At 39.2% G+C, this 118435-nt stretch overlaps 7 protein-coding genes and 1 long non-coding RNA gene across 19 annotated transcripts in view; 3 read left to right on the forward strand and 5 right to left on the reverse strand.

The window, feature by feature from the left end:
• Positions 1–3469, reverse strand: part of LOC102232569 (acyl-coenzyme A thioesterase 1-like) — a 14543-nt gene extending 11074 nt beyond the window's left edge. The window contains exons 1-2 of the mRNA XM_005811194.3: positions 3405–3469; positions 2789–2867 (exon numbers count right to left, since the gene is read on the reverse strand). Of these exons, the coding sequence (XP_005811251.2) occupies positions 2789–2829 (41 nt within the window). The 5' untranslated portion in view covers positions 2830–2867; positions 3405–3469. The remainder of the gene's footprint in view (positions 1–2788; positions 2868–3404) is intronic.
• A 7830-nt stretch (positions 3470–11299) lies between these two features.
• LOC102232833 (arg8-vasotocin receptor) lies at positions 11300–15761 on the reverse strand. Its single transcript, XM_023349837.1, has 2 exons — positions 14807–15761; positions 11300–11670 (listed from the first exon to the last, which is right to left on the reverse strand). The coding sequence occupies exons 1-2, from the start codon at positions 15702–15704 to the stop codon at positions 11399–11401; spliced, it is 1170 nt and encodes a 389-aa protein (XP_023205605.1). The 5' UTR covers positions 15705–15761; the 3' UTR covers positions 11300–11398.
• A 16886-nt stretch (positions 15762–32647) lies between these two features.
• On the reverse strand, positions 32648–43123 carry LOC111611857. The gene is made up of 3 exons (XR_002754276.1): positions 42971–43123; positions 32967–33041; positions 32648–32874 (listed from the first exon to the last, which is right to left on the reverse strand). It is a non-coding gene; the product is annotated as an uncharacterized LOC111611857 (long non-coding RNA).
• An 811-nt stretch (positions 43124–43934) lies between these two features.
• Positions 43935–72289, forward strand: LOC102233094 (SLIT-ROBO Rho GTPase-activating protein 1). Of its 4 annotated transcripts, none has more exons than XM_023350513.1 (23): positions 43935–44346; positions 52110–52305; positions 52749–52803; positions 52890–52997; positions 55331–55393; positions 55565–55762; positions 55849–55977; positions 56751–56972; positions 57181–57282; positions 58732–58929; positions 59687–59771; positions 59854–59881; positions 60017–60050; positions 60663–60723; positions 61200–61277; positions 61367–61501; positions 62842–62947; positions 63414–63638; positions 65940–66019; positions 66475–66679; positions 68510–68641; positions 70113–70446; positions 70632–72289. In XM_023350513.1, exons 1-23 carry the CDS (start codon positions 44280–44282, stop codon positions 71052–71054), a joined length of 3264 nt encoding a protein of 1087 aa, XP_023206281.1. In that variant the 5' UTR covers positions 43935–44279; the 3' UTR covers positions 71055–72289. The 4 variants fall into 4 exon arrangements, with proteins under 4 accessions (XP_023206281.1, XP_023206283.1, XP_023206282.1 ...); XM_023350515.1 differs by having other exon boundaries at positions 66475–66658; XM_023350514.1 differs by having other exon boundaries at positions 66478–66679.
• A 1855-nt stretch (positions 72290–74144) lies between these two features.
• Positions 74145–77813, reverse strand: c17h12orf66 (chromosome 17 C12orf66 homolog). Its single transcript, XM_005811181.3, has 4 exons — positions 77773–77813; positions 77402–77664; positions 76067–76370; positions 74145–75126 (listed from the first exon to the last, which is right to left on the reverse strand). The coding sequence occupies exons 2-4, from the start codon at positions 77631–77633 to the stop codon at positions 74307–74309; spliced, it is 1356 nt and encodes a 451-aa protein (XP_005811238.1). The 5' UTR covers positions 77634–77664; positions 77773–77813; the 3' UTR covers positions 74145–74306.
• A 3161-nt stretch (positions 77814–80974) lies between these two features.
• tmem19 (transmembrane protein 19) lies at positions 80975–92338 on the forward strand. Of its 3 annotated transcripts, none has more exons than XM_023350051.1 (8): positions 80975–81067; positions 85393–85540; positions 86669–86782; positions 89840–89977; positions 90638–90714; positions 90784–90961; positions 91740–91949; positions 92023–92338. In XM_023350051.1, exons 2-8 carry the CDS (start codon positions 85411–85413, stop codon positions 92181–92183), a joined length of 1008 nt encoding a protein of 335 aa, XP_023205819.1. In that variant the 5' UTR covers positions 80975–81067; positions 85393–85410; the 3' UTR covers positions 92184–92338. The 3 variants fall into 3 exon arrangements, with proteins under 3 accessions (XP_023205819.1, XP_023205817.1, XP_023205818.1); XM_023350049.1 differs by lacking the exon at positions 80975–81067 and adding an exon at positions 83327–83553; XM_023350050.1 differs by lacking the exon at positions 80975–81067 and adding an exon at positions 84403–84662.
• Positions 92339–93105: 767 nt separating this feature from the next.
• Positions 93106–107348, reverse strand: rab3ip (RAB3A interacting protein). 6 transcript variants are annotated; one of them, XM_023350044.1, is made up of 14 exons: positions 107207–107348; positions 102603–102666; positions 101396–101512; positions 100509–100675; positions 100254–100425; positions 99014–99109; positions 98660–98737; positions 98070–98270; positions 97870–97998; positions 96715–96827; positions 96606–96629; positions 96336–96435; positions 95379–95448; positions 93106–94473 (listed from the first exon to the last, which is right to left on the reverse strand). In XM_023350044.1, the coding sequence occupies exons 3-14, from the start codon at positions 101483–101485 to the stop codon at positions 94394–94396; spliced, it is 1320 nt and encodes a 439-aa protein (XP_023205812.1). In that variant the 5' UTR covers positions 101486–101512; positions 102603–102666; positions 107207–107348; the 3' UTR covers positions 93106–94393. The 6 variants fall into 6 exon arrangements, with proteins under 6 accessions (XP_023205812.1, XP_023205810.1, XP_023205813.1 ...); XM_023350042.1 differs by having other exon boundaries at positions 93106–94476; XM_023350045.1 differs by having other exon boundaries at positions 93106–94476; positions 99014–99094; positions 107207–107347.
• Positions 107349–109783: 2435 nt separating this feature from the next.
• Positions 109784–118127, forward strand: LOC106700018 (proline and serine-rich protein 2-like). 2 transcript variants are annotated; one of them, XM_014473370.2, is made up of 4 exons: positions 109784–109840; positions 111486–111682; positions 114038–114314; positions 114417–118127. In XM_014473370.2, the coding sequence occupies exons 2-4, from the start codon at positions 111605–111607 to the stop codon at positions 115820–115822; spliced, it is 1761 nt and encodes a 586-aa protein (XP_014328856.2). In that variant the 5' UTR covers positions 109784–109840; positions 111486–111604; the 3' UTR covers positions 115823–118127. The 2 variants fall into 2 exon arrangements, with proteins under 2 accessions (XP_014328856.2, XP_023206341.1); XM_023350573.1 differs by lacking the exon at positions 109784–109840 and adding an exon at positions 109856–109879.
• Positions 118128–118435: the final 308 nt, after the last annotated feature.

Consider the following 118435-nt stretch of genomic DNA (forward strand, 5'->3'; position numbering starts at 1 on the left):
TTGTTACTCTGCTGCAAATAATCTGCTGTTTAGTTTTGAATCACTGTCACATGCAGCTGCATTATCCATCATCTGAAGCCGTTACATCATCCATCGTCTCTCAGGTTAACCCTAACCCTCCCTCAGCTCGCTGTCACAGCCTCGCTGCAGCATCCTGTTGTTTGCTCATTTTTAATAAACAATTCATTCAATCATGTGGAAGATTTGGATCAAGCCTTGCAACAGAATCAGTCTTTCTATAAAGAAACTGAAAGCTTGCAGCTTTAAAACGAGTTTTCTCTTAACTCCTAGGTTAAATTCAGTGTTTTTAAACATTTATCTTCTTCGCACCAAGTCTGAAAGATACTGAGAAAGTGTTGGAAAATATGTGACTTTATTCAATTAAATCTCTGTCCTTTTGCCATGTAACCGTGGAAACTGAAGCGAATCAAGGCCAGTCGGCGTTTTACAAACATGGAAATCCATCAAAGATATGAAACAATAAGAGAACCTGAATGAAAGAAGAGACGGGACTTCCTGCAGCTAACAGAGCGAAGGAATCCAACCCCAACGGGAGAGTTTTACGCTCCATTTAAAAATACAGTGACGGTAAAAAGACAGTAAACATTTTATGCATCAGAATTGATTTTAGAGAAATAACTTCAAAGCTTTACGGACTAAAAGTTTACTCTGGATCCATCCGAACTCCAGGAACAGATCTCCCTTTGGTGTTTCCAGTTATTCTAGTGGATTCTGAGCTTTCTGATGATGTCAAACATATAGAAATATTTTTAAAAATGAACTAGATACGTCAATATGAATGTTGGGGTTCTGCAAACCAGATTGGTGAGAAAACAGACCTCAAAGTTCTAGAACAATTGTCCCCAAACCAGATTAGCATTTATATTACTGTATTTTCCGCACTATAAGTTGCACCTAAAAACCTTCAATAAGCCGACAGTGCGCCTTATAACCTGCTGCGCCTTATATATGGACCAATATTGAGCCACAGCAGGTCTCATAACTACAGTAAGCAGCCGCCGACTTCATTTTCCCCGTAGAAGAAGAAGCGCGCGGTGCAGGCTGGGTTTTGTGTAAAGACCCCAAAATGGCTCCTATTAAGAGACACGTTACGACGCAGAGTTTAAGCTCCAGGCGATCAGTGATGCAGTAGAACATGAGAACAGAGCAGCAGCAGAGAATTTAACATGAACCAATCAATGGTTATAGTGGAAGTGGATATATATTGTGATTAGATTTACCGTAACAGTATCAGACTGATTTTTACATGTTTATTGAATCGAGGAAAAGTTCCCCTCCACTATATGTTATACCTTGCTGTTGTTAAAAGATAAACTGTCACCAAAATACCACATCACTGATTTTACCTCAGGAAAATAATAAAACAGCTGTTTATTCATTTTGGGAATGAAGGGAGTTTTCAGAACGCTGTTTGTAATCTATGAATAAAGTTTGACTGACCTATCTGACTGTTTTGTTGACATTCCCTTTAGCGCAGCTCCATCTAGTGGATGCATAACGTAACCGCAGCCTCTACTGTAGCGGCTATTCTATGAGCCTTATATATGAAAAAAGTTTTAAAATAGGCCATTCATTGAAGGTGCACCTTATAGTGCGGACAGAAAATACGGTACTTTGCAAAAGTGAGCGTTTAGCTTATTTAGTTAGAAATGCATAGATTTTAATACGTTTTCAGCTTTTAAACGGATGGTTCTCGAATATATTAAACTTTTAGATATTTCTAACCTGATAAGCTCATTATGATATCTGTAGATATTCCAGGAATGTAAAAAAATACAACTTGCAACTGCTGTTTCCATTAAATAAAAACTACAGTTAAAATCACGTGAGTAAAAGTTTCTTCATGCTTTAAAAAACATTCTGCCAAAAAACCTTCTACTACTTCCTGTTCGTCTTTTTCGTCATTTCCGTCAGTAGTAACATCCTGTTGACGATCATGTGACTCATGATGCAATAAAAAAGTGTTTCCATTGCAGTTTTTTAAAATACAATAAATTAGATTTAGTAAAAAAAAAAAACTTCAAAAACTTATCAAAAATCTGTTTTTCCAAAGTTGGCATGTTTACATAAAGCAAATTTATTTTCGTAATTCCAATTTCCAATTTCATGATTGATAAAACGCAGCTCTTGACAAACAAACACGCTGGTTTTAGTAAGTCTTTATTTTCACTTACGGTGAATAGTCTGTTATTTCTTTAAGGCAAAAATATTTATGTTTTTTTATTATCCAACTCAGTTCTCTATCTCCAAAAGAAAAAAATTATTATAGCTTTCAGATTTTCCAACCTGAACATTTAAGGAAATTTCCTTTAAGGTTTTTGTAATTGTTTGCTGAATTCAGCCGTTTTACTTTATGGCTGCTGCAGCTTTCTGAACTCTGGTTTCTAGTGCAAATACCTTAGTGCACTTGAAATAACAAAACTAACAAACCAACAAAACTAACTAATAAGTAACTTTTCAGTAAGATGTGGGAGTTTTTTAAGTCAATAATTCCTTAATATCAATTCTAAACAGTACTAGTTTCACTGGTAGACCTTTTTAACCTGAAACAGGACATTTTTCCATGTTAGAAGTGAAATAATCTGTCAGTGAAAATAGTAGGTTTTCATCAATATCTTGTGAAAATTGATTTGTAAGTTAGTTTGGTATGATTTCAAGTGTAGGAAGATATTTGAACTACAATCTAGACCAAAATACTTGGTCTAGATTCTAGTTTTGTGTTTTTGCAATGTTTTTCCAGCAGATGGAAAAATATAAGAAGACTCACCTGAAAACGCCGTGCAGCCCGTCGCGGTCACCTTTGTCCATCGAACTGGACCCAAACGAACCTGCAGATCTCTTTGTTGCTAAACATGAAGATAAAAGAGATGGAAAGATGCCACGTTAAACATCGGACAGTCCAGGACTTCGGACTGAAACATGACCTTGACATCCTTCAGCACAGCTAAACTCACAGTTCAACAAATCAGCGAACCATTAATTTCTTCAGGAAAATCATCAACCAAAACGTATTTAAAGTTTAAAAGTTACGACAAGACGGTAATCAAACCAACTGCGTCATCACGTCTCGGAGTTTTTTTATTGTTGTGCTTCTTATTTACTTTTTATCTTTATATAAGCTTTATTTCATTACAGCCGAATTTACCATAAAGCTTCTCTCATTCACATGTGTTTTTCTTAGTGTTGTCGGACCGTTAAAATGGGCAGAAAGTCGGAGTGAAAAACGCTTCGGGTCAAGCGCGGTCATTTTAAAAGTAGTGCGAGCGGAAGCTAATGCTTCAAGTTAAAATTATTACTTTTACTAACTTAAAACAACCGTTGAGAAAACCTAAGCTTGTTCATTTTAAATGTAGCCGCTCTGTCGTCAGTTCGGATATACTTACATTTATGTCAGTCTATAAACAAAAGGGAAAAGTGGAGGAATAAACATGGAGGCACAGGTTAAATGCTGCGTGTTCAGTTCAAGTTTCTCGTAAAAATGAACATCGCTTGACTTTAAATTCAGGGAATATTTGAGGATATTTGGTCATGTTTGCTGACTTTCATTCATATTTTCATTTTTTGATCCTTTTTTTACCTCTTGTCTTCCCACAAGACTGTTGTACTTCTCAGCCATGTTTATTGAGGAAAGCCGAGCCGGCCCACGGCATATGCAAGCTAAGGTAGCACGTAGACCAGCAGGGGGCAGCAAGACACTTAATTTATCCACAATGAAGAAATCAAACCTTTAAATTTCTTGGTACTTTTAATTTAAAATTAAACTACAAGGTTTATATTTACCCAATAAAACAAAACTAATTAATAAAACGTTAAATGTGAAAAACATTAAAATAACTGCAAACATTCAAGTGCAGATTAACTTTATCCATTTGAAAAATAAAATAAAAAGCAGGAAAAAAGTAAAATTATTGCCATGGGTTTACTGTTTTAAAAACATTGTTAATTAAATAAAACGGTGAATCAGACAGAGAAAAAGAAAGCACCATTACCCAAAGACTGACATCGTCGTCAGGTCCAGTTTAAAAGGAGAAAACACTGTGAAAGGACAACATTTAAGAAGTTAAACATTCAGGCAGTCAAATGTCAAAGTGTTTCTGCAGCAGGATAGATTGTACCACAACTCACACCATTTCCAGACTTGCAACATTAGGGTAGGGTTAGGGTTAGGGTTCTAAATATTTAGAATATTTTAAAATGTTCTAAATATTTAGAGGATTTTGAATTTGAATTTTCTGCTGAAAAATCTTACAAAACTCAAAACCTTTCCAAAAGGTTGTCATCCAACCAAACTGAAACTTCTGTTTATCCATATATGATGCAACATAATCCAGTTACATAAGACTTGTGCTTGTGGAGGAAACTAATTAAACTGGAGTAAGTAGCTGTTTACATGATGCTTAATGGAAACTTTATGCATAAAGCTAATAGGACAAATTAGGCTAAAGAGAAGCTTTGCTAAGATTAAAATCAACATTCCTGGTTGTAATTGATCAGAATCTGGGTTCTGGACTGTCTGATGCAGAACATATTCCCATTTTCCAGCTGATCTGTATGTTGATCTGCATTTTTCTGCTATGAAAACATGAAAAATAATGCAAAAATGATGCAAGTAGCGTTTATCAGATACCAGTGGAATTATTACTACATAGTATCATCATCCTAATGCAGGTAAAAATTCATCTTAAAACATATTGTGCTAAGAAAAATGCATTTCTGAACCTGTAATATTGCGTAATGTTGGGTCTTCAATGAGTAATTTTAAAAAGACCAAAGAAAGAAATAAAAAAAAAACAACAATGAAGGGACCAAATGACTCAAAGCATTTTCAAATACATTCAAAACAAAAGGAGGAGACGCTGTGATCCAGCTTCAGTTCGCTGTTGACATTAAAAGACATGGAAAACGGTTCTGTTCCAGCAAGATAAGCTTGTAAAGTTAATTATTACATGTTCTGTTCTCCTTCAGATTACAACATGGCTGAACACTTAGCCGTGACTGGCATCAAAAAGGACAATTAATATTTTCGCCTCCCACATTTAAAGCTGTGCACCAATTAAACTTAGCTGTTCAAAAAAAACAAACGCCGGGAGAAATGTGAACCATAGCAAGGAAATGAAAAGATCCCAATATTTTTACTGCAGCACAGCTAGCTGCTATAGGATGTTGGAAAAGCTTCAGTTTAATATTTTAATGACCACATCCCAATAATTAGCTATAGACAGGAAAAAATAAAAAATATCTACAACAGATGCTCTGCTTGCTGTTCTTATTATTATATTGTTAAATGCTAGCATTGCATTGCAGCACAGCTAACTACAGCAGGAAGTTGGAAAAGCTACAGTTTAATAATGAGAATAAATCAACAATACCAGTGTCATTAAACTCTTATAGTAACAGAAAGAAATGTTAAATTATCTACAGCAGATTCTCAGCTTAATTTTCTTACTTTTATATAGTTAATTGCTGCCAATGTAGCACAGCTAGCTGCTACCAGAAGTTTAAAAAGATGCTTTTTAATACTACAATGAACAGAGATGTTAACAGTATCAGCACTGCTTAACTTGTATACAGACAGGAAGAAATTATTTTAAAAAATCTACAACACATTCTCTGATTGCAGTTCCTGTTTTATATTGTTAGCTAGAGTGAGAAGTGCCAACAAAACTATGTATAGAGGACAACATATAAATAACTGCTGAACTAAACCCTCCCCTTGTTTTTGTTTATGTACAAGCTAGAGCTAGCACTGCAACACAGCTAGTGGCTACAGGAAGTTGGAAAAGTAGCAGTTTAGAAAGCCTACATTCAGCAGTTCCAACAATATCAGCTGTTGTTATGCTGGTATACACCAGCACATGGAGAAAACTGATAGTTGAGAGAAAAGTACATTTTACTATTTACCTAAAAGCTAGTGTTAGCGTTGTAGCACAGCTAGCTATGACAACAAGTAGGAAAAGCTGCAGTTTAATACCCCAAAATGTAGAGATGCCATCAAAACTATTTATTGAAAAAGGTAACAAACTGCAGCATAAACAAAACCCTCCCATTGTTCTTCTTCATGCACATGCTAACGCTAGCACTGTAGCACAGCTAGATGCTACAAGAAGTTGGAAAAGCAGCAGATCCAACAATAATGGTTGCTCTTGTGTTGGTACACCTCAGCATGTGGAAAAAACTAACAGCTGAAAGAAAACTACACATTTTGCAGTTTACCTGAAAGCTAATGTTAGCATTGTAACACAGCTAGTTATGATAAGAAGTTGGAAAAGCGGTAAAACTCCAAAGAGCAAAAATGCCACAAACTTTTAGTATTGATCCAGAGAAGTAAAGCAGTTGAAACAAACACTCACTATTTACTATTTCCATATAAGGTAAAGTTTGCGTTATAGCATAGCTATGGAAGCAGATTTAGGAATTAGGGCTGAAACAATATGACGAAAACTGATTCATGTTGATGTTTTTTGCTTTGGAAAAGATACTAAGTCATCCACCCAGTTACTGGAAAGAGTGTTCAGTCCAAGTTACAAAACCAGTGGGATTTGAGTAGGATTGTGTTGACAGACCAAACTAACTATTAGTAACAAGAAAGCTAATCGCTGGTAGATTCATGTTTACTGAAACAAGAGCAGCAAGGAAACTATTTCTGTTGGAGAACGCCATCAGATGTCAGAGGGAGACAGATTCATTTGTTTTTTCCAGGGAAGAAAACAGCAGCCAGATGTAAGTTAGGCTGGGATGTGGATCTATAGACAGATAGAGGCTCCTTACAGCCAGCACACAGGATGGGTCTCCACCCCGACCACTTTCATCAACTAAACTGATCCTTTTTAAAAGTCGGCTGCCTTGCTTCGCTGCATTCATCTCCACTTCCTGTCTTAAACAATGCACTTCCTTTCTCTTATTTCCTGAGCTCAGCTCTTTGATAAGCTGGGCTCACGTTGACAGAGTGATTGATATTAAACTGAAATTCTTTAAAGCCAGACGGAAAACTAAAACGTTCCCACAGCAGGTTCAACCTTTTCTAACAGATTGCTTCATTTATAAACATAGAAATGGGAAGGCCTTCATAAATTAGTCAAAACTAACAGCCACATTTCAGAGCTCTTCAGTTTATCATGGTGGGATCATTTTCAAAGTCATATTTCACCATGTTATTTATTTACAAATGTCAGTTAGCAAGCTAAAGGTTTAGTTAGCAAGTTAATTATTTTGGTAATTATTATTTATTTATTATTTAGCTAATTGACAAGTTAATCTACATAAGGCTAACTAAATATTTAGCTAGTTCAAGACTTTAGCTAGCTCAAAGCTAAATATTCAATTTAGAGCTAAATAGTTAGCTTGCTCCCTAAATATTTATGGAACTAAATATTTAGCTAGCAAGCTAAGGTAGGTAGTTTCAAAGCACTTCAAATGAACAGTAACAGAAGGATTCTCTGCAGGTGGCTACCTTCACAGTAACTTTGGTTTCTGGGTTTTCTACCTGCAAATTAGTATTTTTTTCAAATCTCTTTTAACAGCTGTTGCATATCTGGATGACAGCTTTCAATAATTTTCCCATCAGAGATGTGTTTTTGTTCAGGAGCAGGGCAGTTAAAAAGCCTGACAGGAAGTCGCTGTTTAATCACTTTAGGTGCTTCCAAACTAATTAAGTTATCGCAGACAGGAAATTATTGTTCCTTTCATCATAACCTCTGAGGGGAACACTTTGAGCTTCTGACTTTCCCAAGAGGTTGAATCTGGAAGCAGCAGCTCCCAGTCAGCCTCCACTGGCTTCTGCTTTTCTTACTCTTTTGTTTGAACATCCACAGTTTAGTTCTTTTATTTCATTTGCAGAAGGACTCTTCATCGATAAAACCCGCTAAATAAGTGAACTTAAATGTTATAAAACAGATTCTTCACCATTTTTTTACTCTCAAACTAGCATGCATGTTGTTTGGACAAGTTGATGAACTTGGAGAGAATATGCAAATTCCAGAGAAAGATCTGCAAATTTCAGACTGTCTTGGTTTTCTAGCAGACGATGTTCTACTGGCGGACTCAACCAAAGATCCTTCCCCAATAAACGAGTTCTCAAGTAAGACTGAAGGAGTTCAAGTATCTTGATGTCTTTGTTCCTAAACGATGGCAGAAGGATGGATAGATCACTTTCATCTGCCTGAAGATCTGAATTTGCTGATCCAGATGTGTTCAAACTCTCAAGAGATACGGATAATAGCTGAAAGAACAGCATGTTGGGTAAAATCAGCTGAAATGAGCATCATCTGAAGGCTGGTTTAGCATCTGATCAGGACACGTTCAGGATGTTTTCCAGGAGAGACGGTATACTTACCAGCCAAGTCTACAGGAACACCATGCCAGAATCGGCTTCAAGACCAAGCCCATGTCTGCAACATTCCTCAAAGATTTGATTCATAAGTTGCTGGACATCTCAGGATGTGACTCTCATGGCTCCAGATCATCCTGTAGAACGATGTTGCACTGTTGGGTTGAGATCTGGTGACTGTGGAGGCCGTTGATGTTGAAGAAACCAGCCTGAGATGGTTGGAGCTTTGTGACATAGACATGGTGTCAAGACAATATTCCTCCAACACTACACTACCAACTGATGCCAATCAACAACATTCAGGTGTCAGATGGGAAATCTCACAAAACTACTAAAGACCAATCATGAGTTCAGAGCAAACAAACATGGCTGACTGGAAAGAAGCAACAGTGATCATTTGTTTGCTCTGCTTAACAGAACAAAACGATACGAAGACGTGGACGACGTCCACTGGACTTCCTGGTGAGCAAGAGGACGTTTCACTGTTTAAGCATCTAAAGCAGGAATAATAATAATAATAATATAAAACTCAAAAACTAAGACATGAAATTACATAAAACTTTCATTTTTTTATTACATGTGCACTACAACATGCAGACAGACAACAGCTTGGTACAATATGCAACACCTGCAACACCTGAGGGAACCCAGTACCGTCCTAAAGCAGCGCACAAAAACTCAAACATCACAAAACTTCAAATCACATCGCAAAACACGCATATTTACTTTACTTATCGTATTAAACAACGTGAACATCAATTTATAACCCACCACAGTTTGAACTATTTTTATGTCAATTTATAGAGCAAACAATTTAAACATGTATCTGCAGCGCCCCCTGTTGGAAGAGCTCAAAAATAAACATGAGAAAAAATGTACAAACAATACCAGTTTCAGCTTAAACATCATGGTCTGCAAAGTTATTCCAAAGTTAAGGAAGATGAGTGAGATAAAGGGAAGAATGAGGAGGATGAGTGGGATGAACAGGATGAGGAATGATCTTGATGAGATCAAGATAATATAAATAAAAGGAGGATGAGTGGGATAAATTAGATTGGATAAAAAACAGGGATGAGAAACAGCAAAAGGAATGATTAAGAGTTTTAAAAAGCATTAAGATGTGTTGAGTGGAAAGGATATGTAAGATAAATGAGGAGAATGAGTGGGTTGGTGGGGTTAATAACTTATGAGAATGATAAGTGGGATGAACTGGGTTGATAGAAGAAAAATGATAATAAATGCAATAAAAGGTGAATTTGAAACCCGTATGAGAGGATGAGTGGGATAAAAAAAAGGTATAATGAAGAATGAGGTGGATGAGTTAGTAAAACTGGAGCTTTAAAAACAAAAAGGAAGATGATTGGGATGAAAATGGGTGGGTAAGAGAAATCTGGAGAAGGAGTGGGAAGTTTCAGTGATTTTAGTGAGGAAGATGAATGGGATGAACTGGTTAAAGAGAAGAGAAATGATGAGGATTAATAGGTGAGGTGATGAGTGGGATGAGGTAAATAAATGACTCAAACCTCAACTAGCAAAGGAGTTTGACTTGGTAAAGAGAATTTGCATGAACGTAAACTAAATTACATCCATTAGGTTTAATAAACTCTGGGTTTGAATCAGCCACATTTTCCTTTTCCCAACAACAAGTTGAAAGGTTTTAATGGTTTCTATGAGGGAGAATCAGTGATTTTCTCTTGGGAAAATGTTATTTAATCATCTAATTAGCTTTAATGTTAATAAAAATCTGTATATTCTCAGTATCTATGTAAAAAATGTAAACATACCGAGAATCTAATGCAATGCTGACATTCCAGATCTGGTTCCTGTATTTAAGAGTTAAATTAGATACCAGCTGTCAGGAAATGACTGTCCCGTTTCAGGCCTGAACAATAATCATTGTGTTTCTACTGAAGGAAACTAACTGAGTATTAAAAACAGAATAAACCGACAGGAGAACAGCTTTCTGGGTTATTGTTCAGAAAATACAAGCAGAAAGAAAATCCTCTGAAAGTTTCATCATGACTGCAAAGGAAAATTCATGTGTGGAAACTGGAAACATAATTATGTTGTTCAGTTTTGATCTTTTTTAGCTGTTTTGGCTCACAACACATTTTAGATCCTCAAGTCTAACATTGAAATTGTTTGGAGTTTTAGGAGATAATCCAGATTATTCTCAATATTTTTTCATTAATCCAAATTTATTGGATGTTAATTTATTCTTAGAAAAAGTCCAAGAATTTACAACCAAAAAAAAGGTGAACAAACAAACTTTTGGCCACATTTTAGATTTATTCTATCCTAGTTGTCCTTAAAGCCAAAACAATTATGGTTTCCAAGTGACTTTTATTTAATAACTGCTTAGCTCCAGCTTGTGTTGGTAAATCATCCATATTCCTTTATTTTATATCTGAAATATGTTAAAGTTGCAGTATGATGTGTTTTCCATGTGCCATTTTATAGCATAATGAAGTAACTATGTTAGAGTCAGCTGTTATAAAAACACTGTATATATCAAACATGACTTAGAAGAAGTTTTACTTTGTAATTTAAAATTGGGCCACTGTCTCTTTAAGAAGCTCCGCCTTCAGGAAGTCATTCCAACATGGCTCCTCTATTAACCCTTTACCAGCGTTTTTACCAGCGTTGCTCTGAGAATAACTCCATAATGAGCTCAGCAGCTCCACCAGCTGTTTGCTAATTGCTGCCGGCTAGTCTGAAGGAGCTGCGTGGGGGAGGAGCTGCGTTTTGAAGGCGGAGCTAGGTCCAAACAGGCGTTTTAACAGCTGAATGGTTGCCATGGCGATTAAATGATTTCTTAAAGAAGCATGAACGAATCAAAGCAACACTCCAGACTTGCTTTAGATCAGGGAAAAACATTAAAACATGATGGAAAGTTCAAAAAGTAGATTTTATATGATACTGCCACTTTAACAAAGCCATTATGAAAAGAGCTGCTTAACCCACAGCAGGAAGTGAACGTTCCCCGTTTGGACCGAACCAAGCTCTCCTTTAGCTCCCTGGGTTGAGGTCGGCGGTCGGGCGTGTCTGCAGTCAGGACGCCGCTGTGGCCGGCGGACAGTTTTTGAAGGTGAAGTTGAGGTCGGACGGGCGCGGCGCCTGCAGGCGGGACAGCAGCGTGGTGCGCCGGATGCTGCTGTCCGAGTCCTGCTGCCGCAGCCGGTCCCGCAGCCGGCGGCAGCAGGGCAGCAGGCCCAGGAAGTCCGACAGCAGGTGGCCGCTGAAGATCATGTAGATCCAGGGGTTGCAGCAGCTGTTGAGGCTGGCCAGCAGGGCGGACAGCGTCACCGCCGGGTTCTCTGAGTCTGCAGGACCAAAACAAAATAATTAAATAAAATGAAGTTTAAAAAAATCACCAGGCTGAGTTTCAACTAGACAAACAGCTTGAATCGTTTCTGGAGTCTCAACCAACTGAAGGGAACTAGCTATTGGCTGTCTTTAAAGTCACTAGATGATGTCATCATCTAATTTGCATATTTGGTGATTTGTGATCGAAGCGGCACTACGACAGAGTATGAGGGTCATACTAAGGGAATAAAATTAAATTAAATATTTCAATCTTTTTTTCTCCTACAACTTTATTCTTCTAGTATTTTGACTTTATTCTCATCATTACGACTTTTTTCTGAATTTAATCTCGTGTTATTACGACTTTTTTCTGAATTTAATCTCGTGTTATTACGACTTTTTTCTGAATTTAATCTCGTGTTATTACGACTTTTTTCTGAATTTAATCTCGTGTTATTACGACTTTTTTCTGAATTTACTCTCGTGTTATTACGACTTTTTTCTGAATTTAATCTCGTGTTATTACGACTTTTTTCTGAATTTACTCTCATATTATTACGACTTTTTTCTGAATTTAATCTCGTGTTATTACGACTTTTTTCTGAATTTAATCTCGTGTTATTATGACTTTTTTCTCGTACGACTTTAAGAGACTATTATGACTCTTTTGTTGTACGGATTAATTCTTGTATTATTTCAGCGTTACTGTCGTACAGCTTGATTCTGGTTATTTTATCACATTATTCTCTAATAATTACGACTTTATTTTCATTGTTTCGACATTATTGTTGTACCACTTTATTCTTGTATAATAACGACTTTCTTCTGGTATTATTTTGACTTTATTCTTATTCAGCTTTACTCTTGCAATATGATTTTATTCCGACTTTTCCCCTGTAATATTAGAACGTTGTAACCTCAGCAGCATGTGCGATATATCGGTATCGGCCGATGTTATTGTTGGTCCGTTCATCATCAGCAATAAAGATTTTTATGAACTTTCAGCTGTTAAAGTGACATTTGTTACCAGTTGTAAGAACGAGTCACTTCTTCACTCCATTGAATCCAAACAGTGAAATGCAGTGTTGTATAAAGTACTGAAATCTCAGAGTCAAGTAAAAGTACAAGTACCTCTCCAAAATACGACTTTGGTAAAAGTCGAAGTCACTGACTGAAATGTTACTTGAGTAAAAGTCTTAAAGTATCTGAAACTTCTTGTACTTAAGTATGGAAATTACTGTAAAAATGGATGTACTCAAGTAATGTAATGAAAAGTACAAGTAAAAAGTAAAACAAAGCAAATGCAGTTTGAATGACATTTTTTATATTTTGGTAAACTTGTCAAATACACTTAAAATAATGTACCCAACCAAGTGCAGGCAAAATTAAACCTGCTAATAAATTGTTCCAGTTTTAAAGAGTAGCACATGTTAATGGTTTGTGGTTTTGAACTTGCATGCCTTTCCTATATTCGTTAAATTGAGTCTAAATTGCTATCGCTATGGCTTCTGTCCCCCGTTGAACTAGGGTGACCAGACGTCCTCTTTTTCCCGGACATGTCCTACTTTTCAGACCTAAAAAGATGTCCGGGGGGAATTTAAAAATTGTCCGGGATTTTGGTCAATTGCCTCAAAACACATTACATAGCTTACAGTGCATTATAGGGCACGGCGCTGCGTGTCACGTAATCCCTGAGCCGCGTCAGTGGGCAGCACTCTTCTCTGTTCGTCCCTCCCACCCGGTGTAAGGTTTTCTGATTTCTGATTTCCCCAACAATGGGAGAAGCGAAACAGGTGTATCCTATTGGAGGTGATGAACAAGCCCAGGCAGGTAGTTCTACCGACTTTGTTCGGTAGCCTGCTTGCTACTTGCTAATCAGTAGGTGGGGTCAAAACACTTTGTTTCTCTCTCGCGCTTTTTTGTAACGAGTAACTAAACCACACATTGAAAATGTATCAGAGTAAAAGTACGCAATTAAGTTCGGAAATATAGTGAAGTAAAAGTGAAAGTCATCAAAAATTTTCATACTGCAGGAAAGTATGAAGTACTCCAAAATATACTTAAGTAAAGTAGTGAAGTATTTTTACTTCGTTACTATACAACACTGGTGAAATGTGAAAAGGTTTTTTCACATCTTTTTCCTGATGATTTTACATTCTGATGAGTCTTAACATAAATAAATGGTAAATACTTTTTTCTCTACAGTTTTTAGTGCTGTAAAATATTTTTGTTGTTCATTCTTTATCTAAAAAAACAAACAGATTTAGTTTATATCCGTTTTTTCATTAAAAAGTTTAAAGGAAAATGAAACTAATTTGTGTAAACATCAAAAACTACATTTTAAAAAATGATAAATCGCATTTTAGGTAACAGAAGACAAATAAATGTATAATGACGCTTTATTTAATTACTGCAGCAAATATAAATTAAAGTGAATTATTGTGGATATGTCTAATCTACGGGATAATTAATTAGTATTAAATACGTTTTGGTCATTTAGAGATTTAATTTTTAAATTAACTTTAAAAGTTTAGAACGAGACAAACAGTTTGGATGAAGATATAAAACTAAAATAATAATCATCAATTTTATTTATCTTCTCTAAACACTCGGAATAAATAGAAAACTGGACATGAATCAGAGATTAAAAGCTTTTAGGGAGAAGAAAATGAACAGTTTGCTGATTCATTTTTGTAAAATGTTTCGTTTTGGAAACAAAAGTGCAGATCTTTAACTCACCGCAATACAAAAAATCTGATTATTATTTAGAAGCAGAAGCTGTCAGGAGGTCTTATAAAAACATAAACCATCACATTAATCATGCATTTAAAGCTGCTATGGAAGGTAAAATAAACATTTTGTTGATTTATTTCCATACAAAATTCAGTTTTACAAACTAAAAGCGCTGATCTGGTCAGAGCCTGTCAGACAAGAACCTCAGGAATAAAATGTAGAAGAATTTAGCAGCAGGTCGTGAGACGTGTTGGAAAAAACTCAGTCGTTTTCCAGGAATTGAGCTAAATTACAAACAGAAAACTTCAGTAAATAAATTAAAACATAAAACAGGAAGTTAAAAGCTGTTATGAGCCTTTACTTTCATTTAAAAACAGAGAAAAAGCGCCAGAGGAATAAAACCATCATTATGAGACCCACCGTGCCAGGAGAAGGTTTCGTCCCAAACGGACCACATCTGAACGGTGAAGAACGGAGTCCAGCAAACCACGTAAGCCACCACGATCACGAAAGTCATCTTGACGGTGCGTAATTTGGCGCGGGAGATGGTGGAGACGCTGCTGACGGAGTTCCTGCCCAGGATCCCGGACCTGCCGCCCGCCGCCGAACCGCCCGCCGCCGAGCTCTTCCTGCGCGTCTTGCCCTTCAGGTTCCTCCAGATCGTCCTGCAGATGAAGCCGTAGCAGAACACCAGCACGGCCACCGGAACCAGGAAGATCCCCGCCGTGATCCAGGTGATGTAGGCGCGCAGCCCCCACGGCTCCACGAAGTGACCCCAGCAGTCGTAGACTGCCGAACCGGGCCGAACCTCGCTGAGGGAGAAGATGAAGTACTGCGGGGAGCTGAGCAACAGGCTGCACGCCCAGCTGCAGCTGATCATAATGTAGGCGCGCTGCGTGGGCTGCTGCAGGCTGCGCAGCGGGTGGCAGATAGCCACGTAGCGGTCCACGGTCATCATCACCATCATGTAGGTGGAGGCGAACATGCCCAGAACCTGCAGGTGCTTCACGATGCGGCACAGGAAGTCCGGCCCGTAGAAGCGGAAGGTGACCTCCCAGCAGAGCTGCGGCAGCACCTGGAAGAAGGCGACCACCAGGTCGGCCAGGCTCAGGTGCTTCATGAACAGGTGCATGCGCGACAGCTTTCTGCGGCTGCGCAGCATGGCCAGCAGGACGCTCAGGTTCCCCGCCACCGCCGCCGCGAACGCCAGGCTCAGCACCGTGATCTCCAGCTTGGCCACCTCCTCGTTGCGCCCGAACGGGTCGGAGTGGTTGGCGGTCCCGCTGAGGTTCCGCTGCGTGGCGTTGAAGGAGCGCATGGTGGCGCTCCGGAGAGACGGAGGCGGAGAGGGGACAAACAGCAGGAGACGCGTCTGGGCGCAGCTGGTGCGGGTCTGCCTCTTTTAGAGCTTCCTCTGGAAACCCCATGCACGCAGGGGCGGTCCTAGCCCGTTTGGTGCCCGGGTCAACATGCTCAGGTTGCCAGTTCTGGCCGTTTCCAGCCCAAAACAACGTAAAACCCCAAACCGGCCCAGATCTGTTGATACATGGATGTAACCAGAGTTGGGTAGGAGCTGGTTACATTTATCTGAGTAACTTTTAGGAAAAAATATGTTTTCTGAAAAGTATACTTCGCTGCACTTCTGAGTATTTTTATTTGAAGTATTCTTGAGTAAAATGTCTGGATTTTCTCCCCACTGAATGAAAAACAAACCTGTTATAAACAAACAGCTGTTACAGTTTCATCAGTTTTTCATTAAGAAAAACATTTTTTACCTGACTCTTATTTTTTGCTATTTATACAAATTGGTGGAATTTTTATCCTTAAAATACCAAAATTTTCATCTGATTATGTAAGAACAATTTTTTGCAATTTATTTTATGTCCTTCTTTAAATAACATCATAAACATTGTATTCATATATTTCTGCCAAAAGGCATTTGTTTGTTTTTTTGAGTCTGTAAACTCCACTTAATGAATAATTGATTACTAAATTAGCTGATTGTTTTAACAATCGATTAATTGCTTCAGTTTTAGATGAGAGACACCAGAACCCATGATCCAGACTACCTGAGGGCTCCAGAACCCCAGCAGAACCGCAGGCTGATCTCCTCCATGCCACGCCGCATTGATGCAGTAATTCATGCAAACCAGAAACTGGAAGCACAGAAATTACATTTCTAGTTATTGATCTTCTATAATTCATAACTTGTTCATTCAGCTCCAGATTCCAGTCAAGAGAAAATGTTTCATCTGCAGAAGCTGGAGCTCTGTAGACAAACAGATTAAATATTGATCATCTTCATAAACACCAGCAACTGTTGATGTAATCAGCATCTAATCAGCAGATCTACGTCTCGCTCTAAAGCGTCGACAACCAGATAACCTCAGAGGCTCAGCTTGGTTTTTAATCAGGGAAACCAGCGTCGCTCCTGATGGAGAAGGAAAACTCCTGCAGGCAGAGCAGAAAGCAGATTAAAGTTCCAGCTCTGCCGCCTTTAAGACCAAGACTAACTTTTATGAGAGGCGACAACTCCAGAAGTTCTTCAGGGCTTTGGTTTTACACTGGACTGCAGAGAATAACTACAACTTTTCTGAAGAAATGAGCAGTCCAAGGCTTCCTGCCACAGTGTGTGTACGCTGGAATCCTGCGTACTGATGATAAAAAAGTTAGCTAAAATAGTAAGGTTAGCTTAAGTAGCATCACTAGCATGTGGATGTACATTGACATACTGCATTCAGTATGCTAAATGTGAGCAATACATCAAAAATGAGCTAAAATCCTTAGTCTCTCAGCCAAAATGCTTATTTTAGCTATAATGCTAACGTTAGCATGAGGGCTATCACTAGTACACAGAGTCACTAGCATGTTGACGCTATCAGTAGGATGCAAGTTATCACTAGCATGTTGTGCAACACTGACTTACTCCACTCAGTATGCTAACATTAGTGTATTAGCTAAAATGCTACGGTTACCTTAATGCTATCAGTAGAACATAAAGTAGCTGAAATTGCTTGATTATATCTGAATTTAAATCTTAATAGTTTAACTATTATAAAAGATATTTTGTTTAGATCAGCAGAGGATTGATTTTTATTCTCCTAATAAATGAAATAATCATGAAAACGGCCTGTAATAAAGATGATTTGATTATCTGCAAACATTAAAGTGATAAAAATGAGGAAACCCAGGAAAAAATGAAGGATTAAATCTCTAGACTCACTGATCCTCTTACTGAAGGAGAAATCAAAAATCATTCAAATGAAGGTCAGGGTGTGAAAACTTGTTTCATCAGAACCGACCGTTAAGGAAAAAAAACAGAAATAAAATTCAACATTGGTGAAACTTCAGCTTTCTATGATTTCATCAGGAAAGAGGGAGTCGAAGCTTTCAGCCTGACGAGGGATTAATAAAGTCGCTTTTATTTGATTAAAAGCGTTTGATGATTCCTGAAGGAACCCGATGATTTTACTGCTGCAGGAACTTTGGAAACAAAACCAACTGGGTCTTTTAAACATCCATAACAGAAAAAAACTTTCCCATTTTATAACAATAATCTGTTTTCACTGGAATATCTACAGATGAAAACTTTAGTTTTACATTTACTTATGAAATTTTACTTTATTTTTGTGTTGTAGTTTATACTTTTGTACTCTACCTCAAAAAGGATTTTGTTTTGACTTTCCCTGAAATGATCATTTTTTGCTCTTTATTTAGGAAAAAACACATTTGTTTTGTTCTATTCTTTGTTTATCTTGTTAAATAACTATTAAACTATGTAATTCATCTTTGTTCAAATTTTTTCTTAAGTTTTAACAATATAATTCAAGGGTAAAAAACAAAAAAAACACCAAAATGTCAGACGTTTGATATTAAATCAAGCTTACATGAGAAATGTATCAGTATTAGCATCGATATCAATGTCATAATAAGCAATAAATCAATGAATCGTATGATAAATGAAAGCAAAATCAATCATTTCCATTTGCATTGTTTATTGTTTTTTCTTTTTACCAAAAACTGGATGATAAAAGTCTTCAGTTTGTTGCTTTATTTAAGGATAATTTTGTCTCCAGAGACTTTATAATTAATATTATTTGTTGTTTTGTTTATGTATTTTGGATATTTAAAATATCTTCCAGCTCCGGTGAGAAATATTCATTAGAATTTAAAGTTAATTGATATATGAGAATGTGTTTTTGTAGTATTAGCAGACATGATCTGGTGGGCAGGGCTAATGTTGTGGGCGGGGCCAATCCAGTAGGCGGGGCTAAGCTGTTGGGCGGGGCTAACAGTCAAACCTCTGCAGAAGAGGACAGCAGCTGATTTTTAGATCTTTGCTGAGGTAGATCAGATCGGCTCCACCTGTCAGCTGATTACTGACCCAACAGTAAGGATAAGTCAACCGGCTGATAATTCAATGCACCCCTAACTAGTATTATAACTTCTGGGAAAATTTGTAATCAACTGAGTCTCTTGGTATTTATCTGGTAGAATTTCTTTCCAAAACTACCTGGTTTGAGACGTGGTTCAGAAACAATCCTGGAGTAACTTTGCTGCATTTCAGCCTCTTAATGTCCAATTTATATGCAGAGCAGAGGAGAGGCGGCTGCCGGTCAGACGGTTACATAATGTGTTTTGGTCAAACAGTGGTGGGTAATGCTCAGACCTGCCACCACTCACATTTATGCCTCTGCGGTTATGGAGCCGTCAAAGTTGGCCGGAACTGACAGATAATGGCGGCCGGTATCCGCGGCGATAAGCGATCAGACCCGCCGGGCGGCTGCGTGTGTTTAACACAATCAGCCATTGTGTCACCGGTTCTGGACCGGTTCTGGTTCCTTTCTGTTAGTTCAGAACACATGCACACAGCGTGTTTATGTAACAAATTTTAGATTAAAAAATAAACTGGGAAAATGCAACATAGCAAAACTTAAAGTAATTTTTTACCAATAAATTGATTTTTCTCTATCTTTTTATTCAATATAGTGAATAAAAAGTTAAAGCTCCTCTTAAATGATTACTGAACTGACGCATTAGGGCCAAAAAACATGAGAATAAAATTATAATGACTTTATTACTTTATGACTTTACCCTAACCCTTTTTTTTGGTTTTTTTCCCCAAAATGGCGGCGCACGCAGTTGCAGCGGCCCATTGCTCTCTCGGTCGGTGCTATGCTATGATTGGCTGCTTGTGAACGTGTTGATTTGTGTTCCGTCATGTCGGACAAACAAAATATACAGTCGGGACGATCTCCTGACGATCGGTTCCCGCTACGAACGAGATGTTACAGCTGATTTTCAACGCTTGTTCAATATTCCGGGGGACATAGCGAGGAGCCCCGGCGCGCCGTGGATTACCATCCCAGCAGGGGGGAAGCGACGGCGGCGTAGAGAGAGAAGGCAGAAGCGGGGCTGCAGGGCCGGCCTGCTAGCTAGGCTACGGAGGCAACCACACAAACCACCGCTCCCCAGCCTGTTTCTCTCCAACGCCAGATCCCTGGCAAACAAGATGGATGAACTGAGACTACAGGCTGCATCTCACAGCGCAGTGAAGGACAGCTGTGTTCTTCTGATCACGGAGACCTGGCTGCATCCAGACGTAGCGGACTCTGCCATCGAGCTAGCAGGCTACACAGTACAGCGCCACGACAGAACGAAGGACTCCGGTAAGAGCAGAGGAGGAAGCTCTGTGTTTACCTGAACAACACCTGGTTACTAACACAGCGACTGTCATCAGCCATTGCTCCCCAGACCTGGAGTATGTGACTGTTAGATGCAGACCAATATACCTCCCCAGAGAGTTCACCGTAGTCATGGTAACCGTAGCATCCCACCGGATGCTAATGCTAAAACAGCTATTGGACTTTTGCATGGCAGCATTAGCAGAGCATCTATCCAGATGCTGTGCACATCATAGCGGGGACTTCAACCATGCAGACCTGAAGACAGCGCTCCCCAAATTCCACCAGCATGTAAAGTGTGCTACAAGAGAGGCTAACACTCTGGACAAAGTCTACTCCAACATCAAGCTAGGCTACAGGGCTAGACCACTTCCTCACCTGGGTCAGTCCGATCACCTGTCCCTGCATTTAATTCCTGCTTATGCCCCCCTCAGGAAAACTGCTCCAACCATCACCAAACCATCAAATCCTGGCCCCAGGATGCAACACAGCAGCTGCAGGACTGTTTCAACAGGATAAACTGGGATGTTTTTGAACATCAGGACCTGGAGGTTTTTACAGACAGTGTACTGTGCTACACCAAGAACTGTATTGACACTGTAGCTGTGGATAAACGCATCCGGGTCTTCCCAAACCAGAAGCCCTGGATGACTCAGGAGGTCCAGCGACTGCTAAAGACCAGGAATGCGCCTTCAGGTCTGGGGACAGGACCGTCTACAGTACAGCCTGAGCTAACTTGAAGAGCGGCATCAGAATGGCTAAGTCTGACTACAGGAGGAGGATAGAGGGCTACCTTGACAGCAACAACAGCAGGCAGGTGTGGCAGGGAATCCAGCATCTCACCAACTACAGGACCAACCTCGCAGCTGCGGAAGGCGACGCCACGCTGGCAGAGGAGCTGAACCTCTTCTTTGCCCGCTTTGAGGTGAAGCCAACAGAGGCAGCCACACTACACCAAGCGACCCACAACACCACACCCCTCGTTGTAGAGGAACACGAGGTGAGGCGCACACTGCGGGCCGTCAACCCAAGGAAGGCTGCTGGACCTGATGGCGTCCCTGGACGTGTCCTGAAAGACTGCGCCGATCAGCTGGCTGGAGTCTTCACCAGGATCTTCAACCAGTCCCTAGCCCTGTCTACAGTCCCATCCTGCCTGAAATCTTCCACCATAGTCCCCATACCCAAGAAACCTCACATCTCCTGCCTCAACGACTACCGGCCAGTGGCACTAACCCCTGTGGTGACGAAGTGTTTTGAAAAACTGGTCCGGGGTCACATCACAGCACTTCTCCCTCCTGGCTTTGACCACCACCAGTTCGCCTACAGAGCCAACAGATCCACAGAGGACGCTGTGATCATGGCCCTCCATGCTGCTCTGTCACATCTGGAGCAGCAGGGCAGCTATGTGCAGATGCTCTTTGTAGACTACAGCTCTGCTTTTAATACCATCCTCCCTCACAGACTGGTGGACAAACTGGGGGACCTGGGCCTCCCTCACTCCACCTGCATGTGGATCCTGAGCTTCCTGACCAACCGACAGCAGAGAGTTAGGGTGGGAAAACATACATCCACTGCCCTCAGCCTTAGTACTGGCTCTCCACAGGGCTGTGTGCTGAGCCCCCTGCTCTATTGTCTGTACACATACGACTGCACCTCTGCCCACCACAGCAACACCATCATCAAGTTTGCTGATGACACCACAGTGGTGGGGCTCATCTCAGGAGGACGAGTCCGCCTACAGGGGTGAGGTGGAGCGGCTGGTGGTGTGGTGCAGGGAGAACAATCTGCTCCTCAACAACTCAAAGACAAAAGAACTCATAATAGATTACAGGAGGAATAAAACGGACATTACACCACTAACCATTGGGGGAAAATGTGTGGAGAGGGTAGCTGATTTCCGTTTCCTGGGGGTCCACATTGAGCAGGGCCTCACATGGAACATGAACACCTTGGAGCTGATAAAAAAGGCCCAGCAAAGACTGAACTTCCTGAGGGTTCTCAGGAGGAACAGCATCAAGGAGAAGCTGCTGGTGTCCTTCTACAAGTGCTCCATAGAGAGCATACTGACCTACTGTATCTGCGCCTGGTATAACAGCAGCACTACGGCTCAAAGGAAAGCTCTCCAAAGGGTTGTGAATACAGCCCAAAAAATCATTGACTGCCCTCTCCCCTCACTGGAGGACCTGCACAGCGACCGCTGTCTAAGAAAAGCACAACACATCACAAAGGACACTTCTCACCCCGGACCTTCTCTGTTCACACTGCTGCCTTCAGGCAGAAGATACAGAGCAACCAGAACCAGAACCAACCGTCTCAGAGACAGTTTCTACCCGACAGCAATAACTAAACTAAATGCAATCAAAAACAACCATTAATCATCATGAATGATGGATGTGAGAATGTGGCTGTTCTTATTTATTAGTTGTTTTTTTGTTTGTTTGTTTGTTTATGTTTTTTACCAGTTATTTGTTATTTCTTACATTGTGTGTGAATTGTGAGACAGTTATTTTTTGTTTTTAAGCTTATGGACTGACTGATGGCACCTTTTAAATTTTGTTGTTCTTGTGACAATGACAATAAAGATTTATCTATCTATCTATCTATCTATCTATCTATCTATCTATCTATCTATCTATCTATCTATCTATCTATCTATCTATTTAACAAATTTAAGATGAAAAACAAGAGGAATACACCAAAACACAATTTAATTTTTTTAATTAAGTTATTCCTTTCTGACTTTTTTTTACATGAAAACATTTCATATCAAACATAAATTAAAAATATCCCGAGTGAAAAGTAAAATAAATAAATTTATTTTTTAACAGAAAAAAATCTATTTAACAATGAAGCATTAGGGCCATAATAATGAAAAAAGAGAATAAATTTGAAATAATAGGAGTATAAAGTCATTGTAATATGGGAATGAAATCATTATGAGAATAAAGTCATAAAATGATGAATTTATGCACAAATTTAAGATAAAAAATGCATCATTGCACAATTAAAACATTTTTTGTCAGTAAGTTTATTTTTTTACATTAAAATGTTTCAGATAAAACTAACTTTAATATAAATAAAAATATTCTTAGTAAAAAGAAAAAGTCTAAATAAAATTAATAATAATTTCAGTTATTAACAGAAAATATATATATCCTAAGATAGAGTATTAGGGCCATACTAATGAGAAAATAATGTTAAAATTAAATGTTGTAACAACATTAATTCAAATTCTTCAGTTATTGTAGATCGTGATAGAATAATAAATAAATATGACAATTACAAGAATTACGTCATACAAGAATAAAGGTTCAAATAAGAAAATAAACCATAAATTCATACTATTCTGTTTTAAAGTCATAATATTTTGACTTTATTCTCGAAATATTGCTGGGAAGAATTGTGTTGCCTCCAACAAGATGGCCGGGGCTAAATCCTGGAAAAAAACGAACTAAATTGTTGATTTCAAATGATCTAAGTGTTAATTTATGAACTGAAAGTGAGAAGGAAACAGAAAGCGGGCGCAGCATGACGCTGTATTAATGGCAGCTTTAACACGCCGTTACATTTCTAGGGTTTCTCCTGATAAAGGTCACATTTGGCCCACAGACCAGAGGAAGCATCACCTGCTGCATCACCTGCTGTTTCTCCACTCTGTCAAACCTCGGGGAGCTAATTGCTTTCAGAGAACATCGATTTCTCACTCGCTGTTTCTTTTTTATGACAAACTGCAGTTAAAGATCCTGCAACTTTTTAATGTATGCAACCATTTCCACGCAGCATTAGCATCTTTAAGGCATTTTTGTTTTCCAGCTCATTTCTCAGATAGATCTGTTAGACATTAAATCTCCTTCCACTGAATAAATTCTTGATTCATTTATTGTTTTTAATGATTAATCGGAAATGTTCCAGCGTCGAGTTATCATGCGACAAAGCGACTGCAATGATCATTTAAAAAACAAGAACTTGTGCTAAAATTATGTTAGCTTAAATGTTTATTAGCATGCAGCTATCAGTTTTCTGAACGTATATTTGATCCCTCCTTTTGGAAAATATGATTACAATAAATAATAAAAGTCTTAATGGATTTTAATGTGGAAGATAACTCCGTGTTCTTAGAAAAAATTTACCGATTTGTGGATTTTTTTTTCAGGCGTTCGCCAAGCAGTCAAGCCAGGAAGAGCGTTTATTTTCCTCGCTGCTGATTGGTGGAACCGCAAGGAGCGGCAATACCAAGAATGCTGATTGGTGGGACTGCTTATAGCACAGAAGGCTCGAGGTTGTTAGCTTCTGTGTTAGCACTAAAATGATTTCTGCTTTGTATGCGCTGCTAAAAAACACTAAATCTTACAAAGTATTTCGGTTTATTTTCCAGTGTAACTATCTTAGTACACTTGAAATAAGACAAGTAACTTTACAGCAAAAATAGGAGCTTGTTTTAAGTCAATAATTATTAAATATAGATGAAAACGTATTAGTTCCATGATTCACTTATAACAAAATATTTTTCCTAGAGTTTTCAAATAAATTTTTTATTATATTTTTGGGCAGCAAGATTTGTTTTTGAGTAAAAACATCTCAATAATTGGGGCTCTATTTACTCCAACATCAAGATCAAAGCAAAAACTTAATTAGGACGGGATATTAGGGCCATGCCCAGAAAATTCAATAACATTACAAGAATAAAGTGACACTTTATTCTCATTAATTTATTACTAGTCTCAGTTTTCTGACTTTATTCTCGTTGTTTTATTATTATTATTTTACTTTTTTTTAGTATAGCCCTTGGAAATTTGTAAAAAAAAAAAAAAAAAATCAAGTATTATTTTATTTTTATTTGTCCTTTATTTATTCATGTTATCTCATTGAAATTCAAGATATAATTTCCAAGAATGATTGGTTTTGATAAATCAAAATTACAAACAGAAATAAAAGAAGCAATTAAGAAATTTGACTTAATTAAATAAGCTATTAAAATATGAACTATTCTATTAACTCATATTTTTCTTCTTAAAAAGAATAATAACTTCTTTTTGCAGACCTCAGTTATTTCTATAACTGAAGTCAGGGGCTGCCAAAATCCTCCAGAGGGGCCAGAAATGGCCCCCAGGCCAGACTTTGAACACCCTGAGCTCTTGGCATGGATTCGATGAGTGAAAGAAGTAAAATCCTTTCAACTATAAAGTTCATTTCAGTTTACAGTCTCACTGCTTTCTTCTCAACTCTGCTTATGATTCTAGTTGCAAAGCCTGGACTGTGGAGAGCGATAAACAGACCCACTGAGGAAATGCATGGTTTATTAAAGTCAGAGCGACGCCCAGAGGCCCAATAAATGTGTTTTATTTGTATTCTGTGCAGAAAAGCCGCAGCAGTGGGGAACGTTGCTGCTGAGGATCAATAGCCCTGATTTAGCCGAGTCAAACCTCGATGCTTGTATGTTTCCATACAAAGAAATATTGAGGCTGATGATGAAAAGAAGTTTCACTTCAGGGGACAAAGTGTTGAACCAGTGGAGAAAAATCAGAGAAAATCTGTTTTTCTCTTTCTGTGAAAGAAAATAATAATAAAATGCTTGTAGTTGTAAATTTTTCTTTTTGTGTGTCGATTTCATTTTTAATAAATAGATTAAAACAGTTTTTAGATGTTTCACTGTAATTTCTGGAGGATGTGGCTAGAAAACTAATTAATAACATATAATTATTGATTTGTTTTGTTTTAAGTGATATGACCTTTCCTGTTTGGTCCAGTTTTTTCTCCACATTGTTTTTATTTTTTAAGCAGTTATGAGGAAGATTGGGGAAACTTGTTGCTCTAAAGGTCGTTGCTAGGTAACCAAGGTTTGGGGAACTTGAAACTGCTTCTTACCAGCAGGTTGTTGCTAGGCAACCAAAGAGTGAGTTTGTTGATATCTTGGTGCTTTTTGTGTTTCAGGATGAGGAAGTGAGGTTTGTTTTGGTCATGTGACTCAGGATTATGAGTGAAGCTGCTCTGCTCTTTATATGATGTCTATCTGTAAATATTGCCATGTAAACAATATTATTACACATAGTCGTCATGTGACGTCACACTTCCAGGAACTGACAGCCATCTTGGTAGGCAGTTGTTATGACAACAATAAACAAGTTACAAGCTTAGAACTAAATCTCACCCCATTTCTACCTAACATAAACAATAAAAGTACATTACAACTTTTTGAGTACTTCACCCTCCTCTGTGTAATACTTAGATAAATATCAGTGGTATTTACTTGTTTATTACATGTACTTTGCCAGAAACTTGTTATTCACATAAAGAGTTTGTACGTCTTTTAATAATCAGTTTAAACACTGATTGTATGCGTCCATGGTGTAGCACTCTTTGTTTTCACTAAGTAGTTAGTAGGAGAGCAGGAGTAGCTTATCCGCATCGTCTGACATGTTTCTATTATCAATATTGACTGCAGCCATTTTGTTGATATTTATTTCTCTTGCACATTGGTCAAGAGTGTCCATAAACTTTCTTTTTGTTGGTTTTTCTCTTGCCTACCAAGATGGCAGTTCAGAGGTGCGGCTCACTTCCTGTTCAGACTTGTGGGAACTTTTTATAACGTGCAATGTGCCTGTCAATAAAAATGCTTCAACTTGCAGCTATGAACATTAAATGAGCTCAACTCGTATTACTAATAAATCTTCCTGCGTCTCAGAGGAAAGTTTAATCCTCAGAGTTTCAGATGAGAGTTCAGAGACATGAAAGAGCCTTAAATGATGTGTCCAACTGGTTTGTTGAGAGGATGATGTTCTGATCAGCTGCTTCTCCCTGAAATCTGTCCAAACCCATCAGCTCCAAGCGCTAATCCACTTCATGGCTTCGCTCCATGGAGGCAAAGGCAGGAAGCTGAAACCGCTCCGAATCCGGCGCCAACACACAACCATTTAGACAATTAAGTCGAGTCCTGCTGACTCAGGATCAGGAAGGGAGTCACGTCTTCAGGGTCGGGTCTGGGTCCAGATTCAGGTCGAGGTGAGGAAGGTGAGGAAGGTGAGGAAGGTGAGGAAGATGAGGTGCAGAGGAGGAAGATCAGCAGACAGAAACAGACTCAGTCACGGGTTCCTGCTAAACGGCCAGATGTGGATCTTCTGCATTCACTGCAAAAGCTTTTATTTTAGTCTTTTTATGTTTTATTTGGCCAGTTTTGTGTCTCTGTCATAGTTTTATGCAGCTGCAAACATGTTTACATACACAAACATTTTTCTCACTCACTCCGATGAAGCCATGGCGTTTTGGCCTGTTATGTTAAACTGGCACAGTTTCCATTTCCTACATGCCAATGTAATGAGAATTTTAACATTTTGTTCAGATTTTAAGTTGGTATTTGTCAGAATTATTTTTTTAGCTTTTTGATGTGGTTCAAACATTTTACAGAAGATGCTTAGAATAGTTTGTTGGAGTTCTGGTCCTTTCTTCACTGCAAAACACAAAATCCTACCAAATGTTTTTGTCAATTTTCCAAAGGAAATATCTTCATATGCTTAAAATAAGACTAAACTGACTTAGAAATAACTTTTCAGCAAGAACTAGGAGCTTGTTTTAAGTTAGTAGTACAGATCTAGTTCTACTGGTAGAAGTGATGTTCTCCTGACTGTGAGGTACGGTGGTGGCAGCATCATGTTTTGCTGCAGGAGGAACTGGTGCACTTGATAAAATAAATGGCATCATGTTTAAAAAATACGACGTGGAAACACTGAAGCAAGATCTAAAGCACCTGTGTCAAACTGAAGGTCTGGGGGCCAAATCCGGCCCCCCATGGTTTCTTCTGTGGCCCTCTAGCAGTTTTTATCTGTATTCTGTCAAATTACATCAATCAGTTCCTCCAGTTTATTGCAAAAATTCATGTGAAACTTTGCTCTTTTTTTGTGCAAATTTTCAGCAAAAATGGTCAAAAACTTTTGGTTAAATGATTTTTAACCGATGCTACCTCCCACCTGCAGGTGGCAGTATTTCTTACTTCTACCTTACTGCTTCCTCAGCTTTACTCAATGTCAAGTTTTGTCCATTATCGATACGGCGAGTTACAAAATGTCTCATTTACCGCCATAAAAAAAAATCACAAAACAATCATAAAGTCCTGGATAGAGTGATCGATCGAATGCAGATACAGATATTGATTAATATTTTAACATTGGACTTATCAATACATTCTGGGATAATCAAAAAACATTGACTTATTCCTCCCTTGTTTTTATACAGATAATATTGTTGATTTTGACTGAAACTGGAGAAGTTAGGGAGGAAAAATCCTGTATGTAAACTTCTGGTTTCTGTTTGCTCCATAATGTACAGTATTATGTAAGAATCAGAACCGTTCCAACGGGCTTTTTCTAAAGCAGCTGCAGCGCATATGTGGGTATTTTTTTATCCGTCACCCCAGAAATAATTACAGCAGCAATTAGCCTTTGTGTGTGTGAGCAGTGTGTGTGAGCAGTGTGTGCGAGCAGTGTGTGTGAGCAGTGTGTGCGAGCAGTGTGTGCGAGCAGTGTGTGTGAGCAGTGAGCGTTAAAGTGGATCTTTGGGCTTTTTTCCTGCAGCAACAAGCTGTTTGTCCTTCGACTTTCTGAAACGGCTCAGAGTGAAAATATGGAGGTGATAAATGGAAACACACAGAGGTGAACTCTGCAGCGCGAAACAAACATGACAACGTTTCAGAAACAAAAACAGCATTTATGAAACACTGGAAATGAAGAAATGTTTTGTCATATTGTGCAGTTTTACACTCCACACTAACTAGCAAAGCAGCCATAAATTAATCTAATTAGATTATTTATTTACAGGGGAAATTAAAAAACTTATGTTTCTGCTACCAACAATCCTAATAAAGTATAAGAGAGTCTTAAACTAACCTTGACTTTTTAGCAATCAGTATAACGACAATGAAACACAGCAGTCTAATTTCCTCATAGCATTCTTCAAAATGGGAAAAACGAGAGAACGCCATTTAAATAAGGTAGATGTGCGATGATTCTTATAAATAAGGAATTTAATGACTCACATCAGATCTTTCCATCCCTAAAAAATTAAAATCAGATCTGTGCCACTTCCATGTGTGGAACTAAATTTGATCCGATAATCTTCAAAGTGTCTGATTGGTCAAAATAATCTGCTGCTGGCCACGCCCCCCTGTCAATAACAAACTTTTACTTGTGACCTAATTATTGGGAGGTTTTTGAAACGACACCAAAAACATCAACATCTGACCTAAAGCTGCTGGTGATTTTTAAAGTGTTTTCACTGATTTTAGTCCCAAATTGAAGAATAAAAACGTCCATAAAAGTGATGTTTGTATAATAGGTTACCTTAAACGCACATGTGAGTGTTGAAAATTAAACCTGTGTCCAACATATATTACAATAAATTGTCCAGAAGTTATAATGTTAAATGATAATATTGACCATTTTCATCTAATATTATGGCCATAATAATAATGCAAGAAAACATTCTCAAAGATCAATAAACGTTAAATTCTAATAAACATTTTAAATGTCAAAAATAATTAAACAACAAATAAAATGAATTATTAAGATTCTGAAAACAACATTGTCCTTCATAAATATGGCTGGTTGAGACCAAAACACTGAAGACTTTTGTCCCTTTTACCCAAAATGATAAATTACTGAACTTGTTTTAATTCATGATGTGATTAGTTGGTTTATTGCCTCCTGGCCTAGTGAGGAGCAGCCATATTGAAATGTAAGGTCGACCTAAAAAGTTGTAACTTTCCCATTTTTCCAATGGGAAATACGACTTCTTCAGGCGTTCCAGTGGATTTTTCTGACTGGGAAATCTGAATTTCCCAGTAAAACTGGAACACAGCATGAGAACGGCTCAGTGGGTCACAGGGAAGAGGTTTTGTGCAATCAGGTCAGTCTGGGACCAATACATTGTTTTCATGTTGGAACCCTGATAACGGATCCATGTTTGCATGCCGATTCCATCCAGTTCAAATATTTACTGGAGCTGGGATAAAGTGGAAAAGCTTCCATCATCAGGTCAAACTCCCTCAGGTCCAGAACGATGCGCAGGGTGGCACCGGGAACCTCCAGCTGTATTATCCTTTCCACTACAGCAGATCAAACACGGAGGCTTTCAGGTGTTTTCAGTAAGGATGTAAAACCCAAACCCTCAGAGTTGAAACGTAAATCTCTGTTCATAAATCTGCTGGGACCCGATTCCACCGAGGATCAAAGTTTTCCCTCTAACAGGAGATCCATCTCATGTTTTGTTGGCCGGGAGGCTTGTAGTTTAAGAGAATTACAAGCTTCTTAAAAAGCAAAACTAAAGATTTATAACGGCACAATAAAGTTTGATTTAAACCGCATCAGAATGACGATGAATTCTGGGAATTTATGAGATCCTCTTGAGAAACAACTGGCAGACTGAGGCGATCCATGATCTCCAAGTCTTTACGACTCGTTTTAAAGGAATTAAACTATCACAGACTTCGTGTCGCTTGACTAAAGTCATGAAAACAGGATAAAAACTCAAAGGTTCAAGATGCTAAAACGATACAACTATTGTTGCAGCTGCACTTTCACTCAAACCATTCAAATCCAGCAGTCGCTTTCTCTGTTCAGCTTGTTGAATATTAATTAAACTGAATGGAAAAGAAATGAATTGAATGTTATTTTAACTTTTAAAAAATGATGGGTAAGAATCGATTATGATGCATTTTTTCACATCCACTCCGGGGTTTCTGCCTTACCAGATGTACGAAACTGAAATTTTTCGCCATCTGACAATACCACTAGTGTATGGAGCGAGACTAGATGTCCGTGACGGCGCCACACCAGGACTTGCTGAGGCGCTGATCAGGTCCGGAACGGTGACCCTGGGTCGGTTGGTGCGAGTGGCTGGACCGGATTTTGGGAACATCCAGGTTAACTCAGCGCTTCCTGGACCGGGTGAAGGTAAAGATGACGGCTGGGGAGAGGCGGCTCCTGCAGCTGCACATCACAAGAGACTGGCTGCCCGATCCGACTGACCCATTCCCGGACCTGCTTATAATTCCAGATTTCGGAGAGGACGGTGGTCCTCTGCTACAAAGTCCGGACAAAGGACTGGACTTGTGCAAAACGGGGCCAAAAGTACTGTACAAATGTTGTGTAAAAATCCTGAACAAAAGAAATAAGAGTGTGTGGAGCGACAGACTCAACAGTCAGAAACCTCAGTGGAGGACTCGGTACAAACCTCCGATAAAAACACGGACCGGTGATTTACAGTGGCGGGTTCTTCACGGCGCCATCGCCACCAACTCGTTTTTATCGGTCATCAGTCCTGGGGTTTTAAACGAGTGTCCATTTTGTAGTTTGTCTGAGAGTGTTTTTCATGTTTTTATAGATTGTGTACGGTTAGCTGGCTTTTTAAATGTTTTAAGGAGCATTTTTAGCCTTTTTAGCCTGGTTTTTACCAATTCTGTTTTTATCAATGGTGTACATTACAGTCGATCCACTAGTTTTAAATCCCGGCTTTTAAATTTTTTAATAGCCGAAGCCAAGATGGCTATTTACTTGACTCGACGGGACAAAATGCAGGCTGGACCTGAACTCTGTGGAAGGTTAACATCAGGGCCAGGTTGAGGTTGGAGTTTTGTTTCCACAGAGCCACCGGGGATTTAAATGGTTTTTCAGTTCTGTGGGGTTTTAACTATGTGTTGTCCACCATTTCTAATCAGGGAGAAACTAAAATATAACAAGCTGTTATTGTAACTATTTATTGTGGTTTTTTTAGTATCCTTGACCTGATTATTTAATGTATTGTTAAATTATTGTATAATAAATGTTTTGTTAAAAATCACAAAAAAAAATCTTCTTCTTCTTCTTCTCATGAATTTGCTGTTCTGAAGCCGCTGGCCTCAGAACAGGACGATGTTTACATCTGGGACATTAGGAGGGCTGATGGAGGTCAGAGGTCACTTGGACACTTCCTGTTCTCCACATGTTCTCCCAGTCACGCTGTCACGCTGCGTTCTGTGATCAGATTTTTACAACATTCCTGTTTTTCTCCCGTTTGGGAGCGAAGCGGGCTGGAGGAGGCTGATGTGGATCCCAAAGGACGGATCCAGCGATCCGGCTGATGAGAAACGCTGGCGGTCACTGGGAACCGACACGGCTTCGGTTCTGATCAGACATCATCACTTCCTGCTTTTAAAGCAGGCAAACTGGACAACCAGGCCAGTTAAATCAATAAATCAAATGATAAATTAAAACAAACTCAATGATTTCCATTTGCATCTTCTACCAAAATCTGGATGATAAAAGTCTTGAAACTAAACTAAACCATATTTTGAAGGATAATTTTGTGTAAAGAGACTTTTTAATTCATTTTATTCGTTGTTTTATTTATCTCAGATATGTAAAACGCTTATTAAAGTTTGAGAATGTGTTCTTGCATTATTGCCATTATTTTACCTTAAAATGGTCTCAAAACAACAATATTGTTTATCACAATCATTTCTGGGACAATTTATTGTCCAGCAAAATTCAATAATTGTGGGTGAAAACTCAACACACAGCGATTTGAAAAAGAAAGTACACCCTTTCCTTATGAAGACATATTTACAACTTTCTGAAGTTGTTTAAATCACGTTAACAGAAACATTCAGACACTAATTTAACCAAACAGCTCAATGATAAAACGTTCGGCTTCAACTGGATTTAAAGGGAAAATGGCAGCAAAAGGAATATTTTGTTGTTCTACATTTGTGCAGGTTGTTCCTCCTTCTTGGTTCAATCGATCAACGGTCCGTCATAAAGTATTTAATCTGATTTAAATCTGAGGAAAGAGAGAAAATGGGGCGGTTTTCCCAAAAGGAAACGTTTTGGAACATTAGCGTTTCGGCTTATGAGGAAATCAAAGCTCCTTACTTTGGTCTGGATCCGGTTGAGTTTCCTCTCCATAAACCGGACTGGCAGTCTGGACCTGCGGTTCTGATGGGGGTTCTGTGGAAGCAAGTTGGTAGAAAACAACAAACATATTTTACAGATGAATCATAAATTAAGTCCAGGAGAAAAGTTGGTAAATTTTCAGCTGCTGTGGTTTTTTTCAGAAACCAACCAAACCGTCTGAGCAACCTGTTCCCCTCCTGGCCTGTGGGGGCGCTGCACCAAGAACCACTGAAAGAAATGACACAAAACTTTATTATTCATGAAATATAAACAAAATGGAGCAGCGCCAGGTTTTAACAGTTGGAGGATTTCTCTCTTTATGGAGCTTTTTGTTATTTAGTGAAATAACAAAAACTGACAAAACATTTTTGTTAACTGAAGTAAATAAAAACAGTAATTAAAGGGGAAAAACTATAACTACCTGGAACTATAGTTATTATCAGAAAATAAATGAAGATGAACTTTTAAAGTGTAAGATCAGCAGTTTTACTAACTGGTTTAGGAGAATAAATAAAATAATAAATAAAGTTTCTGGATTTTCTGCCCACTGAATGAACAATGTTAGGTGATATGTAATGTAATGATAATGTAGGTATATTTCATGCAGATTAGTTAAAGTTTCTGAAGTTTTTTATTGAAAGAAACTGATTTGGAAACATTTTCATTTGACCTGATTTTATTATTTATACGATTTACTGTCATTTTTATTGTTAAAATACCAAAATTTCCACTTTATATTTTGATCCATGTGATTATGTAATTTTGAAATATTAAATGGTTGATAATTTGACCAGAACCTCATTACTTTTTTCCAGAACTTGGCTGTTTTTCTGCTCACTTCCTGTTTCAGACGCTGAAAAGCCGCAACATGTCTAAAACCATCGCTGACCTTCTGCTCGCAGCGTTAGGGAACCTGATGACTCGGTTCCCTCTGGGTTCTCCGGCCCGTTCAGCAGAGGAAACAGAACAAAGCGTTCGCCTGGAGAGAAAAATATCTCTGACATGTTTAAAGTACCGAGCCAAAAACCCTGAACACGAGTTATTCAGGCATTGTTGTTCTGTTCTGTTCTGTTCGGTTCTGTTCGGTTCTGTTCTGAGGTGATTAAAAACCCGTTCCGTCTGAATCAAGATCGTTTCGAATCTGATTCCAGCATCAGATTTTCAGTTTCTTCCTCCAACTGGAAATAATTTATCATCTCTTTAAAGGAAAAGCCAAACATTTATTTTTTCTCCTACTAAACAAATAAATGGATAATTAGTTTGATCTGAATATAACATAAAACATCCATGATTAATATGTTCCAGACAGCTTTGAATTTGGGATTTTATTTGATAAAACAGCTGCAGATATAATAATAAACAGTTTGCCCTGATGTTTGAAACCTGGATGCAAAACTGTTTGGATTTGTCACATAAGACAAAATGTTTCAAATAAATAATGCAAAATAAATTACAGTAATCAAGCACAAATGAGACGTGTAAATAGATTTGAATGGAGAGAAACAGAACAGATTCTCCTTTCTGGCTTTTATCCAAGCAGGAAGCGACCAGAAATATACAAAAACGTCTCCAGGAAAAAGTTCAACATTTTCTCCCATTTCAAAAACTCAAAATCCTTTTTTGTCCCACAAAAAGGTTTTTATTTCTTATAGTTTTGGCTTAGAGATCATAAAATCCTAAAATTCATCGTCTCAGAATTTCATCCGATCCATAAAAATGAAATATGTTTAAAAACTTTCTCTGGTCTCAGTTATGGGTTGTGGCTCCTTTTGCATGAATTTGCTGCCGATCGATTCTGTTGTTAATCAATTTGTTCTCCTGTCTGCCGTCGGTTTGAAGCAACACTGGAGCGCTCCTCCTCATTGACATCACATCAACACACAAACAGACCAAACCGGATCAGAATCCAATTATGACCAAGATGCAGAACGAGGAGGAGAAAGTTTTATCGTGAGAATCGGGTCTGAAGAACCAGAACAACAGACGGCTGCTGCAGTAACAGGAAACTTTTCTGTTGCTTTTTGTGGAGAGCTGATAAGTGAATTTATGGTTAGAAGTGTCAGATTACAGGCTGCATGGAGTTTATCAGGGATTATGAGGCAACATGTAATAATTTGATAACATTGATACACGTTTTATATGAATATATATGTTTTTCTCTCTTATTTCAGACAGTAATACTGAAACTATATGGCATTATTAAACACATGAATACATATAAAATATTGTCACCTTTCTACAATCATAACCTATGTCATATTTTATTTTATTTGTCTTATTATGAAGTGATTTTTGGAAAAAGAAAAACATTTTAACAAAAACACCAAAGGAAAAATGATTTATTATTTCAAATCAAAAGAAAAATCACTTTTTTGCCAAGGGTAAAATATTGACAAAAAAAAAAAAAATTCCAATTTGTTTTGGCAAAAAACAAAAAAAAATCACTTCCACATAATTTAATATTTTGTTCTGTTTAATGATGCAAATTTTAAATTCTGTTTTAATCAGTTCCTCAGCATTTTTTTACCAAATACTTCTTTAATCCGACTTGCATCATTTCTTGGACGGATTCTGTTGAGTAAAAGTTTTGGGTATTTTATTCACCTCTGGAAATATTTCTCTCTATTTTAAATCTAGTTTCACTTTCTGAATTATGTGATAAACTATTTTATTTACTCCTCTAGTATGAGACTAGTTTTATTAAACTTGTAAAATCATCTATAATTAATTAACAATATGGTTAATAATTAGAGTTCCGATTCAACATCACAGTTAAAGGAAAAATAACAAAAATGTCCTTCATTATGTTACAGAACAGAGAAACTCTAACACATGTGATCAACCTCCAGGCACTGAACTGAAACTTTGACTAAGCCTTTTGGTTTTCTTCCCCTGTGGTGCTGAAACAGCAGATAATCCAAACGTTTGAACTTTAAACCAGGAAAGACGGAGAGATTTATACGCCACACGGCAAAAACAGACACAAATATGACAGAGATGATCAAAGGAAACGGGAAACAGCTGAAGCTCATCACCAAATCTCAAACTAGTGCAGCAATTAGACAAATACCAGGTGTGGCTGAAGGGAGAATAGCAGAACCAGTCGCAAAACAGACAAAGATCAACACTGGAGAGCTACAGCAAACCCTACAGTCTCTGGAACAAACACATGGTTCAATCAGACGATGGTAAAAACCAAGGAAACAACATTAGCTAGAGCTAACAATAGCTACAGCTAACAACATTAGATAGAGCTAACAACATTAGCTAGGGCTAACACCATTAGCTAGAGCTAACAACAATAGCTACAGCTAACAACATTAGCTAGAGCTAACAACATTAGTTAAAGCTAACAACATTAGCTAGAGCTAACACAATTAGCTAGAGCTAACAGCATTAGCTAGAACTTATGCCTTTAGCTAGAGTTAACGCCATTAGCTAACGGCCCTTAGCTACAACTATCACTAGTAGCAGAAGCTAATTCCATTAGCTAGAACTAAAAACAGACATTAACTTGTACTTTTGGCAACAAGTTCATGTCTGGAAAACGTCCCGCTAAGATGTCACATTCAAGTGGAGCTGTTACCTATCAATCAATCAATCAATCAATCAATCAATCAATCAATCAATCAATCAATCAAATTTTATTAGTATAGCCCATTTCAGCAGCAAGGCATTTCAAAGTGCTTTACATCATATCAAACAGAAACACAAAGCAACATAGAATCAATAATCAAAACACGACATTAAGTCAGGCTCCATCAATAAATTTGTAATTGATTACGTTTCAAATACAATAATAAACAGGCGGGTTTTTAGTGGAGTTTCATCCATAAAGGTTTACCGGTTAGCTAAACCTGATTGGTCAGCTGGTTTTAGCATTGAATGTGCTGTACAATGGCTGCTGGAAAAGGCTTTGACTGATTAGATCCTTTCATTGGGACATTTTTCAGTTATTTTTCTGTTCTTGGCTAAATAAAACTTTCTTTTCCAGCCTTTGGTAGAGACGAAACAGAGACTGCACGAAGAATAAATTCAAAGTAAAACCTGCAGTAAACAGCATTGCTAAAGCTTCTCCACTATCAGTGGTTCCTTCTGCTGGCCTCTACAGAAGGAACATGAGGAGGAGCTCATTTAAACCTAATAACTGAAAGAAGCAATAATTCCTTTCTTTCTGGTCACGTCTTGGATGCAGCTGGAACATGGCAGCGAAACACGGCTGCATAAACACATTCCATGCAAATTAGTGACATGCTTCTGTAGCGAAACAGCTGTCTGGCTTTAATTTGTCAAATAAAACAATGCAAGATCTAAGAAAGCTGCAGAAAGTTTTAAAAAACGTGAAGCAAAGGTCGTTCAAACATTCTTTGAAAACTGAATCTGCTTCGCTCTTCGGTAAACGTTACGTCACCTGCTCAGTTTTCCTGTTGAAGGTGAAAGAAAATCAATATTTCTCTTACAAAAACAAAAATCTCCAGTTTAGATGTTTGATTTGTTGCCTTACTAAAGATAAAATAACTTGTAAATTTAGTTTTGTATTAAAACATTTGAACCGTTTCCTGATGAAGCTTTGGGACTCAGACGGCTTTGATTACAGTTTCAGTTCTTTGTGTTTGTTCTTGGAGTCGCAGCTAATTTACAGCAGCAGCAGAGAAAAAACCTGCTGCTGCTGCTTGGCCTCTTTCCAAAGCCTGCGATGGCGATTCAAGAGTTTAATGTCTGTTTTTGGAGAACTGCAGGGATTTCAGGGCAGAACCAGCACGGTTCTTAAAACCCTTCTTCACTTTGCGCCCAGATTATACGATCCGACATGATCCGTGTTTGATCCTTGCTTTATTACAATCGCTCTCTCAGGAAGCGGGCGAATCAGGAGCAACCTCAGGGAGAAACGTACTGACTGGGCACCGGCGTGGGCAGACCCTGAAATTAACCCCAAGGAGACCAGGTTCCTACACAGCAGCAGCGGTTACACATCTAGAGTTCACTGCTGGGTTTGGATAGAAACTACTGGGTGGAGGATTTTAATCTGTTGATTATCCAAATTATTGTTGTTGACATCATATTTTGGGAACATGAGTTTTAGGGTGCCTTCATGTTAATCATGTTCCGGTCCATTTGTCTAAAAAGTCCGGATCGTTTCTTGAGGTGTGAATGCTAAGCTAACTCTGGTCCGCCTACCAACCTCGGTCTCGGTTCGAATATGTGAACGCCAAGCGAACTGCAGACCGCTCCAAAAGCAGGAAGTGGACTACAGAACAGGGCATTCTGGGTAAATACAACCAAAATAAACGTTGCTAGCCTAGCGCTAGCAGGAGAAATGGCTCCTGGTTTTTAGCCAAAGACTAAAGAGAAATCCTCCAACGCTAAAATCTGACACATCTGGTGAAGAAGGAAGTTGCTCTCAGCGTCTTCAGAGGTTTTTGTGTCGTTTCCTTCAATGGTTCTTGGTGCAGCGCCCCCACAGGCCAGGAGGGGAACAGGTTGGTTTGGGTCAGAACCACAGCAGCTGGAGGTGTTGAAGTTTTGATCTCAATCAAACTGAATCTACTGGATTATCAGGAGGGAAAACATCCTGATAGTTTCATAACAAATTCCTTCATTTCCCATAATCCAAATGGATCCAGGAAGTCTGATGAACAAGCTGAGAATGTACTATCAGGCCATCCGCTGCCTTTAAATTAAAAGAAGCAAACATTCAAAAATAAATCACTCTATAGGCATTTCACTTTCACAATTCAATTAAAAGCCTAAAATTACATCTGACAATAATTCACACACAAATAAGTTTGGCTTCTTGGAGGACTTGGCCAAGACCTGAGCAGATAATCTGTTAATTATCCTGTTATCCATCACGTTCCCTGAACCAGATTATCGGAGTTCAGCTCAAACAAACAGCAGATGAATCGCCCGGCGGCGAGCGACGCAGCATCCTGCAGCACACAAAACACATCCAAACTATGGCAGCACACAAGTTCAAGGCGGGAAAAGTGTTTCTGTGAGGGTGGGTGGGATATTATCTTATCAGTCAGGAGCCTCGTTGCTGGAGGTTTAATGTCTAACTGTTCAATTAGGATCGTTTATCATCACAGAGCCTTAAAGCTGCACAAACCGCCGCCGCTGCTTTAAGGCTGGAGATAAATCTGACAGTAATAAGTTTTTCTGCTCCGTCTGAAATGCTTTTCAGACGCATTTTTCATCCATTTCAGACAGAAACATGAATGTGGATTAATGGATTTCTGCCACAGAGCGCAGCATGGGGTTTGGATGTCCTAATCAAATACTCTGCTGCCGAGTTTCTGCCACCAAAGCGCTGGATTTCTGTTTCTGTTCACGTTTCAACTGAAAATGCACACAAGTTGTTGGAAGAACAAAGCTGCAAAACGCGACACAAACAAATTACACAACAATGGTGGAAATGTAGACTGTCTTTGTGAAGAATGAAAGAAATGATGAAGAGAAGGAAAAATGACTGCATCCGGAAAAAACAGTGAAAACTGCTCACAGATGCAGCTGGAACAAAAATCAACAGAAAAATTGTTATGGTATATAAACAGGAAGCAATTAAATAACTAAAGAAACACAACAACAACAAAACAGGCGGGAAAAAACTGACAACAGAAACTCAGCTACTGAAAGAGAGAAAAACAACAAAAACTAAAACTACATGCCAGAATTAATACAATTATAATTATAAAGTCGAGTTGGAATGGATTATTATCTCCAGATTATGTTTCAGATTAGTTTAGCATCCAGGCATTAATGAAAATCCCAAGGATTTGTGGACATATGGATCCAGAAATGTTTGAATTACTGTTGACACTGAATGAAATCATCTGTTTTCTTTTTATTAAAGCTCAGAAAATTCATGGCTAGCGAAGCTTTGATGTTTTCTAGGAAACTGAGGTCAGACGGAGGATGAGCAGAAATAAATCAGTCGTCTGCATAACGGCGAATAAAAAAGACTTTCTGTAAAAAACACTCGAATGTTAAACATGTAATCCTCATTACCAGCACTTAAACAGCAAAACAATTTAAAATAACATAAAAATCTAAGTTTTCTGAGGCTGTCAGGCTGAGCTAACATTCCCTTCCAATGTGAAACAATGTACTTAGCGATGCGTCTAAATGGAGATAAAAAATGGCCGAATATGCTAATCGCTAGCTTTAGCTAGAAAATGGTGGATCGTCGAGTTCATTTCCATCAACGACTGGATGAACAAAATAAATAAAATGTCATAAAAAAGTTGTTTAAAAGGACAGAGTGATTAAAACTTTGATCTGATTTTCTTCAAAGTGCAACTAAAAGTGTGACAGAATAACCAGAGTTATTACCTAAAACTAATAAAATAACAAAAACTAAATGAGAAAACATTTCTGCTAACTGAAATAAATAAAGACTATAACTAACTGGAACTATACAGTGAGTTTATAAAATGAAAACACACTGAAATTATTGATAAAGCAATTTTGTGTTTATTCAGAAAACAATACAAAAACGTGTTTGATTACTGAGTTGTGTTTTTCAGCCAGCTGACAGGCTGTGCGCAGCCACAAAGTTCCAGACAGCCAATGAAACCTCTTGTTGCTACGGTTACCTGGATCTCATTAAAACCGTTGGAAGCAGTTTTGAAGCTCAAGGTCTTTGTGTCCTTGAGGATTTGTGAGGTTTTACGGCGCCGGTGAGCCGACAGATTCACCGGCGCCGAGTTCTGTTCTTCTGACCAGGACAGATGAGACTGAACAACAGGAAACAGAACCATCGGGTCTCTGGTTCCTCGTGGAAACACAGGCTGTGTGCAGCTGCAGGGCACTAACTGCATTCCATATGCTATGACCTTAGTGAGGCTACTGATCATATCTGCTCCCCAAATTAGGCTGTTTATTACAGGAGCGGCTCGAAATGTCACTGAAGAGGAGACAGAGGGCCAGTCCGGTCCGGTCCGGTCCGGTCCGGTCAGGTCCGGTCCGGAGAAAGAGTCCCCAGAGAACGTTTGGGTCATTTAGCTTTTTATACGTTTTGTTCAAAACAGATGATGAAAGAAAAGCAAAACACAACTTAAAGACTTGAAAAATAAAAACGATAAGAAAATAAAAATAAAAATGATAAGAAAACACATCTTAGAGAATGTGTGCCAAACCCAAGGCTCGGGGGCAAAATGTGGCCCGCTGCAGCTTTTTCTGCGGCCGTCCAGACTCAGCAGTTTTTGTGTTTCCAGTAAAATTACTCCAGTCAGTCCCGGCTGTTTTTTGTTCCATGATCTTGGAAATTCACCCAAAACCAACAAACCTTTTCACTTTTTCATGCTAATATGTAATTGTGAGTTTACTGAAAAGTAAAAAAAAATAAAAAGGTAGAAAACATTGTGTTTAAGGGATGAAACTCCATGGAGGAGGATTGTGGCGGAAATCAGACTTTTTTCCCAGAACTTTGATTTTTCTCAGAATTTTTCTTTTTTGTGAAAATTCTGACTTTTCTCAGAACTGAGGAAAAAAGCATTACTTCAACTATATTTTAACTTTATTGTCATACAACTTTTATAATATGACTGGTAATTTTTTTCTTCATATGGCCCTAAAACAGTTGTAGTAATATGAGAATAAAGTCATAATATTACGATGTTTTAATGTAGTTTTCTCCGTTTTTAGCACGACTCCATTGTACAACAGAACATATGGAGTAAAATAAGGATCAGTTTAATAAAAAATAAAAACAGAACTTAGCGGTTCATAAATGATACCAACAGGCCAGAAACACTAAAATGTTTTATAGAGTGAATTAGTTTTCTGGGTGTTGCTTTAACCTTCTTCTCGTCATTTGTTTTGTGTAAAATTCTACAGTCCCAGAGGGAAACGGAGTAAAAAGCTGTGCAGATTCAGTGTGTAACTGCAGCTCAGTCATGGTGGGTTAATCTACCCGCCCAGGCTGAGCTTCTGCAGCCGGTTTCACTGCAGAGGCTTTAAGCCTCACCCTGCTTTCATTGTCCAGGGATGCGGAGAAGTCTGCTGCCCTCTGGTGGCGATTCAGCAAACACACAGTCAGCTCATCGTGAAGCAAACTGAAGAAGCTGCAGATGTTCAATAAAACTCGGATCAAAGTCCGATATACAGACTTTGGTCAGTCTGACAGTTTATATTTCTAAACATCAACTGTCAGAATGATCACACTAAAACTGAAGTCAGTAGTGGGGCGATCAGGACGAGTCGCTGCTCCGGCCTCCTGACCTCACGTGACCTCAGATTTCATCTCTAACTCTGGAAACAGCATCCATCTCCCCAAACGATTCTCCAGAACTTCAGACCAAAACAACTAACATGGTATCAAAGGGGATGTGTTTGGTTTGTCAGGAATGTGTGACCCAAACACTGAGCGGGGTAGAACCAGTGAGCAACATGACCTTAATGTTCCCGTTAGTGACCTTAACAGCCATGTTAGTTACTTAAAGGGCTGTTAGTGACTTTAACATTATAATTAGTGACCTTAATGTTCCCGTTAGTGACCTTAACAGCCATGTTAGTTACTTAAAGGGCTGTTAGTGACTTTAACATTATAATTAGTGACCTTAATGACCCCGTTAGTGACCTTAACAACCTTGGTTGTGACCTAAGGTAACGAGTTTTGGCCCGTTAGTGACCTTAATGGCCCGTTAGTGACCTTAACAACCCTATTAATGCATGTGTCTGCCACCCATGTTCAGAACTGTTCCCTTTTACGTTAGCTCTTGAGTTTATATGGTTTTCTGTAAATATTGTCGCATCCTGAAGGACATCAGCACAATGTAGGTGATATGAATTCAAACTGTCTTGATTCATCAGCTTCCACCAATAACTAGAGACTTTTAAACACATTTTGAGGACTCACACTCTTGTTCTGCCAAGTCAGGTTCTCAATTAGAGCCAAACATTATTTCAATGGAATAGGAATTAAAATGTTCCAAATTTTTCTAAACTGAACAGAAAATCAGCTTCAGAAGCTTCCAACCCACCTGCTGCCAGCGTTGAGCAAGCTCTGCTCCGGCGATTCTTCATCCCAGAGGAAACTCTGACGTCCTGAAGGTCTTCCTCTATGCAGCCAAACATTTCAGCTTCAAGTCCTTGATGAGCCAAGAAACTCATGGCTCATCAATTCCAGCAATAATATGAAGCTGTAAAGAAAAACAAGTTCAGATCTTCGGATGTTTTGATTTCTTTATCTGTAGGAGACGAGATTTCTGAGGAAAAGTGTATTTTAAATGCAGTTTTGTTGAGGTTCACCTTCCAGCAGGATAACTGCTCTAAACATTCAGCCAGAGATGTAACTGGACGGCTTAGATGCTTGGGTTGTAATGGCCTAGTCAAAGGCCAGACCTAAGAATCCGTTGCAAGACTTGAAAACTGATGCTCACCATCAAATCTGCAAATGAGCTCAAATTTTGAGTGTTGCATCAAACTTTCCCAGAGTTATATAAAGTTTATGGTTGCATTAACTGTTGGAGTTTTCAGATTAAGATTTGAATCATTGCTAAAAAAACAAAACAAAAACATTGATAAAGTCTTTCTAGAACATCTCATTGTTGTCAAGTGTTTGTTCATATCGAGTCCAGGAGCTGATTTCAGGATTTGAACTGTTGCAGTTACACTTTGACCAGCAGGTGGCGATAAAGACTTTTCTGAGCTTCGGCTGAACTGTTTGTAATTCACATTGACATGTGCTACTGATCTCAGTCTCATGTGCAAAACGGAAGAAAAAAAAATCCGGCTTAACGGACAATAAATGATCAATAAAAGATCTTAATATAAAGTAATTTTTTTTGTTGCAATGATTAAATAAAAATAAAAAATAAAAGCGAATTAAATTTTTAAAAATAATTAAGTGAGAAGGAAAAAAGACCCTCTGAGTGCTCTGTGACTAATTGGCCTCCTCGGCTGTCAGTCGCGCCTCTAACCCCGCCCACGCCGCCGACACACCCATCTCCCCACCGGCGTTTTTCATTCATTTCGTTTCCTCTGGTTTTATATCTGCGTGGGTAAAAAAGGTGACGGCGGGGTGAAGACAGCATCAAACAGAGTACACTGCGTGCGCGCGCGCCCGTGTGTGCACGTGTCTGTTCCTCCTCTTCCTCCTCCTCTTCCTCCTCAGCGTGGAGGTGCGGGGCCACTACTGGCTGTGCGGCTGCGGCACTGGATGGATGTGAGGAGCATGTGTGCGGCTGAGGGAGCCTCGGGCGGAGCACACGGAGGGAAATAATTTGGATTGTATTTTTTTATGTATATATTTGGGCAGTCCGGTTGATCGGTCACCTCCACCAGGACGAGATGTCAAACTCAAACAAAAGCAAGAAGGACAAAGAAATCCTGGCAGAATATGAGAGCCAAGTGAAAGGTGAGGTCATGTTTTCATCTTTGTTGCAGCTTCATGCACCGGGCAGGGTGGGATTCTGACACCTCGCGGTGGGACGTCAGGATTCTGGGTTCATCCTGAGTGCTGCATGGCGCCTCAGGGAAGGAGGAGGAGGAGGAGGAGGAGGATGAAGAGGTGTGTATGTCTGCTGCATGTGTGTGTGTGTGTGTGTGTGTGTGTGTGTGTGTGTGTGTGTGTGTGTGTGTGTGTGTGTGTGTGTGTGTGTGTGTGTGTGTGGTTTTCTCCGGGAATCTACCTGCAGCATGCTCAGGTGAAGTCACGCGATGACCTTTACATCAAAACCTGGCAGCTTAAATCACCTCCACCCATCATCATCCTCCATCTTCCTCTCCTCTGATTGAGTGATTGGTTTAACTGGAACCAGATCGAGGGGCCACAGCGGACCGGGGGGAAGCCGCCTCGGTCCAAATGTATGGATCCGCTGCTGTAACTATGTGCTTTCCAAGTCTGCCTCGCTGCTGCGGCTCCTGATTGGTCGGTGCAGAAGGTGGTGTGTAATGTATACACAGGGCGGCCGCCGCTCCCTCGGAGGGGAGGCGAGGTGAGGTGGAAAGGTAGAGGGCTGACTTCGCACAGTGCTGACAATACATACTGGCGCTTGCAGAGCCACTGAGCTCCCGGCGGCGGCCGCGACACGCCTCGGTCTGAATGATGGAGAGGAAGATCGCGCTAATGAGAAAATGCAAATGAAGACGAAGAAGAAGAAGATCTAAGTGGAGAGTAAAAGGGAAGCTGCAGAAGCTTTAGTTTCTGCGTCTGGGTGGAGAAATGTTGAGCCAATGGGTGGATGTGGCTTTGAGGTGTAAAACGACTGAAAGAACAAGTTCAGTCCGTTTACCGTTTGCTTGGCATAGATTAAAAAAAAAAAAGGATTCCATAGGTTAAAGTTGATCTATTTCTAGAAAAAAAAACTTGAAAATGTTTGAGTTTCTAAAGTGTAAAATTTGCTAGATAAAAACCGACTCCATAGTCAAACTGAAGAGGACCAGAAAAATGACCTGCTGTCTGTCTGCAAACCTCCGTTTGGGTTCAGTTGGAATGCACATGTGAACAGCAAGCAGACGGAGAAAAGCAGGAAGTGGACTACAGCCCAGGGCATTCTGGGTAAATCAAATCAAATCAAACAAATGCACTAGCCTAGCGCTAGCAGGAGAAATGTCTTGTGGTCTTTTGAAATCCTCCAACCGTTCAAATCTGCCGCCTCCATTTCTGTTTCTATTTGGTGCAGACGTTGCACTCAGTGCTTTCTTCAGCTTTGTGTCGTTTCCTTCAGTGGTTCTTGGTGCAGCGCCCCCACAGGCCAGGAGGGGAACAGGTTGTTCAAGCGTTTGGTGGTTTGAGAAAGAGAACCAGCTGGAGAAGGAACAGATGGTGAAGTTTTGGTTCCAAATCAAACCGAATCTACCGAACTAACAGCCTTTGAGCAACCTGTTCCCCTCCTAACCTGTGGGGGCGCTGCACCAGGAACCACTGAAGGAAACGACACAAAAGCGTCTGAAGACACTGAGAGCAACTTCTTTCTTCACCAGATGGAAACCGAAGTGAAGTAGCATTAGATCCTAGCAGTTTAAGTATTTCTCTTGACTACAATCCATTTCTTCTGCTAGCGTAGCATGTTTGTTTAGGTTGTATTTACCCAGAATGCCATGCATTGTGGTCCACTTCCTGCTTTTAGAGCGGTCTCTGAGCAGGACTTGCAGGAGAACATCTGATGTTTGTGACTTTAAGCTGAAACCAGTTATCCAGGTTATGCAGCAGGACGATGACCCGAAACCAAAACAGAAAACCCCCCAAAAAGCCCAGCAGCAACAAGTGGGGGAGGGGCAAAGCTGCATTAATTAGCTTCATACAGCTGCAGAAATCTCCAGTCATTCAATCTCTCTCTTCCATATTGTTACAAAAACGTTTTGCATCTCATTTCTAACCAAAGTGGCGACTCGATCAGAAAATTCCTCCTTAGATTCACAGGATTTTGATGGACAACATTAACTGTTGGTTTTAGAGACTAATTAGAGAAACTTCATCAGCAGCCAATTAAAGAGGCTTACAGGAAGAGAGACGCAAAACAATGACCCCCTCCTCTTTATCAGGATATTATTTGATCAAATCAAATCCCATTTTAGAGAAGAATTGGTCTTGAGAAACGAGGAGACAAATGAAGTTTTTTGTCGTCTTCTGACACCAAAGTATTCCTTGTTGTTGTCCAGTTTCCTGTAAAACTGCTGGAAGATTCATGACATTTGTATCATTTTTGAACAATTTCTGTACAACTCATGTTTTTTTAAGGAACTGTTTCATAACTACAGTTATTAACTACATTTTGTCATCATAAACACAATCAGGGAGACTGAATATTATCCAAACTGAATATAGTTGAAAATATGGCTAAATTTTATTGTAGGAGCTCAAATTTTACCTGTAATTTTTATACTTTTTAAAAAATATTTGATTTTATTCAATTGAAAAATACTTGATTTATTCCAAGAGAAATGAAATGTCATAACTCATCTCATGCAAGAGTCGCTGAGGATGGTGATGCTGTGGGCAGCAAGGTCCTCCAGCAGCAGTCAGGCTTCCAGCCAATCCCAAGAGGCCTCTGACTAGTGGCAGAGCTCTGCTTATCCACTTCTTGGGCTTTTGCTGAACCTCTGAAAGTCTGGGTCTGGTTAGAAGGATGTTGGAGTGGGGGATAAGATCCTTGATCATCAGGATGGATGGAAGGTTTCAACTTCCTCCTTTGGGGTCATAGTTCAGCTATGATTTGAGCTTTCGAGCTCCCGGTTGTAGAAATCAATACACTGTTGCCATGGTTACACATCATAACTGTCAGAACGTAACAAAGTTAAGAGCAGCTCCACCAATCTAGGTCTGAACTCTGAAGCACATGAGAACGCAAGGCGGGGTGAGACCGCTCTGAAAGCAGGAAGTGGACTACAGCGCAAGGAACCTTGGGTAAATACAACCAAAACAAATGTGCTAAGCTAGCACTAGCGCTAGTGGGAGAAATGACTCATGGTTTTTTAGCCAAAGACAAGAGAGAATAGTAATCTGACGCCCTTTTTTAGTTACATTTCATGAAAATAAGTTGCTCTCAGTGTCTTCAGAGGTTTTTGTGTTGTTTCCTTCAGTGGTTCTTGGTGCAGCGCCCCCACAGGCCAGGAGGGGAACAGGTTGCTCAAAGTTGGTTTGTAAAAGAGAACTGCAGCAGCTAAAAATTTAACAAATGTTGCAACTTTGGTCCCAAATAAAACCAAATCTACCAGACTATCAGGTGAGAAAGCAACTTTAAACAGAATAAAACACCAAATAAAAAGGTGATTAAAACAGGAGAAAACCAAGGAAACTTTTGCATGAATATAATCCTGATCTCTAATCAGACAGCATCTCTGCCTGGTTTTTCTTCTTCGATGTTTCGCCATGCTGCGGCGTCCTGACGGCAGCTCCTCTGATCAAAGAAGCCGTTTACGGTGTAACGAGGAGGTTTCCAGGAGGAGCGATTTCAGAGATCAAACAGGAAGAGAACAGCGGATTTCCTCTTTTCTCCTCCAACAAGCTGTGATCCAAACCGATGAGTTTCATTGATGTAATCTCCTCCTGCTCTGAAACACTAAACCGAATTTTTGTCTTATTCACAGGAAGAGAGCATGCTTTTGTTTTAATTTCATTCACGAGGAGCCGATTGAGCTCAGTTCATTCTGACTTTATCTGCAATTCTTTGTAGCTTTTATGACAATCAGAGCCTCGTTTTTTCTCCTGTGGCGTTTTCTGCATTGTTTCTACAGTTTAATAAATAGTTTGGAAACAGCTGCATTCGGGGTATTTAATTTGACAAACATGTTTGTCTCTGATGGGAAATTATGTAAAGTGGAGTGAAATCCTCACATCGTTTTGTATGTTTGCATTCGCAGTCTTTGATGTTGAGATTGAAATCCCAGATGAAGAGCAAACTGGGAATTCAGGGAAAATGGAGCTAAAGCTGAAGTACATCACAGCTTGTTTCTGTCTCTGACGGCTACAAGTGAATTTGTTGCATTATAGAGAACTACGATATCATTTTAGAGAATTTTAATATGAATCTTTACCAGTTTTTCACATTTAAGAAAGACTAAAATTCTCTTTTCAGAATGTCTTTATGTTATTTTCTTTGTTCCCAGTTGATAAGTTGTAATTTTGACTTGGAAAATCGGGTTTGTCAGGCAGTAGCAAAAGTTTTCATTAGCATTTCTGATGGTTTGAATCTCCTGTAGCAGTCAGTGTTGCAGCATATCTGAAAGGGCCTCTGTTCAAAGACATTTTGTTGTATTACAGTTTGATGAAGAAGCTCATGGTTGTTTGCAGGGAGACTTGAAATATCCTTCAAAATTATAAATGTGAATTTACAAACTAATGTGAGTTAACTTTGTTGATAACAAATTTATATTTTAAGTTTAAAATGAAAGCAAACCAATTTTTTTACCTTATTGCTTCACAATAAGTTGATGAGTTTTAGTCAACTGATTTCCAGCTAAATCTCAAAAGTTCACTTTTTCATGATTAACGTCAATGGTCATAGAAAACAAACAAATTACAACAAACCACCATTTTGAGTTTATTTTCAAAATAAAATAAAACCTTAAGATAATTTTGACAGATTTTTAGATGTTCATAATGAAGCTGAAAGTTTGGCTTTAAATTTATTTCTCTGTTGCTGCAACAGAGGATTTCAATCAACATTAGATTAACAGCTTCAATCAACAATGAACAACTAGCGACGTAGCATATAGCATTATTGCATATAGCATTATTGCATATAGCATTATTGCATATAGCATTATTGCATATAGCATTATTCTGAACAGTTTGTGTGAAGGGAAGATCCTCTCTTCAGATCTCTGAGCTTTATAAGCTTAACTTAGAATATTTATTCAAACATTAAAACCAGTAAAAACCTAAAAGTCGGTTCGGTTGGTGAGGTTTGAATGCTAAGCTAACTCTGGTCTGAGTTCGGTTGAAGTGATCTCTGGTTTAGTTTGAATCCACATGAGAACGCCAAGTGGACCAGAGACCATGGCAAAAGCAGGAACTGGACTACAGTTCAGGGCATTCTGGGTAAATACAATCCAAACAAATGCGATAGCCTAGCGCTAGCAGGAGAGATGACTTGTGGTCAAAAGAGAAATCCGCTAAATCTGACGCCTCAATTTTGTTTCCGTTTGGTGTAAAAGGAAGTTGTGCTCAGTGTCTTTAAAGGTTTTTGTGTCGTTTCCTTCAGTGATTCCTCGTGCAGCGCCCCCACAGGCCAGGAGGGGAACAGGTTGGTTTGACTCAGAGCAGAGAGGAAGAGAACCACAGCAGCTGGAGGTGGAACAGATCTTACAGCTTTGGTCCAAAACCAAACCGAGTCGACTGGACAGGTGGAAAAACATCCTAAGAGTTGAAAAAGCTACAAATAATTACAGATAAGAAAATCAGAACTGCTTAATCAGCTTCTCATGAATAAAAGTCAAACTAACCATGGGTTAGTTAGCTTCCAAGCTAACAGGCCAAGTTGTGTTTGGCTCCTTTGTTTTCTTTCTCTAGATATTTATAATTAATAATCCACCAAATGCCTTAGAAAGAAACATTTTGACCAGACTGATCGGCTGCTTTAAACCTTTGGACAAATAAAACTGCCCTAAGAAATAAAACCTTCACATTTCCTTCTGCAGTTTCTAGTTTCAGGAAGAAATCCATTCATGATACCAAACTGTTTCAGCCTCCGATGTCCACAAGGCTGCCGTACGAGAGCGTCACGAGATGGCAGCCATTTTAATTTACTAAGCAAAGAAAGGCGAAATGATGCCAGAATCAATAAAACACTCAGAGTCGCTTCCAACAAAAGAGTTTTCATAGACTCGGCAGTTTTCCACAGAGATCTGGAAGCCGTGTGCAAGTCGATGGTGCATTCGCAGGCTCCTCACCTTCCTCATCACATGGTTCACACACTGTGTGTGGTTACCAAGACAACAGGTAGTGGAGTGGATAGGCTCTCTGGGGACTGCTGAGTGTGTGTGTGTGTGTGTGTGAGAGAGAGAGAGAGTTTGGTGCTCGCTCTCTCCGCTTTGCTGCAGAAAGATGGAGCGCTGAAACACGGCGAAGCAGCGAAGCATGCAGCCAGGCTTTACCACGCTGACTACAAGTGTGTGTGTGTGTGTGTGTTTTCCTCTGCTGCCTTTTCATTTCGGTCACACGATTAAGTCCAAGGTGACTCCTGGGAGAAAAATGGACAGCCTTCATCTGTGAGGATGAGTGTAGGAAGGAAGAGGAAGCCAATTATGCATCTTAACAAGAAGCTTATCAGTTTAAAATAAAATTTCAATTATTAACTGACTGCAGAAAAATCAGCTTCTAGAATGAAAGCTGCTGAATTATTTCATCAGTTGAGATGAGTAAAGAAATTGAACCTGCTCTCCAGACGTCCTTTGTGCTCCACAGAAATGTCTGGTTGTTTTCAGGGATATTTTTCACGTTATTAAAATGTCCAGAAACATCAGTGACATACGGGAGAGGATTAGAGCCACCGCAAATAAAATTAATTCCGACTTAAATATTCTGAGAAAAAATTTAATCTGAGGAAAAAATCTGAAAGTTGAAAAAAAAAAGAAAATTGTCAGAAATCGCAGAAATAAAAATCTGAGAAAAATGTTATAATACTGAGAAAAAAATGTCAAACTTTTGAGAAAACGCCAAAATGTGAAAAAAGTTTGGCGTTTAAAAAAATACTTTTTTTCAGTGACTGTCTTCCGATGCTCTGCGAATCCCAGCTGCATCTTTTAGAAATGCTCCATGAAAAAAATCAGATTTTTTTGCAAATAATTTGAGTCATTTTCGGTTAAAAAATATGCAAAGAAGTGAATCTGTGAATACTCAAATTTTGACCTTGTAATAAACTGACAAAGGAACATAAAACAGTAAATTAACATTTTGGATCAATTCAAAATTTACCAAATATCTAAACATTGGGCATTTAGTCCATTTCTAATTTTGTTTCTATTTTTTCACCACATCAGATTAATAACAAAAACTCAGAAATGGAAGATGAACTTTAGCTTTTTTTTAAACTGCTGCTGCCTTCATATTCTTGGTTTTTACATTTTCTCTATAAAATAAAATTGGCTACAGATAGAAAAATTTATTTCCTTTATACTTGTGTTATTAAACAATTCAAATTATTTTGCATGTGGGGATTTTGGACTTGAAATGTAATTTGTTTAACGCTGTACGAGAGTTTTCCATAGGAATATTAGACTAGAGGGAACATGAATACTAATTACAATCTGCAGTTTTAAAAAGTGAACGAATAAATCAAAATAAGTAAATTAACTTGCATTACTGCCACTGTGTTATTTAAATTGGCAGCAATAAAGACTGTCTCTGGGTTATAATTTCAACCCAACTGTGTCCATGTGTAAAGAATAGAAATCTGGGGATTAATCTGTATTTTTTCAGATTTTTAAGGTTTTATGTTGAATATCTCCAGCAGACAACATGATTTCCTGCAGCTCTGCTGTGTTTATCTCCAGATTATGCTCATTGTTTTGCCCCTGATGATTTGGTTACTCACAGTTTACTGACAGAAATCTCATCCTGATGGGAACTGATTACACTTTTACATCAGCCCATAAATTACAGCAGCGGTAAGAATGTGAATCTGTCTGTTTTTCTGTCACTTACCGCTCTGGGTCGTGTTTTGGGTTGTGCTGCAGATGTGCGGGCCCAGTTGGCGGAGCAGCAGCGCTGCCTGGAGCAGCAGACGGAGATGCGGGTGCAGCTGCTTCAGGACCTGCAGGACTTCTTCAGGAAGAAGGCCGAGATCGAAACGGAGTATTCCAGGAACCTGGAGAAGCTCGCAGAGCGCTTCATGGCCAAAACACGCAGCACAAAAGATCATCAGCAATACAAGTACGCTCAAATCTGTGCTGCGATAATCTGAAGGTTGAAAGGTCACATCTGAAATTAGTAAGAAATCATTTTGGAAAAGAAAAGTAAATGACGTACGGATTAGAATTAAACAATGGCGTATCAGGGCCACTGCAGAAAGAAGCTTTCATTGTTTTTTCTAGAAATTTTTTGTTTTTTGGTGAAAAATAACTTTTTACCTATAAAGGTCCTAATACGCTGTCATAAAATTAAGTATTATTTATGTACCAATAAATGAGTCGAGAAAACAATCTAGCAATTTTCCTGTGGCCAGCTGGTACTGGTAGTATACTAATGCTATAACCTTTTGTGCTTCCATATTACGAGCTGAAAACAGGCCAGATGTAAAAGAAAACCAGAAATGTTTTATCTCTGAATATTTATTTTAAGGCCAAATTTCTAAAATATTAATATTCTAATTTCAGGAAGGATCAGAATCTGCTTTCTCCGGTTAACTGCTGGTACTTGTTGCTAAACCAGGTGAGCTAACGTGTTTTCCAAAGGAATCTAAGAGACACGGAGAAATGATGAATCATTTTAACCATGATTTATGTTTTTATTTTAAGGTGAGGAGGGAGAGCAAAGACCACGCCACCCTCAGTGATCTCTACCTGAACAACGTCATCAGCCGTCTGACGCACATCAGCGAGGATTCGGCTCGGCTCCTGAAAAGGGTGAGTGCTGTAGAAAAAATTATGAATTCAAATATTAAAAAAACTATTTGAAAAAGTAATTTCCTTTAAAAAACTAATCCGCACCTGTCAGAGAAGTGTGACTGTACGACATCGTATTAGGGCCATTGTAGAGAGAAAATAAGGAGTAAATTTCCACCAAAAAAAGGACATTTCTGAGGTCGAGATGTCAAAAATGTTGACTTTTCAAACTCAGAAAATTTCCAAAAGTAAAAACTTTGGACTTTTGAAACATGAAATTTCCAAATTTGTTTTAAAAAAAAATTTAATCTAATTGTTTTTTTTTCTAGTAAACCGTTTGACTTTTGGAGCTCAGAAATTTCCCTTTTTACAGAAAATTCCTGAGATTAAGCAAAAACATTTTTAGCTTTTCAATTTATTTAACATGATTACATCTGATGTTTTGGACTAGCAGAGGACAAATAAATAATAAAAGCCCCATAATTTCTAACCAGAGGAACTTTATGCTCACAAACACCAATGGTCGCCTTGACGATACAGTTTAACTTGTTGCGTAGACATTGCCAGTTGTTTGGGTTGCTTTCAAAGGAGCAAACGTTTATGGTTGGTGAGCAGAAACCCATCCTCTTCAGTTTTATGGGGTTTATATGGAAGTTCAATCCTGCCACTCTGATGAAAAAACTCAGAGGCAAACCTGTATTATTACTATCATAATAATAACATTAATGAAATATAATATAATAACTAAATCATAATTATGAGATACAACTTTCATTTCTTCATCAGATTGGCACAAATGGGCTTCCATAGACAGATTTCCACAGGATCTTTGAGGAAAGTAAAAGCGCTCACTCTTTGCAGAAAATCATAGATATTTCTATACATATATTCAAATGTTATTATTTTCTTTTCTATGGCTCCATATGACCCAGCATTTTATTTTTTCTCGATTTTTAGGTTTGTTGTATCTAGAAGCAAAGCATCTGAAGCATGACATCCTGCTAGAGTGATTGCTGCACTTCATTACTATAAATATCTTTACTTCCTTAAATAATCTGAGAGCAGCAGCACCAGATGAACAAATGGATTTGACCGCACACAAACAAACGCATTCATAATTGAAACTGAACTCATGCATTAAACAGCCCAGCAGTTATGTGGCAGCATCAATATTGCATTACGCTAAACCGTCTTGAATCCCAGGATGGATGAATCCCGTTCCCGGCGGGCGCGGCTCGTCTGCGTCGCCATGGCCACCGGGGCGGCCGGCTCTGCTGGGCGTCTGTCCGCCGAGCGGCGCCGGATGTGATGGAGGTCCTCGGCTCAGAGCCGCTGGCAGTCGCTGCACTTTAGCTGGCATGAATAAAAGACGAGCGGGAAGCCAGATTAATAATGAACACGGAGAGCTAAAGTTAGCGTCCGCGTGTGTTTAATTAGTTAAAGTCCGCAGCAGGCCCGGCAGAGAGCTGCAGACGTTACTTCTCATTAAAATCAACTCTGTTACTGCAGTAATGACAAAAGGGACACATGTAGAGGCCTGCGCTCAGAGAGGAGCAGCAGATTCACTCAGGCAGAGGCGGGAAAATGTTCTGCAAGCCGCTTTCATGACTAATGATATTAACACAGCAGAATACGGCCACAAAAAGAGGCTAAAAACTCAGAATGAAAGCCTGAAACTTGGTTTATAGTCCAGTAATTTACTACGGGAGACGATTAGGGCCACTGGAAAAACTAGCAAACAAAAAAAGAAAAATTTGTTCTCAGATTTCTGACTTCACTCTTCAGACATTAAACTCATTATATGGAAATTAAAGTCACAATTCTGAGTTAAAATGTCAAAAATAATTTTTTTTCCAGTTGCCATAATCCTCTTGAGTATTTTACATCTAATCTTCTCCTAAAATATTAGATTCCTGACAGAAAAACACAAAACATGTTTTCATAAAATGTTTGATGTATTAGCATCATAGAAAAAAATTGGAGTAGAATATTTCTGCCAAATATCTCAGAAATGTTGAGATTACCTGAAAATAAAAAAGAGGAAATTTCTGAATTTAAAAAGTTAAATTTTTTTTTTCGTTTGGAAGGTTTTCTGTGTTGCAAACTTAGAAATGTTCTTACTTTTTCTAGAAACATTTTTTTCTATCTACAAAGGAACTAGTACGCTGTCATAAACACAGATACAAAAATAACAATTTTATCCTTGTTTGCAATGAGATATTGATTAGCAAACATCCTGAATAACAGGAATATTTTAGATGGCTGTGTGGTAACAAAGCTGGTAAATTTGGCTGAAAACGACGAGAAACGTTTTGTTTTGGAGATTATGTTGATATTTTTCTTTTGTGTGTCAGAGTAAAGAAATCCTCCAGCAGCTGCAGGACGACCTCATGAAGCTTCTGAACGAGCTTTACACGGTAAATAGGAGCACGTTAGAATAAACAGCTTTAACCTTCACTCAGTCGATTTAAAATCTGTTACAGGATTTTTATTATGTAAACAAACTTGATTAAAACGTTTAGTATGGTGTCCATAAGACTGAAACTGAACCACAAGGTGCAAATTGTCTTTCTGCTGCCGTTACCAAGGTGATGAAGACGTATCACATGTACAACGCGGAGATGATCAGCGCGGAGACCAAGCTGCGGGAGGCGGAGCGGCAGGAGGGCCGCGTGAAGGGCGTGTCCGGGTCGGGCGGCGGGGTGGAGCCTGTGTTCGGCCTGCGGATAGAGGAGCGCCACCAGAGGCGCAACGCCGCCCGCAAGATGGAGAAGATGAGAGAGAAGGCAAACTAATGAATAACTGTTACGGGAATCAGTGCAGAACTAGGAAAGGATTCATGTGTTTAATATTTTGTTCCTTTTGTTCTCAGAGGAAGGCGAAATACTCAGAGAACAAACTGAAGACTCTGAAAGCCAGAAATGAGTATTTACTGACTCTGGAGGCGACCAATGCCTCCGTGTTTAAATACTACATCCACGATCTGCCCGACATCATCGACGTGAGTAAAAAATCTGCTGCTACGGAGTTCTGACTCTGAACAGTCTGATGAACTCAACTCAGGGTTCATTCTGGTGGCAGTATTACGGAAATATAAGTTTTTGAGCTTTCCATTTTATGTTATTCCGTTGTCAAAATCAAACCTGGAATGCTGACTTGATTCTTTAATGCATGTTTGAGAAATCCTTTAATCTCCATGGCAACCATTCAGCTGCAAAACGCCTGGGTGGCCCTAGCCCCGCCTTCGAAACACAGCTCCTCCCCCACTCAGCTCCTTCAGACTAGCCAGCAGCAATTAGCAAACGCTGCTGCTCAGAGCAACGCTGGTAAAACCACCGTTAAAGGGTTAATGCAGGGTTAATGACTTCCTGGAGGCGGAGTTTCAGAAAGAGCAGGAGTTTTTAAAGAGACAGAGGCCCTATTTCAAGGTGTTCCATATCAAAGTCAAATTTCCTTTATAGTACTTTTACAACAACTAGAGAAAACATAGTTATTTGATTATGCCATAAAATGGCTCCTTGTGCCTGGAAAACACAGAATACTGGCCCTTTAATTGAACTCCAGTCCGTTGGCCTTAAAGTCCGGTTTGTTTGGGAAACTCTGGTTTGCCTACAAAACTCGGTCTGGGTTTGGCTGAAGTGAACTCTGGTTCAGTTTTATGTTCACATTTCGTTAAGAAGGAAGTTACTCTCAGCGTCTTCTTCAAACATTCAGAACGATTTTCCCAAAATAAGTTTGCAGAACTCTTAAAACTTTGCCTTGATTGTTTCTCAGTGCTGTGACTTAGGGTACCACTCCAGTCTGAGCCGGGCGTTGAGGACCTACCTATCCGCCGAACTGAGCCTTGAAGCCTCCAGGCGGGCGGGCCTGGAGGTGCTGGAGGGGGCTGTGGAGAACCTGGACCCGGCCCGCGACAGGCAGCGTCTGCTGGGCCTCTACCCTACTGCCTTCTGCCCACCGCAGCGCTTCGGATTCCAGGCACACATGGGCGACACAGTGAGTTCAACCAGAAAAATAACAACAAAACTCCTGATTCATCTCTTTCTATACGTATTTATCTGGTAATCTACGGAGGACAAATCCTGACATAATTGGCAATAAACAGAAATAGCTACTGCAGCGGTAAACCAGAGTCAATCAGGATTCTGACCTGAGGATTTGCAGTTTTTTCTTCTTGTGTTGGTGACGTTTCGCTTCCTGTCAGACGACCCAGATCGCCTCCCAGCCGCAGGTCCAGGCTGAGCTGTCGCTGCGCCTCACTCAGCTCCAGACCCGCCTGGCGTCCCTGAAGATCGAGAATGAAGAGGTCAGACACACAAACGCAATCAGACGACGGTCAGAGATCTCAAATCTATCTAAACATAAAATCCACTGGACTCCCACTAACAACCAGACATCAATTACAATAAAGGAACTCTTTAAAGTTATTTCATAAAAAGATTTATTATGGAATATATATAGATAGAATGTATAAAGTTTCAATGAATCATTAGATTCAGACTAAATATGTAGCTAACAAAATATGTAGTTTCTATTTTACTTATTTGGCTTGCTAATTAAATATTTAGTTTGGAGCTAAATATGTAGCTTAAACTATGCTTATAAATAAATTAACATGGTTAAAATATGACTTTTTTCTTTTATGTTGGGCTAAATAATCAAAATTTTTGCCACTATTTTTGGCTGTAACTTTAGAAATGGCTCCCCAACTACGCAGAGCTGCAGATGAACAATCCTGCAACTTTTATCCAAACAGATTAGGACGTTTGACCTGCAAACATATCAGAAAATAAGTGGATTTATGTTGAGACTATGAATCCTGCAGAGCATTTTTCCAGCTGTTTGCTCAAAGTGTGAAATAAAAACACTAAACCGGGTGAAAACCCCTGAGATCACATGTTTTTCAGCGTCAGAACTTCTTCAGTTGTGGTAATTTATACAGTTTTAATTGGGTGATAATGTAACAGATGTAGCGTCCCAAAATAAAGCAGAGCTACTGGCTGCTGCTGCAGTCTGTGTCCCCGCTGTCGTGTAGCGCACAGGGCAGCTGTTAACTCGGCCTGAAGGGCATAAAAATGCTGAAGGAGTTGGGATTAATGAGCAGCATCTGCACGTCTCAGCAGCTCCCAGCACACACACAACCACGCCCCCATCATCACAGGCCCATAAAAGCAGCCGCCACGCTGTAAATACAAACGCACTCTGCATATGAAGAGTGTGTAAAGAATTAAATCCCCTAATTGGTTTTAATGTTTTCATTTAAGTCGTCAGACTTTGCTGTAAATCTCCCGGTTCATCTCTTATGTTGAGATCTGCAGCAGTTTGATGGCTGAACAAGCAACAAAATGCTACTTTCTGAGATGAAAAGGATTGAAAACGAGCAGGAAAAAAAATCCAGATTAAAACCCTGAAAATCTGGAGACAACTCAGGCAACAACCCTGAACAAATGGAATCTGTCAGAATGGCCTACTCAAAGTCCAGATGTAGTCCATCAGGAATTGTTTTCCACTCAGTCAGCCCGTTCTTGAGAGTTTCCACATGAAAAAATAGTCAGAAATTTCAATCTGTACTTTGCACTCTATGATTTACTCAGGAAGACTGAATATATACTCACTCCACACTTTTCAGATCTTTTAATTAACAGATTAGCGTCTCATTTTCTGGTCTATCACATAAAAACCCAGTAAAACACATGAAAGTTTGTGGCTGAAAGGGAAGTCAAAGTACTGCACCTTTAAAATGTGTTTCCTTCAGGTGAAAAAGACCTGGGGAGCCACTCTGACCACGCTGCAGGACATGACGGTGCTGGACGACTGCGACGTGTCGCAGAGCTTCACCCACAGCCCGTCCTCCGAGTCGGTCAAGTCCAGCGTGTCGGACGGCTACCTGAACAAACCCAGTCTGGCCAAGAGACGAGCCAACCAGCAGGAGACGGAGCTTTTCTACTTCAATGTGAGGAAACGGCAGCGAAGCGAAGCGAAGCTTCTGCGTCTCGTTTCCATTCACTGGAGAAACACAGCAAACAAAAAACATCGTTCATCAGATTATAAATCAGACATGTTTCCTGTTTTACGTCAGTCAGGATTATCATGGATTTTTAAGATTCTGGAAAAAAATGTACATCTTAATCTGCTGCGATGACAAAGATGAGAGTCGTGTAGCAGGAGAACTTACTGGAGGAACATGTTGGATTTTAGAGATTATTTTAGATGGTCAGTTAAAATCACAATTCTGAGATTGAGAAAAAAAAGTCAAAATTCAGAAATTAAAGTCAGAATTAGGAAATGAAAGCAAGATTAGATTTAGATTTATTTAGACTGGAAGATTAATATTCAATTTGGAGATAAATATTGTTGCTTGCTAAAAATATTAGCAAGCAAACATTGCTAATATTTGCTTGCTAAATATTAGCAATGTTTAGCTAAGAATCTAAACATTTAGCTTTCTAGGTTAATATTTAACTAGTAAGCTTAATATTTTAGATGCTAGGTTAATGTTTAGTTTTGAGCTAAGTATTTAGCGTTGAACCAAATACAAATGGTTTATTAATTTTCATACATGCATAAATAACATGGTGAAAACATGGCATTGTTTTTACTACTAGGCTCAATAATCCAAATGTAAATAATGCAGTGAATCACTGTATCTGTTTTATTTCAGCAGATTTCTCTGGATAAGTAAAGCTCTGTGTCTGTTCTTCCATCCTCAGAAGTTTCGCGAGTATTTAGAGGGAAGTAATCTCATCTCGAAACTCCAGGCCAAACATGACATATTAAAGAAAGCCTTAGCTGAGGGTAAGAGCGACGTGTTTCAGGGCTTACAGACGATAATCTGCATGTTTTACATTTGAAATGTTCTCTGTTCTCCCTGTTGCAGGATATAAATCTGAATTACTGACTACCAGGTGAGGCTTTTTCTCATTTCATGCTCATTTTCTCTTCAGGCTAATAACCAATCTTGCCTCTTTCACCACTTTACTGTGAACTCTGAGAAACTCCTCTTTCTCTTCATTTCTTCCTCCTTTTGCTGCTCATCGTAGTCGTGGGCGGAAGAACTCCCATAGCAAGCACCAGGTAGACACCGGGGTCAGGGGTCAGGGGTCAGCTTTTGCTGGTAGTCATCTGTGATTAGCTAGAACATTTGAGAACTCCTCACATTTAAACTGCCCATTTCCACAGTTTAATCACAATATTTCTCATTTAGTTGACTGCTATCTAAAATAAAAATATTAAGAGTGTCATCGGCATACAGATTAAAGTACGTGTTAGCATTAGCTTTGACGCTGCGCTTTGTGAAAACTTACTTTGGTTTTAAAGCTACCCCAAGCTTTCAGTACTTATGTAGTCTCAATTGAGGTTAATAAACATTAAAAAACATACAATTTTAGTCTGTATCAACTGATGCAATCTTAAAGTAGGTAAGAAAAAATTATGTGAAAGAAAAAAATTTGTAGCAAAATAAAGCATTTTAATTCTAGTTTTTAATTGAAATAATTTAATATCTACAACAACATAACATTTTCCTTCTTCCATCCTTATTGAACTTATTTATAACCTTTCTTCTCTCTGATTGGATGATTTCTCCTCCAGTTTAAATAATGTGGTTCTTGTACTTTTGCTCTATTCTTATTTAAATTAATTGAAAGCAAACGTTTTTGTTAAGTTGCTCTCTTGGTGTGTTGATAGGATTCAACTAAAGCCATACCGCTGCTAGTGGAAAGCTGCATCCGCTACATTAATCTACACGGTACGTCTCAATTTTTAGCTTGGATGTTTGTTTTTTTCTTTTCACATTTATTTAGTTGTGACTTCAACACTCAGTTTATATGATTTTTTATGAATCACACTTTTTTTCTAAGTGGACTGTTGTTTTTTTGGCCTGAACTTTTTTATTTTTTTGGAAATGTTTGCTGTTTTTAGTCAAGTTAAATCAATAGGTGTGCAAAGTTTTCTTTCTAAGTAAAAACAGTTTGATGTTTGTGAACTAGGCTAAAGAAAAAGAAAAATGTTTTACCCAACAATTCCCATTTTGGAAAAATTACAAAGTGTCCATCTGCATCAATTTCTTGTGCTGCACCAGCCTTTAATTATGGTCGATGGGCCACAGAAAACTATTCCAAGGACTGAAAATGGCCCCCGAACCGCACTTTAACCCCCCGATGTTTATATTATAGACTTACATGTGTAATGCAGCTTGTAGTCAAACCCAGATGTTTTTCTCAGGTCTTCAGCATCAGGGCATCTTCCGGGTTTCAGGCTCACAGGTAGAGGTCAACGACATCAAGAACTGCTTCGAGAGAGGTGAGAGGTCGCCTGTGAGGTCAGAGGGTCACATGACTGGTAAGCTGTAAAACTGTCAGGCGATAACGCCGCTTCTGCTGGTTGCCCAGGTAACGACCCGCTCATAGACGAGGAGAGCAACCACGACATCAACTCTGTGGCCGGGGTGTTGAAGCTGTACTTCAGGGGTTTGGAGAACCCTCTGTTTCCAAAGGACAGGTTCAACGACCTCATTTCCTGCGTCCGTGAGTACCGACAGCGCCGCCTGAACGCGTTTACCTCCAGCCCAGACCCTCAGCTTCCCTCGACATTTCGTCCGCTTTGTTTCCCGTTTGCAGTGCCAAATAAAAGCTTTTCAAAACTGTCAGATATTTTTTCACGTCAGTAGCTCAAAAAATGTAGAAATACAACCTGAAATGCAAAACGGAAACATATTTGTATGCTTAACTATATATTCTAAGACTACAAAATGTAATTATGTAGTCTTTTTATTTTTCTTCAGTGTTTTGATCTGAGGTTTTGATTGTTTCTTTTGACATCCAAAGAATATTTTATACTTTCATTAGACACAAACCCACCGTATGTGGTTGGTTTTAAAGAGGATCTATTATGGAAAATTCACATTTGACATGTTTTTAATTCTTCCATTTGGGCTTCAACTGCTTCCAAAAACAACCAAAGCTCTTAAAATAAGAATTGGCAATACGTTAATGTTTTTTGGTGAAGGAAAAGGAAATGTTTCAAAAACCTCCAGAATGTAACGTCACAGATCACCTAGCAATCCTAGAAGAGTTCCGCCTGTTGCCTAGCAACTCAAGCTGAGATCTAGCACGCTTGGTCAGCTGGTTTTACAGCTGTACAATGGCTGCTGGAAAAGACAAGTGTTTTGTTGTTGACTCACCAACCAGAAACCACTTGCTGCATTCTTGTTGGTTGTGCAGGAGGCTCCACTTCTGCTTTTCAAAGATGTATGGTTGCATAATTGCGCATCTGTTTGTAATCATTTTCATCTGCAAGTATAAAAGTTGAGTTGGAGGGCGTGGCCAGCAGCTGCTTATTTGGATTTAAAGTGAGAAGAGGCCCTCAAACAGCTAAACTCTCATTATCTAAGAATGATTTTGTGCAAAAAATGTAATGAACATGTTTTGTATATCCCAGAAACGTATCCTAAACTGTTCAAGGAAGCATAATAGGTTACCTTTAAGTTGTGAACACAGCTATTAGCATGTCATAAACATATTTTAATCTGAAACACACACAAAATGTTGCCTGTTTTTGGCCATTCTGGGTTTCCATACATGAGGAGCAGGAATAAAGCAAGTAGAGCAAGAGTTTATCAGAGTAAAGCGCATTAAGCCAGAATACGTATTGAGTGAATGTTTGTAATTTAAATGGACACAACATAAATTATTGTTTGCTTACCTAAATATATGCACTGAAATCAGTCTGACTGAACGCTCAGATTCCATTTTTGAGCAAAACTGGAGGAAAATTGTGGGAGTTTAACCATCTCATGTCTGTTTGTCTCTGAAGTGTGTCCCTTCAAATGAAGCCTGGAAACGTCTCTTTCCGTTTCCTGCTGCAGGGATGGAAAACCTGTATGAGAGAGCTCAGTGCATCAGGAAGATCCTGCTGGGCGTCCCGAGGGCCACACTGGTGGTGATGCGCTACCTGTTCGCCTTCCTCAACCAGTGAGTGTCTGCTGCCTCATTCTTCCCCTCTGAGAGAACACAAGCCTCTCTAGTCGTCAGTTTGGTTCTGCCGCCTCTCTGATAAATATAGAACAAAAGCACAGCGAGGGATGGAGAGGCAGGAAGTGTGACACGCAGGTGTGATGTTCCTGCTGCATTAATTGGGGTTTTGATGAAGAGGAAAGGCATTCAGGAGTGTGTCAGTGTGTCAGCTCAAAGATATAAAAATAGACAGTGCTTCACATTTAGTCATTATACATTTAAAAACAATTATCAGTCTGTTTTTGTTATTATTATTATTTAAAGGCACAATGTGGAAAATCTTTGCATTTATTAGCTTGTGGAAATGAACGAAGGGTTGTTTCAATTCAGACTTAATTTTTTTTCTTGGTGTCAATACTTCTGACTCAAGTGACCAAAGCTTTATTCCAATTTACTAAGAAAATCTTCCTCCTTGCTCCCCCAGCCTCTCCCAGTACAGTGATGAGAACATGATGGACACTGGGAACCTGGCCATCGTGTTCGGCCCCACCCTCCTGCCGACGCCCGACACGCTGGACCAGGTGGCCTGCCAGGCGCACGTCAATGAGGTCATCAAAACGGTCATCCTGCACCACGACAACATCTTTCCCGACATCAAGGAGCTTCCAGGCCCGGTTTATGAGAAGTGCATGACCGGCGACCAGTACTGGTGAGACCGGCTTCACGTTTTATTTAACGTTTCCTTTTCTATTCACAGTGACCTCAAAGTAGATGAGTTCTCTAATTTCCATTCTGATGATTAATATATCTTGAAGGGCAGTGTTATTTACAGAAAAATCATAATCCAATTTATTTATGGTTTCTGTTGTAAGCATGGTTTTTCCTCCCATTTTATTTATTGTTTTTGGCCTTTGTTTCATTTCGGGTGTTTGTAATATCTTCCAGTAACAACTTTTCTTTAGAAAATTAAAGTTTTTATTGATCTTTCAGAGGGTAACTTGCATTATTGTGCCTTTATCAACATATGACTTGAAACTGGTCTCAAAATGTTAAATGTTAATTTCCAATAATTACTATCATTTATTGCAGTATTTACTGGGACAATTTATTGTTCAGAGAAATGTATTGCTGTGACAGGCTTAGATAAAACTGCAACTTAACAAAAGCGTTTCATATCAGTCAATATTCATTTTTTTCCCCTTAAATATCTGAAATACTGCCAAACTGGCGACGTGATCTTTCCTGGTTCATCCAGTCTCATTATTTTCTCTCTTCACTCAACAGGTTGTTGCTAGGTAACCAAAGGGCGACTTAGCTAGGCCGTCAGAGGTTAAATGGCTAATACCTGGTTCAAAGGGCAAGACTTTTGAATTGCCGGTCGATTTTCGAAACCTGAACACACAAATGGTGATAAGAAATGTTGGATATAACAGGTTTGTAGTATCAAACCACACACTGTTAAGAAAAAATGATTATTTTTAGTGCTTAATACAGTTAATCTTACGACATGTGTTAAAGGTATATTCAGCACTCTTATTTGGAACAGTTTTCTGTTGAGCAGATGAGCAGGCATTCAGACAAACAGGGGCCAAAATGCAGATCACTCAATGGAGCCTCCCTGCTGTGAGGCCGGGCTATAGGAGGCCATAAAATTAGCATTTTCCTTGGGAGACAGAGACTTTAGATTTCACAGGTATCTGTGAGGTCTTATCTCAGGATCGTTCTGTACTCAGAATGACCGTGGGAGCCACGGGGGGTCAGGGCCAGCGATCCGCTTCTTTGTCTCGGTAGAAGGCAGATGGTCCTTTGATCTTTGCGTAGATCAGGGGGAGTTTCCAAGTTTCTCTGAGTGCTTAAGGGAGTTTCAGTTGGTCAACAAGAGGAACGCCTTGAGTGCATAAATTAAATAGAGAAACACCTCTTTAGTATAAGATTTCGCGTCGGGAGAGAAAATGCAGGGAGCGGCCACCATTTTTTTTTTTCATCGGCTCTCTCTCCAAAGACGTCTTTGCTTTTTGTCTTTGTTTTATGTTTGTCTGTCTTCCCCGTGTCTGTCTTTATTTTTATGAGAAAAATGCATATCTCTGTTCCTCTGCAGCTTTGTTAATTGATTCATGCGTTGTTTTGTATGGGATTAAACTCTGTGATCTGTGACGTCAACACGCAGTGTTGTGGTTTCCTTGTCGCTGCACGTCGCCCACGGAGAGCATCACTAGCGGAGAACATCACTCGCCGAGGATCCCGGGAAGATTAAAAGAGGAAAGAGCCAAACGCTTTGTCCAAAGTTAACGTTAAATTATTCTCTTTTTTAACAACACCAAGCACAAACATGTTCCACTCACCACCGTTCAGATGTCAGACGGGAAACCTGAACAAACATGGCCGACTGGGAAGAAGCAGTGGCGGTAGTTTGTGGACATCCGACGCCCTTAAGAGCGGACCAGACACTCTAAACACCCTGCATACGCAAGGAATATATCTTAGGTTTACATTTAGAGCCATCTCGATAATCATTGCGTCTTTAAGATTGTTGGAAAGGGGAAATGGGTTGGGACGTAAAAATCTTGCCACGTAAACTAGGCATTAAGCCTACATCCCCCAGAATGCTGTGCGGTTCTGGATCGGAGTTCAGTAACATTCTATCGGACGTATTTTCTTTTAATATTAACCACGTATCTATCGCGATATATATTGTTAATGATTTATTGCCCAGCCTTACTTCATAACAGATAAAATAGGATGTTTTAGTTGATGAATATGGAAACGGTGCTGGGGAGAAACTCTTCAGACGCTGTGAGGGCGACAGACATGTTACTTGTCAGCTAGTTTGACAGGAACGAGTGTTTCTCTTCCTCACCACCCTGAGTAAATCCTGACATCCTGTCGGTTCTGTGGAGCGCCTCGCCTCCCGCTGTGCGCGCGTCCTCCTCCCTTTGTTCCCGCGCTGAATGGACGGTTTGTCGGTCTGCTTCGCTGCCTGATCCTCTCCCTCCTTTTCATCTCCTTGCAGCGAGAGTCCGTTCAGCGAGCCTGGGGCCCTGGAGGAGACCGAGCCGGACGCCGGTACCGAGACCCAGACCAGCGACGAGGGTACGCGCTGACCCCTGACCTTCACATGCTGCGTTCCGGTTACCTGGGACGTTAAACCCGAAGTAACAGCGTTCTAGTTAAGAATTCGGAACTTAAACGTGGCTACGCTTATGAATATTTACAACTCTTTATGCGAGGAGCGGCCATATTGAAACGCGAAACCGGCCTTGAGTCGTAACTGGGGGTAGTCAAAGTTGCTCTCAGTTTCCCAGTGGAAAATCCACTCCTGAGTTGATTTTTCTCCGACTGGGAAGTCGGAATTTCCATGTTCCGAGGACAACTGGAACGCAGCATTACACATCCATCTTTGTATCTCCTCGTGGAGAGATGGTTGCCGTGGTAACAGCAGCCATGGAGACGCCACATTCCCTCGTTCTCAACTCCCGCTCGGCAGCCCTCCATCTTGTTGGAATGCCGTCGGCCTCACCTCCGTGTCTCACCTGGTCTCTCCCCAGCAGAGGGCGAGGCCGTGGAAGCGGTGGCCCGGTTCGACTACGTGGGCCGGTCCGGCCGCGAGCTGTCCTTCAAGAAGGGCGCGTCGCTGCAGCTGTTCCAGCGCGCGTCGCATGACTGGTGGGAGGGCCGGCTGAACGGCAGCCGCGGCCTGGTGCCTCATCAGTACATCGTGGTGAAGGACAGGCGAGTGAACAGTCCCAAATGGTTTGTACACGTCCGACATTACAATATCACTTCTTAATTATGCTTTAGAACTCAAAAACAGATGGTTTTTTACATGTCGTTTCAGTTGATTGAATAATTTATTCACATTTCAAAACATATCTATTGTTATTTTTATTATTATTAAACTATAAAACAAACATTTTGAATATTTTAGAATATATATTTATACATATCGCCATTACCTAAAGCAGGGCTGTGGAAGTTATTTTTATTTCAGGCCACATCAAGATCATGAATATACTCAAAGGACTAGATGTGGCAACATTTATCAATAAACCTACATATTAAACTGTTCAAATATGAATAAATTGATTTTTCTGCATTTGATGAATCTGTTAAACAATATTAAACTTTTTTCACGTTGATGTAATCTGACAGGAAAAAAACACTTTAATTAATCAAATAATATTTAGGCACACAACCGTAATTTTGAAGGCTTTATTTTGAAGGCCTCTGTCTAGAGGGCCATAAAAAAATTATGTGGGGCCAAATTTGGCCCCCGGGCCTTGAGTTTGACACATCTGACCTTAAGAATACCCTAATTATTGTTGATTAGCATAACAAAATTAATGTGTCACATTTCATGTTTTTCTTTTTTGCATTTTTTTGTGTAGATGTAATAAATTGAGAAACCATAACACACATTTCAACATACGAATGCAAGTTGAAAATACATCAGAAACATAATATGCATGCTATGTTGTAGTTTTATTAAATGACTGTGATATGTAATTGTATCTTATTTTAGCTAATCTACTGATGTATTTTATTCTGCTTAATTTGTTTTGTTTTAATATTTTTAATCTGATTTCTTTTCATTTTTTCATTTCAATATTGTTTAATTTTTGATTAAATTTAATCTATTTTCACACCAAATCTATGAAATTTTAATTGATTTCTCCAGATGAATTTAATCTTTGTTTTTTATTTTCACTCCAGACTTAATTTTTTCTTATTGAGTTCAGTCCATTAACTCTCATTTTTTTCAGTTAAATGTAATCTTTCCTTTGATTCAAATTTTTAACACATTTTCATATTAAATTAAAGCAACATTAATATATTTTATTTTTGTTATGTATATTATTTTAATATAATTATTTCATTTTAAATTAATTAGTGTTTTTTCTCCTTTTTTACTTAATCTGTTTTATTTTTCTCTCTGAAATTCCTAAATTACCTAAATAATTTTTTTTGAAACAGAAATTATGAAAAAACTGAAATTATAAAATTTATTAACATTTAAATTGAATCTAAAATTGACTATTTGACATTTTGTTAACAAATTGACTGTTTTGTCTTTGTGCAATGACAATATAGTAAGTCTAATACTAATTAACTACTAATTATCTCTATTAATGTTATTAAAGTCTTACATGTTAATTCTTCAAAATATGGAAATAAAGTTTAAAAAATCAATAAAACAATTATTAAAATGAATGTATATTTTCTTTAATGTTCTAATTAAGGTTTACTCGTATTAATATTATTATTGTTGAAATGCTTGCATCAATTCAGTATTTTTTACTTGCTTTTTTTTGTTTCAAATAATTATTATTAATCAGTTTTTTGACGTTTTTTCTTTCCAGCTGTTTGACAGTAAAACAGTAATTAGTGTGTGATTAATTGATGATCTGCTCTGATGGATTTGAGTGGATTTGTTGCTAACTGGATCTTCTCCCTGTTGATTAACAGACTAATTGGACTCAGGGAGTCTCTACCTCTCTGCTATTGATCACTTCATTGATGATCGGAGCGTTTTGTTGCCTCGGCAGCGATTTGTCCCGACTGAGTCGTGCTCTGTGTCTTTAGGGCGGACGCCATGTCCGATACGCTCAGCCAGAAAGCCGACAGCGACGGGGGGAGCAGCAGCACCGAGGACAAGCGGTCCCGCAGCGAGCTGAGCTCCCCGACTGACATCAGACCGCCGGAGAACTTCAACAGGTCAGACACGGAAACCCGCTTCCTGTCTCACCTGTGAACACCTGCAGATCTCAACGCTTAAAAAAGATTTATTATCTATGAAACAGGCCGGACGATGCGGCTTAGAAATAAAAACTCTGATGTTTTTTCAAACCAGATGCAACTTTTTTCTTGCTTCCTTTTTTGAAAAATAAAGGATTTTATTTTCTTTTTTAAAAAGTAGCTTTTATTTCAATCTTCCCTTTTGTTTATTGGACAATGGAGTATTAGGGCCAGGCTAAAATAATTTTCTGTATTTAAGTGAATTAAATAGTTATAATATTGGCAAAATAAAAACTCAATTTTAGGGGAAAAAAGTTTTAATATTAAGAAAAGATTTGGTGCCGATTTGTTAATAGATTGAATATTTCCTTATCTACATTTCTCATTTATTTTTTGTGCTGGAGTTCTCATAAAATTACTACTTTATTAATATTCCAACTTTTTTCTGGCAACATTTTATTCCCGTATCATTTTGACTTCATTGTCGTAATTAAAATCTTGGCCTAGCTCTGCTGTCCCGTCAAACTGTTGACATGAATTCAAAGTCAAAATAAGAACAAACTGTAAAACACGTCTTTATAACAAGATGGCCGCCCAGGCGCAGTGCACTGGTTTAATAAAAACATTTAATTTTCAAAAATCAAAAGTTCTATTAATTTATAACATTAATTTATCACCCAGACCTGCTAATTTAATGTAATTTAATTTATTTGCTCGGGAGAATAAAGATTAGATGACATTTCTGTAAATGCACCAGAATTAAAGGCTTTTTTCAACTGTTTTCTCTGGAAAATGCACAATTTGTCTTTCTAAAATCAAACAAAGGTTTTACAAATTAGCCACACAAAATGAGTCAATAAAAGTAAAAACAAGGAAACAACAGAAATGTCATAAAAAGTATAAGCCGTCATGAAAACTACAACTAAACAAATTCAAAACTACAACAACCAGCAGATTCTGGGGCAACTACATGGAAATGGATTTAATCTCATTTCTAATAAGGATTTCTAAAGTGGAAGGGAAATAAATAAAAGTCTTGGCAGAAAGCTCCGCCCCCTTTTGAAAAAAACCCCAGAAGTGGGCGGAGTCTGTAGACAATAAGGGGCGTGGTTAAATTTGAGAACCGAACAAGGAAAACAACTGTTGTCAATTTATCCACTGTGTCGCTAAATTTAGCGACTTTTCAGATCTTGCAGCAACTTCAAAAGTTGAGTGATAAATTTGAGCGTAAAGATGAATTAACTGCAGTAGCCACTCTTCAACCCAAAGAGGGCAGCACTGAGAAGCTTTTTGGCTAAATGTGGCAGAACAAAAATTAACTTGAAAATGTCAAACTTTGCTCAGAAACAAAGATAGAAGCAATAGAACCAGTCTATCAGCAGAAACCTGAATTAAATATTGCATAAAGACTTTTTAAAGTAAAGTTACCTTCGTAATTTCCTGATGACAGCCACAGGAGGAAACGAACCGACGGTCTCTTCCGCCGCCCTCTCTGTCGCTCCAACGATAACCACGGCAACAGCGGCGTGATGGAGCGGAGCTCTCCGCCCGTGACGGGTCACTTCAGCCCCAGAGATCTCCTCCTGGGGCGGGGCCAGGGCATGACCCCGCCCCTCGACAGCCCGGAGCGCCGGCGCCGCTCCGCCGCCGTCACCATGACGGTGAGCCGCCACGACTCGCTGCGGAGGCCGGAGGACACGCCCATACGGCGCTCCAGCAGCGGGCAGCACAGCTTCAGCGACTCACTGCGATCCAGAGTGATGGACGCCGAGACGCTGGCCCAGGTACTGGTACCACTGATCCCAACGCAAATGCCTACACAACACTAAATACTGGTTCCTAACCCGACAAAACATCACATTTCATTTTTCTCTTTTATGACATGGAACATTTTTATGATGTTTTTTAAGTAAAGTAAACTGACTAGCTGTCCGGCCGTTCGGTTAATCAGGGAACTTCCTGTTTGCAGGACATCGAGGAGACGGTGAGCGTCGCCCTGGGCGAGCTGCGGCAGCTGGAGCGGCCGGACCGCCGGCCGGCGCCCGACGTGGTTCTGGACACGCTGGATCAGGTGAAGAACGGCCCGGTCGCCAGCTGCTCCTCCGAGTCGCCCAGCCCCCACAGTACACCCAGTACGCCGGGGACGCCCGGCACCCCGGGGACGCCCGGCACCCCCAGCCCGCTCAGCCCCATGAGCCCCATCAGCCCGCTGCCCGGCCCGCCCAGGCCCGCCAACCCGTCCCCCGACGCCCTGGGCTCTTTCAAGCCGGTGACGGCTGCCCGCATGGGCGCCCCGCTGCGGCCCCCCGCCCTGAGACCCAAACCCGTGGTGCCCCCCAAAAGCAGCACCCCGCCTCTGGCGCCCCCGCTGGACAAATCCTGCACCATGTGAGCCAAACCAGGCCGAATCAGGCCGACCCGGGCCAAAACTGGGCCAGAAGGAGATCAGGGTACCGCTAATGATTCTAATCAACACGAAGGTAGAAAGGGTAGGAAAGGCTTTTAATGTAGTAACAAATTATAATCTATGACATGACCTATGATATGATATGCCATGATATTTCTGTGTCGTCAGGTTGGTGTGTACTCTCTTGGTGTGTAGGAGTTTTCTTTCTCCATGTATCGAAGCATTAATCAAAGGTTAGCTAAAAGAACTGCTGGTGAGGCGGAAAGTCCCGTAAAACGTAGTTTCAGTGAAGTGAATGTCGTGTCCCAGAAGACACCCGATTGGCTGCTGCATCCGCCGCCCGATTGGTCGGCTAATGGAGGACTTGGACGGTTTCCGCTGCTACGCTCAGCCTGGCGCTCGGTGACAGAAAAAACACAACTTTAATGAATGTGTTCAGCTTTTTAACGACTGTTCGGCCATCTTTACTGAATGTTGGGTGGCGGCCTTCTTGTGTTTGCAGGAGGCGGCGGCTCCTCCTCCGTTTGTTCTCGTTTGTTTGAGCGAGGCACTGGCTGCGTTTCCGTTGCAAACCTTTATCGGTATTATACCCACATCGAAAAAACACAATTTCACAATAAGAAACAATTCAAGAAAATCAGACGAAATACGTTTGTTCACATGGTAAGTCCAGTTGTTGATCACATGATGCGATGTTTCCTTCAGTTTGATCAAATATGATCATTCCAATACATCTGAAAACCACCTCTTCCTAGTGCAGCAACTTTAAAAAAATATATAAAAATTGAGTTTTTTTAAATTGCCGTGTTTCCATTGAGCAAATTTATGTTCGTAATTAAAATTTGCTAAATTTTACAGACAATGAAAACGCAGCTATTAATGACGTTTCTATTACAAATGTGTACAAAGCTCTGCAGATATTCTGCTAATGTGGAGAGAAAAAACTAATTCGTAATCATCCATCCATTAAGTAAAAACAATTAAAATCACACGTAAATAAGTGGAAGGACGCCGTCATCGTCTTACCACTTCCTGTTGTCTTCTTTGTCGTTTCCACCAGTAGTAACATCCTGCTGTTGATCACATGACTTGTGTGATGTGTTTCCATCGCCTTTTTATGAAATACGCTAATTTCAAAACAGCGGAAAAAACAAATAATCTGAGCGCAAAAACTAGAAAAACGTGTTTTTTCAAAACTGCCGTGTTTTATTTATTTTTGTCATTTCAATTTGTGCAATTTTAAGGACAATGTAAAAATGTAAACGCAGCTAGTGTGTGTGTGTGTCGGTGTGTGTGTGTTCGCCCGCCCTCGTCGTGCTCCCCTGTAAGTGCAGAATAGATAATTCATGCCTGCCTTGAGTGCCACAACACACGACTGCAAGTCGACAACCTGAGTGCAAAAAGCATGCCACCTCTTCTCTATGTGTGTGTGTGTGTGTGTGTGTTACACTAATGTCACTAGTTAACCTTAAATTCTCCAATAAGCTAACAGGGTGGGGCTCCGTGTGTGAAGACGCCCAAAAACTACACTTGAACAGCACAGTGAATGTGAAGTGTTAAACTGGACCGGGCTCTGTGTGTGTGTGTGTGTGTGTGTGTGTGTTGGTGAAAGTGCCTTTTTTTTAAACCCTCGTGTTTTTTGGGAGTTGTGAATCCACTCATTTAGAAGAGGATTATAGAAACTGGGACAGAAGAATTTAAGACTTTTTCACAGAATTCAGAGGGGAAAAAAATCTGTGTTTCGTCAGAAATCAAAAGTCTGAAATAAAAGTCAGAATTTGATCTCAGAATCCTGAGATCAAATTCTTAATTCAAAAGATTAAAGTCAGATTTTTGTCTTTTTCTTAGAATTCTAAAATATGAATTCTTAGATTAACGTCAGAATTCTGTTTCCAGAATTCAGAGATTAAAGTCCTAATTTCAGTTTTCGCCAGCGGCCCCAGTCCTCTTCCTTTCACTCGCGCATGTCCTGACTGAAAGAGCAGCAGCACTCCAAATGAGATATTCATAAAAGTGTTTAGTAGATTCCTGAATTATGACTTTATCATTAACCCATTGTGACATTGCACTTTGATGTATAGGATTGTGTCCTTGGCATGTAGCATCATGACATGTTGGTGCATTTTACCAGAAGGGGGAGCTCTCTCTGAATGTGTTTGATAACAGAATCGGTTTCTGTCTGTCAGTGTTGCTGTATTTGAAAGTCGGAGCTCATATAGCCAAATGGATTGTATCAATGTGTTGTATTTATATCATAAATCAACCTGAATAAATTAGCATTCAAGCCACAGACACATCGCCTCTTCCTGTCCAGACTTACTGAGAATCCTGAGATTAAAGTAGACAAAGAGTTAGAATTATGGGATTAAGGTCACAGTTAATTGCATTATTCTGAGATTATATTCATAATCCTTAATAGAAGTCCGAACTCTGAGGTCACTGTCAAAATTAACCAATTAATTTAAAAAGTTATAATGATGAGATTAAGATTAATTCTTAGATTATGATCAGAATGAACTAATTGCCTAAAGTCAGAATTCACAAATTAAGGTCAGAATTAATGAAAAACATTTTGAGATTAAAGTCATAATTCCAATAAGGTCAAAATTCTGAGATTGTCAGAAGTAAGTTAAAAAAGTTACAATTTTAAGTTTAATGTCATAATTCTCAGATTAAGGTCAGAATTCTGAGATTACTATAAATTTAAAAAGTGATAGGTCAGATTTATTTATTTAAAATGTTATAGTTTTGAGATCAAAGTCATAATTAATTTGAAAAGTTATAACTTTGACATTAAGGTCAGAATCCTGAGATTAATGACAATTTTCAGACTGAAGTGAAAATTCAGAAAATGATTCATTTAAAATGTTATAATTCTGAGATTAAAGTCATATTTCCAGCTTTTTGTCCTCTTGTGTTCCTGGATATTTGGATCAATGAAACAAAATTTCCTCATTTCAAACTGTTCAAATGTGAAACACGGTGGAGGAGGAATGATGATCCGTAAACACTAAATCCTAAAATGAATAAATTAATCTCATCTTAAAGAACCAGAGAAAAACATTTTGGACAGAAGAAGCTTCAGAAAACTTTATTTGGTTTGTAAAACTATAAAACTGGTTTGAAGTTTGGTTGTTTTTAGTGTTCTTAGTTTTAAGCGATAAAACGGATCGGGAGCTGAAATGTTTTTGGTCAGAGATCTGTTTGGACCCGTCGTGAGTTCAGACAGGAAGTGGTTCACCCCTTGGATCCCGGCTTCAGGATGCTGAACGGTTTGCAGTTCCGCAGCGACCCGGAGATCTCCTGCAGGAAGGAAGTAATGTGCTGGTCCTTCTCCGACTTCCTGCCGTCGAAGATGACCACCAGGGTGAAGTGCGGCTCGGGCCGGGTCAGGTAGTAGGTGCTCTGGACCTTGTCGTCGTAGAACTGCACCACCTTGTCGAGCGTGTTGAGCTCGGCGGCGCGGTCGCTCATCATCATGATGACGTTGGGCCAGTGGGTGAGCGGCCGCTCGCCGGACGGCAGCGACACCACCGCCGGGAACTGCTCCACCCCTTTGGGCGCCTCGCGGTACGAGTGCGGGTGGTGGTAGCCGTGGCCCTGGAAGCTCTCCGAGCCGCGGTTGTCGAACACCAGCGACACGTTGCTGGCGTCGTGCTTCCGGATGAAGGCGGAGATCTTACCGTAGAAGTCCGGCGCGGCGCGGGCCGTCAGCGTCCTCATGTCGCCCGGCGCCGTCTGCCGGCTCAGAGCCTCGTGGAAGTAGAAGCTGAACTTGGCGAGCAGCGTGGCGTGGAAGCGCTGCAGCCACACGTACAGGTGCGGCGGCTGCACGGCCTTCTGGGACTGGCCGCCGAACAGGTTCTTCCGGGTCTCCTTCTGGCGCTGGAAGAGCTGGGCCCAGGCCGTGAGCTTGGCGTGGGCGCCGTGGAGGCTGAGCAGCGCGGGCAGGAAGTGCCACTCGGACACCTGGGCCTGGCAGCGCAGCAGCTGGGTCACCACGTCCACCTCCGTCTGGAAGCCCTCCTCCACCCGGGCCAGGATCGGGTGGTGGAACCTGAAGCCGAACCGGGCAGAGGGCGGTTCTGGTCAGGTTAACGAGCACAGGTTTGGTCCAGGTACAACGACTTTATAGCAAACTAGAGCTAAGGGTTATTGTAGTAACTGATTTTTCTTATGATTAATCATCACAGACTTAATTAATCAATTCTTCTGATGATTAATTTATTAATTGTCACAGGCTTCATTCATTAATTGATTATTTTGACAAATAAAAAATCTGCTAAATGTTTTTTCTTTCAGACTAATCAAGTAATCATCTCTGGTTTAATTGATTCTTCTGACGATTCACTGATCAACCTAAAACATTTTTACATTCTGCAGATTTTTTATTTCACCACTAAAGATCATTTTTACAATATTAGACAAAAAAGCAAACAATTTCCTTCAGGAAACATTTGACCATTTGTAGCAAAGGATGAATCTGCAGCTAAACATTTTTTTACACAAACATGAAAAGCTCCAGCCTTCCTGCTCGATTACGACGTAGGGCTGATCTGTTGACTAGTTTTTTGATTAACCAATTAAACCTGTTATGAGGGTTTTTTTCTTAAGTGCAAAATGCATACATGTTTGTACAAGTTTGACGTAATTATAGCTCTTAGTATGTTCTTATTTCACAAATTGTCCGTTTTCTCTGTATTCTCCAGTTAACAATAATCCATTGTTTCAGTCCTAAAAAGAACAACGTGGGGAAAACGTTTTGTTTTGGATATTTTTTGCAGTGGGTCAACTTTTCGCTGACAGGAAACTCTTCCTGCTTTTTTCCCTCCACCGACCTCAATGTGTCACTTTCTCCTGGAGCTTCTGCTCCTCTAAATATAGCGGGAACATGCTTCATGCTGCAGAGGTAGTTAATCATTTAAACTAACACAGCCCAACGCTGCTACATGAGTTTATCCTCAAGCTTCGCGCTGCCGACCGACTCAGATACTGACTTGTTTCTGTATTTGTGCAGCGCGGCCTCCAGCGCGGACACCAGCTCCTCTGAGTTCACGCTCTTCTGGGCGCCCAGCGAGTGCAGCTTCTCGTACAGGTCGGCCATCTCCATGCGGGCCTGGGTGAAGTGGCAGAGCTGCTCCGACAGGTGGGACAGGAGGTCCTCCAGGGAGGAGGAGGAGGATGAAGAGGAGGCGGCGGGTTGGCTGTGCCGCCCCATGGTCACCACCTTTCTGAGCTCGTTGTACAGCGATGTGTAGACGGTGCGGATGGAGTCTTTCCGGCTGAAGAACGACTGGCCGCCTGTACAGGAAAAACCAGAGAAAATCACTAGTTTTTAAATTTCACCTTCATTAACCAGAAAAGTCCCACTGAGATCAAAAACCTCTTTTCTTTTTTCAAAGCTGCTGATTTGGACAGATGGTCGCATCTTAATGTAGCAACTACAGCGCCACCTGGTGGCCGCATTCAGCAACTTTTACTGTGTTAAAATAATATTTCCCACTTAACTACTGAGTTCCTTTAAATCTACAACTATAAACCCTCCTGTTATAGTTACTAATGAACCATAATCAATGAAATATTGACAAACATTTTGATGAGTAATGACAGCACTTGACAAAATGTAATGTTTACTGGTTGCATATTTTTATGATGTGAAGCACTTTGAACTGCTGAAATGTGCTACACAAATTAACTTGATTGATTAAACATCTCAGATCAAACAAATTTTAACATTAAGAAAAGTTAATTATCTTAAAGTCAATATACAGAGAAGCAGAAAAAACGTTACTTTTCCATGAGATACATATGTAAAATAAATTTTTTTATCAGAGTAAAGTTTACTCAAATCATTTCTATTATTCAAAATGTTTTAACCAGAAAAGTGTTTAGTACCAGTATTAGCAATAATTTTGCTGCTAATGAAAACATTTATGCTCTTTATAAATGATCAATGTTGTACAGAATGTGGTGGGTTGCCAGTTGGGCTTTTTATGTCTTTCAAGATCTGGCAACACAGCTCAGCAAATCCAACTCTGGCTACATAAAGAGAAGGTTTGTGAATGGCCTACTTAAAGTTTGGACCTTAAATAGACCGTTCACGCTAGAAAATGCTCTACTTTGAATTAAATTGAACTACTTTGCAAAGAAAAGTGGCACTAAATGTCTCCACAGTTCAATAAAGCATCACGATAAACAGGCTGATGGTCATAATGTTTTGCCCGTCGGTGTGTCATATGTTTAAAGGTTAGTTTTTGATTTATTCGGCCTCATTTGTGATTTTAATTATTTCTCGGCCATGTTTAAAGCGGTTCTTCCAGCTGGGCGGTTACCCAGCTTCTGGCCCAGGAACGTCAGGTTGTGGTACACCTTCTCCGCGGCCGCCAGGTGAGCCAGCGCTGCCAGCAGGGAGCCCCAGATGGCACCGGAGCTCCGGCTGCTGTCCTTCTCCTTCTCCACGTAGTCCTTGGCCCGGTCGAAGGAGAACATCCCGAGCTGAGCGAAGAAGCTCTCCAGGATGGCTCTTTCCCGCGGGACGGGTCGCAGCTCCTCCGCCTCCGCCATGGCTCCGGGCTGCTCGGTGTTAGCTAACAGGCTGAGATTTACACGAGAAAAGAGCGTAAATATTCATATTAAACTAAGAAATGTGACTAATATGAGCTGGAAAAACAAATATGTTGTTTTAAGTGTTAGACTAGCTAACCGTTTATCGTTCCGACGCCATTTTGGCTAAACCGGATGTAAACATTACGGGAAGCTAAGAGGGTCAAACAACCTCCTGGGAAGAAAGCGATTGAACTTTGACGGTGTCTGATGAGAAACCTTTGACTCTCAGTTTTACCGGAGATGAGAATAATATCCGACCGAACTGCTTAGTGTGTCGGGAAACCCGCTCACCGCGACCGCACTACCTTTGTAGTAGTTTATAGTATAACTATAGTTTATAGTATAACTGTAAAATTACAATAAAAGGTCTAACAGTGTTAGACCTTTTATTGTAATTTTACTTACAGTAACTTACTGGCAACAGTGCTGCCAGTAAGTTACTGTAATTACCATTCTACAGTACCCTTACTGTTATATTTCACAGTGAATTTTTACTGTGAGTGTGCTTTACAGTTATAACTGCTTTACTGTAAATGTAGTTTATAGTATAATACTGTAATTGTATTTTATAGTAAAGCTGGTCTACTGTAAACTTGTTTCACAACATAATGTCAGGTTTACTGTAAATTAAAGTTTACATTTTTTTTAAATATAAGAATATTTTACCATAAACCGAAAAATTTCATAAAAGACATTTTAGTCCAAGTACTGTGAATAACAACAGGTATTTATTTTCAGCAGATTTGTAGAAATAAAATCCATTTATATATTCGCAATGTCATAAAGATCAATGTCACAATACAATATAATGTGCTGTAAAACAACAAAACCATAGAACACATTTCCTACATCAGAAGAACTTTTATTCCATTCGTCAAACAAAATCAGTGGGATCCGTCTTGTGGAAGCTGAACTGTAAAGAATAAGACAGACAATGTGGGAGGTCATGAGATGGTCAGGAAGTTATCTACATTTTCAAATCAAATATGTTTGAAGAGCTGTCTTTTTACCTGTTGTCTTGTCTTTTGAAGAGATGAAGCTATGTTAGCAGTCAGCAGGACAGAACTGCACAGCCACTTGGAGGGAAAAAGCTTGGGAGTTAAAACAAAAGGTCATCTGAAGAAAAGAAAAAAAAAAGAACAAAGTTAGAAATTCATCCTTGCTGACCTACGTAGCTAATCTGCACTTTTAACATTTGCAATGTCATGGTTTAAACAAATGAAGTCATTAGATGTAAAAAAAAAAGGGGGGATCAAATATCAGTTAGCGTTATATAAATACAAAGGATGTAGCAACAATGCTAACAGACAATCAGCACTGAGCTCATCTCAACCCAAAGCCGCCCGAGGAAGATTAAGCGGCAAAAGTCAAGCTAAAACCTTCAACGGTAAAATTAGCACCTTAGCTAACGTTAACTCCGAACCAGCTCAAAAAATAACAACATCATATTTTCCTTTCTTTCACCTCATTTACAGACACGTAACTTATAACGTTGCAATATATAAAAGAGTTAGTAACGGAAAGGTAGCATTGTAGCATCATGCTATAATGCTAAGTTATAGCATGATGCTATAAGCTACGTTAACTCCATCTAAAATGTACTCAGTGACCGAACTGATTAGTGTGTCGGGAAACCCGCTCACCTCGATTACTATGCATAAATTTAAACATAGTACCTTTTAAATGGTTTGATCGCTTCTTTTGTCTCAGTCAGATTCTTTCAAATAGATTTATCTCATGAGTACATAAACTGAAATTTATTCCCAAGTTTCCTGAAATATCTGCAAAAACAGCAACAACCTCATGAATGTGTCTGCAGGTCTGACTTTATCCTAGAAACAAAATCATTTTCCTCTTCAGAGAATCCTGGTTTGTCCCACAGAAGTGGAGCCAATGCAATTATGTCTCTTCACTGTGAATGATTAGAATAATGGGAATCAGTTGTCTTTGTCTTTTTTTTTAAACTTATTCTGTGTGGAGCTCCACTGGAATAATTCGTGGAAATAAGAGACTTTGTGTCCTTGTATTCAGCAGTAAAAAATAAAACAATAAAGAGCTTTAATATGAGAGCTGCTGTTCATCAGTAACTTTAGATGTCGGTTATTTGGATATGTCCATTTGTGTTGTTTTGTAAAGACCAAAACAACAAAGATTTTACAATCAATCGTTTGTTCTGGGTCTCATCTGTTCTTGATTATCTTTAGTTTTGGGTGCGATGTGTTGCTTTTGGAGGTTTTTAGCCTAATTCATGCTCTATGTAAATCATTTCTAGATTCTGTTTGGTTTTAATCCAAGGAGTGCAGTTTGTAAAGCCAAAGTCAAAAATCAACAGCAATGATTTGGTTATTTTGCCCATCATAGAAGGAAAATAATGGGGGGAAATTTTTCTGTCATATTTTCACCTTCGTATTCCTTCATTTATAAATGTCACTGTTTCAAAATAAATATTTTGTTAAAGATAAATATTTTGGTTGATAAACTAAATATTTATCTCCTAGCAAAATATTTACTTAGAAAATTATATAATTATCCATCAAGTCAAATATTTAGCTTCAAATTAATTATTTAGTTTGATCATTAGTGTGGAGATAAACATTTAGCTTGTGAACTAAATACTTTGCTTGCTAATAAGTATTTAGCTTTAACTAAAACTCAGAGCTCAATAATTATTTTGAAGCTAGTTTTTTTTAGCGTTTTAGGTAACTATTTAGTTAGCTAACTATGTAATTATTACATTTGATAACTATATTTAGTTTAGAGCTAAATATTTGATTTTGGAATAAATATTTAGCTTGAATCTAAATAACATGTTGAAAATATGATGGAAAAATTAACCCAAGTTATTGCTGTAATTATTGACAGTGTAACTTTACAAAAGGTAACTCATATTAATCAGAAAGTGGTTTGTTGGTAAATTGGGTCAAATTTTGTTCACAGTTTATTCACAATTTAATGAGAGCAGGAATTTGTTTTCATTAAGGACCAGGTTGGTTTGGATCGCTTCTTTTCTCTCAATAAATAATTATTTAAAAATAGATTTTTGTATATATATATATTTGTCTGGATTTATAATTATTGAAAGTAGTGGTTACAGAACTTTGATTGTATTTAGAAATCAGATTAAGACCAAGCTTTCCCTGGAAAGCATGTGTTGTAATTAAAAATATCACCCATTTCTGTGAACGCTCCAGGATTTCCCTAAACTGCTGCATGAAAACGTCATTTTAATAACGTGGTCAGTGTTTCTTTTATGAATCCTGTGGATGCTAATAAAACGTTCCCTGAATTTGGCTCCAGAGGGGGAGGATCTTCGCTCCATTTAAAAACAGCCAGCTGCTTAAAAAAATCTCAAACCACATTTCCTCTCATCTCCATCAACGCTTCTTGGCGCGGTAGGTCAAATCCCTCTGCAGTCATGTGATTCAGCATCATCTCGGCTCATTTCTTAGCTTTTTAAAGTATAACTATCCTAAAGTAAAGCCTGCTACCAATTTTAAAATGACTCATTTGATATTTCAAAGAGCAAAATAAACTCTGCCGTTATAAATACAATCTTTTTTAGTAAATTATGAGGTGATTTTCCTTCTTGTTTATTTGTTTTAAGGTGGGTTTTGTTATTTTTGTCAACTTTAATTTGCCTTTTCCATTCCTGTTTGAAACGCTAGAGAGGTTTCGGGTTCCTTTCTGTCCACCCGGTTTTAGTTTTCTATACTGATTTTTATCTGGGATTCTTGCAGGTTCTGTTTAACACATTTATACCATTTTAACTGAAATTAACTTTCAGTTAATTCCACATTAACTGAAATTTGAAAAAATTTCAGTTAATTTTTCCAAACTAATTTGGCAGATTTGTTTCTATAATAGGTGTTTTCTTACTTTTCAATGCTGTCTTTATTAATGTTCTTTTTTTAATGTGATGTACTTATAAAAAAACATCCAACCCTCCTGCTGAAATGCTAATCTTAATCCTTGTATCTTATTTTTATGGCAAAATAATGTTTTTGGACATCCAGATGCAGAATTTCCAATTAGAAACTAATTTCTTTGTTGTGGTGATATTTAGCTAAAACCCATCTGCCTCTATAAGTTTAGTTTTTCTCTGATATTTGACAGAACAATCAGCATGTCTGGTTAGAAGTTTTAATCTGCTCATAAGGAGCATCAATATTATATTCATTTTAGACTTTACGTATTTGAGTTGGTATTTTTTCCAGGAGGAAATAATTAGGCAACACACACAAAAAAGAATTTGTAAAAACAACTAAGTCAAAAATTGTACCTACAAAATCCCAACATAAATAATATTGAAACAGAAGTTAACAGAACAACTCTGAATCGTGTTGTTATGTCGAGGGTTTTGTATTTGTTGAACCATCTAGGCCACCGTACGAATCAAAATCCAGAACAATGGGAAAGTTCAAGAAGATCTATCAGGACGGAAACGCCTTTCTGCCAACTTCCTGAAAAGAGCCGAACTTCCCATCACTACTCAGGATCTTTCTGAGACATTAGTACTTTAATCCTGGAAATGTTCATCAGGTGACAGAAGGCCGACTTTGTAACCGTCTTTATGTGACTCTGAATGTTCAGGTCAGAGTTCATCACTACTCCCAGATTTCAACATGACCTCTGGTTTCTGTCAGTAATAACTGAAGCTGTGTGTTAACTCTGCTTAGGTCCAAAGATAATAACTTCAGTTTCTGTTCAGTTGGAGAAAGCTATGGGACATTTATCAGTTCTACGCTTTTATCCAACTTTCACATCATTGGCGTGAGACGTGTCATAATTCTACATCAGAAGACGCAGACGCAATAAACCCGGACGTAAACAATGGCTGAAAATTATAACGGACTGATGAAAGCAGTCTGAGTCAGTGAACGCATCACATCCCAGTCCAACCAGTCCTGGTCCAACCCCAAGTCCAAAAGGCCGTTTCTGTTAACTGGCCTTCCTTCATCTTGCTATGATTTTGTGACAATCCTGTCAGCCTCCATTGCTGAATAAACTTTAAAACCCTCCATAGATGCGACGGCCATATTAATGCCATAAACAGAGCAGTGCTGTTTAACGTCTCCATTCTTCTTCTGCGTATACCGGTCGCTTTGGGTCAGAACCGTTCACCCAGAAGTCTGACTGAGTTTGGGATTAACTAGAACAAAGAACCACGCAAAAAAAAAAATAAAGGCACTGAGCATCAAGACCTGATGAGTGAGCTTATATGGAGCTAAATTGGTGCCATAAAGTTTGTTCAAAAGAAAAATTATTTTAATTGAAAAAATATTTTGAAACTGAAAAATGTCTGAAACTGAAAAAAGAAATCTTGAATCTGAAAAATATTAATTTTTTATTTTCAAAGCTTTGAAAATATTTTAAGTTTAAAATTTTTCTTAATTTTGAAATCTTATTTTCAATTTCCAAATCTTTTTTCATCACTTTCAAATAATTTCTTTCCAGTTTCAGACTTTTTTCCAGTTCTAAAAATATTTTTTCAGTTGCAAATATTTTTTTCCAGTTTCAATTTTCTTTTCTTTTGAATAAACTTTACATCCCCAATTTAGCTCCAACAACAGCTTCTGTCTGATCTGACCAACGCACACAGTTCCTTTACAGTTCAGCACGACCCACAGAACACGATGATAAACTCAAAGCATCGTCATGGGAACAGGAAACGTCCAACCAGCTGTTGGCAGCTTCGTTTAAAGTCATCTGATTGGAGTATTTGTTTCCGCTGGGGATTTTTCTGGAGACAGAGCGCCGTTTGTGCTCTGCTGCTCTTCCTGCTGTTGGGATGTGATCCCATCACATGGCACCACAGCGGAGACAGATCTTCACCAATGAAGCTTTGAACTACGTGCCGCTAGTAGCACAAGAGAAAATGGTGAGCTCTGTTATGTCCTACCTGTGCTTTCAGTAGCTTTCTATAATATTGCTCGGGTCACACTGAGATTTTGCACGTTTGCTGCTTTAAACTCTTTCAAATGGATTCAATATGGTTTTCCACCAAAATCTACAAAAAGGAACATCGCCTACGTTTTATTACCGTTTAAAGTGACCTATTATGCTTCATGAACAGGTTAGAATAAGTCTATGTTCATTACACCTGAATCTCTCAATTCAGAAGGAGATGTTTTAGGACAAAGTGGTTTCTGGATGGTAAGATGACAACAAAACACTTGTCTTTTTCAGCAGCCATTGTACGGTACATGCAGTGGTAAAACCAGCTGACCAAGCGTGCCAGAACTCTCGTTGGGTTGCTAGGTAACAGGGCAGTGCCTACTGATTTGTGACTTTACATTCCAGAGGCTTTTGAAATAGCTCATTTTCTAGACACTAATAAATTTATTTAAGTTTATTGGTCCTTATGAGTTTAAAAAAAGATGGTTTGGTGCTGAAACTAACTAGTTTCATAGGAATTTGCAGAGTTAGATGAACATGTGCACAAGGCACTCCCTCAGACAACTAATTATGTCATTTAATGTAGAAAATATTAATAAAAATATTTTATATACAATTTTTATGTTGTTAAAGGTAAACAGAAGCAAAGTATGGTGATCTTAATGACATTACAAACACTGGATTTAGATATTTGTTAAAGTAAAACAGCCACTGTGGAAGAAAAATGAACCAGCAACTGTTTTATTTGATAAAAAAATTACATCCATGGAATACATGAAGCTAACAAATAGCTACACTGAAATTAAATACGAAGCGTCGTTACGGTTACTGTTGCTTTAAGAGTCAAGGTTTTGGCGGAAATGAGTCCGGCACTTAAATTCATCCGCCGGCCTATTTCCCCTCCGGACAACGGTCATCGCGAAGCTTCAGACGAGGAGCTGATCGTTTTATTTCTTACCATTCTGTTATAAGTAGTTAATTTGTCGCCATATTTTCAGAAGAAATAAAACAAATTTTGTTTAAAAATAAATCAAACGGTTAAATTTAGATGTTACAGCGAGAGGGAGATTAGGATGGCTCCGACGGAAACCGGTGAGTCAAAACTCGTCTTAAATCTCGCAATTTGTCAACGTTAAATGGTTTTAAAATGCCACAAACTGGTCGACAAAATCAAACCAAGAGTAGATATCTATATATATCTATAGATATATATAGATGTTCAAAGAAGATGAAATGCTATTTATTCTCACAACCCGGGTAACTAAAGACGAACCTATTTTTTCTCCTCACCTCGAGGAGCAAAAATAGGTTTTTACCGAAGTAAAATTAATGACACCACCCGAAAACAACCTAACACATTAAACTTTATTTATTAAAACATTACATAAAGAGTGTTTGAATGAATTAATAGCTTGTATATCCACCTTCCTTCAGCAGCAAAAACTGACGGTCCTTTTTAAATCATTTCTTCAGTCACATCCTTTTATTCGTTAAAGTTTGAGTTAATTATCTAACATTTCACTGTATAATATTTTAGTAAACAGAATAAATGCTGCACTCAAAAACTTCAAGATACCGAGAAGACGAGGCATCATCCCTCCACTGCCGTGCTTCATAGCTGGTGTGGAGTTTGGTGTCTAAAGAAATGGTTTCCAAACTTTGTCATCTTTAGGGGAAGATATTTAGCATCTAATTTTGCATTTACACATGAAATAACAGCTGTTAAAGAAAACGACTATAAAATACATTTTCTACCGTTGTTTGGCGCCCCTCTAGCACGGCGCCCCTCTAGTCTGTGTTTCCTACAATCTGTTCTCTGCAGCTGCACCTTTCGATCATCATGGACTCTGAGAACGACATCCTGTCCAAGGAATACTTCAAGATGATGACGGATATGATCGTGCTGTGCGTCACCTTGGCGCTGTCTCTGTCCTTCTGGATCATCTCGCTCACCATGAGCGCCGTGTCCGGTGAGCCGCCGCGGGATCAGCTCAGAACTTATCACGTAAAACCAAACCGTGAAACCATGCGCTCTTCCCAGAACCGATCAGAAGCTGCTGCTGTTAAAAAACCAGGTCATGGATATTCAACAGTCCACTGGAAAATATTGAAAATAATATCTAATAGCTGGAGCTACGTGGATGTTTTTTTGTTTTTTTTACCCCTCCAGGGTCTTTTGTGGGCTCTAGTGTCCCTTATATGACAGTAGGCTGACAGGAAACGGGGAAGGAGAGGAGGGAAGACATGCGGCAAATGTCGTCGGGTCCGGGAGTCGAACCCGCGACGGCCGCGTCGAGGCCTCAAGGCCTCCAAATACGGGTCGCGCTAACCGCTACGCCACCACGGCACGCCCGGATGTTTTTAAATTATTAAAATTTGGTATTTAATGTTGCTTTTTATTAGGGCTGCAACTTACAATTTGAGTAATTATTCAGATGAATAATCGATTAATCAAATAAACAATTTGACACATTCTGCAGATTTTTCATTTAACGACAATAATAAGAAAATAATAAAAAACATTGTTTTCCCTAAACTGCAGTAACGTAACCATTCCTCTGGTGAACGATTGATCACTTGTAGATTAATTGATAAATTTTTGCATTAATCGGTTAATAGTTGGAAGCAGTTGCAGTTGGTTTAATGAAGTTTAATGAAGTTCTGTGTCACAGATATTTACAGACTTTTTTTAAACTTAAATGTAAATATTTGTTCTTAATTTCTGCTCCAGGTATGTTATTCTTTCAGCTTTTTTAGTCTGTATACTCCAGTTAACAATTAATCAATTAAATTAGTAAAATTAGCTAAATTAGTTAGCGATTATTTCAATATTCGATTAATTATGATTAATCGTTTCAGCCCAAGTTTATGGAACTGCAAAATGTCATTTTTATAAGTACATTCTCACAGAATGTCATAAAAATTTGAGAAAGTGGAAATATTCCCACAGCATGATGCTGCCTCCACCGTGGAGAATATTTAAAGAGCTGAATGGAAAAGCTTGAAAACTCACCTGGAATGTTCTTGAATTCTCCTGGGAAAAGTGTTGAACTCTGTTCTTTTCTACACATATTGAGGCTTGTTTCTGTTTCCCAAAGGGAACCTGCAGCCGGTGTCGCCATGGCGATGGCTGTTCTCCATCTTGGCTCCCCTCATGCTGACGAGCCGAGCGCTGAAGAGACGCAGCCTGGACCGGTCCGGAGCGCTGGGCGGTGAGTCGCTCAGAGGGAAAGAGAATCTGTTTTACTTCCTGGTTCATCTGCAAACATTTTTACCTGTTATTGTTCACTTAACAGCTCCAACTCAGGCAGATCAGATTTTTAAATCTGATTTTGGTCTGGACTTTGACTAGGCCACTTAAATTTGAAATCAGAACAAGCCAAATAAACTTTGCAGTTCCTGAAATCTAATAAATTCCTGTTGGCCGTTTCATTCGAACAGTAATTAAATGAGTGAATTCTGATTTTTTGGTGGTTTTAATGGAGATGTAAGCAGCTGACATCATTAGGTCACTGGACACATTCTCCATTTGATCCGGTTCAAATTTCCTCCTTTCCAGGAAAACCTGTCATGTCGTTTCATCACATGACAAACTGCAGCAGAAACCTTTTAGGAACGAAACAACGCTTGCTGTGTTCAAAACGCCTCCAATAATAATCAATAACTGGTTGATTATTTTTAGCTTTGGCTCAGAAGGTTGTGGTAAGACGCTGATTACATCGTGGCCTCACTGAGCCTGAAACGGCTGCAGCTGCCCTCGTCTTGCGTCATTCTGCTTCCATAAAACAACCGCAGCTTTAGATTAGACAGCAGCAGAATGCCGACTTTAAAAAGGTCAGAGGTCAGCCAACACTTGGACACAGAGGATCGTTGTTCTCTGAGGTTCTGCTGATTCTGAGCGTGAAGATCCGACATTCTGCAGTCAGAGCTACGATTGCTCAGGAAAAGATTTTAGTTTTCTGCTATGTCATTTTCTTCTGATTTTCTCCTTTTATGGATTTATTAGAAATGTTGTTTTTACAATTTTCCAACATTAAACTACATGAACTTTTAAAGACAACCATTTGCAATGGGATCTCCAGTAGCAGTCAGTGGTGCAACGTAAAAGAAGATGCCTCTGACTCAAGACAGTGTCATGACGGGTGAATGAGTTTGAGTTTATTGGGGATTTTCTTAACATTTGATGTTTAGGCTCAGATATAATCCTAAATCTGGTCTGTTTTTCTGGAAAATAAATAAACTATCTAGAGTTTTTATCTGTCAACATGTTTTCTGATCAGATTATTATTGGGTGATGGAAGTTATGATTGAAGGATCTGAGTTTTTCTCCACTGTTCCAACTGTCAGGCACGGTGGTGGCAGCATGGTGGAGAAGCTCTGCTTTGGTTCTGGTTGCTATTTTTGTGGATGTTTGTTCATATTTCTATGTGATGCGTAGGCCTGTCGCGATAAACGGTAAATCAATTAATCGTACGATAAATTAAAACTATCAACCTCATTTTAATTATCGGCATTATCGTCTCTTCTGACCTTTTTCTCTTTCTGTTAATGACACCGAATGAAAAAAGGCTCAACTCCGGTGCTCTCCACTGACCTCTGACCTCATTTCCTCAGTGTAAAGCCCAGCGCAGACGACACGATCTTAGAGCTGTCGGCCCATTTTCAAACCCTGACAGACCACACATTAGCCGACAGAAATCCTAGGTATAACGGTTCGATCGGTTCGGTCCTGCCGTGTGGTGTCCAACAATGGGTACAAAATAATGGCTACAAGTCCAGTGAACTAATTTTAAAACCAGACTTTAATCAATGCTTTACTACAATCTACCTGCAATGCATGTGGCTAGTGTCAGCGTAAAGTCCTGACTGAATGAAAATCATTAGAACCTGTTTACGTCACGTTAACGAAGAACAGCTGAAAAGTTACCGGGTTTATCAACTGCGGTAACAATTTCGCTCCAACTCCTCCTCTTGTCATTTCTATATTCTTTGCATGTTGAATAAACATTAATGTTGTTTCCACATATCATCTCCGGGTTGCTCCGTGTCAGCTTTTGGGATTCCCCTCCGTAATTTCCCCTCAGAAAACATGGAGGAGAATCCGTGATTTCTGATTGGCTGCCTGTCACATTCAACAGGCTGCGTTAAGATCCCAGTCTGGAAAAAACCCTGATTTAGATCGGAGCGGCAACGATGATCTACCGTAACACACCACACAATCTTAGAAAGACCAACGTGCTAAGATTGTTGTAAGGGGAAAAATAGGAGCAAAAATCATGTAGTGTGAATTATTGCATCAGGTGGTCGATGTGCCCATCTTCTCTATTTAAATCTAATTATTACTGAAGGGCAACATAATATACAGACTTCATAATCTTTTGGTTGAATGCAGTATTTATTTCCACTTTTACTTTATGTTGTTTAGTTTTTATCAAGTACATATTTTGTTAATGGAGACTGAGAATACATTTTATTTTTGTTTTTGGTTGTGTTCAGTGTATCTATCTTTGGCAGGAAATCACATGCATTATTACGTCATTTCCATTAAATCAGTGTAAAAAGGTCTTCAGACAATATTATCGTTTATCGCAATAATTTTTGAGACAATTAATCGTTGAGCAAAATTTGCTATCGTGACAGGCCTAGTGATGCGTAACCATGGCAACAAGTCTTTTCTTTATTTTACATCTGGGAGCTGATTAGCATCTCAAAAACTCAAAAAACAACTGAGGAGATGAAAGTTAGTTAGTCATGGATGCAGAGAGAGGAAGATGAAGTTCATTCGTCTCATCGATCTGATCCCCAACTCCAGCATCTTCCTAACCAGAGAGCAAAAGCAAAGGATGTGGATTAGCAGCGCTGCTCATCCAGGACATGTTACTGTGGAATATTGCCTCTGCTGGCTGGATATTGGGCAGTTACAGTGTCAGGATGAACATGACACTGTCTTGAGTCAGAGGCATCTTCTTTTACGTTGCAACACTGACTGCTACTGGAGATCCCATTGCAAATGGTTCAAACGTGGCCACAGAGATCACAAACACTGATTTTCAGTTAGAAAACGTAGTGACAGTCCTCTTTCTGCCCAGCATGATGCTGCCACCACCATGCTGAGCAGTGCTCTCACCTCGGCTCCTATAAACGACCCGCCTGTGACTCGTCTGACCAGAAAACGAGTCGAGTTAAAGAGAGCCGTGGCACTGAAGACAAATAAAGATAAATCAACCTGATATACAGATTGCCTCATGCTTCACCTTTGACCTTTGCAGCTCTCCTGGTGGGCTTCGTGCTGACGATGGCCAACCTGAGCTTCTTCTCCGCCCTGCTGGCGTTCTTCTTCACCTCCAGCCGGCTGACCCGGTGGGGCGCCGAGAAGAAGAGGAAGATAGACGCCGAGTACAAAGAAGGTGAGACGATCAGAGACGAATTAACCGCACAGTTCTCCTGTGACATCATCGCACTTCAAGGAGCTTTGTAACTGACAGCCATCTTGGTAGGCAGTTGCTATGACAACAATAAACAAGCCACAAGCTTAGAACTAGATCTTCCCTCATTCTTAACTTATAAATATCATAAGTACATTACAGTTCTCTGTAAGATAAATATCAGTGATATTTACTGTAGCACTTACTGAAGAACCAGCAAGATTAGCTTAGCTGAAGTAGCTTTTACCTGCTAGCTAAGATAACATGTAGCCTCCATGTTTGTTACTGCCTGTACTCACTGTGCCAGTCAGCAGAACCTGGTTATTCACACCAAGAGTTTGTATGTATTAATCCGATTAATCGCTGATTGTGTTCACTGAATAGTGAACTATGTCGTAGTTCCAGATCGGAGCAGCTCATCGTTTTCCTTCTCCGTCTCATACGGGTCGAGCCCAACAGCAGCCATTTTGTTCATGTTTGTCTTTCATTGGTTAAGTGGCCACATATTTTCTTTTTGTTGGTCTGAAGCCGTGGGTTCGCACCGATTTCCTGCCAAGATGGCGCGGGTCACTTCTGATTCAGACTAGTGGGAATTATTTATTGTTAAATTAAAAGTTGTGAAGCTGAAGGTTCTGTTGCCAGGCGGCCAGAGGAACTGGGTCCAGGTGTTCTGTAACGGCGGCGTTCCCACCGAGCTGGCGCTGCTTTACATGATCGAGGTAAAAACACGAACCGGCCGCTCGCCGTCAGGCCCCGCCCCCTCGCTCACCGCCGCCGCTCTGCTGCAGGTCGGCCCCGGAGAGATTCCCATCGACTTCGGGAAGCAGTACTCGGCCTCCTGGATGTGCCTGTCGCTGCTGGGCGCGCTCGCCTGCAGCGCCGGCGACACCTGGGCGTCGGAGGTGGGGCCGGTCCTCAGCCAATCACAGCCCAGACTCATCACCACCTGGAAGGAAGTCCCAGCAGGTGAGACACCGCTTCAGGTCCATGGCCTAGTCAAAGTCCAGAGCTACATCCTGGAGACGAATGAACAACAAGTTAAGGTTTTCCCTCAGCTGAATGCAAATGCAGGCCACACTTTTCAGATTTTATGTGTTAGAAGAACAAAATGATTAATCAGATTAATCGGTTGCTGAAATAATCAACTAATTTCAAGAGATGCTAATTTTCTCTGCTCTGATCAGCAGACAGATAATCTACTCTGGATTAGATTAGAAATTAAACAAAATGATTGTCAACCAATTTACTAATCAGGACTGACAACAACAACAACAACAACGCACTGAGAGCAGTAAAAACTGTACAAAATGATAAACAATCGTTTCATTTCTAAAAATTAAATCTTTTTTAGAAAATAGTTTTGTATCTGAAAATACAAATATGGTCTGAATTTTCTATAATCTCTTGAAACTTATTGCTCAGTGTTCTGTCAGCAAATGGCCTCCAAGTCTGAATACTCCAATTAACAATTAATTTATTAAATGAGGTGATTATTTCAATAATCGATTAATTGTGATTGATTGTTTCCTAAACACACAGTCTGTATTTTCTATATTCTCTTAGAAAACTCTCTGCTGCTGGAGCATTTTGGGTTTTTGACTCTGTGTACTCCAGTTAGCGATTGATTACTAATTTAGTTGACAATTATTTCAATAATCGATTAATTGTGACTACTCATGATTAATCGTTTCAGTTTAAAAAGCGCCTTAAAAGCTTCCCGAATGTTTTGTACCTTTTCCTCCAGGAACTAACGGAGGCGTGACTCCGGTCGGACTGGCGGCCAGCTTCCTGGGCGGGGCCACAGTGGGCGTGGCCTACTTTGCGACGCAGCTCCTGGCGGTGGGCGACCTGCCGCTGGCCGACCCGCAGTGGCCCGTGGTTCTGTACGGCGGCGTGGCGGGGCTGCTGGGCTCCATGCTGGACTCCCTGCTGGGCGCTCACATGCAGTACTCGGGTCAGTTAACGCTCGCCGTCCGGTCGCCGGGTTAAAGCCGCGTTCACCGAGCCGATGCCCTCTGCGCCCGCAGGCTTCGACTCCAGCATCGGGAAGGTGGTGAGCTACGAGTCGGCCACCACCAGGCGGATCTGCGGGAAGCCCGTCATGGACAACAACGCCGTCAACCTGTTCTCCTCGGTGCTGGTGGCGCTCTTCCTGCCGGGCCTGGCCTGGGGCCTGTGGCCCCGGTAGGCCCGGGATACGGACCGTGTGTTTCTGATCATGAGGATTAGCATCATCGTTTGGTAAATTCATTCCGACGACCTGCAGAGAAACGATTTAATCTTTACGCCACAAAACGAGTTAAAATCACTGAGTTTAATAAACTACTGATCATTCTTTGTAAATCTGCTCCGACTCTGTTTAAATCTTTCACAGCTTTCCATACCTCACGTCTAACAGTTCAGGAATTTAACGCTCAAAACTCCGACCTTTATCTGGTCAGTGAATGCACCACGAAGAAATTTGGATTTTATGTTTTTAATTTCAGAGGCACAAAAGGTTCAGGTTTATTTTATTAAGATCAAATACATAATGGATCAAATTAGTTTAAAAAAAATTTTCTTAACTACTTTTTTCAACAAATTTTTTTTTTTACATTTTTAAACTTTTTAAACTTATTAAACATTTAAATATTTTTTTACATTATTTCTTTAAATAAAAAAATGTACTTTTATTTTTAACTTTAAATATTTTCGTAACTATAAATACAAGGTTTACAAGAAGGTTTATGGCAGATAGTTTTGTTTTAAAAATTTAGCGTAAAGAAAACCTGAGGATATTTGGATAAACATTTAAACATTGGTCCAAGTGATAAAGTCTGTTTTTAATTAACTTTTCCTGCCACATTTTGGCAAATTAACCAAATTCCAGACTTCAGAGGAACCCGAGACATTTTCCTTTTTTGTTTGATCATGTGATATTAATGTTAAGACGTCAGTTTCTCTGCTAGAGGAGCGACGGTCAGACCTACCTGCAGTTTCTCCATCTGGTGAGCCACAGCTTCACGCCAGCCAGGAATCCGCTGCTAAATACCAAAACCTAACAGAGCAGGATGAAGATCCAAACCCGGCTGCTTCCTGTCGGACCAACAGACTCACGCAGAGCGCCGCCGTTCCAGAGGTATCACTGTTTTTATTTCAGAGTGTCTGAGAAAAAAGGCACTAAACCAAACCGGGAGAGACGGAGGCGCTTAAATGAAACCGAACGTCACAGAAAACGCTGCAGGTAACCAGCAGCAGGAAACAACGCAAAGTTTCCCCCAATCACAAAACAGCAAAAATAAACGCAAGAGCTTCGTCTCCAAACAATAACTGACTGATTATTGTGTTCAGGCCTTCATCTGCACAAAACCACAAGAATCATTTTCTAACAACAAAACAGTGATTATCAATAAGAGTTCAGTTAGTGATTAACATGTAGATCATTTATGCCAGTTTGAGAGGAAACAAAAACACGTGTCCATATTTTAAGGCAAATTTTTGACCCAAAAAAAACAACTACTAAATTTTGCAAACATTTTCTGTAAAATTTGCCTGAATGCAAATTAAATATTTTATAACAATAAAACAAAACATTTGTGACAGCAAGGAAATCAGTAGATTTTACTGAGAGTTATTTCAGGATATTTTAAGAAATTATTTCTGGAATGAAGTTGATCTGAAAATGAAAATAAATAAATTCTGGGTAAAAAAATAGGGACTTTTTTAGATTTGGTTCATTTTAAAAGAAAAAGCTTCAGTTTACAGGAATGAGGGATTTAACACCTGATTATAATTCGCAACATGCGAAATAAAACAAAAATACTCCTGAAATAAATTTTTATGGAAAAAAAAATCCCAGTTGAAGTTTTCTCATATTTTAGCTTTTCTCTCCCCAAAAACAAATGATCTAAATTTAAATTAAAGATGAACGTCTTGGACAATTACTAAGTTGCAAAAATAAAGAAATTCATTTTGTTTGGCGAAACATGTCGTTCAGAAACAGTTTTCTAATTGTTTTATGAGGAAAATTTAGTGAAATGATTTTTTTTTGCATTTGGAAATACTTTTAGATACTTTTCTGTTCCACAAAAACGTGAAACTTTGATTTTATAAACTGCAAAGTTACTGAAATATTGTGCAGTTTATAAATTGTTGTGTTTTTTCCTCAAGGCTCATAGCTTATTACACAATAGTTCAAGTATTTTCTGATTTATTATAATTTAATTTAAATGCAAGGAGAAGCTTTTTTCAGTGTCACATAATGGAGGTCAGAAAACGAAGCGAACAGAACCTAAAGAACGATCCGGAACGTTAGCGGCCGTTCAGTCCGCGCCGCAGCTTCCAGCAACAAAAACAGTTCTTCCTTCACACCGCAGGGGGCGGGGCTTGTTGGTCAGGCTCTGCTGTGATTGGACGGCTTCACAGCTGGTCCTTGTAGTACCCGAGCTTTGCGTAGGACATTTCCCTGCGGAGCTGCATCACCTCCCAGAACATCTGCTCTGCTGCAACAACAAGGTTTATTATTAGGACACAGTTTGATAAAGAAGACTTGTGAGGAGCCACAAATCTTTTGAATTAAAATCTACAATAGAAAATGTGTTTTTGTGTTTAAACATTCACTTTAGTTCTGTTTTTAGATGTTATTTGTTGAAAATGCTATAAAAAATTGTCTAAAAGTTACAAATTTCAAGCTGTGAGCTCTTGAAATTTAAGTCAAAACTTCTTGTTTAGTCAAACAGTCTTGGCCTAAAAAGTTGATTTTAATTCTGAAAAACAGAAAACTGAGAAAAAAGACCTGAAAAAATATTCCTGGTTGTTTTGTTAGTGTAATTATTAAAACAAAAACTATTTGAAAAACAGCTAAAATCTGCTTCTATTATTATATCTTTATTTAAATACATTAGTTGGTTCTTCATAACATCTGCTAAAGTTATTATGAGGTTTTAACATCTGATCTAGAAACAAACATGAAGGAAATATTTTTCATTTTTAAAGATAATTCTGTTCTGGAAAGTTAAACTGATTTTACTCCATTTATAATCAAACTGTTTAATGAACTCGGTGGATTTGATGTCAGACCAACAGAAAATTCCAGATTTAAATTCGGTTTTACAAATTAATTTCAACCATTTGATCTCCAGTAGCAGTCAGTGTTGCAACGGTTCTGAAGGAGCCTCTGACTGAAGACTGTTTATAACAGGCTGATGAATACATCAGCTGCTAGCTGCTCCGCTAATCCACCTCCTTTGCTTTTGCTGCTCCTCTTTTTAATCTGGGGTCAGAGGTCAGGTGTTATTTGAGCTTTTCAGATTCTAATCAGCTGCTTCCAGAAAACAACCCAGAGTTGGTACATTCATAAAATCCACCGTCTGTTAATCTGGACGGGATTATTTAATCTGCTTACCGTCCTGCTGCTTGACCAAACCCTGGTGGATGTAGCGAATGTAGGTGAAGAAATTACACACCGCTGTGATCTGAGGAGGGACAGACGGCGTTACGGTTCGGACAACAGACACAAAAATCATTTAAATGAATCATTTTAGTCCTCAGACAACAAAATATTAGGATAAAATGCATCAGCATGGGGAAACTGCGCCCCCTTTTGGAGGATTTATTATTCTCAGAACTCCTTCAGAGGCTTTTATTGTGAAACTTTAAAAACAGTCCTAATCTCAGTGATTTAATTCTGACAATGAATTCACTTTTTTAATAAAATGACTGAAATAAAACAACTTTAATATGTTTCTGAAAAAATTTTACTTCATTGATTTCACTCAAAATAATATTATTTTATTTTGTTTTGAAGTTTTAGTAATTATCTCAGGATACAGGAGATAAAATAAATGATTCTCATGAAGAAAGAAGTAAAACATAAAACACTGAAAATGTAGAAATAGAAAATTAATTTATAATTTTTCCATTAATCACTAAAATATTAAAATCAGATCTCAAAATCAAATTGTTCAGTTTGAATTTATTTATTCGGTATTTTCTTAGAGACAATAATTAAAACGAAACGTACAACATCATTCTGCAAAAATTAAAACTTTATTGTCATATTGGGACTTTATTCTGGTAGCTTCATGACTTTATTTTTGTAATTATTTTTCTTCGGAGCGTTGCCCTAATTCTCCGATGTAGCTCAGCATGTTAGTGTGGGGAAAAAATCTATTATTATTATTTCAAAATTATAAAATCCACCTTACAATCAAAATGTGAAAAACCAAGATAAGACTAGCACATAATGTTGGAAGTTTCAGCTAAATTAATTATTGTAAGAACTGAGAAGAGAATTTGATCAAATGTGGTGATTTTGTTGCAGTGACGGTTTAGTCCTGCAGGGGGCAGCGTCTGAACTTACTCTGTATCTGCAGAAAGGAGAAACGTAGTAATAGTTGGACGAGTCTCCGAACTTGATTCTGTGCTTACAGGTTTTGGTCTGACCGCTCAGGGCGCACTTTCTATCGGAGACAAAAACATTTCGCTTCAGAAACAGAATCAATCTGCAGATTAAAGGCGAGGAGAGAGGAAGGAGAAGAAGAGGAGAGGTCGGTTCTGATCGCTGGAGGAGAGAGTTAGAGGAGCGTTTGGAGGAGCCAGGCGGGGCGATGGAGTGCTGAGTCAGACTTACGTGACGAGCGCCGCCCTTCGCCCGCTAGAGGAGGAATTAAGGGAAGATGAAGATGGAGTGAAAGTTCGATGGAGGAAGGGACAGGAAGAGGAAATGTGTGTTTTCTCACTTTGGGCCGCCGCATTCCACCGCCGACGCTTTGACCACAGGAAGCGGCTGGAAACCCACCGGCTCCACGCTCAGCGTGTTCTGCTCCACGGCGTCCAAGATGGCCGAACCCAGCTGGAGGAGAGAAAACAAACTGAAAACCAGAGCCGGAAATTCAATTATTATTATTATTATTATTAAAGCTAACTGATCACGGTTAGCTCGGTTTGTTAGCAGCGTGTAGCTCAGTGTGTTAGCAGTGTGTAGCTCAGTGTGTTAGCTCGGTTTGTTAGCAGTGTGTAGCTCAGTGTGTTAGCTCGGTATGTTAGCAGCGTGTAGCTCAGTGTGTTAGCAGTGTGTAGCTCAGTGTGTTAGCTCGGTTTGTTAGCAGCGTGTAGCTCAGTGTGTTAGCAGTGTGTAGCTCAGTGTGTTAGCTCGGTATGTTAGCAGTGTGTAGCTCAGTGTGTTAGCAGCATGTTAGCTCTGTATGTTAGCAGTGTGTAGCTGGGTGTGTTAGCTGGGTGTGTTAGCAACATGTTAGCTCGGTGTGTTAGCTCAGTGTGTTAGTAGTGTGTAGCTTGGTGTGTTAGCAGCATGTTAGCTCGGTATGTTAGCAGCGTGTAGCTCGGTGTGTTAGCAGCATGTTAGCTCTGTATGTTAGCTGCGTGTAGCTCGGTGTGTTAGCTGGGTGTGTTAGCTCGGTTTGTTAGCAGCGTGTAGCTCAGTGTGTTAGCAGCATGTTAGCTCTGTATGTTAGCAGTGTGTAGCTGGGTGTGTTAGCTGGGTGTGTTAGCAACATGTTAGCTCGGTGTGTTAGCTCAGTGTGTTAGTAGTGTGTAGCTTGGTGTGTTAGCAGCATGTTAGCTCGGTATGTTAGCAGCGTGTAGCTCGGTGTGTTAGCAGCATGTTAGCTCTGTATGTTAGCTGCGTGTAGCTCGGTGTGTTAGCTTGGTATGTTAGCAGCATGTAGCTCAGTGTGTTAGCAGCATGTTAGCTCTGTATGTTAGCTGCGTGTAGCTCGGTGTGTTAGCTGGGTGTGTTAGCTCAGTGTGTTAGCAGCATGTTAGCTCAGTGTGTTAGCAACATGTTATCTCGGTGTGTTAGCAGCATGTTAGCTCAGTGCGTTAGCAGCATGTTAGCTCACTATGCTAACTGTGTGTCAGTTCAGTCTCTGCACCTCGCTCTTGTTGAAGGCGAGGCAGGGGTGGATGTCTTCCCGGTAAACTCTCTCCAGGAAGCCGCATCTCCGGTCCAGCGTCGGCGCCTCCTTCCACGCTTTAAACTCAGCAAACAGCTGACTGTCCACCTGCAGGAAACCAGCGCAACGTTAGCGAGGTTCAACACCGCAAAGCGTTTGGACAGACTCTGGGTCCGCACCTCCCTGCACTCCCTGACGATTGGCTGCGTGGCGGCCGGGTCGGGCTGCGACCCCAACATGGCGGACGAGGTGCTCTTGTTGCGGCTGTGGCCCCTCCTGAAGGGAGCCTTGGCTGCAGGCGGGAGCTCGGCGACGGGGGAGGTGGGGGAGGACAGGACCAGCGTCTTCAGGGCCTGGACCTCCGCCTGCAGGACGTCGATCTGACGGAGACATTTCTCTTTAGCCATCAGTAATTATCACATCTACATCTGATTCTGACGGGAAATACGACTCAGCAAAACAGGATTTCATTCTCACAGAGACAGAAAACAAAGTAAAATAAAAAGCAAAATGTTCTGACAAAGTTTTCTTGAAATAATTTTGGTGATTCTAACTGAAACAAGAAAAATTTAGTCTGATTTAACTTCAGACTGTGAGGGGAAAAGTATGAAATTATCTGGTTTCAACTCCAAATTTAGGCTTTAATCAAACGTTAGATTGAACTTTATTACAAAACTGTTCAGTTTGAATATCAAACACTTTCCAAACCTTGAAAACACCAAAATCCAAGCACTTTCAAGGATTTCAAGCACCGTATGAATAAACCCACCTTGCCCAGGGCTTCCTTCAGCTGTTTCTCTGCGTTCGCCTGCTTCACGTTTGCCTCTCTCACCATCTTATGAGCCTCCTGGAAAACACAAACAAACCGTTTCATCGTTTAGCTCACCGCTAAAGTTCAAAACAAAAACAAATGTCATAAAACGACGAAGAAAGCGACAAGAAATGAAGAAAACCACACAGGCACAGAGTCCCAGCTGCTTCTGGGAGGAAAAGTGAGAGGAAAAAGGTACAAGTTTGTTTCCTTTTGTCCTGTTTCTGATAGGCTGCTGAGTGAGGAGAACAGGAAGCAGGAAGCAGACGAAGAGGAGGATGAGGAGGAGCGGTGAAGAAGAGGTGGACCGACCTGGAAGAGACTGGCGGTGAGTTCCTCCAGCTCCTGGCCGAGCTGGTCTCTGACTTTAGACAACCTCTCACACTCCTCATCCTTCAACAGCAGCTCCTTACACACACCCACACCCACACACACACACACACCCACACACACACACCCACGCACACACACACACACATGCAGACACACACACCCACACACATGCAGACACACACACACACGTATATAAACCAGACAAACAGAAAACAACAGAAAAACATGCTAAATGAATGCATGGAAGCAAAATAACAGGAAATGGAGGTGAACCAAAAAAAATACACCTTTAATCTAACAACAAATATGGATTAAAATAAAATAAAATATGGAGATGCGGCACAAACCAACAGACTTTCAAAGTAAAATCTCCTGAATTATTATGTAGAACTGCAATTAACAATTAATTTAGTAAATGATTAATCGATTATTCTGATGAATAAAACTTTGAACTTTTCATTTAATCTTTTTTATACAATATTACAAATATATTACAATATTAAAAGATACAAACATTCAATTTAATTCCTTTCATTGCCTGAAATTCAACAGCAGCATTTCTTTAGTGAATATTTAATCATTTGAAGCAAATTATGCATTTTAGGCAATAAAATCTTTTATTTTCTTATTTCAAGAGGAAATTATTTGCATTTTTTTATGTATTTCTACGATTGTTTCACAGAAGTTTAATTGGTTTAATGAAAAATCTGCAGAAAGAGACAATTTTTTAATCCCATCAATCAATTAATCGTGAAAATAATCAATAACTAAAATAATTATTAGCTACAAAATGTTTGTGTTTTTGTACAGTTTTGACTTAATTACTGCTCTGAATGTGTCGTTCTTTCAGAAAAAAGCCTTTCTAAAAGTCTGTTTACTCCAGTTAACGATTAATCACTGAATTAGTTGATTGATTAATTGATTAATAGCAATTAATCATTTCAGCTCTAACTAATGTGATACATTTTCTTAATTAAACATCTCCAGCTCAGTCAAACTGGATGGGGAATAAATGTGAACTGCCAATTCTCACATGGATTCAGATCTGGTCTTTGACTAGGCCACTCTGAGACATGAATCAGCTTTGATCTAAATTACTTTGGATCTCTGCCTGCATGTTCAGGTGAAGCTCAACCCCAGTTGTGTGTGTGTGTGTGTGTGTGTGTGTGTGTGTGTGTGTGTGTGTGTGTGTGTGTGTGTGTGTGTGTGTGTGTCGTACCCTCTGAGCCTTGGCCAGCTCCTCCTTCAGCCTCTCGTATCCCTTCTCTCTGACCTCCATCACCGACGGGCTGCGTAGCCGCGACAGGCTGTCGCTCAGCGCGCTGCACTCGTCGCCGTCGTCCCCGGACAGGAAGCTGCCCTCGGCCGGCTCCGCCTCCAGGCCCGGCACGCTGCGTGAAAACAGCAACAGGAAGTGATCTCGCATCAGGACTGAGCCGCAGAGAAAAGCTTCGGTCGATTTCAGCTGCGCTACCTTCCATTGTGGCTGTGCCGCGGCGTGGAGTAAACCGGCTGCGTGGGGAGCTGATCAGCTCGCAGTGACGTGGGGAGGCCAGCAGGGGGCGGCCCCAAAGAGTGGGCGCGGTACAGGGAGGCGGGCGGGGCGCTGTGGCGGGCCGGGGGGCGCTGCTCTGCTTGGTTCTACAGAAGAAGATTGGAGGAGAGAAACCAGACGATGACCTCACACGTGAGAAAAAAATAGTCAAATACAAAATTCTTAAAGCTGCAGTTTGTAACTTTTATAAAAACTGTTTTACATATTTGATAAAACATTCAGCATGTTTGCTATGAGAGAGATAATCTGTGAAAAGATCGATCTTTTCCTGAGCTGCTATCGCCGTCTGAAGAAATCCACCAAAAACAACCAATCTTAGCGCTGTCAATCATCCTCACGTACTAGCTGCTAAATATGTTAGTAATATAGAAACAACTTACTGCTACAGGTAAACCGTTTATCCAACATCATGCTAACTAGCACCAACATTCATATGAGGCGTAGATGATTGACAGCACTAAGACCCGCCTCCTGGCTCTGATTGGTTGTTTCTGGGAGAAGGAATAGGAGCTACAGTTTTCTGTCTGATACTATACTGATACTTTCAATAACTATGTATAAAACACCTTCTATAAAGTGACATACTGCAGCTTTAATATTAAATAATAACAATAATAAAACAAACAGCAAATTAATATTGTACATTTCTTTATCTGCTTCAGAATTAACTAAGCACTTATGTTTAAGATCTTTAAGGATTTCATAAAATTATTAGTTTATTACTAAGCAGCTAAGTTTTGTATTTTTATTTAATGAATTTTGTGCCACTTTGATTGAAAGCCTGAGTTGGTTCCGGCTCCCCCTACCTGTCGGTCAGGTGTGGTGGGCGAGGCCAGGTTGACCTCGTGGAATCCCTCCAGCGCCTCGGCGTTGCTCTGAGCGCCGCTGCAGGCCATGGCAGCTGCTGTCACACATCATCCAGTCTGCAGACACACACACTTCCTGCTTCACATCCCTACTTCCTGCTTCACATCCCAACTTCCTGCTTCACATCCATACTTCCTGCTTCACATCCCTACTTCCTGCTTCACATCCCTACTTCCTGCTTCACATCCCTACTTCCTGCTTCACATCCCTACTTCCTGCTTCACATCCCTACTTCCTGCTTCACATCCATACTTCCTGCTTCACATCCCTACTTCCTGCTTCACATCCCTACTTCCTGCTTCACATCCATACTTCCTGCTTCACATCCCTACTTCCTGCTTCACATCCCTACTTCCTGCTTCACATCCCAACTTCCTGCTTCACATCCCTACTTCCTGCTTCACATCCCTACTTCCTGCTTCACATCCCTACTTCCTGCTTCACATCCCTACTTCCTGTTCAGCTGCAGACAAAACGCCGAGTCTGCAGTTTATCCTTTATGATGTAGAAGTTCATGACAGAATCTGGCTGCTTGGGATCAAAACCAGAAGAAATTTTAAAAACTGAAACTAATCTGTGGAACGCTGACGGATAAAAATGAAGTTTGATCCGTTAGGTTTGGAAAAGTTGGGAATGAATTCATGATTCATTTTGTTTTCTAGACTCAAAATTCAAATTTTACTTTCAGACAATTTTCACAATAAAAAAATTAAGTAACACTTATTTGACGGGTAAGACTGACAAACATGAAGGAGTCTTTATGAATGTCTGTTATCAAGTGACATTCGGTAAATAATAACACTTTAATGCAAAGTGGCTCGAAAAGTTGCAATAAAAGTCCCAACGTTGCATTATTTTGTAAATAATGACACTTTAATGCAACTTTTAGAGCCACTTTGCATTAAAGTGTCATTATTTACCGTATATCACTTGATGACATCAGTCAGACATTCATAAAAACGCCTTCATGTTCATCACAGATGTCATGTCAGTCTCATGAACACCATCAAATAAAACCGAAAACGTTTCAGATGAATTTACTGCAGACGTTTTTAAACTGGTTTGGCTTTAGACAAGACAGCAGGAGTAGACCACTGCAGGACGGACGTTCAGGTGGACAGACGGACTAACGGACAGTGACGGTACCATGTTCAGCTCTGGATGGAGTCCAGCAGGTTCTGGTTCCAGGTCAGCACCAACAGTCCTTCACCTGAGACACACAGAGAAACCAGTTACTGTCCCAGTTACAGCAAGCTGGGAATAAAACTCCATGAATGAATCCATCCCGGATCGAACAGTTACAAACGCTGATTCCTAAATCCTCCTGGTTTTGAGCAGAAACGAAGGACGGCTGTGCTGCCCTGGGTTTGGCCTGGCAGGCAGCAAGCATCATGTGATTCATGGAGTTTCTGAAGCAGCCTGACCAACCAAGATTCTGATCCACTTCCATTTTCCTGACTCAACAAAACACCGAACAGGCGCAGAAACATTTACTGAGATACCTGAGGATGCATGTGTGCAGAAACCATCAACTTTAAAGCTTCTCTCTCCTGCCCTTTTTTGGTGTTTCCCTAATTTTTAACCCATTTTATTTTTGCCTGTTTTTCCTTTTTTCTCTGTTCTGTTCATTCCTTTCTGTTTCCCCTCTCTTCCTTTAATGCAGTTAAGATGATTTTCCTCTCTTGGTCTCAGTCTTTCTAACAAACAGAAGAAAGTTGGACAGTAAATCTGGTTGCATCCAGAGGAACTAGATGAACATAAATCCGTCTCTGCACTCGGCCTCCAGCAGATCTTTAACAAAATGGGATAAATTCAGTTAAATGAATTTAAACAATAAAGGTATTTCACATCTGAACTGCTGGTTCTGAGTTTTACTTCTTGACTAAATAAATAAATGATTATTCAGAGTCCAACAGCAGATCCTTTGTAGTTCAGGGATTGAAGAGGCAGTGAAACTGTTTCTGGGAATTTAATGGGAAAATAAAACATCCCAGTTCAGGAATGTTTATGATGTTTATAAATAAACCGGTTTCTCTCTGCTGTTCGACCTCCAGCAGGAACTCGGACAGGAAGTGGAAACCGGATCGACGGCGGCTCTGTTTTCTGCTCCACACCGGTCTCACCTGACGGACAGGTGGGAGCGTCCTGCTGTGAGACGGAGCCGCGGCTAACGCTACGCCTGTCAACCTTCAGCTGGGAACCAGGAAGTGTCGGAGCGATCTGATTGGCCAGCAGGTTCCTGAGTCACAGCAATGAAACGCTCCGACAGCAGCTGTACAAATATTAAAAAATATTTTAAAAATGTGTTTAAGAAAAATCAGAATCTGAACTTCAATGTTTATTGAATTCTTCACATATTCTGAATTATTCTGAAACTAATTTATTTTATAATACTCCATATAATCCCACCGCAAAAATGAAAATACATTTTAAGATAATTTATTAGAAAAGAATAAATATGTTAAATAAATACAATTCTTTGAATAAAAACCTGTCTCACCGACTCTATAATAATCAATAGTCTTATTTTATTCATTTAATTTTAAAAAGCTCAAATCAAACCATTGGTAGGAATAAAATAAATGTGACTATTTTAATAAAAACTAACAAAACATGGATAATAAAAATAAAACAAATTATTTTGCTTTACGTTATAATAAACCCAGGTGAAAAATGTAAACAAATTTTAAAATTATTATTATTACTATTACTACTAGTACTCATTACCAATTAAAAATGTGTATAGAATAATCCAAAGTATTTTAGTTTTTGATTTTATTTAAAAAAATTAAAAATATATATTTTAAATCAGAGCTTTGGTTGAAATAAAAACAGTAAATAAACATGGATGATAAATTGAGTAATTTAAATTTAAATACTCATTTTCATTCCTACTCCACTTAATTCTACACAAAAATATATTTTTTTTAAATTATTTGCTAAAAATTAATTTACTTATTGCTGAGGTGACATATTAAAATATAATCAAATTAATGCACTTTTACTTTATTACTTTTTCAAGAAAGAACATTTTTACTTTCAAATCAAAAGTTTTGGCAAAAAATTTAACATTTAAAACATTAAAATAAGATCTAAAGAGAACAGTGTGATAATTAGTTTCTAATTTGCGTCTTATTTTTTAAATATCTTCAATTATTTTATAGATTTATTAAATTATTCTACATGCACCACATATTTTACTGCATGTCTGTTTTTGCTGCATTTTAGACTCTTTAAAATAAAATTTTAATATCTGACAGAACCTGAAATCAGAAATTTAAACAAATAAAACTTTAAATCCACCAATTTTATATTTGAAATAATCCAATAAATGTAAATAAAATCAGCATTAAGTCGTTTAAATCAGGCCCAGGTTGCTGAAAACCTGCGTAAACACACCAGCTGCCATGACGGTGACACGCTGACAGCTCAGGTGAAACACCACCTGTCTGAAACCGACCAATCGCTGCTCTCCTTTCGGCCCGTCTCCATGGCGACCGGGCCTGGAAAGCCGTGGTAACCCGACACTGCCGATCACAGATCCAGTTACTGGCTCATCCCGACGTGTCTATTTACCCGTCACACATGGAAACACCAGCAGTTTCACTTATTCACACCAGGCAGAACATTATGACCACAAACAGCAGCAGGAACATGGTGTCCGTTAAACGTCACAGCATTCGCCCTGACCTGCTGCTGCATCAGTCTTTACCTTCAAACAACACCTGAACTTTGACCCCCAAAATCCAGAGAAGTTAAGAATAAGGCAGTTCAAATCATCATGACAAAAGAGCTTATCCCCTACTCCAACATCTTTCTAATCATACAAGCAGACAGAGATTCAAATAGAAGCTTGTCTCAATAAGCAATAAATTAATTAATCCCACGATAAACTAATACAAATTCAATAATTTACCTTTGCATCATTTATCGTTTTTCTCTTTCCACCAGAAACTGGATGATTAAAGTTTTCTGTTTATTTACAGAGATTAAATATCTCAACATTAAATCTCTGAATGTTTTCTTTCATTATTATCATTATATCACTAAAACTGTTTCAAAACAACAATATTATCGTTTATCGCAATAAACTCTGGGACAATTTACCATCCAGCAAAATTTGTAATTGTGACAGGTTGAAAGTTCAAATAATGCCTGAACTTTGACCCCATAATTCCAGAGGAGTTGAAAAGGAGAGAAGAACAGCAAGTTCAAACTATCGTAACAAAGATCTTATCCCCTACTTCAACATCTTTCCAACCAGACAGACTTAAAGTGAAGCGGTTTAGCATGTCTTAATAATCAATTAATCACATGATAAATTAAAACAAGCTTGATAATTTCCATTTGCATGATTTATTGTTTTTCTCTTTCTTTCTACCAAAAACTGGATGACAAAAGGTTTCAGCCTCATCCAGCAACTTTTTTTGAAGAACAATTTTGTTTACAGAGACTTCAGTATACATTTTATTTGTTGTTTTGTTCATTTGTTTTGGATATTTTAAGTGCCTTCCATACATATTGATATCTGAGAATGTTTTCTTGATTGATTACGCCATTACTAGAAAACTGTCTCAAAATAACATTGTTATTGTTTATGGCAATAATTTTTGGGTCATTTTATTGTCCAGCAAAATATTATGACGACAAGCCTAGAAGCAGCAAAAGCAACTGATGACGTCATCCAGGAAATTTTACTGTGAAATATTGTCTCTGCTAACCGGATGTCATAAAACAATCATAAACAGTCTTCAGTCAGAGGCTTCTTTAGATTTGCTGTCAGACTGGCTGCTGCTGGAGCTCCTTCCTATCTACAGGCTCATCATCTTCAAAACAGATAAAATATGAGTTACGACAGCATTAAATTTCCCTTTGAGATCCCAGACAGGTGAACAGCAGAGACTCACCTGTTCAGGGAGCAGCTCTGAAGTCAGCTTCTGATTCAGTAAAGCAATAAACGATCTGAACCACCGTCAGAATCCAAACACATCCACTGGTCAAAATTAGACTATTATAAATAATTAAATGCAGGTTTGAACAGTTAAAAATTAGACTATTATAAATAATTAAGTGCAGGTTTGAACAGTTAAAAATTAGACTATTATAAATAATTAAGTGCAGGTTTGAACAGTTAAAAATTAGACTATTATAAATAATTAAGTGCAGGTTTGAACAGTTAAAAATTAGACTATTATAAATAATTAAGTGCAGGTTTGAACAGTTAAACTGATATCTACTTTAGCCTCCAAGGAGTCGATTTAAGGTGCAGCTTATCGACCTTTTAGAGTTTCTATGATTATAATTAAGGTTTCACATATCATATATTTACTTTAAGGAATATTTAATCAGCTTTAAGTAATCCAGATCAGGTTTAACCAAGTTGATATTAAATTTAAAGTTAAAGCGACTAATAGCGTAAAAAGCCCTTTAATGAGACGGTATGAATCATATGCTAACTTCTGCAAGCTAACAGGCTACTATCGGTTGATAATAGAGCTAGCCGGTGCTACCTGACACCAACCATGCATGGAAGCAGACTCCGTCCATGTCAGACATATTAAACCAACGACAAAAAGCGCTTTGTCTACTTTAGTTTTTGCGCAAACAGAAACGCAAAACGACGCCGTCCGATAATGAGTGTATTTGACATCATCATCATCATCCACCGGGAGATGCTAACGGGCTACATTGTTGTGCTCAACCGGAGATAAAACGGTACCGGTAACCGTTAAAGACATCCGAGCACTCACCGTGAGGACAGCAGCCGGGCGGAGGGGCCTGCCTCCCGGTAAGCTACCGGAACAAGCCCACAAACAAACAAACAAACAAACACACCGGAGCGGCTGTTGACGCAGAGGCTGACGGGGGATGCGTTTGAGGACGGCTCGGAAAAAAGACGATTAACTCTTAGGATGCAGTCAGACTGGACTTTACTGCACTCCTGTGTTTGGTTTTAGGAAGCGCAGTCATTCACTTACAGGTGCAAAAGCACCATTAATCAATAATAATAATAATAATAATAATAATAATAATAGTTACATTTATTATATTTTATATTGTATTTTATTTTATTCTGGAGTAACCTCATAACATTGGAACCTCAAACATTATCCTGAGCCGTATGCAACGAAATGTCGTTCTGTATTCACCCTGTGCATGCAAAATGATAATAAAGTCAGTCCAAGTCTAAGTCTATTTATCGTTAATAATTACAACTGAAAAGAACAAAAATCTATCTAATTTATTGTTGATCATTTTTAAAATTTATTTTCAAGAAATAGAAATGAAATTGTTACATTATTTCAGTCAAAACTTTGAGGTTAAATCTGAATTCTAATAAAAAAATTTAATTATGAGAGTATAGTTACAATTCTGAGATTAAATTCAGAATTCAGAGAATAATTGAATGTTAAGATTAAAGTGAAAATTAAGAAATTAAAGTCAGAATTTTGAGATTAAAGTCATAATTCTTTATTTTCCACTGACTCTCATCCTCTTTTGTAAAATTTTTGCAATTATCAAATACATCAAATAAAAGTAAGATTTCCACTTTAAGTTCAGGAGTATGAATAGAAAATAAATAAATGTTAAAAACACATCCATCTGATGTAACTTTAATCCCACAATTCTGTGTTTAATCTCAAAATTTTCTCTGAATTCTTCCTTTAATCTCAGGACCCCCGCATTAAAATCAAAATCCTTTTTCAGATGCTGGCCTTGACCCGATTCTGTAACATTTAGATACATAATACTTAATTATTCATTTCATTCTAAGATGTTGTAATTTTGTTTTCGCTTGTTTTAATTAGAACTAGTTTTATCAGACTCAACCAGCAGAGGGCGCCAAAGTTAAACTAATGCTGGGAGCAACAAAGGTTTCCATTCATTCACAGGAAAAACACAGAAATGTTCGGCAAAGCACAGAGGACATAACCAAACGTTCAGAAGGATTTGGCATGAAATCGAATGTATTTAGTGAGAAAAACGATCAAAACATACAAAAAAATTATTTTAATTTAATAAAATTTGATTATATGATTAAATTTATGGATTTGATCAAGAAAATTCAAGACAAATCAAAAGTCATTTCTTTGCTGAAATCTTCACCAGAATCTTAAACGAATGCTGTATTTAATGTAATAAATGACTATCTATTTGTCTCAGTGCATATGCATTATATAACACTGCATTAGAAAACAAGAGGAGTAAATTTCCACTAAAAAATTTCAGATTAATCTCAGAAATTTTCTAGAAAAAAAACATGGAAATTTCTGAGTTTGAAAAGTCAAAAATTTGCTAGAAAAAACTGAAATTTTGAAATTAATCTCAGAAATTCTCTAGAAACAATTTCTTCATTTCTGTGTTTCAAAAGTAAAAAATTTAGACTTTTGGTACACAGAAATTTCCAACATTTTTTCTAGAAAATTTCTGAGATTAATCTAAAGATTTCTCAGATTTTTGCTGAAATGTAATTCTCCTTTTTCTGTCACAGGTGGTGTGCCGTCGTTTCTGCCATGTTGTGAGTGGCAAGTCTGACTCATAAACCAATACCAATGTGTTTAGCAACAGAGTTTTCAAAAAAGAATAAATATAAAACGAAACGTTTAAACTGGCAGAGGTAGTAAATCATTTTAGCAACAATTTCCTGATAAAGTTTGGAGTCTTACCCTGAATGTTTGGGCGCAGTTAAAGATTAGAGTGACTAGGGCCAAGTTTGTAGCTGAGCAACACAAATAATCATGAAAACACAAAAGGAAGAATGTAAGAAAGTTCCTTAGCAAATGTAATGTTGTACAGATTTTCTGGTGATTTTTTAGAAGGGTATAAATAATTTTCGACATGTAATTTTTTATCAAAATATTGGTAAAATCGTTTTATTTTTTCATCAAAATACTCCTTGTACAATCATTTCAAAGATTTCTGACAGGTTTTCTTTGTTGAATGAACGTATTTTTAAATCTAGGCCTGCTAGAAGAAGGAACAATATCAATGTAAAGTGTATGAAATGGATGGAATAATAAAAAATTTGTTTCCAAAATCTCATTCTGCGTTTGAATTTTCGTTTTATGCTATGAAACCAAAAAGAATTCAATTCTTTTTGGTTTCATTCGCAGCAAAACTTGAATGTCCAAGTGGCTCTGAACCCAACCCAGAGAAATAACTTTCCACTGTGTCACCGTCACCTCCCAACTACACCTGAATGAAACCCCACACACACACACACACACCCACACACACACACACACACACCCACACACACATACACACGCACGCACGCTGTGGGCGGAGCTTCTAGGTGGTTTAAGATGGTGTGTTCAGCTGGAAGCTCACACAGAGACTGATTCACGTTCCTGCTGCTGCTTCTGTTATGACTGATCTGTGCGGTGAGTTTTTACCGACTTTGTACTGGAAGAAAGAAAAATGTAATTATTTCAAATTTAATTTCAAAGATTATTCCTGAAAACCGGAGTTATTTATTTGCTTATTTGTAATTTTCACTCCCGTTTCTGCTGTTTTTTCTTACTTCAAAGGACAAATACTTGATTAATCCAATTAGATTGTAACTTTCTGCTAAATATTTTACAGGAACCTTTTCAAAACAGAATAAAATGTTTGCATTCTCTAAATAAAAGTTTACTTAGTTTTATTTGAGCTATTCTGTGGGATATTAAACCTTTAAAACCTGAAGTATCAAAGCCCAAATAAAGAGAAGTGAAAAGTTTTTCATGCTTTTAAAAATAATTTTTATTTGAAAGGATTTTAATGATAAATTGAGTTTTTAATGAAAAATACAGTTTCAATGAGGGCAAAACTTTACAGATTTTAGAGAAAAAAAACTGTCTAAAAATGAAAACCAGCCGTAAGTTGAATAAAAACAGATCATCTGTTTTCTTTCAATATTTTTTAAAAGCATAACCTGAAGGTTTGGTTTTCTACTCTGGACAAATATCCACCTTAATGAGCCCAAACTGGAATTGTTTCTATTTTTAATGTTGATATTTGAGCTCTAGTCACTCACTTCTCTGTGGTCGTTTCTCACGGCGTCAGATCGGAATGTCTCGCTGGTTTCGCCCACATTCGGATCCGGTTCTGCAGCCGCCTGTAGTGGGTGAACTGGTCCATCAGGTGGGATGCTGAACCGGAAACATCAGACAGAAAATCACCAAACGCTGCGAACATTTCACACAGAAAAGCTGCACTTTGCACATTTATGCAACAGATAAGCATATAAATCCCAGAGGACTGTTAAAGATTAAACCTGCAGGTTCCAACCTTTCACCAACACAAACTTCTCCCATACAACCAATTAACACTTTAATCTTTTATTTTACAATAAAATGTTAATATTACCTTCACATCATATTTAATCTGTAAGTACTGCACCATCTGCTGCCCCCTCCCCACTATGGAACAGATTTACACTTCCAGGCTCCACAAGAAAGTTTTGGACATTTTAAATGACTCTTCACACCCTGGCCATGGTCTCTTCCAGCTGCTGCCATCAGGCAAGAGATACAGAGCAATAAAAACCAGGACAAATCGCCTAAAAAACAGTTTTTACCCGATGGCAATCATGGCACTAAATTCAAAGGCATAAGAACTTCTGCTCTTGACACCACTTTGTTAAAAATGTAGATTCTGTTGCGACACCTCCAGGCGCTGCAACCATCTTCTGATGTCTATTTATTTCTCATTTTGTACTATTTATTTATTTATCTTTGTATATTATGTATATACACATAACCTGCATCTTAACTCGAGTCGAGCAAATCTCAATCTGTAATCTGTTGATGACAATGACAAATAAATCTTATCTTATCTAATACAGTGTACTAAAAAACATGTACTGTCTTTACATATCAGTCTATCATACATGTATAATTTTCTTGTTCCCAGTTGTAACTCTTTAACATTTCATGGCGAGAGAATAGCTAAAACCTGCAAATACTTGAGATTTCCTCTAAAAACTATTTTAAACGCCTATTTTAACCATTCAAACACATTTTATTACCTTTACTGTTTCTACAGAATCGCTCAGAGACGATTAGATGATCCTTCTGAACAAAACCAAACCAGTTCTAAAGCCCTAACCCTAACCCTAGCCTCAGGGAGACCAAATGCCAGCTGACCTTTAACCCCTCTCCAAAATGGATGTCCGTCTGCAGGGCAACTCTCAGCTCCACTACGGCGTCAACGGCGGCGCCACTCGAAACTCTGGTCCCGGAGTGAGTATTTCACTGCATGAGTTGCTTTTATTCAGGTTAGAACTGATTTAGTAAAAATAAAAACAGAAGAAAAAAAACAGTAGAAGAAGAAAAACAAGAAAAAAACAGTAGAAGAAGAAAAGCCCCGCCTTTAGGTTTGCTAACAGCTAGCTAAGAATATTTGTTAGTTTAGCGGCCAAGAAAACAACAAAATGAGCTTAAAATATGTTTCCAGACTCATCATAAATTGTCCGTAGTAAAAATTTTGGGACACACAGTAAATCTATTGATTTGAAATCCGTGCCTTTTATTTTTATTTATCTTTATTTTAGCTTAGCTTAATTTTTTGGAGGGAAAGGGTGAACCTACACAGGGCTTCTACATAATCTTTAAAAAAATAAAACAAAGAAGTAAAAATACATAATCCTCCACACTACAGTGTTTCAGTGATTTTTGTTTGTAATTCAGAATTGTAGCGCCAGCTAGCTATTGCTAAAAGTGACCACTGCTCATCCAGACCCATCAGCTAACATATGCTGCTGTCCATGCAGCCATAAAGCTTTACTAACTTATTTTTAACAGTCACTTTAATTGGTTTTTTCCCTGAAAATTAAACTTTAAAAATGAATTCTGTTCCCTGACTTGCAGTGTTTCAGATAAAGCTTGGCTGACTGACTCGTTGTTTTAATTTTTAACTAAAGGCAGCATTAGGAGAAACCTTTCTATTTTTTAACTAATTATAATAGACATGAGTATGTTTTGGTAAATTACTTTTCATAAGCTGATTTAATTGCCGTCAAACTGGTGCCAACCTGCTTAGCATACCCAGATAGAGATCTGACAGATGGCCTGAGCTGTTTAAACTCAGTTTATCAGATGATGAACGGCTGACAGATCAAACTGTATTTCACCTTGACGCTGCTCTGTTTACACAATGCAGTCAGTGAACATGAACTCTGGGAAATCACACCGGCTTAATGACTAATTCCCATTGTTTGCCTTTGGGAATGATATTCATTATCAGCAGGCAAAACAGTCCAACCAGTTGAGCTGCAGTTTTCTGCATCCTGAGCTGCTTCACTACAATAGCCAACATTCATAACAGCTGAAACCAGCAGGCTGGTTTATCTGGATGTTGCTGCAGGTATTTTTGTGTCCATATCTTTAAAGCAAAACAAAGCATGCAGTCATCTTGTTGGGGTGGTTTCCATAACCCTGGTCAGCAAAATAACCGTAGCATACTCTTCCATCTTAAACTGAAGCTCACTGCCTTGAAATGATCCAGATTATCCCCAGTCTTGTGTGTTGTTGGGTCTTTTTAAACTAGATCTATTGGTTTTTACTTAAATGGTGCATTCACTTCTTACTTGGGTGTTGGTTTTTCTGAAAGTTGCAGGAATGTAAGGTATCTGCTCCTTACTGATTCCGTGTTTTTGCTTTTTGTTTCAGTGCAAACAGATTTCACTAGAAAAGTATAACCTGAGTAAAGATATCAACCTGCCATTCCTCTATGCAGAACTGTTTCAGCTCAGCCATGTTAAAAGCTTTTCCAGCATTAAAAGCCCATTTAAAGGTCATTTTACCGTCTGTTCTGACATAGCGAATTTCCTCATCCACTGCTGGGTCTTTGCCTTACCAGAGGTACAAAATTCTAGTAATTTTGGTTTGCCAACCCATCTTGGGAATTGTACATTGTGAATATCCATAAATGTTTTCTCCATTTATGCATATTGGTTCTGTGGAGACCCAAGACGTTTGTAATCCTTCCCAGACTGATAAATGTCAGACGTTTCTCATCTGTATTTCTTTAGACTTGCTGATGAAATGGCCAATCTAGAGAAATAGATTCTTTAGAAATGCTTGTATTGGATGTATGTCTTTAGTGCTTAAAGTTTAGAGAAATGTTTGTATTATTTTCTTGGATTGTCTTCCTGGTTTTTCGTTTTAGATGATCAGCTTGGATGAAGTCATCTCAAATATGACTTGGAAACATATCAGCCTCCTTTGATAAAAACATATTTTTAGTTGCATTACACATTGTCAAACTACTTATCATAATCATATGGATTATGATTAATCAGGTGGAGTTGATTGTTGTCAGGACAACAAATGTGTCAGAGTTTTGCTGCTGAATATCTTGTGATGTTGTGCTGCTATGTTTGAACTAATAACATGAAGCTTAAGAAGGAAGAGACCAAAGTTGAGCAATAGAAGAGAGACTGCCGGGTGGAAAAAGAGGAATAGAAGTTTTAGGAACAGAAACGGTTGAAAAAGACATTCAGCAGAAGAGAGACTGACAGATGATTTGGTTTAAAATGGTTTTTGTTTGGTATAAAAACAACTTTCTCAACGTTCTTCAAATTTTGCCTACTGCAGGGAGACACTCTGAAGTTTCTGAGTCGAGAGGAGCAGGAGTGCCTCCAGTACTTTGAGGAAACCATTGAGTCTTTGGAGGATGGTATAGATGAGGAGCAGCAAAGGCTTGGCCAGAGGAGTCGCCCTGAACTCAACTGTCGGCCTTTTGACTCGGTTGACAGACATGGAAGCCTGGCTCCGAACAGCGAGGTGTCGCCTAACTACATAATCGACCTGGTCCACTCAGAACCAGACTTGGTGCACGCTGCAGAGCCAGTCTATAGCCCCGCCCATCAAGGTACGATGCACCACTGCTGCTTGTATTGAGTCTAGAAGTGTGTTTTAATCATTTTGTACATTTTGGTGAACTGAACTGAGTATTTTGTCTGTTTACATCCAGATTTTTACCACATGCCCCACACTCCTGAAAGCAACTTTGAGGCAAAGCCCAGGCACAACGTGTTCCCCTCAGAGTATAACCCTCCTTTACGAAGTGCAAGCTTTGGGACGACAGACAGCCACTCCTCCTACCACCCTCCAGGCAGTGTCCCCACTCCAGTTTTGATTGCCCAGCAGCTTGCAGAGAACCAGGGAGATGGAACATCAAACTCGCATCCTTCATCTTTGCTCCGTCGCCTTAGCATGGAGTCGGAAAAAACACCCAGAGACAGATCAAATATTTCTGTGAAACACGGACCTGCTCCCTCATCAAAGCCAGCCCACTATCCTCCTAATATCCACGTGGTTCATGGTGGAAAGGAGCCCCAAATACCAGTGGCTAACGTAAACATCCATGAGCGACAGGAGCAGATGTTGGCACACCTGGCAGGTACTTCCCACCCTCTGCTGCAACATATAGAAGACGACACTCGAAACAGTCCATCTCGTAGTATTTCCTTTAAAGACCCAGAGCCAGATAAATCCAGGATGGAGGCCCTGTCAAAGCTGGGCTTGACAAGGGGCAGAGCTACATCACTCCAAATGATACCTGACAGCTACTCACAGGATCCTCACAAAGGTCCAGATCCCAGAGTCTCATCGCAGGACCGCAGTCTTACCCCAACAGCAAAAATCAGCACTGACCTTCCACAACCAAAGTTGTCAATGCCCCCTCCAGTCTGCTTTAATGACAACAAGAATACAGAGACGTTGCCCTCGCATTCCTTCAGGGGCCACGATGAGAGAAGCTCCCAGCTGGACCCTTCATCTCCAACAATGTCCCCTCCTCCAGCTGACATCACCTCACCAGCGTTCAACACCTTTGGAGGGAAATCCATTGTGGTCCATCCCTCTTTATCCCAAAAGAACGAAGCTCCAATCTCTCCAACTACCCCCGAACCCCAAAACCTTCCACTTGCACCTTCTAACCCAATAGAGCTCAATCCTTATGGAGGAAAGTCAAAAGTCATGACTTCTGCCAATCTACCCGACATCCTCAGCTCTCATATCGACACAAAGGAAACTATTCCTGCCAAGCCAGAACCTCCGGCCGTCGAGCCAAACAAGTATGGAGGAAAGAGCCGAACCTTTGACCCTGTTTCTGGGCTGTATCGGACTTCAGAAAGCCGAGCTAAAAGTGTCAAACCTCCACCACCGACTCCAGCGCCTAGACCTCCTCGGCAGTCCTACCATGGCATGCTGCCTCCCCAGAAACCGCCAGCAAGGGCATCTTCTCCTGAATACAGGCGAAGGCCCAGCAGCATGTTCCGTCCTCAAGGTATCACCGTACAATTTTGTGGACGAGGAGCCATGAACGAATCCCGCAGGGAGGCATTGAGGAGACTAGGACTGCTGAAAGACTCTTAATCAAGCCTTTGTAGGTTTATCTCTCAGTCTCCAATGACTGAACTAGAATTTCTGCGTCGCTTTGCTAATGGCAATGGTATGCAAAACGTTTCCTCTATTGTCTTAGAACGAGGTGTGTCTGTAGGTAAACAGGCTTTTACAGAGGAATCTTGGTACTTGACAGACCTGAAGGGCCACTCCTCACCGTCAGGCCTTAAAAAAACACAACACCTTTACTCAACTCGGCTTTCTCAAAAGAAATCTCGGCTGGTTCAAGATATTCTGTGAAATCTCATCCAAGACGACAATATGTCTGAGTAAGACATTGTGGGGGAAAGGGCAATGCTTTGTTTTGTTAGTCTCACCTCGTTTTTAGCTCAAATGTAAATATATTTAACATGGAGAAGGGATTAGCTGCACATTTTCCAACCGTTTGTCTGTCGGTTCTTATTTGTGACCTTAAATTAGCTGAATTCTACGGTTATCTGAATTATATAGATTCCTTTCTCATTTTATTCCATTTTGTTCTCAAACTATTTCTTTAAATTATGAGGCTGTTTCATTTTTTTTGTTTTATTTTTAATTTTTTGTGTATTTTTACCCATTTTTTCATTTAACCAACTTAAACTTTAGTCAACTGCATTTTGGAAACATGGCGGGATTGGAAACATTTTATGCGCAGATACAAAGCTAACTGCTGTTAGCACTTAGCTATTAGCAATACTTTGACAATCGTATCTATTAAATTTTTAAACATAACATCTCAACAGAAATAGTGCAAACAATTTAAGTGACTGATTTAATGTGAAAAACAAATGGAGGTAAAAATAAATAATTTAGTTATGACCTGCTGTTATCAGGGAGGCAGCCATATTGGATTTTGAGATCTGATTTTCCAATTCTTCAGTTTCAGTTGATTTTTTTTTTTTTTTTGCAACATAAACTTGCAAATTCAAACTTTAATTCAGCCAGACAACTCAGTTATGCTAACTGGTATTAGCAAATAGCAATATTAGCAATAGAGACAATAGACATGTATCCATATATAAACATAACATCTTTACTAACAGAAGTTGTAAAATGTGAGGTGAAAATATAGAAATAAATACTGTAGATATGATCACGTATTATAGAGGCAGCCATATTGGATTTGTAGATCCAACTTTCTGGCTCCTGTTTATTTCTCCAACTTAGAAGTTGCAAAACCTCCAACTTCAAATTGTACATAATATTTTATGCACAAATTTAACAATAAACATCTAACATACTCACAATGGTTCTGTAAAATTTAGAAAATTCGCACTAAAAATAGTTTTATTATTTACAAAGTTAAATGTGTTGATAGATTCTGTAGGTTGGTAATGATTTTTTTTTCTTTAGATGTGCTTTATCAAAATATTACCCATGGCGTAATTGAAAAGTTTCGAAACATATAAATGTGTAAGTCTTTTTTATGATTGTTTACCTTCTGGACATTTTAGTGAGCAGTTCAATTTTCTTTATTGGATCAAAGCTTTGGGAAAAACTCCAGGAACTTTTCTATACTGCAGTTTTATTACCTCTAATGACTGAAACTTACGGCGCAAGGAGGAAAAACAAACAACGCAGTTAAAGAATTCTGCGAGATGCGTTGATGCAAACGTGCAATTTCTCTGGAGAATGTGGAGCTGGATGGTATTTTTACTCCTCAGACAAACATCCAACACTCAACCACAAACTGCTGCAGTGGGAGAGAGGAGAGAACTGGGACGTCTTTACCGTTTAAAAACTACTCTCACTGCAGAACTGCAGCTGTAAAACCACCCAGCCTACAAATACATCGCGGGTTACTGTTTGAATCTGGCAATAACTTTTTAAAATGTGCGCGTGTGTGTGTGTGTGTGTGTGTGTGTGTTCTGACTCCGGCCTCTGTAGTTCACCTACAGTAACTTTTGAAGTATATTTAGTAAATTTTATTTACGGACTCCGGTTCTCTGTAGCTCATCTACAGTCTCTGAAGTATAAATGTTGCACAAACAAACAGAAGATAATGATGTTCTGCTGAAAACACCAGGAGGAAACATGAGCATTAAATCTTAAAATGGACACAAACTGCCGTATGAAAGCTGCTGCTAGCCTGAAATGTCCTGGTAACATATATATATCTTAACATATCTATTGTCATTTTTTCCCTTATAAAGTATAATAACATGAGTCTTCCTGTTTTGTGTTGAATGTGGGAAATAAAAACCTTCAGTTTAATATCGTTTAAACTATTTTAGGTCAGTTATGATTATCCAAATATTCCTGTTTGCTAAATGTGAAAATAAACTTTTTTTTTACTTTAGACACTTGTTCTGCTTTGTCTGCAAATTACAAAATTAATCTCTGTGTTTAACAATACCAAACATTTTATTCCTAATTAAAGAACAATCTGGAGAAATTGTTGCAATTTTACAAACTCAACCAAAATGTTTTGTTAAATCAAATGTTTGAGATTTTAAGTCATAAATTTTTTACTTCTGAAGTTCAGAAATTTCAGTTTTTTCTAAAACATTTTCTGACATTAGGCTTACAATTTTAGTTTATTCTTGCAAATTTTTGACTTTTGAAACTCAGAAGTTTCCATGTTTTTTTCTACAAAATTTCTGAATT

This window comes from Xiphophorus maculatus, chromosome 17 (genome assembly GCF_002775205.1).
Source record: "Xiphophorus maculatus strain JP 163 A chromosome 17, X_maculatus-5.0-male, whole genome shotgun sequence".
NCBI classification, from domain to species: domain Eukaryota; kingdom Metazoa; phylum Chordata; class Actinopteri; order Cyprinodontiformes; family Poeciliidae; genus Xiphophorus; species Xiphophorus maculatus.

Bases quoted from the DNA above. Each gene is read 5' to 3' on its own strand.
- LOC102232833 (XM_023349837.1), bottom strand. From the start codon at position 15,704: ATGCGCTCCTTCAACGCCACGCAGCGGAACCTCAGCGGGACCGCCAAC. The intron at 11,671-14,806 runs GTGGGTCTCATA...TTGGTCCTGCAG, and splicing joins CGAAACCTTCTCCTGGCACG to ACTCAGAGAACCCGGCGGTG.
- LOC102233094 (XM_023350513.1), top strand. From the start codon at position 44,280: ATGTCAAACTCAAACAAAAGCAAGAAGGACAAAGAAATCCTGGCAGAA. The intron at 63,639-65,939 runs GTGAGACCGGCT...ATCTCCTTGCAG, and splicing joins ATGACCGGCGACCAGTACTG to CGAGAGTCCGTTCAGCGAGC. The intron at 66,680-68,509 runs GTTTGTACACGT...CTGTGTCTTTAG, and splicing joins CGAGTGAACAGTCCCAAATG to GGCGGACGCCATGTCCGATA.
- c17h12orf66 (XM_005811181.3), bottom strand. From the start codon at position 77,633: ATGGCGGAGGCGGAGGAGCTGCGACCCGTCCCGCGGGAAAGAGCCATC. The intron at 76,371-77,401 runs GTAACCGCCCAG...TTTCCTGTACAG, and splicing joins GTTCCTGGGCCAGAAGCTGG to GCGGCCAGTCGTTCTTCAGC. The intron at 75,127-76,066 runs GTCAGTATCTGA...GTTCGGCTTCAG, and splicing joins CTGCACAAATACAGAAACAA to GTTCCACCACCCGATCCTGG.
- tmem19 (XM_023350049.1), top strand. From the start codon at position 83,479: ATGGCACCACAGCGGAGACAGATCTTCACCAATGAAGCTTTGAACTAC. The intron at 83,554-85,392 runs GTGAGCTCTGTT...TGTTCTCTGCAG, and splicing joins TAGTAGCACAAGAGAAAATG to CTGCACCTTTCGATCATCAT. The intron at 89,978-90,637 runs GTGAGACGATCA...TTCTGTTGCCAG, and splicing joins AGACGCCGAGTACAAAGAAG to GCGGCCAGAGGAACTGGGTC.
- rab3ip (XM_023350042.1), bottom strand. From the start codon at position 101,485: ATGGCCTGCAGCGGCGCTCAGAGCAACGCCGAGGCGCTGGAGGGATTC. The intron at 96,436-96,605 runs GTAAGTCTGACT...TGTCTCCGATAG, and splicing joins CGAAGGGCGGCGCTCGTCAC to AAAGTGCGCCCTGAGCGGTC. The intron at 95,449-96,335 runs GTAAGTTCAGAC...GTCCCTCCTCAG, and splicing joins CTCCTTTCTGCAGATACAGA to ATCACAGCGGTGTGTAATTT.
- LOC106700018 (XM_014473370.2), top strand. From the start codon at position 111,605: ATGGATGTCCGTCTGCAGGGCAACTCTCAGCTCCACTACGGCGTCAAC. The intron at 111,683-114,037 runs GTGAGTATTTCA...TGCCTACTGCAG, and splicing joins CTCGAAACTCTGGTCCCGGA to GGAGACACTCTGAAGTTTCT. The intron at 114,315-114,416 runs GTACGATGCACC...GTTTACATCCAG, and splicing joins CTATAGCCCCGCCCATCAAG to ATTTTTACCACATGCCCCAC.